At 50.2% G+C, this 101,355-nt stretch overlaps 3 protein-coding genes across 3 annotated transcripts; 2 read left to right on the top strand and 1 right to left on the bottom strand.

Annotated features, from left to right (window-relative positions):
• The first annotated feature begins 1,441 nt into the window (after positions 1-1,441).
• LOC131584615 (syntaxin-binding protein 4-like) lies at positions 1,442-38,891 on the top strand. Its single transcript, XM_058849948.1, has 23 exons — positions 1,442-1,488; positions 1,584-1,635; positions 2,990-3,089; positions 8,522-8,617; positions 9,436-9,505; positions 10,494-10,568; positions 18,837-18,922; positions 19,633-19,753; positions 22,154-22,295; positions 22,483-22,589; positions 23,343-23,496; positions 25,057-25,129; positions 28,046-28,143; positions 30,303-30,399; positions 32,368-32,495; positions 32,982-33,074; positions 33,562-33,627; positions 33,723-33,911; positions 34,372-34,488; positions 35,654-35,703; positions 36,553-36,683; positions 37,897-37,954; positions 38,721-38,891. Exons 1-23 carry the CDS (start codon positions 1,442-1,444, stop codon positions 38,821-38,823), a joined length of 2,253 nt encoding a protein of 750 aa, XP_058705931.1. The 3' UTR covers positions 38,824-38,891.
• Positions 38,892-45,734: 6,843 nt separating this feature from the next.
• Positions 45,735-86,063, top strand: SEC14L5 (SEC14 like lipid binding 5). Its single transcript, XM_058849640.1, has 17 exons — positions 45,735-45,815; positions 49,527-49,632; positions 51,482-51,557; positions 65,428-65,577; positions 65,686-65,817; positions 67,883-68,011; positions 68,629-68,839; positions 71,286-71,398; positions 76,076-76,265; positions 76,572-76,660; positions 77,034-77,104; positions 77,734-77,905; positions 78,532-78,666; positions 79,031-79,168; positions 79,884-80,129; positions 81,022-81,200; positions 82,152-86,063. Exons 3-17 carry the CDS (start codon positions 51,495-51,497, stop codon positions 82,255-82,257), a joined length of 2,124 nt encoding a protein of 707 aa, XP_058705623.1. The 5' UTR covers positions 45,735-45,815; positions 49,527-49,632; positions 51,482-51,494; the 3' UTR covers positions 82,258-86,063.
• A 305-nt stretch (positions 86,064-86,368) lies between these two features.
• NAGPA (N-acetylglucosamine-1-phosphodiester alpha-N-acetylglucosaminidase) lies at positions 86,369-96,334 on the bottom strand. The gene is made up of 10 exons (XM_058849650.1): positions 96,157-96,334; positions 95,424-95,909; positions 92,666-92,805; positions 91,984-92,092; positions 91,625-91,753; positions 90,619-90,827; positions 89,684-89,731; positions 88,481-88,612; positions 88,270-88,330; positions 86,369-87,749 (listed from the first exon to the last, which is right to left on the bottom strand). The coding sequence occupies exons 1-10, from the start codon at positions 96,312-96,314 to the stop codon at positions 87,518-87,520; spliced, it is 1,704 nt and encodes a 567-aa protein (XP_058705633.1). The 5' UTR covers positions 96,315-96,334; the 3' UTR covers positions 86,369-87,517.
• Positions 96,335-101,355: the final 5,021 nt, after the last annotated feature.

Here is a 101,355-nt window from a genome sequence, read left to right as displayed (position 1 = left end):
CAAGGGTGTGGGCACATCCTGCTGTGCTGGGGTGTGCACAGTGTGTCCATCACCAGATGCATCTACGTTTGTCTAGTTGGCATTACTTATCTAAATTTTATTTTTTTAGCTAGATAATTTAATTTTTAGGAAAGTTTTGGCTGTCTGAAGGTCAAATTTACTCAGATTTTATATGACATGTGAATGTCTTCAAATGAAAGCAATTAAAAAAAAAAGACAAAATGCAGAAGGACTTTTCCAATTTGTCATTGTTTTGAAACAAGCTTGCACTTGCCCAGCAAGGCTTCACACGAGGCCGTCAGGGAAGCTCCAGCTGATAAAATCAGTTGCTCACTCATGGGAACAGCAATATCCATCAGCTTGGACTCAAGGAATGGTTTGGCAAGGAGTGGCAGTGCCAGGCAGGCACGTCCACAGCGGCTGCACTCAGTGCTCCCCTAACGAGGTCAAGGGCCACTAATGGGGCCTGGCCAGGAGCCTGCGGAGACGCTGTGGGAACAGCACGAGGAGGACACTGCTGATGGAGTCGGGGCCAAGAGCTTCCCTGTGACCTCAGATGTCCTCAGGGCTGGTTGGGATGCAGGACCAGTGTCCTCCTGCAGGTCCAGGGGAGTACACTTCCCTTCTCAGGAAAGGTCACCAGATCTTCTCCCCCAGGATCACAGCCCTGCTCCTGCCAAGCCCCAAGGTGGCTGTTCTGGTCCATTCCCATTCACTGGCAAGCCCTGGATAATTTTCTTTCATCCCTCCATGCCCCCATCCCACAAGACAGTGGTCCTGCTGCTTCTCCAACTGGATGGTGGCACCAAGATAGGGATGGAAGAGGCTGTTTAAAGGCAAATCAGGCTTCTGACCTCCCAGCAGACAGGAGGACAGCTGAACTTGTTCTGCACTAAGAAGGAAATATTGTGGGCTGGAAAAGATGCTAAAACAAAACAAAACAAACCCAAAAATCCCCAAAAATCAACATCAACCCTAAACCCGCTCAGTGGCACGGTCTGTTAGTGCTTCCAAAGCTTTGTTATGGATTTTAATCCTCTAGGGATGGTGACTGCACGCGTCCCACACCAAACACTGCCCTTCCTTTATCTCTGGAGGGACCATTCCCAACAGTACATTCCAAGTAATCCCTGAGTTGTGCTGAGGATGAGGGGCCAGCCCTGCTCAGGGCTGCAGGAGCTCCAGCCCCGCGCTTTGGGAAGGCGCTCGGATGGGCCGCGCTGGCTCCGGCTTGCGTAAGCTTTAATCTAAAGTTGGAGATGTTTTGAGCTGATCTGTGTTAATGTTGGGTGGAATTAACATGCATACGGGGAGACCACGTGATGCCCTCCGACCTCCCCCTTTTTTCTTTTTCCATTTTTTTTTCCCCATCCCTTTAACGGATTCCTGCCAAATCAGAGCGGCTGGTGCTGGCAGGGCTGGGCTGCCACCACCGGCAAAGATGCCCGCGGTCTCTGTCCTTTACAAGGGAGCCATCATCATCAGCAGGTAACCTCCCCCAGCTGGGGTGGGAGTGGGGAGGGGGTCCCAGGAGTCCCGTGGCTTCCACTTCCAGCCCAGGTTCTTCTCTGTGGCTCCTCCAGGAGCAGGGTTGGGATGCAGGGATTGCTGGAAGAGCCCAGGATGCCGTCGCTGGTTGGGTTTTCTGCGCCGGTGGCATTAGCAGAGCTCGGGGCTGCTGTGCCCCAGAGTGGGGATGATGGGGATGATGATGATGATAAGAGTTGATCGCAGGGGGATGATGATAAGAGCTGATCGTATCAAGGAGGCATCTGCTCCACTGAAACTGCGTCCGTATGGTGCCTTCCAGCCCGCCCCGAGTGCCCGGGGCTCGCCCGGGGAATTTCCTCAGCGATTTACTCAAAATACCCTGAGAATCCTGAGTGGGGGATTGAACCAGCCTGGGCCCAGGGCTGCTCTGCCTTCCTGGGATGCCTACGAGCTCCATTTTTCAATAGCCAGATGTGGCCAGTTGTTTGTTCAGTCTTCAGTACAATGCAAGTATAGCAAGGAGAGGCATTTTTTAACAGGGAGAAAACACTTCCAGTCCGAATCTTAGAGGTGGAAGTTACTGGCTTTGCAGGGTAGCTCGATGTTTTGAGTTTTATTTTGGACTCCTGGTATGTCCCTGCAGGTTATTCTTATCCTGCATCTTGCTGGATTTGGAGCAGCCTCTTGTTTCCCACAGTGTTGTTCTTCCTCATCCATGTTCAGATCTGGGACCTGATATCGATTGAGAAACTTTTTCTGTTGCGACTTAAGTGCTGAGGAGTTTTTTGGTACCTCCTCAGCTGTGGTTTCCCACCTGGCACATCTGGGTCAGGGTTTCTCAGATCAGGGTTCATCTATCCTGAGGAGCCCAAGGAGAAGTGCTGGTGGTCCCAGGTTTGGAGTCTGACATCTGTGGTTGGGGCAGGGTGTTTCGGGGTCATTCATTTGGGACCTTGCCTAAGGGTGTTTGGGGGGAGACTGTGGGATGTTTTGGGGAGTTACTTGGCTTGGGGGAATCTCAGGTGTGTGTGATGCTCTTCTACCCACTCTGGTGTGTGATGAGAAGCTCCCACCAGACCAAGCAGGACTTGGAGCAGCTCTTGCATCCCCTTTTCCAGACCCTCTGCATGCATAAAAACCCCTGAGAGCGCATTGTGCCTGGCTGTGTTCATTACAGGCTGCCTGTGTTTGTGAAACTGCTTTATTTGGACACACGGGTCCGAGCTCTGATCTCATTTCCCGGGAGCTGCACAGCTGTCCAGCCCCGATAATCTGGGGTAATGAATCACAGACAGGTCCATCAGATTTGCTGGGTGGGGAGGATGATGTTCAGCCCTGCACATATTCTCTCATTTATCTGTGTAAACCTCGGGGGGGCTGGCTGGGGGCTGAGCTCTGTGGGTGCCTGGTGGGGCTGCAGTGCCTGGTGGGCAGGTGGAAGGGACAATGTGCCTCTCTGTGTGCTGGCTGTGCCTCTGCTCTTTTTGGCCCATGACAGAAAGCTGCTCCTCTTGTCTCCCCCAGGACACTCATGGGACCGTACGGGATGGATCGAACCGTGCACTGCTTCGACTTCTACGAGTGTGCAAATGGTCTGGGTGAGCAGCAGGGACAGCAGGGTGGGCTGGGATACCTCAAATGTGCCCCCAGACCCCAGAGCCTGCGGCAGGATGTGCCTCCCTGTGTGAAGTCTGATGTCTCACTGGTTCCTGTGTCTTGTGCCTGCCTGTGTCAAGCATCTTTTGCACTTTTGCAGCTGTGACATTAAAAGAATGTCAAAATCCCAACTAATTCCATGGTAATGGTGAGCAGCCAGTGCTGGGATCTGTGCAGGAGCCTGAGGCCACAACCCCTTCCCTGAGCAGGATGAGGAGGAGGGGCCTTTCAGAATTTTCTGGATTAAATCAATTAAAATGCTAAATAAAGAAATAGAATTCCCCAGCACTTGCCTGCCCCTCTGCAGACTTCTACCCCAGAAAGCCATCCCAATGGGTGAGGGAAGGTGCTTCCTGCAGCACTCCTGGGGGCTGGGATGCATGAGCTGGGTCTGGAAAGTTTGGCCCACGGGGAAGGAAATGAGCACTGAGTGAGTCAGGTGTCCTTCCACAGTGCTCTGAACTTCAAAGCATGGAAGAGAAGGGAAAAGAAAAGGTCACATCCATCAGGACATGAGAAAGTCCCAGGTTCATGACACTCAGCCCAGAGGGATCCAGCACAGCATTTCTTCTGACCTCTGTGTATCCAGTGGTGCTCTGCCATGGACATGAGAAAATAATCTGTGATCCTGCATCAGGATTTCAGTCTCTCCCCTAATCCCTAATTGTGAGTGCAGCCCACCCTCCCACAGAGCAGCTGGGGACCTCTTGATGACACCCCTCAATGACCATTTGGGACAAGTTCTGAAGAGTCACCAGAGAAACAAGTTCAGGTTTCCTGAGACCTGAGATTAATTATGGATTAATTATTGGCTCTCTCCAGCTCTGGGGTAACAGGATTTTCTCCCATGGGAGGATGGCTTTGCTGACTCTTCCCCCAGCCATGAGGTTCATGGGAGCTCAGAGAAATGTCTTTACTTGGTGAATATGATATTTTAATCTCCAGAGGTGGATTTGGTTGAGTTGATGGGATTTCAGCTGCTGGGTTAGATTAGCTCATTACAGGAGGAGGCCCAGAAAAGCCTGATGGGGCCATCACTGACCTCTGGAAGAAGTGACAGATGTGGCAGCCCTTTGTCAGCCACTTCACTGGGTTCCAGTTCCTCTCCTTCCCCCCAGTCTGTGGCCAGAGGGTCTTTGCAGGGTCTAGAAGAACCTCTACAGCAAATTGTGATGTGCTGGAGGATGCTACAATAATGTGGATTTCCTAATGCCATCAACAGCTGGCTTCATCCTCTCCCATGAGCCTTGAAGCACTCAGGATGAGCAATTATCCTCCAGGAATCATGGAATGGTTTGGGTTGGAAGGGACCTCAAAGCTCATCTCAGATGAGCCATGGGCAGAGACACCTTCCACTATCCCAGGCTGCTCCAAACCTGGCCCAGCCTGGCCTTGGACACTTCCAGGGATCCAGGGGCAGCCACAGCTTCTCTGGGCACCCTGTGCCAGGGCCTGCCCACCCTCCCAGGGAACAATTCCTTCCCAATATCCCATCCATTCCTGCCCTCTGGCCCTTAATCATCCCTCTCTGATGAGTGGTGCTTACAGAATCCCTGTGTCTGTGAGAGATGTAGCTGCTCAGAGTAGGTTTATTTGGGAAAAGAAAGTGCCTTCATGAGTTTCTCAAGCTGAATGCCGGTGTTACTCCAACAATTTCTCAGGTAGGATGCAGGCATTATCCAAACATTTTCAGGTAGGATGCAGGTGTTATCCCAGCAGTTTCTCAGGTAGGATGCAGGTGTTATTCCAGCAGTTCCTTTGGAGCAGCATCACTGCTCAGTGCCAGGTCAGCGTTTGGCCGCGGGTCTGTTGCTCTGTGGCTTTAGGTGGAAACCCACATATGAACCTCAGCAGAAGTTCAAAGGGGTTACCTGGCAGCTCCTCAAACCTGAACCTCGAATTAAAGAATAGCCATCAAAGGGAAGTGCTGATTAAGGAGCATTTCTCAGAAACACTGAGATCCCATTATCTTGACCTTCATCTGCTTAGGACAGGGCAGTGAGTGATTCACCTCCAATCTGTCCCTTCCTCCAGACAGAAAAAGCTGGCGGGGGCTGCAAGATCAACAGAGGGATTAAGGGAAATGTAATTGAACATTGCCAGCTTAGGCACAGAGCGGGAGGCCCCTCTCCATGCCCAGCCTGGCAGCCGGTGGGGTCAGGACGCACCCGGGATGATCCCAGTGGGACTAAACAACCAGATTAGCCAGGACACCCCCTGACCTGTGGGACACGGATCCAGGAGCAGGTGAGATTATAGCCTGAGAACTGTGACTCTGACATTAGTAGGAGAGGGATTAGAGGCACCAGAGAAGCTTGAGGGTCTTGGAAAAATTTATAGGATCGTTAAAAGCCCAAAGAAAACACAGATTTGGTCAGTCTTACCTCTAAGTCCATCTGGAGTTTTCCTGGCAAACTTTGTTCTGCAAAAGTGAAAAAAATAGAGACATGGGCATCAGCTCCAGGACCTTTGCCAGAAAGGAAAGATTAAATAGAGGGATCCAAAATAGGCTAGATTATCTGGCCCTAAGTATGACTTAATAAGCATTATACTGGGACTTTGATGCTGTGATAATTAAAGAGCCGTTATTTACCTACACTGGGTCCCAAATAGAAATTTGATTGAAGTAAATGTTTATAAATATATGTAAAATAAATATCATCCCAGGAATGCTGCTACCACAGTCCTGGATGATTCAGGTTTGCTGCCATCAGTCACCTGCTGTCCCCTGGTGTGGTCTGAGCCCTCCCTTCTCCTCCTCCTCCCTGCCCCCGTGGGGACTCTCCAGTGGATTTTGGGGGGCAGGACTGGCACCCAGAGCATCTTCGAGGTGAGGTGATGGGTGTGAGTAGTGGGCAGAGCCTGGCAGAATCCAGCTGCTTTCCCAACAAGGGAGTTAAAACTCGGGGATTTTTCCTCCCCTCATCCAAGTTTGAGTGTGTCTGGAGCAATACTGTGAGTAATCACTGATTTTAATAACAAGATCGGATTTTCTCATGACATCGTTGGGGATAAAGGAGGATTTGGAGATACTTCAGCTATATTAAGGCATTATTACAATTGATTTGCAGACACAAAAGGGAAATGAGTCATTATTTATTTGATACCTCGGCACAGGTGCCTGTCCCACACTGGGCTGCTGGAGATGCTGCAGCTGAGCCTCTGCAAGGTGCAGATTTTATATTGTTTGTCTGATGTGCTTCAGCATTCCTAATTCCTTTGTGTTACAGTGTGAAGAAAGATGTAGAATGAGTTCCTGACTCATCCCCTTGGCTTGGGCTGGACTTCTAGTCTCTTCCTCATCCAGGGGAACCGATGGGGCTTTGCCTCTGCAGGATCCCAAGGTTTCTCAAGCCCATCCCTAGGCTACCCCCGTTCCCTGGGGTGTCTCTGCAGAGCCAGCACAGGGATCCCCTGGCTCCATAGGGAGCAGAGAAATTTCCAGCTGAGCATCCCTGGCCATGAACAGGTTTTACCTTTGGCCCACGGCCACAGCATCTCCTCCCCACTTTTGTGTGACTGACACCTTGGTGAGGCTCATGCTGCTTGTAGATACTTTTTTGGGGGCAATATTTCCAATTTGAGTGAATTTATTTTATAATGCAATGGAGAAAATATTAGTGCCCATTCCTGAGGTGTTCTGCTGGGAGCTCCCTGTTCCAGCAGTAAATCAGCTCCTCACAAGTGCCTGGTTAATGCATTAACCCCAGGGAATAAACTCCAGCACTCAGGGCTGGGATTTGGAGCTTGGGAAAAGCAGCAATTGGTGCATATAGAAATTAACTGGGAAATTGTAATAATTTAGCTTTAATCTAATTTAATATAAAGGTGACTTGAGAGACAAAGTCTTTCCCTAGAGGCAGATGAAAACTGTGAGGAACCTGAGAGCAGAGCTTGGGTTACAAAAGGAAGGGAACAGGGATGGAAATGGTGCTGTGTCCTGAGTAATCCCGATCCAGGATCCTCTCCCACCTGTTCCAGAAAGGGTTCGCAGGTTTTGGGGAAGCAGCTGTGCCCTGTTCACCAGAGGGAGACGTTTCTTGCAGCCCAGGACCTCTCCCGGGCTGGAGCAGCCCCTCAGCAGCCTGGGGACGGAGCTGGCCTGGCGCTGGCCTCAGTGGCACTGCCCGGCCCCCGCCTGCCCTCCCGGCCACAGCAGCAAAATGCCCGACCGGCGGCTCAAGAGAGAGATTTGTTAATTAAAGCCAGGATGTTTAATCCTTCTGTCCACAGCCTGGATCTTCGAAGTAGGACTTAACGAGCCCTGGATAAATAAGTCTCTTGGACCTTTTCCTGCCAGCCAGCTTACGCAGGCCGCAGGGACGGGCCCGGGCCGGGGGTGCGGCTGTGAGGAGCAGGAGCCCTGAGGTGCTGCAGGGCCCCGAGCTGAGCTGGGCCGAGGGGTGGCTCACACATGGAACCGGGCTCATCCCTGTGCTCCTGCCTCTGCTGCTCCCCCCATGGAACCGGGCTCATCCCTGTGCTCCTGCCTCTGCTGCTCCCCCCATGGAACCGGGCTCATCCCTGTGCTCCTGCCTCTGCTGCTCCCCCCATGGAACCGGGCTCATCCCTGTGCTCCTGCCTCTGCTGTTCCCCCGGGCCAAACTCTGACAAAAGTGGCCACTCCTGGATTGTGGCTCTGCCGTCGGTGGCTGTGCCAGAGGCTGAGGGGCTGGTGGGGCCTGAGGTGAGCGGAGATCTCCTCACCACTGCGGTGCCTCTGGGGCTTGTCCAGACGTGCACAGGGAAGGAATCTCCTGAGGGAAACACTTGTCACCAGAAATGTTTTCATCTGCAGCAGGAACAGATCCTTTCCCATCAGTGATGATCTTGGAGCTGCTGGAGTGAGTCCAGAGGAGGCCACGGAGGTGCCCCAAGGAGCCTCTGGAGCCAGGCTGGGAGAGCTGGGGGTGCTCACCTGGAGAGGAGAAGGCTCCAGGGACACCTCAGAGCCCCTTCCAGGGCCTAAAGGGGCTCCAGGAGAGCTGCAGAGGGACTTGGGACAAGGGATGGAGGGACAGGACACAGGGAATGGCTTCCACTGCCAGAGGGCAGGGATGGATGGGATATTGGGAAGGAATTGTTGGCTGTGAGGGTGGGCAGGCCCTGGCACAGGGTGCCCAGAGAAGCTGTGGCTGCCCCTGGATCCCTGGAAGTGTCCAAGGCCAGGTTGGATGGGGTTTGGAGCAGCCTGGGATAGTGGAAGTGTTTCTGCCCATGGCACTGGGGGTGGCACTGGATGGGCTTTAAGGTCCCTTCCAACTCAAACCATTCCATGGCTCTGAATTTAGGGCTGGGGCTGTGTCCCTCAGACATGGCCTGTGCGAGCTCTGACTCTCCTGCCTTTGTGTCATGGGCTGTATTATTCCTGCAGGCATTAAGGTCATCGGTGGCATCAAGGAACTCACTGGAGAGGAATATGGAGTTTATGTCAAGAGGATCCTTCCAGGGGGTGTTGCTTACGCAGACGGTGAGTGAAACACTCGGAGTTCATGAGGGGCAGAGTGCCATGAGGCCTGAGAACAGCCCAGATCGAGGGTATTTATTTCACACATTTGTTTCATCCCTTATTAGGTATTTTGGGTGCTTGCTTGGAGATTTTCCAGGGGTTGGGGTATTTTTTTAGTGTGGTAATTGTTCTAACATCTGACAGCAGCCTTGGACTGGCTCCTCAGCATCTGTACAATTGTTTTGTGTGTGTAGAGCATGACCCATCTCTGCCACACAAGAACTTTCCTGTTCTTTCCCACCTCCCTGTGGCCCCAAAACAACCAGAGATCCTTTTGCAAACTCAGCTCTGCTCTGAGTCACTAATTTAATTCTGAATATGTTCAGCTAAGTAGGTATTAGAGGTCTGCAGAGCTCACCTTTTACAACTGCAGCTAAAAAGATTTAATTTTTTCCCAGCTGTTTCATCATTTTTCTATCCAATAAAGAAAAATAAATCCAAAACAGGTGGAAGTGGCTCTCATGGTTTTCTACCTGACCTCAAACTGAACTACTTGACCTCAAAGTGAATTAAGCAAAAGCTTTATTGCAGTTTTCAGTATTTACTTTTGCAACTTCCTAGAGCAGAGGAAGTGTGGGGACATTGGCACTGGTTGTTCCGGGAGGTTGCAGAAACTTCTTTTTTTATGGACATCTGGAAAAACAGGTTAAACGAGCATCTCTGGAACAACCAATGCATTTTTCATCCTGTCTCTGGGCACAGTGAGGAACTGCCCAGCCTCTCCCAGTCCCTTCAAGCTGTATTTTCCGCAGTTTCTATTCATTAGTTTTCTTTTCTAGGGCGCCTGCAGCCAGGAGACCAGATCCTGGAGGTCAATGGAGATTCCCTAATTGGGGTTACAAGCGAGAGGTACCATATCCAAATGGAAATTTTCCATTCCTGTTGCTTTTGTGTGATTCTGTGGAGTGGCTTAGGTGTGGAGGACACCAGGGCATCGCTCCGTGTGCTGTTCCCGAGAGCCAACTCGGAACTTATCAGACAGAAAGATTCAATATAAAAATAGACCAGTGAGCCCAAATGGTATCTGAGATACTCAGCCATTTCCCCAAAACACTGGGTTTGAAACAGCTCCTGGCACCTCCACTCCATCTGCTGCAGCTTCCCAGTAATTCCTGCAGTTCCCAGCACAGGAGATCAGCTGGTGCCTGAGCCTGACAGTGCTGCTCTGAGCAGGCAATTCCTTCTGGAGCCAGGATCCAGCCCCTCAGCTCCCCACCAAGAGAATAATTAGCAGCTCCACAGGAGCAGCAGCACTTTGGGAGCTCTCCTTTCCCATTAAACATGGTGTTATCCTATTGCCTGCCTTGCATTCCTGCACAGGGTGCCGAGGCTGGATGGGAAGCAGCATGAGCAGCTGGTCCTGATGCCAAAGGCCCCGAGCAGCTGGGTTTGGTGATGTCCATGAGAACATCTCTGTGGCTGTGGGAGGCTGTGCCAGGGGTGCTTGTATTTTGACCCAGAAAATGGCTGTCCTTGGGATGGAAACTTCCCCAGGTTGGGAATTGCAGAATCATGGAATGGTATGGGTTGGAAGGGATGCTAAAGACCACCTCATTCCAGCCCCCTGCCATGGGCTGTGCAGGAGGATTTGCTCACCACCACAGGTATCTTCTGGGTTTTGTTATCAGGGCTTTCTCCCTTACTGCAGAAGTGACAAAATCAGGATATGGCTTGGCTGCCCTCGGCCTCACTGCCAGGGCAGAGAACAGGGCCGCTCCACAGGCATGCAGCCAAACCCTGGGTCAGGGGTCTCTGCCCAGCTTTGAGGAGAGCAGGGTGAGACCAGTGGAGCACCACTGGGAGCTGGGATTGACGTGTCATGGTCCTTGTGTTCCAGGGCTGTGGACATCCTGAGGACGGCGTCGGCCACCAGCCACATGCGCCTTCTGATAGCCCGCGATGACGATGCCAGGTAAGGGGGGACATGGCACACTGGGAAGGGGGGTTGTGGCACTGGTTGGCACCACAGCTGGAGAGCCTTGGGGCAAATCAGGCTCAAAGCCCACGGGGAAGGTGGAGGTGGCATGGGGTCTTTGGTAACTGTGCACTGGTGGGAATTCAGTGGAGCTGTAATGGAAGGGAAACAAAGCTGGGAGCTCCCAGCTGCAGCCCTGCCTGTGAGGGGTCTGTGGGACATTCCAAAGCTGGGAGCTCCCAGCTGCAGCCCTGCCTGTGAGGGGTCTGTGGGACATTCCCAGCACTGAGCAGATTTCCACAGGTGTTTCCCCAGGGAGGACCAGGGCTGCTCTAGTGTTTGGTGTAGGGTGGCACAGCTCCCTCAGCTCTGCTGTGTGCACATCCTGCACAGAGCTCTGCATGAAGATGTACAGGGACTGCAGGATCTTCCCTTTCCTTTCTGGTTGGACACATTAAGGTCTTCCTTCCCCAGAGGTTTCCTCCTTCTCAGGGAGGATGAAAAGTTTCTCCCTGAAACCTGTCCCCTCTCTGGAAAACTTTGCTCTCTCTGGAGAGACTTTCGAGGGTTTTGGAAGGAGAAGGAAAGAGTTCAATCTTGTCTTGACTGGATTTAAGCTGTGTGGGACAGTGACAGTGCCATGAGAGAGGGCAGAGCTGTGGGAACCAAGGTATGGATTAGTGGGGTCTTTGCTGACATCCCACAGGAGATCTGGCACAATGTCGTGGCACGTCCTCTCTTGATAGAAACAGGGGCTGGGAAAGCTGAGGTGCTGCAGGAGCCAGAGGAATGAGGGTGGGATTTGGCAGAGCGTGGCTGTGGGCAGGCAGGTTGCTGGCACTGGGGCTTTGCTCTGCCTGAGTGCCTGAAGGTCAGAGTCCCTTGCTCAACACACCCACATCCCGTTAGTGCTGGAGATGATGGACTCATTCCTTATCCATCAGCCGCTGTGCAGCATTCCTGCCTTGGCAGAGCAGCGACAGTGCCGTAATGATGGGCGTGAGACTAATTCTGACACAGCAATACACTGCTGGAAGAATTATTTGCTATTAATGATGGGCTGCTTTTAGCCACCCTCTTCCAGGGGAAATGGCATCTCCTATTATTACATTAAGTGCAAGTCCTTCAGCAGCTCTGAGGAAGTGCTGTGTGAAGCAAGTAGCTCACCAGGGATCCTTTGGGAGCAGGGATGCTCAGGATGCAGTTCTGGATCACAGCAGTCCCCTTGGCAGGGCAAAGTGCCAGTGGGCTTCTCACATTCTGTCCCAGCAGGAGGGATGGGATCCCACAGCTCAGCTGGGATCCCTGTGTCCAGCAGCAGCAGCAGGACCTGGAAACACTTGATATCTCAGCCAAAGCCCCCAGTGCAGGTTTTCTGCCTCCACCCTGATCTCTTTCAGGCTGTTGATGCAACTCGATTTCCCAAATTGCAGCAGATGTTTCCTAAAGCACCCGCACGCGTGGCTCCGGCTCCCCCCTGCTGTCGGCAGTCCCCGGTCGCCCTGCAGGCAGCTGGGGAAGGCCGGCAGGGCAATGAAACTTTAAGCAATTTATTTGGCCTCCGTTCACTGGTGGTTATCTGTTAAATCTGCAAAAGGTTAGCCAGAGGGAGAGGGGGGAAGTAATCAGTTTATTTATTTTTTTTTTTCCCAAAAGATTTGCAGAGATTTCACTTACATAATCATCTCACAAACTGTTTAATACACGAATACATATCTCCAGGATTAAGGGCTGTGGGAACATGGGGAAGGATTTTTCTGCTCTCCACTTTTTTTTTTTTTTTCCCACTTAGTTTTGTCTTTTATTGATGCCCTGTTATCTTTTAAGTCTGTCCTTGAGTGTGGGTGAGCAGCCAGCTGGTTGGAAAGGGGCCATCAGCTCTGGGGGCAATGGCTCTGGAGGTGCCATGCCATGAGCAGTGGGCAGCCTCCCTCCTTCCCACTGCCCAGCAAAGCAGCTCACGAGACCTGAAAGCTGAGGAGGACACGGGGCAGAGAAAATTCAGTTTATTTTCAGATCCTTCCTCACCCAGAGCACTCAAGGAGCACTGGAGGAAGGAACGTCATGGCTCTTGGTTTGGATCCAACCCTCCTGCCAATTTTCCCAATGACTCAGCTGAGTAGCATTTTGTTGTGGTTGCCCTCGGGTGAAATTGAGTCATAAACGCTATTATTTGTCCCTGGAGTTAATTATAGGCCCAAATTACCTGTGCTTTTCATGGAACTCAGTCTTTGGCGTGTATCAGATGCATGTTTTGGGCCTGTCGCATCAGCTGGGCTGCAGAGAGCAGCAGTAATGCCAGGGCTTAAAGCAGAGAATTCAGATTTGGAGCTGGACTCACCAGGTTCAGGTGATGCTTAAATATGATTTTCGTCTGTGCTGGCCTTCAGCTAATAAGGATAATTTTATTGCATAGTCATAATTATTGTTTATTCATTCTCAGCCTGAAAGTTACAATAGTTCCTTGTTTCTCTGCATTGCACAGATATCAGCCTGGTCTGTCAGGTTTATCACTGGGAGGATCCAGTTTGTGCTGTACCTCTGAGTCCTGGCATGATAAAATATGAAATTCATTGTGTCTCCACACGAGATGCACCCCCAGCATCCCAGGAACGGGGGCTGTTGGATTAACAGGGCTCACACAACCAGCAGGAAGGAAAGGCTGCTTCTCTGCAAGTGCCCTGCAGTGTGGAACACAATCACAGACCCACGGGATCAAGAGGCTGGAAAAGATCTTCAGGATCGAGTCCAACCTCTGACTGATCTCCCAGCCCAGAGCACTGAGTGTTATGTCCAGTTGTTCCTTGGACACCTCTGGGGGTGGGGACTCCACCACCACTGCTCTGGGCAGCGCTTTCCAAGGCCTGAGCACCTTTTCCATGAAGAAATTCCTCCTGATGTCCAAACTGAACCTCGCCTGGCACAGCTTGAGGCTGTTTCACTTTGTCCTGTCCCTGTTCCCTGGGAGCAGAGCCCAACTCCCCCCGGCTGTCCCCTCCTGTCAGGGAGTTGTGCAGAGCCAGAAGGGCCCCCTGAGCCTCCTTTTCTCCAGGCTGAGCCCCTTTCCAGCTCCCTCAGCTGCTCCTGCTGCTCCAGCCCCTTCCCAGCTCTGTTCCCTTCCCTGGACACGCTCCAGCCCCTCAGTGTCTGCCGTGTGAGGGGCCCAGACCTGAACACAGGTCCTGAGGTCCAGGCCCAAGGGATCTGAATCTGAAAAATCTGCCTGCAAAGGCAGAATCACTGCCCAGGTCGTTCTGCCCACACTGTTTTTCCCAGCAGAGGGGTTGTGGCTGGAGCTGATGCTTGGCTTGTTGTAGATGCAGGATGGTCCCTCCTGTCCTGCCAGCCCTGCATGTGACAGTGACAGCTCAGCCCATCGTTGTTCTGGGCACTTGGAGCTAAACTGGCAGGGAGGCCTGGATGTGCCAGGGACAAAGGCTGTGCTTTGGAAAAACCAGCCAGCCTTTCCCAGCACAGTGAGATGCACTGTGCCTGGCACTGCTTCCACCCCACCCAGAGAGAGGGAAAGGACCGGATGGTTTGGCTTGGAAGGGACCTCAAATCTCGTCCCATTCCACCCCTGCCATGGGCAGGGACACCTTCCACTATCCCAGACTGCTCCAAGCCCCATCCAGCCTGGCCTTGGACACTTCCAGGGATCCAGGGGCAGCCACAGCTTCTCTGGGCACCCTGTGCCAGGGCCTGCCCACCCTCCCAGGGAACAATTCCTTCCCAATATCCCATCCATCCCTGCCCTCTGGCACTGGGAAGCCATTCCCTGTGTCCTGTCCCTCCATCCCTTGTCCCAAGTCCCTCTGCAGCTCTCCTGGAGCCCCTTTAGGCCCTGGAAGGTCTCTGAGGTGTCCCTGGAGCCTTCTCCTCTCCAGGTGAGCACCCCCAGCTCTCCCAGCCTGGCTCCAGAGGGGCTCCAGCCCTTGGGGCATCTCCATGGGCTCCTCTGGACTCTCTCCAGCAGCTCCATGTCCTGCTGCTGTTGGCCCCAGGGCTGGAGGCAGCTCTGCAGGTGGGGTCTCACCTGGGAGGGGCAGAATTCCCCCCTCCTGCTGCCCACACTGGGGCTCAGCCCAGCCCTGGGGGTTTTCTGGGTGATCATGGCCAGGGAAAATCCAGCTGTCACCCACCAACACCCCAAATCCTTTTGGTAGGGCTGCTCTCAATTCCTTCTCTGCCCAGTCTGGATTGGTGCTTGGAATTGCCCTGACCCAGGCACTTGGCCTTGTTGTGCTTTATGAATTTTGCACGGTTCTCCCTCTCCAGCCTCTCCAGGTCCCTCTGGATGCCCCATCCCTCCCCTCCGGGGTGTGACCTCCCCACACAGCTGGGTGTCAGCTCTGGGCTGGCTGTGGGTGCCCTGATTCCACTGGAGCTGTGTGTGAGAAAACCTGCCTTTGTGACGTGTTTGGAGTGCTCAGGGTTCACGGCTCCCACTCACCTGCCCGTTTGTTTTTTTTTTGAGACAAACCAGTAATTTCTAATGTCACAGACTCCACTTTCTCTCCCAGCTGTGGTGCAGAGCTGAGGTTTCCAGACGCTGTGTAACCTTTGATGTAGGATTCACCCTTTGTTCTCCCAGGAACAAAAGGGCAGGACAAAGAGGCATTATGAGATAAAACAACCATTTTCTTCAGGGAGATTGACCCCTTGCTGCTTCATCTATAGTAAAGTCGTCCTGGAGCTGGCTGCTGCTGGCAGACCCCCCATCCCACCCTGGGGCTGGCTGAAGGCTGTCCAGGGCCAAGCTCCATTGCAAGCATCCTCCAGACCTCAAATGTTTGCATCCTAATGAAAAAAATCTTGGAGAAGGGCTTGTTAAAATGAACTTTCCACCTCATACAACGCCATGGTTGTTGTTTTTTAATAAAGCTGGGCATTTTAGTCCTCCAGGCACCTGACAATTCACAATGTTTTAGTAAGGGTCAAATTTTAAATATTAAAGACATCTTCTGAAGCCTCTTGGTGTCTGAAAGCACAAAGCAAGGCCTGCTGGCATTCCTTCAGTGCACTCGTTCATTAATCGGCAATGTTTGGGCATTGTCTGCCCGCTTCAAACTCCTCCAAACACAGCACTGAGCACAAAATTAATTCCCAGGAGACTGGCACCAGAAAGTGTTTTACTTTCTGCTGGGATAAGTGTGTGCCTCAAGTTAGTCATGTGTTTGTGTCCCTGGTGGAACTGGGGCTGCTGGCAGGACTGACCAACAAAGCAGGAGCTGGGACGGTGGCATTTGGTCACATTGTCCCTGGGCTGGACCCAGTCTCACAGCTCATTCAGGCTCCTGAGCAAACAATGATAAACCTCCTTTGTGGATGAATTTCAGGACACAAAATAAACAACATCAAGGAATGCTGAGTCCATGCATGTCCTCACTTATGACAGAGTTTGGCAGCACAGGTTGGTGATGGGGTTTGCAGGGTCACAGAGCTGCTGCACCAGTTCCATTTGCATTGACTAAGAGTATTTCAGCCATTGTTTGGCGTTTATAACCTCCTCTGTGCTCTGGTGGATTATTATCTAAGGAAAATGGAACAATAGATGACCACAGAAATACCCAGCCCAAAATAAAAGCTCAGTGCTGGTAGCTTGGTAACCACTGAGAATAATGTGTGAGATTCCAGCGTGTTGGACCTGCCCCTGCACGGGGTCAGGGAGGGGTAAGGCCAGGGCTGTGTGAGCTGCCAGTGAAACTGGTGTGAATCAACTGCAGAAACACAGAGGCTTTACTGAGAAAGTGGAATAATTCTGCTGAGATCCACCCAAGGCTCAGCTCAGGGATCCACAGATCAGCAAACCAGGGCCTGACTTGTCTTCTGCCTTCCCAGTGCTTGTGGACTCAATTTAGGTTGGAAAAACCCTCTGAGACCCTCAAGTCCAACCCTTAACCTACCACTGCCAAGGCCACCATTAAACCATGGCCTCAAGTGTCACATCCACGTGTTTTTTGAACACTTCTAGTGATTCCACCGCTTCCCTGGGCAGCCTGTTCCAGCCTGACATCCTTTCCATGGAGAAGTTTTCCTAATATTTTACATAATTTTGGTGCCTTACATTATGGAACTGCCTCCCCCTGCCCCCATGCACAGTAAATGCAGGGCACACAGAGCTGGCCCCACACAGCTGTCCCTTGCTGAGCCACCAAATACCTGTCACTGTCTGAGGAGTAGATCCAATAAAGAATTCCAGTGCTTGGAGAATGGCTTTGATCATCCTCATGTCCCCTCTACTGATTTATCACCACAATGACTGGGAGGTCACAGCATCTTCTGGATGTCTGGTGGCATCTTGGCTGTTCCTGGGGAAGTTTGTGCCCAAGAGGTGAAAGCCAAAAGAGCTTTGTGGGACGTGGGGTTTCTGAACAAAGTCATGTCTTTTTTAAGGCCATGGGTTTGGTTGATAAAGACAATAGTATGGATGCAAATATTGGGATTCACCAAGGCATGTCACTGAGCATTGTGTGACACTTGGGTTTTAAATTAGCATTAAATGGAATGAATAAGGCATAAATTTGATGGCAATATTAGATAAGGCATGCGCTGGTCTTTGAAGTTCGTTAATGAGCTGGTTGTGACTGGGAAGATGTAAATTACTGAGAGCACTTCCAGCAGGAACCTGAGGAGCTGATGATTCATTCATCATTTAATATTGTTGACTCTAATCTAGCCAATAACACCCAACATCTGTCCTGGTGAGGAACGCAGATGACGCAGCGTCTGCGAGTGTGTCACAGCAGTCTCCTCGCTCAGGGATCTTTGCTGTGGCTGGGTTCCTACAGGTTCACCTCTTGAGCTTGTCTGACTGTCAAGCCTGAGAGGGAGCCACTCATAACCAGGCTCTTCCTGAGGCTATGGCATCAGGAAGGCACCTTCCCATGGGGATTCCCTCCTGCCTTCAAAGACGACATCTAATGGTGTTACTGTGGCCACTGAAACAACATTTCCAGGGTCTCTCCCACTGCCTGGATGCTTATTAACTGGCATGTGTAAGAAATTAGTCATCCTTGAGGATCTCTCTGCCAAAAGGTCAGATCTGTCAGGTGGGGTTTGGTTATGAAGGGACAGAACCCCCAGCACTGCAGAGGGACAACATGAGAGCAAAGAGCCAGCGTGGCAGGGGTGGATCAGAAGGCTGCTGGACATGAACATGATGAAGATGTCTTTCCTTTCCATGCCTCCTCATCTGAAAGGATGTGAGGGGCTCACAGCAACTCAAAGAAAGGTTGCAGAAATGAGGCAGGATCTAGTAAATGTCCACAGTGGTAGTTCTTAACAGAATTCAAAAAAACTCAGGATGTCACACTCGGCAAAAAAAGGTCACAAAGCAAATCACCTGTGGTGTTCAGGTAGTTCCAGCTCATTTGACACAGTGGTCAAACTTAACCTGGAACAAAGCATCTGGTGCTTGGGCATGGAGATCACTTTCCAGGGGATCTGGGGGATGAGACTGCATGCAGGTCTTTGTTGTCATGTCATGCTCCAAGGACTTAGCTTGTGATGTTTGTGGAGAACATCATCATGAATTGATTGGGAGAGTGGGCTGATGCTTCTGCAGATGCCCCAAAAGCCATCTCCCTCTTTACTCCAGCAAGAGTTACAGGATCTGCTTTCTGTCCAGGAAAAGAGGAGAAAAACCAGAGAATAACTTGTATTAACTGTCCTAGAAGGAGTCACAAGTAGGCCAAGAATTTCTGTATTATATTTTCAGGAGCTACAGCTCCTTCTGGCAGGGTTTAATTTGTGTGGTGTGTTTGCAAAACTTTTGAGCCTTATAGTTGGGGGTGAAAACCTTCCCAGGAGGGTCCATGAGGTGGGGTGCAAGACAGGATGCAAGGCAGGGCTCCAGTGTCCATCTGCCCTCTCTCAGGAATGACAGTTCTCAGCACAGAGCCTGTCCATAGAATCATAGGATCATAAAGATTGGAAAAGACCTTTAAGGATACGTCCCTTCCCAGCTTCTTTTGCCCTGAGCACACTCCAGGCCAGGGAATGTGCACTCTGGAGCTCCAGCCCATCACAGGAAAGCTGCACTGTCATGAGATTGAGTACAGACCAGAAGCCTTGCACAAGCTCTTGAAACCCAGGTGTTCTCCTTGTGCATGAGGAAACTTTGTCTGCTCCCCACAGCTGGTGAGCACCAGCCCTGCAGCCTTGGTACCATCACTGCCATCAGAGGCTCTGTTGCCATAGAACATGTAGGGGAGCTCTGAGCAGCAGCTGGCTGGTCTTGCTTTGATGTGGTTTTGTTTGCAGGAGAGAGTTCTCTGAGCTGCTGGAGAAGTTCGGCTCCCAGAGCAACACGGGCTCAGCGCGGAGCTCACCGATCCTGCACGGCGGCAGTGAGTAGCTCAGCAGGGAACTGAAAGCCCCTCTCTCTGCAGAGAGAGTTTCCTTTATCCCAGTGTCATTCTGAAGGAGCTGTGCTTGGATTTGAGTAGGTGTTGGGGTGGGGGCTTGAAGAAAGCTCATCCTTATTGCAGACCCTTGGTGCAAGCCCAGAGCGTGGCCAATGCTGCCATGGGATGATCAAGGGACACTTGAATTGGGGTCATGACCACTCCCCTGATCCCCAGATTCTGCCTCATGTGCTGGGCAGGTGACTCCATCAATAAATGCAGCTGTAGATTTTTGCTCTGGATTTCAAGGTGTTTCAGCAATAATTCATTCAAAGATCATTATTTTTCATTTGCGAATGGGAAATGTTTAATGAGTTTCAACAAGGTTGACCTAAGCAAGATGCCAGCACACCGAGTAGTGTGTGCCTGGGGAAGGAAACTTTCCCTATGGCTTGGCATCCCACCAGAGAGCTGCTGGCCCTTCCTCTATGGCAGAGGTGTGTGGGGCTGGCAGAGGGGTGAGTCCCACACTGGAATTGTGCCAAGGAGGCTGAATGTGTCCTCTCCTTCAGCCCTATCCTGATGTCTTTAACCACCATGTGGTTTTCCCCAAAAATCTCGGAGTGCAGCATCAGCTCTCAGCAGCAGAGCAGGGGGGTGGGTGATGCTGGAGTGTTTGTGTGCCCTGGACTGACTCTGCCTTTGCTGTTCAGGTCGATACCTGGAGAGCACCTCCTCAGGCTCATCCTCACGCTCCCAGAGCCCGCTGCTGCTGAGCCCTGCCAGCTCCCACGGCCCCTTCCTCGGGAGCCTGGCGCACGCTCCTCACGCACAGTACGTACGCGTTTGGTGGTCATCAGGACACCACCAAATGCCAGAGGGGTACAGCCAGTAAATAATTCCAGTGCTTGTTGAGCAGTTTTGTTCATCCTTATGTCCTCTCTACTCTTCTGTCACCACAATGGTTCAGAGGCCACAGCATCTTCTGGATGTGGTGGTGACATCCTGGCTGTTGCTGGGAAGTTGGTTCCCAAGGGGTGAAAAGCTTCCCAGATGAGACAACCAGTATGTCTGCACCATGGTTAATCATGCAGCAGCTCCTCTTCTTCCCCTCTGAATCCCAGGGAGAGGCCATGGTATACAGCCAGGGCCTTTCACATCACCTTATAACCACGAGCAGAGTGTTCCTGTAAGGCCGGTGCTGCTTTCAGGAGGTGTTTTAGAAGCTTGTTTCCCATTGCCCTGCTCCTGGCACTTTGACTCCATGCTCCAAGAGCACCAGCACCCCTCCATGCAAACATCCCTGATGCCCTTTGCTTTGGGGTCATCAGCCTGCAGTCACCACATCCTTTGGTGGCCAGGGCATCTCCCAGAGTGTGTTTTCATGTGGTCATCTGCCCTTGCACATTCCTTAGGGTCGGAGGTTTGGACAGGCAGAGCTGGTTTTTCTGCAGAGTCTCATCTCCAGGCCCTTCTCCAGAGGGACAGCTTGGAGTGTGTTCACAGTCATGGAATGGGGACCATTTGTCCCCAGGGCTCACAGCTCCCCTCCTTTGCCAGCACAAACAAGCCAAGTTACTGGTAAAGAGAATCAGCCCTCACTGCAGAACCAGTAAATCCTCTTGCTAAATACCGGCTTATTAGGGATTTGCAGGGGACAAATATTTGGCACCAGAAGTTTAAGCTGCTTGCATGGAGTGAGAGACCCACACAGAGGAGACACTGGATCATCTACTTGGCAGCTGGTTTGGACAAGCCATCCTTACTGTGCTGTTAATTCCTTCCGGGCTGAGATGTAGACTCCAGAATGGGTTGGGTGAGATGGAACCTCAGAGATCATCTTGTTCCAACCCCCCTGCTATGGGCAGGAAAATGGGCATTTAGGCTACAGGGGCCTCTTCTGGTGGCCTCCTTGCCATGCTGTGCTGTGTTGTGCTTGTCTCCATGCTGGTGCCAGGCCCAAGTGGTCCTCCCCTGGAATCATGGAGCACTGGTTTCAGCTGAGCATTGGTGGTCAGCTGTGAGATGTAATTTGGGCCATGGGTCTTTCCATGCATGTGGCTGCCACCCCTTCTGCTCACCACATGTCCCCAGGCTGTGACTTCTCATTGTGGCATCACCTGAGGTCCTGCCACTCCACTGAGCAATGGGAATTGGATGCGATGCAATCTCACCACAGTCAGTGTCTGAGATTTTGGGTTGAACAGAGCATTTGAATGTTGTATTTCATGACATCATTTCCCTAAGATTAAAGCAATGTTTTTTCTTAAGACTAAGGCACGTGCACAGCTTCCACTGGGGTGTCTGACCACCAGGGATGGCATTGCTTGGGAACATGTGCTGGTGTCACTGTGGGGCAGGGGATGCACAGCTGCTGCTGTGTCTGAAGTTGTAACACAAGGAGCCAGTGCAAACTCTTTGGGCAGTGACTGCTGTGGAAATAAACTGAAAAGTGAAAAGCCAGCTGCACCCACCAGCTTTGGAGGAAAAGGCTTGCTGATCCTCATACACCACCAAATCCTTCCTCAACCTGCCCTGTTGCAGTGCAGCATGGGAGCTCAGTGAAATCTCTGCTCCCACAATTCTGCTACTGCCACACCTCCGTGCTGTGGTGGCCTGTTGAGTCCTGTCCAGCAGCTCTCAGGGGGAAGGGTCCAGGCTGTTTGCTGCTCCTTTTCATCCTTGACTGAGCGAGCCACCTGCCACAGCAGCAGCTCTCAGTGTGGTGGGTGTTGCTATAAAGGATTCCCATTTCTTAGGTCATCTTGGATAATTTTGGATCCAAACCCTGGTTAAGACACGCCCAGCTGTGTATCCCGAGCTTCACTCTGGTGTTTGCTAAGAGCTTCTTGATAGCTGATCCATCTGTAAATTGCTGTCTGGTTATTTAGTTGGATTCAAGCAACAACCATGTTGATCATTTGTGTGCTTTTGGCTATAAAACCAGGAATGCCAAATATATTCTAGTTAAATCTTTAGTTTCTTCTCTAAATGAGTATTCCCCCATTTGGGATTAGGGAAAATCAGTCACCTTCATAGCATTGAACAATGTCTGCCAAAGAACAGGAGCCCTCACCTCCCCTTTCCAACAGTGGGTGGAAGAAAGGATGCAAATAAAAGGCTGGAAGAAGGTAGAAGGATCAGGCATGGAAGAAGATCCATGCAGTTTGTTCAGCGATATGAGAAGATAATCCAGATCACCCTGAGTTACCTGCTGACTTCTCTCCCTTGCAGCTACTGCATTGACTCTGGGATCCAGAGCATTTCTATAGCAAACTCCTCCGGCTTGGGGCTGACAATCAGTGGTGGATCCAACAGGCCTGACGGACCCATGATTTATGTCCAAGAGCTTCTGCCAGATGGGGACTGTTACAAAGTAAGTCAGCATGGAGACCCTCAGGAGCTCTGCCATGGGGACCTTTCCTAGAGGCTGTGGCTGTTCTGAAGCAGCTTTTCTAAGAGTAGATGGATAATTGCATGGATTAATGAGGATTTGTGTTGCAGGAGAAGGCTTTGGGCAGATATCCCCTCTCAATGCTGTGTCTTTCTTCGTGTTTGTTTAGGATGGCCGGCTCCGACCTGGAGACCAACTCATCGCTATCAACAGAGATTCTCTGGTGGGCAGCACACATGAGGAGGCCAGAAAAATAATTGAAAAAGCCAAATTCAGGTAGGCATAGGAAGTATTTCCTTTCATCATCAGGTGGTGTTGTGTCTTAGGCAGAACACTTCATGCCAAGGTTTGGCTTCAAGGGCACTATTAGTCTTAAATGATGCTTTAAGGTGGAAACATTAGGAAATCTTGAAGGCATGGATCATCCTGAAGTGTAATCCAGACCTTCCCTATGTTCTGGGCCTCATGAGTATCTCCTATCACTGCCCAGAAGAGCTTTGAAACAGAACTGAAGTTAAAAAAGGGGAAAAAAATCTCAGGAGAGGACATGGATCTGTACAGGAGGGCGGAGCCAGGTGGGGATTGGACTTTTCTCCCAATTAACAAGTGACAGCACAAGAGGAAACAGCCCCAAGTAGTGCCAGAGGATGTTTAGACTGGATATAAGAAACAACTTCTTCATGGAAAGGGTTGTAAAACTCTTGGCACAGGCTGCCCATGGCAGTGGTGGATTCACCATTTGTAGAAGTGTTCAAAAACCATGGAGATGTGGCACTTGGGGACAGGGGTCAGTGGTGGCCTTGCCAGTACCTGGGAAATGGTTGGACTCAATGATCTTAGGAGTCTTTCTCAACCTTAACCATTCCATGATTCAATGGAATGCAGCTGGTGGAGATCCAGCTGCACTGGTACAGGCTGCTCATGCTTAGGTGAGGTTGTCCTGGAGACAGAACCACAAGCATGGGAGCTCTGCAAATTTGTGCCTTTTGTTTTGTTAATAAGATGTTCTGTGTTTGTTGTTTGTTAAAGACACGAGGGAAGCACAGAAGTGGCCTTTATTCCTGGGAGGGGACGGTTACATCCGGGACTGTCAGTTCACAACAACATCCCATCCCCGCCTCCAAAGGCTGTGGGAAATGGCCTGAGCTCCTGCAGGCTGAAGGTCCACGTGAGGTCCCCAGAGGTAGGTGGAAGTTCATCTCAATCCTGGGATCTTTCCTGGGTCAGAGAACTCTTCTTTAGGGAGTCCCTGATAATACTTCTGGAAATCCTGTGGGAAGTCTGTACTGTTAATGTATTTACCTGCAGGCAGATATTTTAAATCAGAAATAATTTCTTCTCTCTTGGGTTTGAGACAGAGATAGATCTGTGGAGGTAATGACAGGAGTTTCATCTCCAGGGCCTGCATTCAGACCTGTTTCAAGAGTCTCAGGTTTAAAAAAAAACAAAGCCCTTCTGTGGATAGCAACCTGCATCTCATTGGGCACCAGTCATAGGGCTGGAAGGGATCTCTGGAGTCAGTTTGATCTAGGCTCCTAGCCAAAGGCAGGCACAACTCTTTATTCTTCAAGCCCTCTGATGAGGATGAATCCCCAGCATTCCTGCACAGCCCATTCCTGCTCCTGACTACTCTAATGATAAGCCAGGCTCATTCCTCCTGCAAAGCCAAGCTTCACACTGTGTTTGCAGAGAAGTGCTCGAGCTGTGAACGGCTGGACAGGGTTTATCCACACAACCCTCAGGGTCTGCAGCTCTGCTGTGTGCATTTGTCACTCCCCTCTTGAACTGGTGCCATGCTGGGTGTCCTTTCTGTCCTCTTCCACACAAATTTCCTTCAAGAGGGGCTGGCTGGATGTTCCTTTCATACAACACCATTCACAAAACCTCTTGCTTTCCAGCCCTGTGGGGACACAGACTTGCCTGAATGTCACATATGTGTTGCCTAGGCTGGAGATGTGCCCTAGAAAGGCACCAGGGCCCCTGGAGCTGTGCTGAGTGCTGTGGTCAGACCCCTCCCCCCCAGCCTGTGTGATGATGCTATGCACTTGTATGAAGTCACACCACTGGCTGGACTGAAATGGCTCCTTTCCTCACTTTGCTGCTGCAAGATGGAACTTCTGATGAGGTCTGGACTTTCACACCAGGGAAAGAATGCCCAGGCACATGTGCCACCTGTCTGTATGTCCTCACAGCAGTCTGTGCCCCTCTTGGCATCCGAGCCCCGAGCTGTGTCAGAGCTGTCTTGGTGGTGCTCACCCTCAGGTTATTTTTCCCTCTTCCTTGTGCTTTCAGCCATGACATAGCACACAAGAAAGGGTGTGAACTGATCTCAGCTTCCTGCCCTGCTCACTGGGATAATTATGGGTTTGGGGTAAATATTACACCTGGCTGTGGTCAGGCTTGGGACCTCCCTGCTGGGTTGGATGCAGAGCTTGGGGGAGAATCTCTGTGGAGAAACCAGGTGAGGTCAAAACCAGCCTCAGCACTCAAGCACAGTTACAGCAAGGACAGAGGTGTCTGTGTGTGACCAGAGGTTTTGGGCTGGCTCAGCCTGTGCCAGGTGCTCCCAAAGGAACCCCTGGAATATCTTTAAAGATAAATAAATACTTTTAAGCCCACCTGCACAAGAGATGTATGTAGTGCCCTCATGGCTCTGTCTTGACCTCCTCTATCTCCTACTCATTATTTACACCAGCAGATTCTTCTTAGCAACTGTCTGTGCCATTTTGTCTTGTTTTTCTAGAATAGGCGTGAAAATTCTTTTCCTGTGCCTTCTTTGTCACCGGACATTTGCCCACCAGAGCTTACAGTCTCAGGTGAGTCCTGCTCAACCATTCTCTTTGTGTGGGTGACAAACAGCTGTGGTTCCTCAGAGCTGAGGATCGTGAAATTATCAAATCACAAAATCACAGAATGGATTGGCCTGGAAGGGACTTTAAAGCCCATCTCATTCCACCCCCTGCCATGGGCAGGGACACCTTCCACTGTCCCAGGTTGCTCCAAGCCCTGTCCTTGGACACTTCCAGGGATCCAGAGGCAGCCACAGCTTCTCTGGGCACCCTCCCCACCCTCCCAGGGAACAATTCCTTCCCAATATCCCATCTAACCCTGCCCTCTGGCAGCAGGAAGCCATTCCCTGTGTCCTATCGCCAGATTTTTATCAGTGTTCATACTGCTGGAGTGGAATTTAATGGGGTGATAGTGACACTCAGCCTGCTCAGAGAGAGGGCAGCCAGCACCTTGGTTTACTCAACAAGTAGTAATTATGTCCATGTTTGCCCATAGTAACAAAACTCTTTACTAAAGCATTCAAGGACTGAGGTATTCATAAGAGACAAATTCCTCCACTCTCAGCCTGTGGTTCATTTGCAGCAGTGGCTTTGCCCACCTCAGACATGCAGAAGGTTCTCCACAGGCCACATTCCCTTCTGGTGGGAATGGGGGGTCTTGGACACACAACATGAAAGCAGTCAGGTTGGGATATGCACAGCAACTGTGGGCTCTGCACATGAGGATGCCCTCAATTGGCCAAACTGGGAAATGGTTTAGAGGTGTTAAATAAATCAGATTTCTCTCTACACCCAAGCTTCAGTTTTTTGCTTATTTTTCCATGTTGTGTTTCATCTCTGTGTTTTGGGTCTCCTGAGCTCTTACCTTTTGTGGAGAGACCCACTCTGTACATCCAACAGTGTGACAGCAATGGGGGGTGAACCTGAATCACCCTCCAGCTTCCCAAATCCCTTAATACTGTTGAGGAAACCTCAATAATCCCCAGAGCCCAGGGAGACAACCTCCACCAAGGTACCCCCTATCCCTGTGATAGGAAGGCAACTCCTGCCCCCAAGGGAAGAATGGACTTTCTCAACAAATCCTGAACAAGTGCTGCCTCAAATCTTCAAATACTTTCAGCCTCAAATACAACAACCCTTCCTTCCCTGGGACATTGGCTCTGCTTACAAATCCCTGTGCCTTGCTGTAATTCCCTCTGGAAGGCTAAGAGCAAGCACTGGAGGTAAATCATGTTTAGTCCATACCTGGGATCAGCAGGAGATGGAGCAGCTGCTCACAGGGTTGTCTGGCTCACCTTGGGCAAGCTCAGCAGCTTCAGCTCTGCCTTCCATGCTCCACTGGAGAAGTCATGGGACAGGGATGAGCTCTGTCCTCCCTGCCCTGAGCGTCCTGCAGATGCCAGGGACACTCTCAGGTGGCCACCATGGACAGCCAGTCCCAGTGATGGGGACAGAGCAACCCAGCCCCAGCAGTGACCCACACATGGCCTGACTTAGCTGGGGGATTTTATCACTTCAGGATTTGAATGTGGGATGCCAAGGAGGCTTTATGTCAGTGTCATCAGACAGACAACTGGCTTTGAAAGAACAGCCAGGCTGGGAGCCTGGGCCAGGCAGTGCCTCTCTGGGTGCCTGATGGATGCCCTGGATATGGCTGTGTCCAGAGCTGACAGCAAAGCCACATGGAGCTAATCCTGATTAGCCATGGCTCCAAGGGTAACGGCTCTGCCCTTGAACTTGGAGAGGGAAGTGGTGGTGGCTGATCCAGCAAACCCATTTGCTACCTCTTGCTGCTTCCCAGCTGCTGGCCTTAGCAGAGCAGATGGATGCCTGGATTAGGAGGATTATGCAGCACCTCTGCTGCTCCTCACTGCCTTCTCCTGGCACCTGGGCTCTGCCCTGAGGGGCAGGAGGGTGAGGGGAGAAGTGCTGCAGGGATTCCGGAGGAGCTCTGTTATTTGGCAAAATAGGGCTTCCCGTGATGTTAACCAGATCCCAAGCAGGCAGAAGGAATTGCTCCCTGGGCAAATCTCGTGGCTGGCACAAGAAGGAATTTTGTCACCTGAGCTGATGGTTTGAGGGTGCAGGGTGGGCAGGGACAGGCACAGCAGCCCTGCACTCTTCTGGAGTCTGGTTGGGTTCTTCAGGAGCAGGTAACACCTTCTACAGCCCTTTTCCCTGGGAGTATCATGGTTCCTTACAGGCAAGGGTTAATCATAATGGAAAAGGTGGGGTTCCCTCCAGGGATGGAGGGGCAGGGCTTGTGCTCTGAACCTTTCCAGCTGTGCAGAAGTGCTGGCAATGCTGAGCCAGCTGTTGGCAGCTGGATCGTCCAGCTCATGACAGCTTTTCACCAGCACAGCAGCTGCTGCTTCTGCCTCTCTCTGCCTCTGTGGCTGCTTCACAGCACATGTGGCTCCTTCTACCCAAAAAAACCTGCCTGCCCAGCTGAGGGGAAAAGGGTTCAGGGCTTTTTGCAGCCTTGGGGAGGGAAAAAATCTCAGAGTGGTGCTTTTCCACATCACTTTTAATCTGTTCATTCCTGTGGGTGTCAGGAATTCTTTCAGTTTTGCTTAATCAGAGTAGACAAGAACCAGGCAGATTTTAATTAATTTTTCTCACAGTTCACCATAACTCCAAGACTCCACAAAATTCTGTGACTGGAAATTTCCAAAGTGTTATTTTTGCAGTTCTTTGTCCCTGGATGAAACATATTGTTTTAAACCATGCTGAAGCCCAGTTTCAGAAGGATTTACCTCAGTATCCAATCTTTCCAACAGAGGCCTAGTTCAGCCTTCCAGAGTCGGTTTTAGTAAATCCTGGACTTGGATTTTTGCCCTGCTGCACACACTTTATATTTCATACAACAAGAGATCTGAATTTCACTTTGCAGACACCTCTACCCAACTGCTTCCCCATTAATATTTATTTTTGATTTTTCAGCACCTGCTTCTGCTTCTAACTACAAAGCAGCTTCAGGCACCAAACCTAAAGTAGCACTGGATCCCCATATCCGGCTCAAGGATGCAAAACTGGAACTGGTAAGTGGCAAGATCCCTCTCCCCAAAGCAAGGTCTTCTCCTTGTGCACTGTGCAGGAAATAGTCCATCTTCAGGTGAGCTTGCTGGAGGTTGAGTCCAGCCTCTGAAGGTAAAGAGGGTGAAACATCCTGACTGTCCATCCCTTGGCTCATCTTGGCTGTTTCTTGGCTCCATGAAGCTCCAGAAGTCTTCTCCTGGCAGCTGCACCTCCCTTGGACATTATGCTGTTGGCTAAGATTGTGCCCTCCAAACTTTTGGTCACTGCTAGGGTGACCTCAGGCAGTCTGGTGTGGGGAGGGGAAGGCTGAGATAGGAGATACCTCATCGAGAAGCCGTCCAGAACCGCTGATTCTTCCATCATTTTATGGAAAACACATTCCATGGGCATGGAGCGGAGCTGCCCGTGTGCTCACCGAGACCCTGGTGAGGGGCAGGGTGCCCTGGGGGCCGTGTCCCAGTCTGGCACTTTGGGTTTTTCCGGCGTTTGAGAGGGGACGTGGGGACAGAGAGCCCGATGTGCCGAACATCTGCTGCCCCCCGCCGGCAGCGCGGCGGAGCCATCCCCGGAGCAGAGTTATTCTGCCAAAGAGAGATCCCGGCAGCATCTGCACAGGACCCCTGATCCTCTGGGGACAGAGCTGCTCCTCTCGGGGACAGAGCGACCCCTGCTCCTCTCGGGGACAGAGCGACCCCTGATCCTCTGGGGGACAGAGCTGCTCCTCTGGGGGACAGAGCGACCCCTGCTCCTCTGGGGGACAGAGCGACCCCTGATCCTCTGGGGACAGAGCGACCCCTGATCCTCTGGGGGACATAGCGGCTCCTGCTCCTCTGGGGGACAGAGCTGCTCCTCTCGGGGACAGAGCGACCCCTGCTCCCCTCGGGGACAGAGCGACCCCTGCTCCTCTGGGGACAGAGCGACCCCTGCTCCCCTCGGGGACAGAGCGACCCCTGCTCCTCTGGGGGACAGAGCGACCCCTGCTCCTCTGGGGGACAGAGCGACCCCTGCTCCTCTCGGGGACAGAGCGACCCCTGATCCTCTGGGGGACAGAGCGGCTCCTGCTCCTCTGGGGGACAGAGCGACTCCTGCTCCTCTCGGGGACAGAGCGACTCCTGCTCCTCTCGGGGACAGAGCTGCTCCTCTCGGGGACAGAGCGACCCCTGCTCCTCTGGGGGACAGAGCGACCCCTGATCCTCTCGGGGACAGAGCTGCTCCTCTCGGGGACAGCGGCTCTTCTGGGCTGCCAGGAGCGCCTGGCTTCGCTTTGAAAAGCTGGGTTAGGCTCGGGCGGCTGCAGCGGTGACAGGGTGTGGGGTGACACCGGCTGGGACAGCCTGAGGTGGCTTTGGGGTGGCCAACCCCGCCAACATCCCAAAGCCTGGGAGCCTGCAGCGCTGCCTTGCACTGGGCAGAGGAGCAGGAGGTGGGACAGGACCGGGACAGCAGATGGACCCCAGGGACTTGCTGGGGCTGGAAAGGTGAGCGAGGGTCCGCAGCCCCTTCCCAGGGAATTTCCGGGAGCTGCTGTGAGAGAGAGCTCCGAGTGCAGCCTGGCACAGGTCAGCGTTTCACTCGGGCTCTTTCTCAGAGTCTGCCGAGCTCGACTTTGTCTTTTAAAAGCTTTCAGCTGCTGCTGCCAGCAGGGAAGTGGGGCTTGCACAGTTTATCTGCTCCTGTGCTGCCCTGAGGTTGAATTGATAAATATCAGTATTAGTTAGGGCGTCAGGAGTAATGAGAAAGCAAAACATGCAGTGGAGGAGCAAAATGTTTGAATGTCTCCTCTCTCCATGAGAAATACTCTGTTAACAGCTTTTATCTTCCTGGTCCCAAAGACAGTTTCTGGGAAGAAAGAGAAAGGAGAGGCAGAGTTCTTGCCAGTTGCGTCTTGCTAGAATTCCACTGGCTTTTGATAAAAGTCCTGAAAACTCATCAGAGCTGCAAATCTGATTGCAGATAAAATGTTCTTGGAGGGATGTGAACCTGTGCTAAGGAACAGACATTTCTGTACGTGTGCAGCAAAGGAGAGACTGGAAATCCAATCCAAGTCTGTTCCTTTGGGAGATGCTGCCTGGAGAAACCCAGAAGTGTCTTCCCAGTGCTTACGCCAAAGATTTGCTTTTCCAGTATTTTTCTTTTCAAAGGCTCCTTGTTTCTGCTCAAGGTTCTGCAGTATCTTGGTCTGGATGTGACTGAGGAGAAGAAGAGGCAGCTCCGGCAAAGCCTGACCACGGACTCGCAGGGAACTGTGGCCTATGGAGGTGAGTGGGAGCTCTGCTCAGGGGGGACCTGACCTTTCTGGGTAGCTTCACTGGCAGCTAAGAAGGGACAGAAGTGGCAGGAGAGACACCTGGGTAGTGATGGAGCCTGTAAAGAGGGAAAGTCACAGGCACAAAGGAAGGTATTCTGTAAAATCATGGAATCCTGAAATGGTTTGGGTTGGAAGGGACCTCAAAATTCATCTCATTCCACCAGACACCTTCCACTATCCCAGGCTGCTCCAAGCCCTGTCCAAGAGGACACTTCCAGGGATGGATCAGCCACAGCTTCACTGTGAAACCTGTGCCAGGGCCTCACTGCCCTCACAGGGAAGAATTTCTTCCTAACATCTAATCTAAACCTACTCTCTATCAGTTTAAAGCCATTCCCATTGTCCTATCATAAAATCAGACTAAAAGAAAGTTAGTGCAAGGGCTTCTTTCCTTAAAATCCCACCTTTCCTATCAGGAACTGGCCAGAGGGGATACAGAAAATAAAAGCCAGTTCTGCCTTCTGTGGCCTTCCAGAGCATGGCTGACCCACAGGGTCTGCTCCACAGAAAACTTTCAGCAAAAATCCAAAACCATCAGCAATGTCCCCAGCAGAGAGAACAGTCACAAGGCATCTGGATCAATGTTCTGTGCAGAGTGAGGGATGGGACACAGAACCGAGGCCCTCTCCTACCAGTGACTGGCATTGTCATTTCTGGCAACAGAAATAAGGATGTTTGGGGGTATTTAGCAAATGTGCTGCTTTTGCAGAGAGACTCTGGCTCCTGCTGCAGCCCAGGGACTGAGCACCATCCACGACAGGCTTCAGGATGGGACCATGTGAACCTCATGAAGTTCAACAAGGCCAAGTGCATGTTCTGCACCTGAGTCAGGGCAATCGCAAGCACAAATCCAAGCTGGGTAGAGAAGGGATGGAGAGCAGTCCTGGGGGAAGGATTTGGGGTGTTGGAGGATGAGAGCTGGCCATGCCCTGGCTGTGAGCACCCAGAAACCCCCCTGGGCTGGGCTGAGCCCTGGTGTGAGCAGCAGGAGGGGGGGATTCTGCCCCCTCAGGTGAGACCCCACCTGCAGAGCTGCCTCCAGCCCTGGGGACACCTCAGAGCCCCTTCCAGGCCCTAAAGGGGCTCCAGGAGAGCTGCAGAGGGACTTGGGACAAGGGATGGAGGGACAGGACACAGGGAATGGTTTCCACTGTCAGAGGGCAGGGATGGATGGGATATTGGGAAGGAATTGTTGGCTGTGAGGGTGGGCAGGCCCTGGCACAGGGTGCCCAGAGAAGCTGTGGCTGCCCCTGGATCCCTGGAAGTGTCCAAGGCCAGGCTGGAATAGTGGGAAGTGTCCCTGCCCATGGCAGGGGGGATGGAATGGGACCATCTTCAGAGCCCTTTTGTGCCCAAACCATTCCATGCTTCTGTGATTATGTGACTGGAAGCTCTGGGACCCTTGTGCCACCTCCCTGATGGTTCCCACCTGTCCCACGCAGCCTCTTCTGCTGTGCTTCCCTTCATGTCTGAAAGCAAAATTAATGTGGATTTTCAGACTTGTCAATTTAACACCTTTTCTAAGTGCTGAACTCACTGAGTTGTCTTTTTGTTTAAATCAGCAACATGACAAATGTCAGCAAGTGCTTTTTGTCAGGGAAATGTGGGTTTAGCTTAAAATTTTAAAACTTTCAGAACCACAGTGGTGAAAATTCCCCTGTGAAAATATCTGGGGTTTTCTGGGTTTTAGAAATGTAGGTTTTTTCAGTTGGATAAGAGACAGGAGTCCGATAAAGACTGTCAATAACTCATTTAAGCTTGCTGGGATTGCTGATGAACCCAGGATTATCAGAGAAACCTGTCTGGCATCTCTAAACCCTGCTCAGCACCAGTGGATGGCCCCAAAATCAGTGCCATTTTCTCCTAACACACAGCAATTTTCTCTTTTAGCCTGGTATAAACTGATTGTTTCTCACAGATGTTCTCCAAGCACTCAGGGATCTGATGCAGGAGGAGCTGGATGAGGCTGGTCTGGATTCCAGCTCCGTGCTCTTCACTCAGCATGAAGTGGCCAATTTGCTGGATACATCAGCTTTTCACTCCCCGGTCAGTCACCCCAAAGCTCTTCTACATTGAATCCATGGATTTTCTACATGAAATCCATGGGATTCTGAGATGGGAAAAGCTAAATTACCATATTCTGCTTGTTCTAGAGTTAGAAAGACAGGGCAGAACTATTCATTAATCATTTTTTAATAGGTAATTCTATAAAAGACTTCAAACTTCTCATTTTTAATAAGGAAATAACAGTGTCTATGGGATAATATGAGGAAGCAGCATGGCAGTTATGCAGAAGGAAAAATAGCCATAATTAATCAATTCTAAGTAATTTCATTTGGTTCATGAAGTGAAAATTCACTCTAGCTATTTCAGCAATGATGAGGGATCAGAGAGTGAAATTCTGTGGGGCAAAATGAACCATCCCAGAGCTGAATTATTTAATGTGCCTTTTGATCTATTGCATAAAAATGCTGACTTCTTTTTGAGGCGATTTTGATTCAATGTGTGATGAGTCTGTCCCTCTCCTTGCAGACTTTTGACTCTCTCAACTGCAATGGCAGCGAGGACCTGGAGCAGCTGCAGCTGGAGATGAGGGATCTGCGGCACGAAGTCCGCAGGCTGAAGGTGGAGCCTCCCCTTGGAGCAGATTTCTTGGCTGGGGTGCTCTGCTGTAGCTCTCCATGGGGGTAATGGGGTGGCCCATCCCTCTGGAGAAGTCACCAGTTTGCATTCTGTGCATTCCTCGTCACACAGGAGCCTCTCACCCTCCACTCTCCTTAATTGCCTCTTTCTCGCTCTCAACCTCAAAGGAAAACTTATTTGTACTCAAAGCATGCAGTCCCATCTCAGCAGGGAGTTAATATATTTAAAAAGCAGGTCTCATTAAGAGTGTGTGATTAACAGAAGCAATGCCTGTCCTCTCAACCTCACCTGGCTCTGAGCACCTCAGCTGTGTCCAGCTGGAATTCTGCAGGCCACAGCCCTAAAAGCTCCCCCTGTGAGGGAGCAAAGTGCACAGAACTTCTGTAAAATACTATTTTGGTGGGTAGGGGCATTCTAGAAAATGTCTTGTCATTTGTTGCTTCTAATCTGGTGAAAATATTTCCCACAGTCTCTCCTGAGAGAAGTGGAGAGCAGCAAGAAGTTGATGGAGGATGAGCTCCAGAGGCTGAACCAAGTTAGTGAAGGGATTTCTGGGGTGTTTGGGGTGGTTTTGGGGTTGGCAGCTGAGGGGGATGTGGTGTGTTCATCAGAAGTTCTGGGTGTTTGCAGAAAGCGCTGGGGTTCCTGTCAGAGAACCGGACCCTGCACAGCAAACTGCAGATGGCCGAGGTGGTGCAGAGACAGGCTCACAGCGCAGAGCAGGACTACGAGGAAGTGATCCACCTGCTGGAGGCTGAAATTGCAGAACTGAAGATGCAGCTGGCAGGGAAAAAAGCAAAGCATGTCTCTGAAATAGAGGTAACGCAACCCCTCGGTCTGGGGAAAAACCCACAACCCCTCAGACTCTCCTTCTGTGGGCTCAGAGAGTCATGGAATGATCTGGGCCAGAAGGGACCTTAAAGCCCATCTCATTCCACCTCCCTGCCATGGGCAGGGACACCTTCCACTGTCCCAGGTTGTTCCATGTCCCATCCAACCTGGCCTTGGACACTTCCAGGGATCCAGGGGTAGCCACAGCTAAGGCTACCCTCCTTGAATTTACAGAGGAGAAAATGAAACAGCACATAGATCATCTGCTGTGTGGGACCACAAGGCCAGCAGAGTCTCTGGATCTGTTATAATTTGCATAACTTCCACTGTCCCTTCCCAAAGGACACTGCTTTTGCTTTTTGTAGCAAATGTCACAAACTGTTGTTTCCAAAAGCTAAGGCTGGAGCATCACCACCACCTTTCTCCTCCTCTTGTGTCCCTGCCTCAGGAGGACATCCTGGAGCTGAAGAGGCAGCTGTCCCTGGCTGATGGCCAGCTACGAAAATCCGAAGTGTCACGGAAACGCCTGGAGATCTGCAATAGGAAGCTGCTCCTGTTTGTGCAGGTGAGGTGTGGAACTGCCCCAGTGCTGCAGCATCACCACGGCCTCTTTCCTTCAGGGTGGTTTTGCAAGTCCAATCAACTTCCTGCTCCATAAGCAAGAGAGGGTTTTTTTCCTGTCTCACCCAAAAAAGTCACTGTCTGTTGATTAGGAGGAAGCAGGGAATGAACTCAGATCTCCTTATATCCCTGGGAGCGATGCAAACTCCGTGGTGCAGGTTTTGCTGGTGGCTCTGCTCTGCCTGGCTCCCTCTGCTGAGGCTGCTCCAGGAACTTTGCTGTCAAAATCATCCCTGCTCACCTTCCCTTGCTTTAGCTGAGGGTTGCTTCTCTATAAATAGGAGCCTGGAGAGTGGCCTTGCTCTTCCAGTGCTTTTTCCTCCCTGAATTTCCTGCAAAATCTCACAGCTTAGTCTTTCAATTGGCAGTTTTTCCACTTCATTCCCCGTATTGGGAACACCAGTATGTGTACCTAATAAACTGGCCAGCATGGGAAGGATTAGTACTCAGGGTATCTGCTTTGGCTACTGGTGTCCCAAGAACTCTTGAAATCAAGCAGAAGCAGTGGAGCAAAAGGAAATGTAGACACGGTGTCCTCTGCCCCAGAGAAGGAAGAATTAAATGCCCCCAGAGCTTCAGTACTATGTGCTAGAGCCTGTGCAGTTTGGGGTCAGATTTTGGAATATATCTCACTTGACCCCAGGGTCAAACATCACAGGATTTTGAGCACTGGAGCAAAATATCTTCCTTTTTTCTCCACCCCTCAGTAGTGTTGGAGAAGTGCATGGTAATGAGAGCTTACACGTGCAGCTCCAGGAGCCAGGGCTTGCTGGCAGCAATGATCACTGAAATGCAGCCTGCAAAATTATTCCTTGGAAGAGGATTTTTGTGTTGCATTTCATATATTTTAGCAGCAGTATTAAAATGCAGAATTCAGATGTGTCTGTAGATTCATGAATACTGCCTGAGCTGAAAAAGGCCTTGAGATATTCGCTTCAAGGGCAATGAATAAGCAGAAGCTGATTACTGTCATATTAAATCTGATCATCAGGAAAAACCCATGGGGCTTGTTCTCAGGAATTATTCATTCCTCCAAGTTTGAAACCTTTATCTTTTTTTCTTTTTGTTTTTCTTTTTGTTTTTGTTTTGCTTTTTCTGTTGCATGACAGAACATTCACAAGGTCCTGAGCACACACAGTCATTTGCCAGATGAGAAAAGGTAGGAGATGGCTTCTGGGAACGTTGAACAGCAACATGAAATGTCCTTTTCTGACATTTCTCAGGGGAAGGTGCTTCACACGTAACCTACCCAGAGTTTCTAAACATACTTTCACTTTGGAAGTGAAACCATGGGAGAAAGATGATCTGAGGCTGCTGGTGGGTTGGTGTTGGGGGATTTTGGCCTCTGTTCAGGCTTTTTTTGGGAGCGAGTAGCTGAAACTCGGCTCGGGTTAAATTGCTCTTGTCAGCAGAGACCCCAGGCAGGTTTCAGAGCAGCAGAATTTTGACCCACCTGATTTTCCAAACATAAACTGGGTTTTGGCTCCAGGACCACATCCTTTTTTATCAGCAGTTAGAGTAGATAGAGTGTAAGCAAGGAGCTCTCAAGACTCTCAGCTGCATGAAAGGCTGCAGAAATAGAGCTCAGGCTTCTGGACTCCCCTCCAACCTGAGCCTATCTCCTGCCACTTGGGCAAAAATGTATCACAACTCTGTGTGTGTTTTTGACTGATTAAATCATTGAAAAATGGTTGTCCCATCAATAATGACCAGTCCCTTTAAAGACCAGTTTTTAAGAGGGAAGGAAATCAGTTTTTAAGTTTCCAAGCTGGTTATTTCTAATATAATGCAGGGGAAATGCTTTTGACAAATTCTAAAGAATACTTTGCTATTTGTCTGTAACAAAGCAATGCAAGTGTGTCTAACAGACACTTAAATGCAGAGGGATGGATATGCAACCCCCCAAACATGCAGAATTTATGTAGCACATCCTTCCTGAGAGGCTGGCCAGGATTGTCAATGACCATTCTCTGACAGAAGTATTGATGGCACTTTCCGTATTTATAAGCGTCAACCATGAAACAGAAGAGGATAAAACAGATGCAGTCTCAGACACATCTCTTCCATCTTCAGATCTTGTTGACCTTTTGCTATCAGAAGCTAAAGAACTGTTAGCACCAATGCTCTCCAGCAAGGACGGTAAGCACTAAATTAACCAGAGAAAGCTGAATCCCAGCAAGTCTTAGGGATTTCTGTCAGTGTTATTGACAGTTTCCAGCACTTCCCTTGTTTTTCCATACCAGTTGAGCCTCCCTGATTCTCTCATGCTCACTGAGATGTAATTGCCCTCCCTATATCCATGTGACTCATCTTTGAATCTGCAATGCAGACTCGCAGGGTATGGAGTCAAAGACTTGTGCCCAGGGCCAAAGGAAAGGTGTTTATCCAGGGAAAAAAAACAGGCAGGAGGATGGTTTCACAGAATCATTGAAATGCTGCTTGAAAGGGACTGCTGGAGACCGGATCTTCTGCTCCAGGTAGGGCTGTCCCAGTAGAGGGGATCTGCAGTGGGTTTAGCCAGCCAGGATGGAGATCCACAGCCTTCCTGGATGGTGTTCCCTCACTGCTCTGTGACAAGGACCTTCCCAGCACCCAGGGCAGCCCCCAGGGGCAGCCTGTGGCAACTGCCCCCGGTTACACTGGCTGCACTGCTCAGCTCCAGCATCCTTTAATTGCCCCTGACACAGCAGTGGGGGTTGTGAAGTTGCCTCTTGGCCTCTTCTTTGCCAGGCTAAATAAGCCCAGCTCCCTCATCCCTCCCCAGCCTCTCCCTGCAGGCCTGGGGTTCCTGCTGGACCCTGTCCAGCTTCCCAACAGCTTTAAACCCAGGATCCAAACTTTCCTTACACCATTCAGGTACAGCTACAGCAATGCTGAGCAGAACAGAGCAGTCATCTCCTCATTTCCTTGGAGTAAAAACCAGCCATGCTCCTTTTTCCTCACATCTGTGAGAAAATCAGGGAACAGACATCTAGCTCTATGGGAGTCTGGATTAACTTTCCCAGTCTGGGACTCTGAGCTGGTCCATGAGCCATAAACGTTTCTTGGTGGCAGTTATTTGACTCTTCCCACACAAAATGAGAGTCTGAGCTCCTCAGTGTCACATTCAGGTGAATGCACAGCCCCAAACAGGTGCTATTCACCAGCTCAGTGTGGCCACAGCCCAGCACTGGCTTTGTCTCAAAGCACAAGACACAAAGGAAATAATTGCAGCCTTTCAGGAGCACCTCTGGTTTACGAGCACTGTCAGCATTTTCTGAGCTCCTGCCCCATTTAAATGTGCATTATCATAATGCAGCAGCATTGGGCATGTTCTCTGCACTAACACTTGGCTCTGTGCTTCCATCTGCAGCTCTGCCATGGGACAGGGACCAGTGCCTGCCTGCTGAAGGAATCCCAAATTACAAGGAGTAGGTGTCAAAACTGCTGTGGTCTGTAATTTGGACAACACAGATACTAAAAATTCCTGTTTGTTTTGTTGGGTTTTTTTTAACTGAAACTGTTGCTTGACAATTTTTGATCAGACAGTCTAGGAGAGGCCTCCAGATGGCCATGACAGAGAAATACTGTGAATTTCCTAGACAGAAAGAGACTTCTGCCCTGTAAGGTGTGAATTCCTGGATTTCTCTTTTGCGTTACAAAATGCTGGTTTTCCTCTGGGCCAGATGGGAATTTGTGGTTCTGTGGCTTGTCTAGCTGCCATTTTTATAGTGCACCCTGTGTAAGGGAAAAAGCATCACTGAATATGTTAATCTTTCATGCTGTGATATCGAGATGCTGTGAAGCTCCAGACAGGGAGAGCAGGATGATATGGCCTTGTTTGGACCTGAAACTGTTAAATTTCCCTGAAACCTCTTAAATGCCTTATGTTTAACAGAGCCATTTCCTAAAGTTATCTGAAAGGGCACTTTGAGACCTAAATATCTCTTACCACTTTCTTAGCTTAACTCAACATGAAGATCTGCCAGCACAGTTTTTTGTTTAGGTACAAAGTACCCATTTGCAAATGATAATTTCAAGGTTATGAAAAGCGTTTTCAGACAAAACAGGCAGCCTGCACAGTCTAACCAGGCAAGATCTGTGGCTTCCTCTTTTTTCCTAAATAACGAGTGCTGTCTTCACATTATCCTCTGTGTCCTTCTCCCGAACTACCTAAGGCATATTTCTCCTTTTCAGCCACCTTCATCAGAAGACCACGTGGCCCCCTCCTGCAGGCCAGACCAAGAGTGACCAACCACAGTCACCAAGCCCAACAGAACTGCCTAAGAAGCCAACATAAATATCCCATGGCTTGGTGGTGCTCCCAACCACGGCCACCCATGCCATGGGAGAAGGGAAAGACACCCCCAGGCACCTCAGCTTCCAGGCCAAGCAGACTGAGAACAAGCTTTCCAACACAAGACTAATTCTTCCTAACTATCCAAGACTTTTTCAGCCGCCTGCCCTGCATGTCTACCTCTGAGTTACCATACAAGGCTTTTTGCTCACGGTTTTGCAGCTTTATAGGAAAAATATTCTCAAGAGGCTACAGAGGCCTGGATTTCAGTGGCAGCCTTTTAGAGCTTGTATTCTGGGTAGCATGAATGTACCTGAGGGACTCAGGGGTCTCCAACAGATCCCTTTTGGTATTCCAGATGAAAAACCAAAGTCTATTTAGTGGCTGTAATCAAAGCAGCTTAATCCGTAGTGTCCTAGCTGTCTTGGGGTAGGTAATTCTCTTTTTATTCTTTTTGTATAGCTTATCCCAGCTGCAGTGCTTGAAGGGGGAAGCAGCACCTCAGGCAGTTGTTGGCCAGAGTGCAGGACAGCCAGCAGGGTGCTCCAGTCACAGCGTGGACACCGAGCCCTCCCTGGAACGTGGGGCAGGACATGGTGGGCATAGTGAACATAGCTCAGGAAAGGTCCTTGGTGTCACTGGGAAATGAGATCCACACGGTGCAAGACTGAGACAGCAATGAATGGGGATCGGATCTGAGATGGGCAGAGGTCTGGAAAATAAAATGGAAACGCTCCTCACAAGGAGTTTGCTCTCTGGGTTCTGATTGCAGCTGCTGCGTTCAGCGTCTCACAGACAAAGACACAGCTTGAGACCATTTTTCCTCCCTCTTATTTTGGCAGCTCCTGGGGTGATGCATTGAGAAGGTGCAGGAAAATGGGGTACAATCTGGCTTTTACAAATAATTTGTTAAGATTACTTCAAATCTTCTTTGTGAGGGTTCAAAGCGTGTGGATCCTTTACTGTCTAAATTAAAGGCTTAGGAAAAATCATGACCCTCACCAGTATCTCTTGCACTCGAGGTATCACTGCACTGCTAAACCAGCAACTGTGTGGTGGAATATATCACATAAATAACCAGTCTGAAATTTTGGGTAAACTTAATTTCATAGCTTGGGGTAAATTAAATCTTGGAGTGCATACCTCAGAATATAAATTAAAGGACTTCTTTTAAAAGGAGATATACTTTTGGACTGCTTACAAGGAAAATTCCCAGGAAGAAGAAAATATTCATCTTGGGATACCCTGTGTTTAATAGCTCATTCCCCAGTGCTCTCTGCTGTGATGGAATGATAGCAAATCCTGGTGTTACCTGTGGGTTTGGCCCTAGAGCTCTGTTCTCATCTCCTGTATTACACAGACAGGAGGTACACAAAGCAAAATCCAGTATCTCCAGTCTGGTGTACCCTGACTCTGGAAAAACACCTCCAGTTCCCCTGGGGTTACCCAGCAGATCCCAATCTGCTCCTGGCAGATGCTTTTCTCCAAAAGCATTTGGCTGGAGGTGGCATCCTAGGGAGATGTCTCCAGCCACTGCTTGTCACACTTGTCAGGGAACAGCACAAACAGGATTTAGTGAAGGAGCAGGTCTTGGGCTGTGTTATTTCATATACCCCATACCACTTGAGACACTTGGGAGAAAAGGGGAAAGTTATGGGGAAAACACACCTGTTTAGGTTGCACTTAATCAGCTAGAAAATCAACAATCTGTTGTGGAAATCAACACAAGTTTCAACACCACCTCTGACAATCATGGAATACTTTTCTCAAAATCCAAGTATTGAGTTCCACCTCCTTGAGTGCTGGAAAGGCACAGACCACTGACCCAGCAGGGGCCAGTCATATGGTCTGAAAGGGAAATCCTTGATGCTGCTTTCACAGTCTGTATTATTCAATAGATCACTATTTTAACGTCCCAAGAAAGGAGATTTTTGTATTAGAGCATCACAGTGGGTGAGGGTTTGGATGAGATAAGCATTGTGCAGTTGGTGCTGGCACCTGGCAAGGGGTGGAAACAAGGGGATGCTGTCCCAAGTATTTGGGGCCTCCTGAGCTGTCTGTTTCCAAAAGAGCTGTGAAGTTCTTAACCTTTTAAATAGCCCAAATAGCTCTTTCCTCTCAGCTTACTGGCAGCCCCTCTGGAAAGGAAATCCTCCATGTTCCCATCAGCCACTGGAGAGCCTCACATCAAACAAGGATCAAGCACTGCATGCTTCCCAAAGCTTTCATGTTTCTCAGCTGATGTCCAATATTTCCTTTGAATTTACCATATTCCTTTTGCCTTTGCTCCGAGCCCAGCAGACTTTCCTCTCTCTGTGAACCCCGTTGTTCCTAACGCCACCTCTGCTAAGCTCTGATGAGAGCTGTGCTCCTGGAGGTGATGCTGATTTTGGTGACCCAGAATAACAAACCTGTGTCAGGCTTTACTCCCAGGCAAGGGGAATCAGGCAGAACTCAGCAAGGCAAGGGGTGACATCTCCTCAGAGAGCTACCGAGAAGCATAAGGGGAAATGCGTGAAGGAACAAACAGCACAGAAAGAGAAGTTATTTAAATAGAATGTTCTTCATTCACACAAAGCCTGTCTAGCACTCTGCAAGAGAGCTGAATTCTGGATTAATTTGCAATACTTTTGGCTTGCTTGTTAGGTTGTGGAGATGTGCTGCTGTCGCAATGTGCTGTGTTTGTCTCAGAGAATCTGCCTCAAAGGGTATCAGAATGACTGCACAGAAATGAGGAGGAGTATTTGTGATAAAAATGAGACCTGAATGATATTAGATCTTCCTGAGTGGCCAGATCCTAAGGGGATCTTATATGAAAGATGGAGGGGGATTGCTACAAGTGCATGTACTAACAGGACAAAGGAGAACTCTTCACACTGACAGAGAGTAGGTTTAGATTAGGTATCAGGAAAAACTTCCCTATGAGGGTGGTGAGGCTCTGGCATAGAGAAGCTGTGGCTGCCCCTGGATCCCTGGAAGTGTCCAAGGCCAGGCTGGACGGGGCTTGGAGCAAACTGGGATAGTGGAAGGTGTCCCTGCCCATGGCAGGGGATGGAATGTGATGGGCTTTAAGGTCCCTTCCAACCCAAACCATTCTGTGTTGCCATGATTCTATGATAGACTGGAATATGGTGAATATTTTAGTAGCCAAAATGCAGAGAGACACCCTAAAAACAGAGCATGTCAACACACTGCAGGTGAAAAACTCAGAACTCAAAAAGATGCATTTAAAGAGCATCAGTGGGATCAGCTGTTGAGCTGGAAGCTTTGGGGGTTAAATATCACTGATGGGATGGGCTTCGTTTCTATTTCTCTTATGCAAAGCAGAAATTCAGTTCTTAGCTGCTGGTGGGTCAGAGGGTGGGAGACCCCTCTGCCTCACAAAATAAACCAAACCAAGATTGGGGTATCTATTTTAAAAGCTGCGGAAGCAGAGAAGGCAGGGCAGGGAGCCACCTCGGCATTACCTCGGAAGGTGAATGTAGCAGGGCCATTAGCACATTGTTCATCTGCAGTCCCACGGGGAAAGGAACACAATCTCAGTTTACTGGTCTCTAGTTTCATCCCTGCCACTGATCTCTGCCATCTCGCTGTGTGACCTTGGGCAGCACATTTCATCTCAGTTTTGCACCAAATAACAAACGGGACTGAGAGTGGTATGGGGAAGACAAAGCCCTTATATTGGAGCAACCTCCTGGCACAAGAGGGTCTGTGAGTGCTGTGGGGTTGGATACTGCTGGTCTGTTTACAGTGAGGAAAGCCTCAATATTTCTTTCAACTTTTTCTGGATCTCAGAATAGCAGATCCAGCTTTTGCTCAGCTCTGGTGAAACACAGTAAGAAGAAGTGCTTAAAAGGTGTCTTTAGTGATGTGTGGAGGTAGCAGAGATAAGCTCCAGCCCAGAACAGTGCAGTGGAGTAGGCTGGTGTGTCTATCCCTGTGTGTGGAGCCTCTTCTTTCTCTCAGCTCCACTCAGTGACACCTGGACTGAAGCCCAGGTTTAAAGAGTGGAATATACCTTCACACTGCTTTAAATGGGGCTTCGAAAGGCAGGTGAACTTTACTGCTGAATTTTTAAAGCAAGCCTTTAATGTTTAAACAGTGCTGATTTTCTAAGGGCTGTTGTACACTTGTGGCAGAGGGCTGGACAGCACCTCCTCAGCATGACACTGCAGAAAGGGCTGGGCTGGCGGTGTGAAACTCCCCTTCCCTTCCCTTCCCTTCCCTTCCCTTCCCTTCCCTTCCCTTCCCTTCCCTTCCCTTCCCTTCCCTTCCCTTCCCTTCCCTTCCCTTCCCTTCCCTTCCCTTCCCTTCCCTTCCCTTCCCTTCCCTTCCCTTCCCTTCCCTTCCCTTCCCTTCCCTTCCCTTCCCTTCCCTTCCCTTCCCTTCCCTTCATCTTTCCCCTGCTCAGGGCCAAGTCCACCCCAGCACCACCATGACAAACACTGAATTTTCTGGCCTCACTGACTGCAGTTTTGTCACAAACCTCCTTTGCAACTTCTTTCATAACAAGATAAATAGGAATAACTATACCATGAACAATCCCTACCCTGCACGTGATGAGCCAATGCACTTGAATTGCTGTTGATTTTTTTTTTTTAATTTATGCCACCAGATGAGGCATAGAAGTTGTGACAAAAGCAGAATTTGAAGTTCAGTGCCCTTGCAATGGGGGAAGTGGAGGCTGAATGATATCTCCAGACCAGATGTCCTTCCTGGAAGACATTCTCCTTTCTAACTGCAGGAGTTCCTGGGCTGGGCTGCTGAGGGGTGAGAATTTCTTTCTGAGGAGCTCCCATGAGAAAAAAACTGAGGGTCAGTGCCAGCCCTTGAGGCAAACACCCAGTCCTGGTAGGTGGAAGGACAGTCAGGACCCTTGGGAATGCCCCAGAGAGTTGGCCCAGTGTCAGGGGAAAATGCCAAGGTGACCTTCTGGTAGCAGGAGAAAACAAGTGATGGAAAATGGGAATTATAGTCAGGGCTGCACAGCAGAGAAAAGGATCAGTTGGGACTCACCAAAATCTCATCCAGCTTTTATGACATGAACAAAAGGGAAACCACCACAACTAGAGCATAAAGTAGTTACAAGCTGGTGTAAATTCTGTAGCAAGAAGATGGAAATAGTGTTTATTTTTTCTTCTGTTTTCTTCTGAGGAAATTTAGCAGTAAATGAGGAACAGAAAGTTGCATTGTGATGGGAAACTCAGAATATTAATTTATAAATAAATACATTTTGTTTTTATTCTGAATATATATTTATAAAAAAAATAGATGTTGCAAGCCTTGAGTAACTTTGTGGCTTTTGATGCCAAGTCGTGCTGTAAAGGTCTTTAGGAAAAGTGCTCTGACTCTGTGGGCTGCAGCCTTGGGAGCTCTGACATTTGATGGTCTGGGGGCTGGTTGTTTTTGAGCAGTGTCAGGCTGGTCTCCTCAGTCTGAGACAGCAGAACATTTCAAGAAATATTGCTGATCAGAAATAGCACTGCAGCTTCCTGAAATGCCTGCTCAGATAAGGGGACAGTCCACAACTGGAAGTGATAAGCAGGCAGGAAAAGACAAAGCGGCAGTAAATGTGATGTTACTTCAATACCAGCAGGCAAAGGGGCAGCTGGGCCTTAGGGAGAACCTGAAAGGAGGCTCTGAAGGTGCAAAACATTCTCCTGCCAATCTCCCACATCCCTCTCCTCCACCACTCTTGGTGCCACACACCCCCCTGCCCCAGAACCAGCTGCTCAGCCACTCTGATACCCCAAAGTTGACAGTGTTGGCATCATTTGCTCCATAGAGCCACTGCACCAAGGACTGTCACTGGATGGTGACAACTCCCCAGCACATGGCCTGACAAACAGGGGCCACTCACCCTGAGCTGCAAAGCCCCACAAGATTCACCAAGCACTGCACAGATTTTCAGAGCTGGTGGGAGAGGGGGAAGCTGAGAGGTGAGGAAGACTTCCAGTGTCACTTGGCTGGGTGATCCCCTTGTACCTCATTAGAGAGTACAGTTTGGGGAGTATTTACTCAAGGTGTGGTTCACAGGTGTGTAAGAAGTCACATAATAAATCAAACAATACAGTGCAGTGATAGAGTTAAGGGTTGGGGTGAGTGAGTCCCTCGTGAAGGGCTGATCCACCCTGGGATGAGCAGGATTTGATTGTGTTTGGGAGCTGTGGCTCTGCCTCTTCCAGCCCCGACCCGAGAAGGTTCCTCCTCCTCAGGGGCAGGTGCCAGTTTGGGGAGAGTCATAGAAACATGGAATATTGTGAGCTGAAAGGGTCCCATCAGGATCATCAGGTTGAACTCCTGGCCCTGCACAGGACACCCAACAATCCTACCCAGTACCAGAGATCACTGTCCAAACACTCCTTGAGCTCTGGCAGGGTTGTTGCTGTGACCACTGTGGGATGGGGTGAGCTCATCTCCACACACACCCCTCGTTATTCTCCCTTTCTGCTCACATGAGACCTCACCTGGAGACGTGTCTGGGTCTGGAGTCCTCAGCACAGGATGGACATGGAGCTTCTGGAGCGAGTCCAGATGAGGCAGGGAGATGATCAGAGGGATGGAGTAGTTCTGCTGTGGGGACAGCCTGAGAGAACTGGGAGTGTTCACCTGGAGAAGGCTCCGCGGAGACTTCCCTTCCAGTGCCTAGAAGGGCTCCAGGAGAACTGGAGAGAGAGCTGGGACACGGGATGGGATGGGATGACAGGACAAGAGGGAATGGCTTCCCACTGCCAGAGGACAGCGTTAGGTGGGGTATGGGACAGGAATCTCCCCCTCACGGCCGGGGCCCACCCGCCCCTCAGCGAGATGGCGGCGGGAGCGCGCGGGGGGGGCGGCACGTGCGGGGGGCGGGGCCTGGCTGCGCCCCCCGCAGCACAATGGACAGCGCCCTGCGGGGGCGGGGCCAGGGCGGGGCCGGCGGAGGGGCGGGGCCGCCGCAGCCGCGGGAGCCGCCGAGAGCGGGATGGGTCCGGCCGGGCTGCGCCGCGCCCGCGGTGAGGGGGAGCGGGACGGGCGGGAGGGGAGCTGGCATCGGGAATATGGGTGTGGGATACGGGAGGCGGCCGCGGTGGGCAAGGCTCTCCGGTGGTCCCTTGAGGCCGCCGTGTGAGGGAGAGCCGGGGGCGGGGGGGTGTGAGGGGTGTGAGGCTTTTCCTGCCTCGTGTGCCCGGGCCCGTCGTGAGGCGGCAGAGCGGGGGCGCCGGGTGGGTGTGCGGCGCCGGGAGCCGCGCTCCTTCAGCCCCGAGAAGCTAGAGTGAAATTTTAGTCATAATCCTGTGGGATCAGGGAGGGAGCCGGTGAAGACCCGGGCGGTGGGCTCGGAGTGTCGCGGGATCCCTTCAGGTGTAAGGACAAAATACAGCGGTTCTAAAGTTGTCAGGTTCGTGGGGGGAGTGGGACGGACGCCGGCTGAGGGGCGGGCGGGGTTCGCTCCGGCTGGGCTGAGCCATGGAGGGGGCTGCGAGTGCGACCCCGGCACCAGCCCCGAGCAGCTCCAGAGAGCCGGGCACGCCGAGCTCCCCGCGGGCTCGGGGTCCAACAAATCTACCCTGAAACTCGCCCTGAAGTATTTATTAACTGAAAGGGTGATCCTGAGCAATGGCTGTTAAATGCATTGATGGGTTTAACAGGTAGCCCAGAGAAGCTGTGGCTGCCCCATCCCTGGAAGTGTCCAAGGCCAGGCTGGACTGGGCTTGGAGCAGCCTGGGCTAGTGGGGCTAGAGCTAGCCCATAGCAGGGGCTAGAACGAGATGGGCTTTAAGGTCCCTTCCAAACCATTCTGTGATTCCATGTTTTCAAGTCAGCTTGACTAGGTGAACCGAGTGTATTCTCTGGGTCGCTTGGCTTAACTCCTCCAAGCAGTAAAATTGGTCTATAGATGGTGAGAAGGTGCTTGATGTGTTGATGGCACCACTTATCTGGTGGGGCTGATGACAGTCAGCCTCTGTTCAAAGAAAATACAGCTGCAAATTTCATTCAAGGCAGACTGAAACAGTTTGCTGGTGCTTTGATGTACTGTCGAGTGAGCTGCTGCCTGGGTCTACTCTTGATTTACACGTTAAACAGAAGCATGGGTTCCTTGGCAGAACAAAGATATGAACTTGTTGAAGTGGGTCCAGAGGAGGGCACAGAGACACCCCAAGGGCTGGAGCCCCTCTGGAGCTAGGCTGGGAGAGCTGGGGGTGCTCACCTGGAGAGGAGAAGGCTCCAGGGACACCCCAGAGCCCCTTCCAGGGCCTAAAGGGGCTCCAGGAGAGCTGCAGAGGGACTTGGGACAAGGGATGGAGGGATGTCAGGCTCTGGCACAGGTTGCCCAGAGCAGCTGTGGCTGCCCCATCCCTGGCAATGTTCAAGGCCATGTAAATGGGGCTTGGAGCAGCCTGGGATAGGGGAAGGTGTCCCTGTCCATTTCAAGGGGGGGAAGCAGGGGCTTTAAAGTCCCTTCGAGTCCAGACCATTCCAGGATTCTGTGTCTCTTATTTTTAAATTGTGTTTGAGAACTGAACTGTTTCCTACACTGTGGATGGATAAATCGATGTGGTATGACTTCCTGTGGAGTAGTAAGGTGAGGAATGGGGGGGGTTTACTTCAGGAATGCTTATCTCCTGCTGCAGGCTCGCAAATATCAGGGAGTTAATGTATTGCTGTGCATAAAAGTTCTGTGGTGCTTGTTTGGTGAGAAAATTACCTTATGAGATGGATGTGTGGAAATATTGGACATGGAGCTTGTTGTGATACGCACATGGAAGAGAAACAGCTCTGAGAGCAGAGTGCTGGACACTGTTCCGTTTCCTTCTTCCCCTCAGCCAAAAAGACTGTTCCTTATTGTGTGGTCAGGAATGTTTAAATGTTGTTGTTTGGGTGTTGGTGTTGCTTGTCTTTGGATTTGATCCATGCCAAGACTGCAGGTACTTCTGCCAGGTGTAGGAATGACCTGCACCCTCTGTGCTGCTTCACCTGCTCCAGAGGTGTTTCTCAGGGGGCAAAATCAAGTCCTGCCTGAGCAATGTCTGCTTCTAAAAAATGGTAAAGGTTTATTGTGGCACCGTTCTGCCTTGAGGCTTCCTTATATCAAGCTTCAAAAGACTTGTTCTTAAGTTCTTAGGTGAAAAAGCTCTAATAAATATCCTGCAGCTTGGTACTGTGTTATTATTCTGTGTGTAAAACATCAATTACAATATCTCCCTAAGTGAAAGGTGCCCCAGGCAGAGGAAATGTCACACACCTTTCTCTCCACCTTTCTCTAGAAGGCAGGAGGAAAGAATGCAGCCCTGTGGAGTCTCCCTTTTCTAACTGGAAATATCAGCCTAGCTGGGTGCCACAGCTGGCTTTCACGTGGTGTAATGGTATTTGAGGAAGTCAAGAATCCTGCTATTTTCAGCAGTTCTTTGTCAAAAACAAAACAAAAAAACCTGCTTAGTTCTCTTCAAGATGAAAAGCAGCCACCACAGGTGGGAGAAGTTAATAAAGTCACTTGCTGCCAGTTCCACGTCCAACAGGCAGCTCCAGTGTGGAAGGAGCTGACTGAGCTCTGTGCCTGGGAGAGAAGCAGGGGTAGGGGGTTTGATGCAGGGATTTCTGTATAGTTAATCTATACACTCAGTTTCTGATTTCCGACCATCTGGCTGAATTCTGTCGAGTAAGCTGCTCCTACAAATAGTAGAATAGAAGTCAAGCATATGGAAAATCCCTCAGGTGCACAGTGGCTGATTCTAGATGAGAAGGGAACACACAGTTAATGTCACTGCCTGTCCCTTTGCTGTGTGTGGTGATGTGTGTTCCTCATGGGAGCCCTCACAGGCCTGCCTTCTGTGTTGGGGGAGCTTCGGGTGCACGACTGTTTCTTCAGAATCCACATCTCTGGAATGCTCCCAGAGCTACAGCAAATGCCATCAGGGCTCCATATCCCTCCTCTTCCCTGGAACACCCAGCAGGTGGATCTTGAGCTTGTAATGAGCTCTCTGCTTGGTTCAGAGAGGAGCTGCTGTGTGGGCTGGAGCAGAAGGGGTGCCCAGGGAGCTGAGGCTCTCAGGGCTCGGTGCTGTTGTCACAGTGTGTCACAGGATGCTTTGTGGAATGTGGTGACTGTTGCTGTTTTCCTCTTTCAGGTGTGCAAGAATTGAAATACTTTTAATATCTGCTTGAGATAGTTGTTAGTTTTGCAGATTTGCTGCTTCAATACATTAACAACTCCAACTTCCGGGCTTTTATCAACTACTCTGGGCTTGGCCAGCTGGAATTGAGCCTCTTTCTGGGTGTTTCCCCATGGATGCTCCAGGTGTGCCTCCACCTGTCGATTGGGATTTCTAAGGTCATGCTGCAGTTCAATAGGTCACTGCTCTTCACCTGAGCTGTCTTTCCTGATATGTTTTTTTAGCCAGATGCTAATAGGAAGTCGAGCAGGGAGCTTGTGCCACTGTGTAGAGCTGGATGGGTGTTAGAGGAACAGACATACTCTCTGGTTAGGTGGTTTCTTTCTGGTACTTGAACACACCTGTTTATAATTTGGGTGGAACACAAGATGACTTTAAAAACACATCTGTCTTTGATGCTAAAGCCCTGGGAAGATGCACGTCTTGAGCCCAGATGCCCATTGGTAACACCTGAGACTCTGTCCTTACCTGTGCTAATCATCATCTTTAGCCAAATGTGTCAAGTAGCCACCTTTCACTGCCTTTTCTGATGTTTTTTTCTCTTTTTTACAGGACTTATAGCAGGTGTCCCTGTTGCTTTGAGAAGCACAATGACCATCTCACAGCTCTGTTTGGAGGAGAGGGTGTAGAAGGTCTGCTGCCACTGCATTCTCCCGAGGTATGAAAGATTTCTAGAGCAGTTGTGAGTTATCAGCTGCCATTTTCCCACCGTTTCCTGTGGGTATAATAGTCACTGGCTCTTTTTCCCAGCCTTCCCTTAGCTGGGGAAGCACGGAGGCAATAAACCTGTGGCAGCTGGGTCCAGCAGCTGCCAGGGAGCAGCAGGTCTGTCCAGGCAGCTAAAGGCTGCTGAGCTACAGCTTGTGCCATCCCACTGTTCTGTGGTTGGTGCCTCTGTTTCTGGGCTGTGGGTGATTCTTGACTGAGTTCTGTTCTAGACTCTGTTCTGAGCCTTCCTGCTGTGGAGATCTCTCACCTTCTCCTGCAGAGGTGCAAGAAGTCCTGGTGTAGGAGGTGAGGTCAGAATAAGCAAGATCCCAGCTAAATGTACTTGAGGAGGCTTCTCCAGCTCTATTTGCACTCACGGGGAGGGTCCCCACCCAGCCTAATCATGTTACAGGTCGTGTTCCAAGGTGCCCTGTGCTTCTTGGCTCGGGTATCTGATACCTGATAGCAGCCCGGGCTTCCTGGGGTGTGCTTGTCCTGCTCCTCTCGCTGCACTCTGGGTTGGATGCTCTGCTGGTAGGTTTTTCCCTGCATTGACTGGCTTTTAGCACCATGAGACTGTGAGAGATCCAGCAAGTCCTGACTTTTGCTGCTGGGGTAATGTGATCCTCTGCAGAGAAACTGTCTGATTGCTGGACCCTATTTCTCCAAAAATCCCCCATTCTCAGGTACTCAAACTTTTAAAGTCCTTTCCCCCTTGCCCTTGCTTAGATTTTACAGTGTGATGGCATTTTGCAGTAATTTTTGAGGGAGAATCTATTGCCTATTCATATTTCACCTCCGGTTTTGGGCTGAAAATGTCAGGGATAAGTTGTCTGAGTGCTCTGACTCTTGAGTTCAACGCTACACTGCGTCATGTTGCCGAGGGCTGTGTCTGCTCAGCAGTGGAATTTGAGTGGGGTGGAATGAGCACAGTGCCTCCAACCAGCCATCCAGTCTTTTGTGTCCTGATATTCGTGGATGGTATTAGCAGGAGCAGTACAAAGGAATTCCTAAAGGAATTGCAGAAAGCACCCTAATAATGATTTGTGTAGCTCCCTTGAGATGCTGGTTACCGATGCATGTTTGAGGGTTAAAACCCGGGCAGGAGAGTCTGAGGGAGGAATCCTGATGAGGACAGTGAGAGGTGGCTGGGAGCAGGGAAATGCTGAGGACGGAATTGTTCCCATTGCCTGCAGTTCTTGCCTCAGTTCAGCTGGAACAGTCGGCATCCAGGCAGTGGGATGTGATTGCCAGCTTAGCATCAGGCATGTTCTTTCAGCATGCTGCTTCCTTTTCCTTCCTTTCAGTGAGCTAAAACAACTGAATCCTACTTTGTGCACAAAAGTATTTAAAACACTGAGCTATGGGAAGCTGTGGAAGCATTCAATGAGAAAGATTTTGCCCTAATGATTACAGATATAATGTAGGGAAGGGGGATATGGAGAAGAATTGCCATTTAAACTCTGCAAGGCTCCTAAGACAGGCTCCTTCTCCACAGTACGATTCATTCTGCCTTTACATCTCTGTTTTGTGCTTTAATTGTTGGGAGTTTTGTTGGAGCTCCAAGTTGAATTTACTGCAGTACTGCTGGGAAGCAGCACAGGATGCTGGAAACAGCAGTGGACTGGGACTGCAGAGACTTGTCTCTGCCACTTACTAGGCAAGATATTCTACCTAATAAATCTTCTCTCTATTTGTAAGGAAGAGTTACAACTTCTAGTAAAATCTGTAAAAACCACCTGTGTATTGCACTGCTTGGCATGGGGGATCTAAAATGTTCAAATTTTTCTCTATTACAGGTGTGTGGTAAAAATGGTGCAGAAATACCAGTCCCCAGTTCGAGTCTACAAATACCCTTTTGAGCTCGTCATGGCAGTGAGTAACACTCAGCATTTTCTCTGCTCCAGCTGCTGAGGGCCAGGGGGAGGTGGGGGACTGCAGGTTTGGCTGATGTCTGTCAGTCCTGCTGCAGGAGCAGAGCCTCAGCTCCCCTCCTTCAACTCTCCAAGAAAAATAAGGATCAGTATCTCAGCATTAAGAATGGCTTAGTGGTTAGAAGGGGGGGGGGGGAAGAAAAAAAAACATAAGAAAATCCAACCTTCTGTAATTATTCTTTGACCAGGAAGGCAAGAAAAAAATGACATTGTTAGGCAGGGTCAGTTTGTGGCCAGACACCTTCTTTGCCATATCACCAAATGCCACTCAATTCAAAATCTGTCCAGATGTGATCCCAATCAGCACTGTAGTATGGATATATCTACTGGATGCTGAATAATACTGAGCTTTTTGATTTGGTTAAAGGCTGGAAATCTTAGGGAAAGGTCTTCTGTGTTGTTCTTCTCCATCCACTCTGATTGAACTCTCAGGTGATCTCTTTCCAAATTTTGTGATTTCCACAAGGGGCTTGAGGGCTGTCGTTGAAGTTCATTTACTGGGGATGCAGAAGGCTGATGTTGACCATGGGAGCTGCTTTAGGCAGAGTTTCTCTCTGACATTCTGGGCTTTGTCACAATGAGGTGTGAGTCAGATACCCTTCTCAAAGGTTTGCTGTTGCATTTCAAGGCAGCATTTGGACATTTTTAGAGGAGCCTGCTTATGGAGTCTTGCAAGGTTTTGTTTTGCAATCTACTGGGCATTTCAGTCAGCTGAAGGGATCCCCAGACTTGGTGTTTGCCACTTTTACCTGCTGCTTCCTCCATTGCCTGTTCCCAGTTCCTTTAGTTTATGGGACTCTGGGAATGAAGATGGAAAGCTGCAGCCCTTGCAGACAGCTGATGTGATTCCCATGAATGGAAGGAAGAGCCTCTATTGAGTTCCTCTTGACAATGTTGCCTCTTCAAGATTCCTGAGAAATACATTCCTTACGATTTGTTTTGTCCAAAAGAGCCTCCAGTCTTTTATTTCAACAGTTAAAACTGGGGGAATCAGTTTGTTCCTCATTGTGAACAAGGGACCCCAAAAGTAGCAGCAGCTGAGAGTGGTTGCTGTTCACTTTGCTGTCTGATCATCCAGATGAACACTGCTTTTGCTGTCAGTTGAGCTCCTTCCCAAATGCACCCCCTTTTTTCCCAGTCTTACCCAGATTTGCCATGTCTAAACCAGTAACGTGCCACAGAATTGCCCTGACCAGTCTGGGGCCGATGTTTGTGGCAGTGAAGCTTTCCTGGCTGTGCTCTCTGCTCTCTCAGTGCATCCTACCTGAGAATAAGACACCAGCACCTGTGATGAAGATCTTGGGAGCCTTTGCTCCGTGCATACCTCTCCACATTTCTGTGGTTTCTTTTAGCAGGATAAAGCTACCACCAGATGCTCCTCAGTAGATTGGCTGCTAATTGAGGAGGGCTGCCTTGAGACAAATCCTTTGTAAGCTTGTTAGCACATGTCTAAAGGCCAGGGGCTGGTGGGCTTAATTTTGAAGTGGTTTAGTTTTATTTGCTTTCAGTTTTTCAGTATTACAGAACTTAAAATTCCCTGGGAATTGAGGGCTGGCATTGTAAATGTCATCCTTTAGTTGTTCAGCAAATCTTAGCAAAGTTGTTAGTTCTCTTTCCAATGAGCAGGTTCCTTTTCCAGGGTCACCCAGCAGACTGTGCTGTGGAGTAGGGAGCTGAATATAGACCCCTGAGCCCCCTCCTCCCCCACGATGTCCTGTGAAAATCCTGTGTTCCCAGCAGGATCTGCTGTTGTAGAGCAGCATTTCAGTCTTGTGGTGGTCCGTGCAGGCTGAGCTGGATGCAGACATGGTTACACCACAGTTGCTGTGTTCAGACGGAGGCTCCCGTTGGCGTGGAGGCAGCGCGGATCTCACGGATCTCACAGAGCTGTCGGGTACCAGCTGTCAGTTGCTGGAAGTTTTGCAGGGAAGAGTGGGTGTGCAGTGAAGCTGTTTTGCTCCTCAGCACGTGGCATCGCTCTTAATCTCCTTCACCATAAATCTGACAGCAGCTTCCTCAGCACTGAGATTCAGCTGCTTTCATCTTTTCCCTCAAATGCTGTGTGGGAACCTTTGGAGTGCTGAGGTCTCAGGCTGTGGTAGGAAAGCAGAGGATGCAGGGGTGACCCCAAGACACCCCTATATTTTACAGATCTTTGGGCACCCTTCAGTCTGATACACTTGTGCTTAATTCCTCACAGGGGAAGGTAATCCCTCACAACACAGCCTGAACAGAACACAGGAAGTAAATTGGGAAAAGTATTTTTCCCTCAGAACCTCCAGTGTTTGGACCCTACTATAGAAAGCAGTGGGTGTGCTTTGCTCATATAGGAGAGTTTGAGAAATAGGGTTGTCACAGCCAACTTTGGCAAGCAATTCCTTGCTTCCTGGCCTGGCTCACACAAGTGGTGTTTCCCTGGCCCTGTGTGGAGCCCACCCTCAGGAACAGGAGTTCTCCAAGGAGGAGAGACTTGTGGACTTGTGCAGAGGCCATGTGTGTGCCTGGGGCTTTGCTCCAGGGCTGAGCTGGGGCTTTTCCTGGTGATACCTTTGTTATTGTGTGTCAGGGTAATTCTCTCTGGATTTGCAGTCTGCCATTTGCTAATGCTCCTGCAGCTTGGGCTGGAGCATTTGCAGGCAGGAGATTTTACATGTATTCCAAGTCCTTGCAAGGACATTCCCCTCCTTGCTGTCTTTGCCAGTCCTGTGCATTTGAGGAAGTAAAAAGGAATCAGCTTAACAAGTCTTGTCATTTGGGAGTTCTGAATTTTTTCTTTTTTCTTGTCCTTACTTCTAAAAAAGATTTAAGCAAAGGGTGGTTTTTCCACACCTGCCCAAGGTCAGTGTAGTCATGTCCACCTGCTTTGTTCCTAACTTGGATTCACATTAATGGATCAAAAGTATTATGCTCTTCAAACACACATTCAGTGCCTGACACCTTCATGCCCTATACTTGAAACAAACCTTGCCTTCCATTATGCTTTGTTATCTTGTTGTGTTTTTCCTTTCTATTTTATCTTTTTGTCTGTGTCCTCTTTTAAATGGAGCTGTTCCTCCCATGGATTGTCCATGCCTCTCTGGGCCCCATCTTCCCTTCAATTAGATCAGTGGATTTAACATTGCATGTCTTCTAATTTTGTCTTATAGCCAAGAAAATTCCCAAGTATAAACTTTTCGTTTTCTTTCTGTTGTAGTTGGAAAGCTAAAAGACATTTTTGAAAAATGTTGTAATGGGTGAAAAATCCAGAAGGAGAGGTACCTGTGCCACATATGAGTGATGCAAATATTTCTGAGCCTCCTGTGATATATTGGGGATGAGAATTTGGCTTGGGTGAGCGAATCCAACATGCAGGAAACAGCTGAGAGAGAGAGAGATTGCATATTTAATGTTATTTGCAATGAATTATTAGGTTAGATGAGATAGCTGTAGCTGGAGGGTTTCAGCTTTGAACAGGGTAGGGAGTTGTGTTCCTGTTATTTTTAGTAGTGCCTCAGCCCTTCATGCTCACGGTTGACATCAGCCATTTTCACACACTTTAGAGGATTTATAGGATTAGGTCCCTAAAGCTACAGGTTGGGAATAACCCCCCAGAGATCTTACAGGGTCTTCTGTATGTGATGGATAATTTCAGTTGCTGCATTAGGTGTGCAGATGAGAAATCTGTGACAACACTTGTCAATGATTTGCTCCTCTTGCCACAGTGCACTTCATGTTCAACTCTCACTGCTAAGAGCAGTTCATGGCTTCTGCTGCAAGAGAGGGATCTTTCTGCACTACTATATAAAAATAAACCATGATTTTGGGGAAAAAGAACAAAGATCAGGCATTGGGAGGTTTGCAGGAGCATCAGCTCCTATTGCCTGTGCAGTTGTATTTTGTGCTTGAGACAAAACTGCTGTGGAGCCCCACATGTGTCTGATGTGAGTCAGTGCTGCTTTCTGCTTGACCTCATTTCTTGGTGCTGCCCACGGCATGTGCTGACACATATCTGAGCAGCTGGGAGCCCGAGCTCTTGGACACACACACACATGAAGAGCCTTGGTGTGTGTTTCTGTGCTGGCTGAGTGCTTCTCATCAGGCCAGGGCAACTCTGCTCCTGCAGCAAGAATTTGGGTGGGGGTGGCTCCTCTGAGGTTGCCTTTTTGGTGTGGGGATGTTTCTCATTTCCAGCATCATTCTGAGTCTCTGGTAGACCTGTGGCAGCTCATGAATCCCCTGCATGGCTCTGCAAGTGAAAGCTGCAACATCTGAGCTCCTGGCCTGCACTTCCAAGCAGCTCCCTGACTCTTCTGGTTTTAGTGGCAATTCAGTGTTCTTTGAATCACAGAACAGTTTGGGTTGAAGGGACTTTAAAGCTCATCTCATCCGACACCCTGCCGTGGGCAAGGACACCTTTCACTATCCCAGGCTGCTCCAAGCCCTGTCCAACCTGGCCTTGGCCACTTCCAGGGATCCAGGGGCAGCCACAGCTTCTCTGGGCACCCTGTGCCAGGGCCTGCCCACCCTCCCAAGGAACAATTCCTTCCCAATATCCCATCTAACTCTGCCCTATGGCAGGGTGAAATCATTCCCCTTTGTCCTATTACTCCAAAGTCTGTCTCCAGATTTGTAGGTCTCCAATGTTCTTTACATTTAGTTGATCTGCAGGTTTTTATTTCACAGGCAAGACAAAGTAGGAAATTAACAGTGGATGGTTCTGCTCCAGCTCAGTACAGTTTGAGTGTCAGAGGTTCTAATGAGCTGAGTGACAAATTTAATTCAGGCTATGAATGCTGCAAGTTTATTTAACTTGCTTCTCATGGAGTAAGCAGCAGAAATATTCCTTCTCCATCATCTTTACTCTCTCATCCTGTACACAGGGTCATACCCATGAAAAGCAAACATCCACTGTCCCAGTGTGAGATGGGATCTTGTCTGTTCTCTTGCCTGACTCTCAGGAGCAGTCCTGATGGTTGTCACTGGATTTGGCAGTGATCTTCACTGCAGCTCCTCAGTCATCAGCCTGCTCTGCACTGCACACTGGCAAAGCTTTTGCTCCTTTCCAACAGCTGAGGATCTGGCTTGAGGGTTACAAGCAAGAGTCACTGTCCAGGACAACTAAAATCAAAATGCATCACTCATTTCACAACCATCCTAACCTTCTTTTGTGTCACCAGTTTTAGGAGGGTTGTAGATGTAGGCTAATTGAAAACAGCTCCTTGCTGTTTTGGCTGTCAGGCTTAGCTGCAGGAGAAGAAACTGAATGCTGGAGATCAGGTCCTGACAGCCAGAACTGCTTTCCATACACTTTTTCAAACTTATTTTCCTTTTCAGCATCAACATGCATTATGTTAAAGTTTTTAGATTTTAAATAGCTTTATTTAATGGCTTCTTCCTGTTGCCTTTAGCAGATTGAATTTATAAAGAGACTGCTTAAATCCTGGTGTTCTGAATGTGCTCTCTTCCCTAGTGCTGTGGTGTCTTAAAGGGTTTGATATTTCACTGGCTGGTGAAGTGATGCTCCTGCAACAGAACCTCTGAGCCTTCTTTTGCTACTTAACACCCAAACAGCTTGGGCTGTGCTGGTAACAGATGAATGGTATGAGAGCTGTACAGTGCACAGGCAGGCTGATGTCTAGCAGGGGTCACATCAGCTCTGTGGGTTTGTTCAGAGTGACAGTTCAATGTGTGTGTTCACAGCCCAGCCAGGCCTCAAAGGCTGCTGCTGTCTTGCTTCCTAAGTGCTGCAGATTGTCAGGTCACCTACAGTGCCATGTCCTACAGTGCCAGGGCACTGATGCACCACAGAGGACACTTTGGGGGGTTCCTGACTGCTGAGTTGTAATTACAGGCTGGAATCCCCATCTGGAGCTCCAAATTGTACTATTATGCTATTGTCACAGCCTGGTTTTAAATAAAGTAGGATCTTAACTAAAATAGTTGATGCTGGTTCATAATCTCTGCTTTCAAGTGTGAGCTCTGGAGCCAGGAGAGCACTTGCTGCAGGGAAGCAGAGCAGTTTCTGGCTGCTGGAATCCTCAGAAGCAGCAGTGAAGGCACAGAGGGCTGTGTGGAGCAGCCAGGGAGGTTGGAGTGGAGCTCTCAGTGCAGCAGCTGCAGGAGTGCCAGGGGAGAGGATCCTGGTGCCCTCTGTGTCCCTGGGTGGCTGCACACTGCAGTGTGTCCAGTGCTTGGAAGCTCCTTTCCAGCTGCTGTGACACAGGTAATGGCACAGCTTTTAGTTACTGCCTGAAATGGTATTGCTGGCTGGCAGGACCCTGGAGATGGAAAATCAATGTGCAAGGGGGGAAAATGCTTCAAAGTAGGTGTTCTTTGGTGTCAACCCATGCCACACATGACATGAAATGTCTTGATAGTAACCTAAGCTGTATTTAAGAAATCTCTGCAAAACAGGATCTGCTTTGTTTGTTATTGATTATTATAGATATAGGTTATAGATTTTTTATTGATATATAGATTGTTTGGTACATAAAACTTGACAATTCCTCCTTGGATGTGGATGGTGTGCCTGCAGCCATGGGCTTTGTCAGGTATTGTAAAGAAGGCAGGTTCCCTCATCCCTACTTTTTGCCATGTTTGGAAGGTGAGTTTGCTGTGACTGCCAGAAGCTACTGGGTTAACATTTTATGCACTTAGAGATAATCTAGTGTTGACTCAAAGACATGATGCTTCAGTGTGACTTGAAGGCTTGAAACTCTGCTGTCAAGATACACTAAAAATATCCCCTCATCTTCCTGCTGAGCAGCATTTGGCACCAGGAGCCTGGGAGTGATGCTCTGTGTGTCAGCTGGGCTGGCTCTGCACTGGGGGGCTCAGCCCCAGGCCCTGCCACCTCCTCCCTTGGCATGAAGCAGGTCGAGAGTGAGCAATAGTTGGGAAGGAGCTGACATTTCTCCTGGGATATCGTGGTGTGGGATGTTTCCCCCCAAGCTAATAGAAAGTGTTTGGTGCATGCTGTTTGTCACAGCTGCTGGGTGATGGAAGAGCTGCTTATTCATTGGGAGCTCTGGAGAACTGCTGGCAACATCTGCACATCTCCATGTGTTTTGTGGGGACAGCAGAGGACTCAGAGCTTTGCTTTGCCACTGCTCAGGCTCCATTTGCTGGGCAGGATGGTGCTGGCACCATGTGTGGACTGGAGAGGGTTTACACCAATTCCAAGGGTCTGTACAGATTTACTCACCTTCTCCAGCTGCAGCATGGAGCTTATTTCCTTGAAGGATGGGCTGTGTCTCAAGTTTAATCTGGTGGGTGCTGGCTGGTGCAGGGATGGCTGAGCTCTGAAGGGAGCTCCAGTTCAGAGGCACAGCACAAGGAGACCCCTCCAGCTCTGCTATATCACCTTTACCTCATCTTCCAGTAGTGACCAAAACACCCTTCTCTACTGAACACATAGGTGCAGAAGACAAATTATAAACTCTTCAGCAGGGACTAAAAGAGGTGGTAAAATTTAGGATCATATTTAATTCTTACATCTCAACCAGTATGGTCTTGTTTTAACTGCTAAGCACAGTGACCTGCCCAAGTCTGACCCTGAATCGTGGCCAATTTGTGTAAATTCTCACAGCAGCTTCTGGCAATGACAGAGTGTCCTTCCAAGTAGCCATTAGTTTGTGAGCCAGCCTGTTTGATTTTATGGTGAATCATCAAGCAGTGAATGTGTGATGTGACACTTGACTGCTGTGTTTTGCTCTTTCAGGTGTTAGTCACACGAGATCTCTGCTTCCTTGCCTTCCCATTTTGGTTTCTCTCTCTCTCCATGCTGGGCTGTGGCAAGCAGTGGTTCCTGGATAAGGTGTCACTTCTACAGGTTTTTGTAAAGGCCAAAGCCTTGTGCTGTTGGTGACCCCAGCTGCTCCACACAGAGTTCCCTCACCCAGCAGAGGAGAGGGAAGGCTGCAGCAGCAGCAGGACAGCTTGAATGGGATATTGTTCCTTCTCAGACAGGAGATCAGGCACGCTGGTGGCTTCCTGGGAGGGCTTTGTGCAGCTGCAGTGCAGGGCCTGGGTTTAGGGCGTTTGCTGTGGCCCTCAGTTGTGTCTGTATTGCAATAGATGCTGCTGCTCCCTGAATTGTTTCTTTCACCAAAATCTGAAGGAATGAGGCAAATAATTGGCTGTAGTCCAGGCAGAGATAACACTGGGTCAATGTTTGCAGTCTGGGTGCTGTTGTCCCATGCACTTCTCACTGGCACATCTTTTTCCTCTGGCCAGCAGAAGTGTTTATTTTATTCCCTCAGGTCCCAAAGACTTTTACTGTGCATACTCTGCACCTCCTTGAAATGAAGTTCTCTTTTTCCCTGAATCAGTGCTTTTCTGTACCCTAAATATGCATTTGGTGCCTCCCACATTGTTCCTTGTATATTTTATCTTACTTTGTGGCTAGTGGGAAGCTGGTATCTGATCTGTTCAAAGCACGTGGATTATTGTGTCTGGTGTGTGCAGACTCTGTGGTTCCCTTCAGCACTGAGACCAAGCAGTGGGAGGGACTGCAGGATGAAATTCCTCTTTCCTAGAAGGCCTGAATCTGCAGAAGAATATTTATGTATCATCAGAGCTGCTCAAAAGCTGTTCCAAATGCATCCTCTTCCTACTTAAAAGTGATGAGGTGTCTTCATCTTGCTTCTCATCATCTCTTTTCAAAGGGATGATGATCTGGGCATCTTCAGCTCAAAATCTGGTATTCTAACTCCTCGCTTCCCTTCCTCTAAACACAGGGGTTCCTTTTTCCTGGGAACCTGCACATGGCTGTAACATAAACTTGAAGAATCTCATAATTAATACAGATTTAAACATTGTCTGATCATGAACATTTGAAGTGTTTTAGCACAAGGATGAAGTCTTCTCCTTGTAACATATTCATGTAATATTGACTATAAATTCTGTCTACATCAGGTGCATCACAATTAAGTTTCTTTGTGCTCCACACAATGCAATTTAATTTCCCCCCCCAGCTTTTATATTCTTGGGGGTCCCATCTAACAGAAGCACATGGAAACCACTTGGGATCCAGCAGGCTGGAGGGAATCACCTCGGGATGTGCAGGGGTTTGGCTGCTGAGGTGTTTTGTTTCCTGCTGTAATTCAGTGGTTACACTTCCCTGTTGTTGTGCATTCCTGAGGCCTCTGTGGTGTAATTGATTTCAAGGTCACTTCCTAGAAAACCCTGCCAAGGAGAAACAGGAGTAGCTGTTAGAAAGATGCTGCCTGCTGGGCATGGCCTGTGGGGCCTGTAGGAACAGCAGTGACACAGCTCTCAGAGAGGAGGGCAGGATCACTCTGGCACTGGCAGGATCTCTGGAGCTGGGAGTGTGCAGGACCTGCAGAGGGTCCCTGCTCTGCAGGGGAAGGGGCTGAGCACGTGGTGTAGGAGGGGTGTAGAGGAGGGTGATTTCCTCTTTTCTCTATGGCTGTGAGGCTTTAGAATGTCACTTTTGGGGCTTGACACTTGTGGTTTTGTATCATTTGTTCTTGTTTGGCATCTGGCTGACCTTTGGAGTACTCCTCTCTCAGGAAATATGGGGTTTGTACTGGTTACTGAGCATTTAGCCAACAGTTTAGAACATTTCCAAGCATGGCTTCCTGCATTATTCTCGAGCTCTCTTCTCACAAGCTTTTTTCACTTTTCAGTGTTGTATTGGTCCCATAATCCATTTGCGGATGGATGTTTACCAGACCAGAAAAAATCACTTGGATGCATTTCCCAGGAGATCACAGGGCAAAAGCTTGGTCAGGGCACTCTGCTGATTCCACAGTCAGCCATAGCACTGTTAATGATCACTCCTTGTAATTAATCATTTGTCAGCTTCAGTGGCACTAAGGGGTCTTTGTTGGGATGCAGATGTCGCTATAACCGGTTGGAAATATCCTTACCCTAGTTTGGGCTCCCTTCAGTGTGAAAGGAAAATGTGACACCATTGAACCTTTGAGATTTTTGACTTTCCTGCATATTTTAACTTTTCAGCTAGAAATGGTTTTGCTTGTATTTTTTTAAAATTTAATTTTGTCTTTGTTGAATTTTTTCATTCCAGTGAATGGTATCTAAATGCTTATTTTTTCTTTACATTTAGATGCACCCAAAATAATTGGTTATAGTTCCAAGCAAAATATCTTGATGAGTTCAAACAGATTCCAGGTCCCTCTGTCTTCACTGAGCCCTCTTGTGTGATTTCACTTTCAGGATTGCAGAGATTTAAATGACTCTTTGAACTGTTGGTCACAGTCCACTACAACAAAAGCACTGATTTTTGCAACGATTCTTTTGTCAGAAATCTAGGACAAAACAACTTGATTTAGAGAAGGGCACTGGTGGGCCTGAGCCAGCACCTCTTCTGAAATGGTTGGTTTGGGGATGAGGTGTTATCCCAGTGGGGTTTAGAGGAAGGGAGAGAGTGGCTTCATGGCACCATTAATTTTGTTATGCATATATGTATATATATTTGAAATACATATCTGATCTGTTGGAGACTTTAGTCATCCCAAGTCTTTCTGAGGTGCAGACCCACAGTAGAGCTTTTAACACCCAGTGCTGGCACAACACTGCTGTTCCTTCTGGGAAGGGAGAGGCACAGAAGAGAGAGACAAATCCTGGTTCCTGTATCCTGCTCAGTGCACAGTTCCTGCAGGAAGGAGCTGGAAAAGCAAGTGTAGGCAGCCACAGCATTAAAACAATTAATACTGAATACTCTGTGCCTTTAATTTCTGTGGGATGTTCTGTGGTCCACCTTGGACTGCAAAATCCCAGAGGAGGAGACATAGCAGCCTTGTGATGGCTTGAAAAAAATTAAGTATTTCCCTGTCTTTATAACCTCCCTCAGTTTCCCTGTTGGAGCAGCAATGGGCTGTTGCACAGAGATGATGATTTTGATAAGAGGATGTTGGGTGCAGAAATGGGCTGCTCTCCTGCTCAGCTCAGGCTGCAGGGGTGGAAAGTTTGGGTGCTCTGGGAACAGCTTTGCTGTGACTGCAGCGTGGGGCTTCAGCTGTCCTTCATGTGATCTCAGGCATCTTCCCTGCTGTATTTTTAGAGCTGTTGTGCAAAGAAGATTAGCAAAGGACTTAATATCGATGTGGATATGGATTCTTTCTCAAATATGGCAATGTTCCCCCTATTTAGGTGATGTGTTTGGGCTCGTGTCACAGTTATATCACCAGGCTGTGCACTGCCATGTGCCTCTGCCCTGGCCTCTCTTCCTGCTCCAGATGTTGTTTAGGTCACTGAAAAAGTGGCTGCACTCATAGTCCTGGTCTTAGTTTTGCTGGATCTAATGACATTTTATTTGGGAGCTTGTTTCCAGCTGGATCATTTCCCTACTTAGTGGAGAAAAAAACAAAGAAGTTGAGATCTAGTGGTTTACCTTCAGATGGGAGCCACAGGTACCTGGATTCAGTGGTGATTTCAGACTGGCTCTTGTGACCTCTCTGAGGTGAGGGGGCACTTACAGGTGAAGCTGTTCAAGTGAGGCCTTTGGAGGGTCCTGCTCCCAGGAGAACAGCTCTTGTTTGTCTGGAAACTCCCTCAAATGTTGCTGGCACAGCTGCACCCCTGAACAAGCAGAATCACTGGATAATTTGGGTGGGAAGGGACCTTAAAGCCCATCCAGTCCCACCCCTGCCATCGGCAGAGACACCTTCCACTATACCAGGCTGCTCCAAGCCCCATCCAGCCTGGCCTTGGACACTTCCAGGGATTCAGGGGCAGCCACAGCTTCTCTGGGCACCCTGTGCCAGGGCCTCAACATCCTCACAGGGAGGAATTTCTTCCTAATATCTGACTTAAGTGTGTCCTCTTTTAGTTTAAGACCCTCTCCCATTGTCCTATGGGAGTCCTATACACACTGCCTACCCTTGCTATGGAGTGAATTGGGGCAGCCTTCTCTCAGGAAAGGGCTTTTTTTGCAAGTGTGTTAAGGGCACATGTATGGAGTGACATGGGACAAACTGCTCAAAACCAGTTGCTAAATATTCTGGTATCCCAGTGGCCTCTGAAGGTGTTCTCATCAGCATGCACTGTCCAACCACTTGGGACTCCAGTAACTTAGAGTGGGTGGCCTGAAGAGATACATTTTGTATGTGCTGGAACAGAAGAGACCAGCAAGGTGAAGGCTTTGGCCTCAGGATAGCCCTGGATGGTGCTTTGGAGTCTGGAGGGTTGGGAGAGGGCAGGTGGGAGCACAGATAGGAGGTGCTGACTGTGCCTGGGCAGGTGAATGTTCTGGAAGGTGCAGGGAAGAGAGCAGGTACTGAGGTGTGCAGCCCTGGAGCAAAGGGCAGCAGGAGAGGATGGCTGGGAGTGTCCTGTGGCAATGCCTGACACAGATCCATGAATTCCCATCCTAACAAATAAAGCTGCTTAAAGCAGCGAGTGTGCTTCTCTTGGCTGGAGCCAGGTGGATCTGTGTTAGAAACAGTCACCATGGGAATTCTGGATTTATCTAAGCTGGTTTTGTTATTCCTGTGCTGAGGAGTGAAAGTCACAGGTAGAAGAACATGGGAAAAGTTCTCTGAGAAGTGTGGCAAAGCAAGCAGGACAGTGCTGAGGGACTGGGAGAGCAGGGTTTCAAACCTGCGTGCTTCGCTCTGGCCAGGGCTCCAGCTGGCAGCTGCCTGCACTTCCCTCCTGATACTGGAGCAACACAACAATCTGAAATAACTTCTTTCCCGTCCAGAGGTCCAGGAGCAGGAGATATGGAATGTGTCCTTAAGTGCCTGGGCTATTTTGGGAGCAGGGCACATGAATCTGTGCAGGGGCATCCAGGCTTTGCATTGCTGTGCTAACGGGGAGCTGACAGCACAGCTCCAGCATCAATGTTTGCTTTTGGGGCAGAGAACTCATGAATATTTTTATTTTTCTGTGCTGTATAAAATGATGGTGTCTTCTGGAAGAAGGGAAGATGACAACGGTTCCTATAGGAATTACCTTGGAACGATGGTCAAAACATCTTATGATGAAGATGTGGAACTCTGAGAGTCTGATGGCAGGAGAGCACAGGTTCCCTTCCTGGAACAGCTGCAGTGGAATTCTGGGCAGCTTGCGCAGCTACCACATATTTGCAACAGCAACACAACATGCAAGAAGTTTTTCAGAACTCCAAGGAAAACATTCCATCCTGCAAACATGTTAGACTATAATAAGAGATTAAAAAGTTAGAGAAGGAGCAGCAGCAGCAAGGTACTGTTTGTGCAAGTTAATTTCACTGCAGGTGCCAGGGAAGACTGGATTTCTGCTAGAGCTGCTAAAGAAGCTTTGGGGAAAGGATTTTTCAGAGGGATGTGCTAATTAGAACAGGGAAGATTTCAGAGCCAGGACAGAGTTTTTTAGAAATGGATAAATTGAGGCAAAGTGAGTAGCCAGTAATTGCTGGTCGTACCTTTGATAGTTGAGGGCAACTGAACTGTTTGGCACATGACATTTTAAGGCTTCATACAGACAGTATTGACCTAGAGATTATAAAATTCAAGTCTTTAGCCAGCAGAAGTTGGCAGAGCTGTGTTTGCTTTTGCTAGTTAGGAGCTTCCTGATGCTGAAGTGATGATTCCCTTCCTAGTATTCTTCAACAACAGGATTCTGTTACTACTTCATGTGTGAAGGAAAAGTTATGTTAGGACACGCTTGGCTGGTGACCAGCGTGGTGCTGTCCCTGCTTGTACCTGCTCTGCTTTAACTTCACCTCTGAGGAAACTGGGGCTGACTCAGGGTTTGGGGGCCTCAGTTTTGTTGGACTTTCACTGTAAGGGAATTAATAAATTAATTCAGAAAGAGTTAAAATCGATTTACCCAGAAGCTGAAATTTACTTTATTTTCACTTCTAGGCCTATGAGAAGCGCTTTCCTACATGCCCAGAGATCCCAGTCTTCCTTGGGAGCGAAATCTTGCATGAATCCAGGAGTGAGGATGGAGCCATCCACGTCATCGAGCGGAGCTGCAAGCTGAATGTGGATGCTCCCAGGCTGCTGAAGAAGGCAGGTGGAACCTTGGGAGAGAGAGGCCTAGATTTTTTTGGCTGTCTCAGACAGATGAAGGCTCTTAAAATTACTTTTTCCTCACTGTGTTTCCTCCCTCCTCTTCAGATTGCAGGGGTAGAATATGTCTTCTTCATCCAGAAGAACACCGTGAACTGGAGAGAGAGAACCCTCCGCATCGAAGCCCACAACGAGACCTTTGCCAACCGTGTGGTGGTCAGGGAGACCTGCAGCTACTCAGTGAGAGCTCTGCTGTGGCTGGCTGTGCTGGGAGGGGGGCACTGTGCACTCACACACAGGGTGAAGGTCCCTGAATGGGTTTGAGCACCCCTGCAACACTGGGCTGTGATTACAGACTCTGGGGCTGGAAAGGCTGTTGGGTCCTGCCTGGGGGTTTGTTCAGTTGCTTTGGAGGAAGGGCCTGGAGAGACAAGACAAGGAGGACAGGCTTCCCATGGACAAATTGGGCATTGGGAAGGAATTCTTCCCTCTGAGGGAGGTGAGGCCCTGGCACAGGGTGCCCAGAGAAGCTGTGGCTGCGCCTGGATCCTGGAAGTGTCCAAGGCCAGGTTGGACATTGGGTCTTGGAGCAGCCTGGGATAGTGGAAGGTGTCCCTGCCATGGCAGGGGGTGGGACTGGATGGACTTTGAGGGCTCAATGATTTTAAAGGTCTCTTCCAACCTAGTGATTCTGTGTGTCCATCCAAACCATTCTGTGATTTCATAAGGCTTGAGAAACTTCTTCAGGTTGATTGTGATTCCCCACTTGAAGTGAAAGTGGAAAACAGAATTGATGCTCCAGAACTGCTGGTATTCCCTCAGTTTCTTTTTGATTGAAATTCAGGCTAACAAAAGTATCTAGAGCTTGGGCATGTCTATAAATCTAGATATCTAGAATTAAACCCTTACTATTCATTATTTTAAGGGCCTGAGTGAAGTCTGGCAATTAATTTTGCCCACAAAGAAGTTAAAGTTTTAGCACCTTGTTTGCTGTTATTTTCATGCTCTAAAGATTTGGAGAAAGGACTTGAGCCTTGTTTGTGGCCTGAGCTGTCTCCCTTTGTGGCTGTTTCTGTGGTGTTTCACTGTGCTCTGAGGACCCAGTCACCATTAAATAGCCTCAGCTGTTTCTGGAAGCAATCAGATCCTGCTTGTTGTTCCTTATACAAATGTCCAGATCCTGTTACTTACCTGCCTTTTTGGCAACTTGACAGCACCTCAGCTTCTTGGGAGTAAGCAGGCTGTAAAGAGCTTCAGGCAAGAGGAGGAGTGGGAAAGCTGTGAACATTTTGGATGGTGAGGGTGTTCTGAGCCAGAGATCCCTTGGTGGCTGCATGAGGCTTCCTAAAAACTGCTGTAAATCAATCTTCCATCATTGTCAAAGGTCTGAAATGCTCCCAGGTCAGCTCTGAGATTGTTACACTTGCTGATTTTGGCTGTGTCCTTAGGAAGGAAACGTCAGCATCTGGACTTTGAGGGGAACAGGGTGGGAGCTGCTGGCTGCATCCTCAAGATGGTTCCCTGCTCTATTTTTACCAGTTCCCTTTTCCCTGCCAGAGTGCACCGGAAGCAGGTTTATTCTCATCTTTCCTTTTCTGCAGCACTCTCTGAGGCAACTTGGAGAAATATGATCCTGCTCATGCAGTTATTTAATATCTCCCCCAGGAATTTGTCTTTTATGCTATCTTTGTGTGGGGGCTGGAGTTGTTTTTCTTTTGTGTCAGTCTGTGAACAGCAGCACCTGCAGAGAGAAGGCAGAGCCTTCTCAGGAAAGGGTTAAGTTTAAAAGAGGAGGAGATTATACCATATATAGAGCAACAGAGGGGAAATAAGGGAAAGGTGTATGTTGAGCTGAAGAGTGGGGAAACTCCTGCTCTGCCATGTCCCCAGCATTCTGGGGAGAAGGCTGATGTTAGTCTCCCATCCAAAACTTAAAAAGAAACCTGATTTGCATTTTTCTTCTTTGCTCATGTAAGAGTTTTAATTGCATGTTCCACAAGGCCATCCCTGTCTTTCCATAAAGAGACCTTGACGTGATAGTTTGAAGTGGGCTGTTCCACTGTTATTTTTGTGCAGCTTTTGCTACCACAGTTCAGGTCTGCTGGGGCAGGGATGGGTTTAAATCTTGATTTCCTTGTGTGTGTGAAGAACGTTGGGTTAGCAAAAGTCTGGATGTCCAGTTCACGATGGGTTCTCACAGTGGGGATGAACCTGGCTGGTCAATCCAGGTCTGCAGTGCCTCCTCTGCCTCTCTCTGTAGCTGTGGAGGTTTAACCACCCCTCCTGTGTGTTCCCCTGGCTGCAGGTTCACCCTGAGAACGAGGAGTGGACGTGCTTTGAGCAGTCGGCCTCTCTCGACATCAAATCATTTTTCGGCTTTGAAAGCACCGTGGAAAAAATTGCCATGAAGCAATACACCTCCAACATCAAACGGGTAAGGTGGGCTTCCCTGGCTGCCAGAACAGCCCAGCTCCTCTATTTGCCTCTCTGTTAACAGACCCAGTGTAGTTTTGTGCCTTGCTTTTGGCTCTGAAATCCCTCAGTTGTGCAAAGGAAGGCAAAGCCAGCATGCAAAGAGCACAGAATGATCTGGAATGTGTCTGTGCAGGGATGGGGCAGGCTGTGCCCTGTCAGGAGGATGGCAGTGGGTGCTGTGGGTGCCAGGCTCCTCAGACACTGGGGACACTCTTCTTGTGCAGGAAGGGAAAGTTCTGGGTGAAAATCGCCCCCCCTGTCTCCAGAGCTTGGGCTTGGGTCAATGGCTCTGGGCTGCAGAGGAACAGGGCAGCTAATTGGGTTTGGGAGCAGGAGGATGGGGTAAAAGTGTTAAAAAGGCAGCTGCAGCCATAGGCTGGGATTTGGCCATTATTGTAATTCATCATTCACAGGGGATTTTTCATACTGGAGGTTTTTTGACAGGATCATGAGAATGGAAGGAGAGATTTCCCCTCTCTTTTATCCTTAGCACCATTAATCATCTGTCCTGAGGAAACTCCTGTGCCTTGCTGGCTCTGGAGGAGGCTTTTTCCTAATGAGAGTTTTCCCCTTCAGGGCAAGGAGGTGATTGAGCACTACCTGAAGGAGCTGATCTCCCAAGGGATCACGTTCATCCCTCGCTGGAGCCCTCCCGCGGCGAAGGAGGAGCGAGCCCCGGCTGTGGGACGGGTTCCTGGTGACATCCTGCTGGATTCTGGGGCTGCTGGCACCAGCAGGGAGCCGGCTGCCAGCCCCTGCCCTCCCCCAGAGGCTGCCAGCCCCGACGGTAGGCACTACCCAAGCAGCAGACTCAGTCAGTAGCACTAAGCAAGGAGCTTATTTTCATTTCTCTTGGCATCAGGTTTTTCATCTGGAGTGTGGGGGAGTTGGAGGAGGAGGGAAAGCTATTTTCTTTTTTTCAAGAAAAATAAACAATGGAACTTTTTTCCCCCTAAAACAAAAAAGCTGTGCAGGCAGTATGTTTTGGAGTGCAGAAAAAAATTAGGTTTCATCAGCTTTTTAAGGTATTTTATACTTTGAACTGGAGAAGGTCTCTTCAGTATGCTGGAATTAAATATTTTATCTGTTCCAAAATTAATATTCTTGGGGACAGGTTTGGATGGTTTTTGGCCCTGTATCAGGCCAAGACAAACTTGAGGAATGCCTCCTAATGCATTTTTCCCACAAAATTCCCAAATCAAACTTTCTTTCCCGTGTGTTGGTCTGATGATATCTTCTAGACTAAATAATATATTTCTGTGGCAAAAAGAATTAGGAGGGACCTTTGAATCCAGATCTGCTGTAGTAGAAACAGTTGTTGTCATTCCTGAGAAGGAAGGACAGCACTTGTTTTGCTGAGTGTAACAAGGGAAAAAGCTTGGAATTTGGAAATATCAGTAGTTCTGCTCTCTCCTGACATTATCTGTGAGCTTTTCTGGAAAAAGATGGGAATCCACAGAGAAGCTGATTAGGAGAAATGTTTGAGATTAATGTTGACCTCAGAGTGGTGGGTCCAATCTAGCAGAAGAGGAGAGTAGCCCTTATTTTTCTGCCCATATTCATGTTCAGGACAGGATTAGTTTCCCTGGGTCTGCTCCCAACCTCTGGGGCTTCCATGGGATGTCTCACTTCCAAATGCAATTTCTGTGTTATCTTGCTTAACCTGTGGGTGTTCAGGCCTCCTTCAGTAGGTGATGGCAGCTACTGAGAACCTTGTGCCTGACAGAGCCAGCTCTGAGGTGTCCCCAGCCCTGCTCCCTGTGTCTTCCACCCCAGCTGCCCTGTTCTGCTGGCTGGCAGCTGCCAGCCCTGGGTGGCACATCCCTGTGTCACTCTGTGCTGGCTCATCCCCGTGTCCCTCGCTGCTGGCTCATCCCCGTGTCCCTCGGTGCTGGCACATCCCCGTGTCCCTCACTGCTGTCACATCCCTGTGTCCCTCGCTGCTGTCACATCCCCGTGTCCCTCGCTGCTGGCACATCCCTGTGTCCCTCGGTGCTGGCACATCCCTGTGTCCCTCGGTGCTGGCACATCCCTGTGTCCCTCGGTGCTGGCACATCCCTGTGTCCCTCGGTGCTGGCACATCCCTGTTCCCTCAGTGCTGGCACATCCCTGTGTCCCTCAGTCCTGGCACATCCCCGTGTCCCTCGGTGCTGGCACATCCCCGTGTCCCTCGGTGCTGGCACATCCCCGTGTCCCTCGCTGGTATCACATCCCCGTGTCCCTCGGTGCTGGCACATCCCTGTGTCCCTCAGTGCTGGCACATCCCTGTGTCCCTCAGTGCTAGCACATCCCTGTGTCCCTCACTGGTGGTGGCACATCCCTGTGTCCCTCACTGGTGCTGGCTCATCCCTGTGTCCCTCAGTGCTGGCACATCCCTGTGTCCCTCACTGGTGCTGGCACATCCCTGTGTCCCTCACTGGTGCTGGCACATCCCCGTGTCCCTCGGTGCTGGCACATCCCCGTGTCCCTCAGTGCTGGCACATCCCTGTGTCCCTCACTGATGCTGGCTCATCCCTGTGTCCCTCGGTGCTGGCACATCCCTGTGTCCCTCACTGGTGCTGGCACATCCCCGTGTCCCTCAGTGCTGGCACATCCCCGTGTCCCTCGCTGGTGCCACATCCCCGTGTCCCTCACTGGTGCTGGCACATCCCTGTGTCCCTCAGTGCTGGCAGTCACCAACCCTTTGTCCTTTGTCTCTGAGCTGGAGGAGCCTTGAGCTGCTTGATGTGCACAGGACTTCTCCTGCCAAAAGCCTCCCTGGCTGTCAGAAATGTGCTGCTGTTGTCCCTTTGTCTCTGGTGTCCCTGTGCAGAATAATGGCTTGGTTTTCCAGCAAGCCACTTGTCACTGCAGTTGTGCATGAGATTTAGGAGATGTGAGATGGAAGTGCCCAGGTCTTGGAGCAGTTGGTGAGCTGAGTGCCAGAGCTCATGACAGAGCTTTTAAAACTCCTGCTGGAGCAATTCAGGACTGAATGGAATATTGGTGTTCCCAGAGACAAGTGGAGTGATCCAGCTGTGATACAGCATGTGCTGCCTGTGGCCTCATGCCCCAATCACCAGGAGTGTCCCTCCTCCCTTCCCTTCCTCCCCTCCCGCCCACCCACCCGCAGCTGGAATGAGGCTCCTGAGCAAATCCCATGTAAATCATAGGGAACCCAATGTGTAGAATTAACTGCTCACCTCGCTCCTGGCTGTGCCAGTCTGCTCTGAGTTGTTGTTTCCTCCCTCCAGCTGACAAACTGGACGCTGATTACATCGAGCGCTACCTGGGCCAGCTCACCCCGATGCAGGAGAGCTGCCTGATCCGCCTGCGCCAGTGGCTCCAGGAGACTCACAAGGGAAAGGTGGGTAGGGCAGGCACAGAGGGGCATCCAGGGGGAATCCCCAGCTGGGGTGGGAAACCCTGGCTGCACAAACACCCCGAGAGGCTGCAGTGCCACCACAGGAAGGGACCTGGGGCTCCTGGTTGATGTTGAGCTGAACGTGAGTCAAGTCTGGCAGCCCAAAGGGTCACCGTGTCCTGCAGGCACTGTCCTGCTCTGCTCTGTGCCAGAGTGGCCTCACCTCTAGTCCCGGACACCACAATATCAGAAGGATCTAAAGCTGTCAGAAAATGCCCACAGGAGGCACAGGAGGATGGGGAAGGGTCTGGAGGGGAAGCCATAGCAGGAGCAGCTGAGGGCTCTTGGTTTGCTCAGCTGGAGGAGATGGAGCACAGAGCTCACCAGGGCTGCAGCTCTGATCTCTGCTCTCTGTGACAGGGACAGGAAATGGCTGGAGCTGTGTCAGGGAGGCTCAGGCTGGAGATCAGGAGAAGGTTCTTCTGCCCAGGCTCCCCAGGGAATGGGCACAGCCCCGAGGCTGCCAGAGCTCAGGAGCGTTTGGATAATGTTCTTGGGGATGCACAGGGTGGGATTGTTGGGGTGTCTGTGCAGGTTCAGGGGTTGGACTGGATGATCCTTGTTGTCCCTTTCCACTCAAGGAAATTCTGTGTTTCTCTGATTTTTCCCTGAGAAGCAGCACAGGCACTGAGGGGCGGGTGTGTCTCTACTCTGCTAGAATGTCCAGAAGCTACCTGGCCTCCTTTGGGAGGAAAGTCTCTGTCAGACCAGCAGGGTAACCAATATGTGACTGGGAAAATAAAGGGTCTAGGGCAGCATGAATGCCTCGAGTGGGGTTTAACTCCAGATTTTCTGGTGGAGAGGAATTAGGGAAGGAAAGAAGGACCAAGGATAGCACCAGAGAGAGAAGCTGGGTGGGCTGTGTAGATAAAGGCTGCTTAGGAAGAGGAGCTAGTGATCCCCCTTGGAAACAGAAAACGCCTGGATGAGGTTTCAACAGTAAAAGCTGTCTGGCTTACAAGGAATCAGCTCAGTCAGGATGGGTTAGGTGAGTTACTTGGCATTCTTGGGTTTGGGAAGATTTTCATTCTCTTTTCTTTACCTGGCCTTTCCAAAAGTGACTGCTGCTTACAAGGTGCTTTGTATGCTGTGCTGTATTTCTCAGAGCACGTCTCATCTGAGTACAGGGAGTCTGAACATGATTTAGAATGCTGTTTTTGCTAGGAAAAGTGAATGTGAATCACCTCATTAGAAATAAAATGTAACAAAGATTTAGTGCTATTGTTCTGCTGCTGTTGAACTCCTGAAGTTCCCTTGTGTGTGAGCAGGCACGTGGCTTTTGTTGGTACCCAGGAATGTGGATGGAGAAAGAGCTCCCAGAAAACTTCAGTCTGAAGAGAACAGGAGGTGTTGGGGCAGTGTGAGAGGCTCCCAGCAGCTGTTAAGCTCCAGACACCAACAGTGCTGTTGAATTGTAAGAGCTGATAAATTCCCATCACTAAATATCTGCCAAAGCTGCCCAAAGCCACTGGTGTACAGCAGCATCAACAGTTGGATAACTTGGACCAGGTGGCTGCTGGAGGCAGGTAGAGAATGTATATATACAGGAATATATCTGTGATATATAATATTGTGTATATATACACTATATATATATATATGTATATATATGTATGTATGTATATATATATATAAATACATATAGTATAATATATTATTATATATATAACAATATATATATTATTATATATATAACAATATATATCTATTAATCTATATAATATATTGTGTATACATACACACCTATATAATATATTGTGTATACATACAGACACCCTGCAGCAAAGGGCCCCTTGGAGGGCTGTGACATCTCCCTGGCAGCTGCCCTGGTGTCACTGTGACGTTCTGCCTGTGAGGAAAGAGCTGGGGCTGGGCTCCCATCCAGCCAGGGGGTGGTGAATGAGCTGTGTGAGCAGGAGGGGTTTCACCAAGACAAGGGGCTCTGCTGGAAATTGCTTTAGATCTGTGTGTGCCTGTGATTCAGCCTCTGGTCAGATGAGAGGCACTGGACAGGCAGGGATCAGTCCCCAGGTGTAACTGTGCTCTGAGACAGAGGACAGGAGACTTTTTATGGACACTTGAACAGTGAAATGGTGTGGGCTCCATTGGGGTAGGAGATACCTCACCTAGTGGGTCCTGGATGGGAGGACATCCCAAAGACAGGGAGGCTTTGTCCCTGCTGTGACCTGCAAGGATCCTGCTTTCAGCTGTAACAGGCACCACCTAAACCTTTGTTTAGGTTGAAAAGTATCAACCCACAGGTTGGTTTTCCTCCCTCCCTGTCAGAGGCTAGGGAATGGGAGCTGGAGAAGGAAAAGGTGAGAGCACATGAGCAAAATGTGGAACAACTCAACTGCCCCTTGGGTGCTTGGAGCTGGCAGGGAATGGCAGCCCTTGTCCCCTGTGCTGTGCTGGGAGCCTTGGGAAGGCACAGCTGAATCCTGAGCTCCAGGAAGACTGGGAGCTGTCTCAGACCTTTGGGTGGCCTTGGTGGGCCTTGTCCCCAGGAGAACATGGGCACATAGGAAGGGAGGTGCTGGCTACTAAAACTTCATCTTGAACCCCCAGACTGCTCGGCTCTTTGCTTCTCCTGATTCCCTGGCAGTGCAGGCCAAAATCAGGAGCTTATCCTGCAAGGCTGGGGTTTTCCCTGGAGAGGCTCTTACCCTGCTGTAACAATCTGTTCTTTTAATTCAGAGCAGAGATGGCCTTATTCCTCTGTCAGAAATTATCAAAAAATAGATCTCCTGTTTCTTGGAAAATGGCCTTTCTTATTTTTGTCCTCTGTCCTATTTCACTATCCCTTCCCTGTTCCTTCCAAAGCAGACATTACCTTTACAATCAGATATGTTGTAGCTTAAAAAATCTGAGGAACTGAAGGAACAAACTGCAAGAGGTGTTAAAATTGCAGCAACTTAAAGCTCTGTTCAAGGCTTTGGACCGTGCAGGAGAGTGCAAGAGTTTAACCAGTGAATACAAAATCAGCCTGAAGTTAAACCTTTGTTTTCTTACATGTGGGAGTTACTGCTTTGGTTGGACAAGGATAAAAGACTAATTCCACTGTGGAATAGGTCTTCTTGGAGCTTCCTGCCTTTGGTCCAAAGAGAAGTGATGGATTTGCCTCCTGCCTGGAGCCCTGTACAAGGGAGGTTTGAAACATGAGAAGTATCAAACCTTCCACCAGCCATCCCCTCTCCTGCAGAGATCCAGGGGTTGTTGTGGGTGTCTGGGCTGGGTCAGATGAGTGATGGCTGCCTCTGAGCAGCAGGAACACAAACCTGAATTATCTGGTGAACGCTCTGCTGGGTTTAAAATTGCTGTGATACTGAATTGCTCTAAATTCTCCTGAGACCACCCTTGGGAAGGCTGCCCTCTCCTTTCCAGGACACACAGGTGCAGTGTTAGAACCAGTGTTGATCTTCCCCCAGCTCCTAAAGTGCTTTAGGATTGGTTTAGGCTGCTTGAACTCTGCCCCTTCTTTAGGTGAGTCAACTCTTACCATCTCTTGCTTGTGGATCCGAGATTGCTCCCTGCTGACACAGCTGCCAGCCTTGCTTTCAACCCAGCTTTCTGTTTCCCTGAGCATGGCAGTGGACAAACAAAGGAGCTTTGACTCCTGAACACGGGCGTTTGTGTCCCAGCAGGGCTGGGTTGTGCTAGCACAGTATGGATGCTCTGGAAGATACAATCCCTGCTCCACAGAGCTAGAATTTTTTATGGAAACTTGTAGAGAATGAGGCCAAGCATTTTGGGGAAGTTGGAGTGAGGGACTGGGAATCCAGCAGCACATGCAGCTTTAATCCAGTTGGATTTACAGCTGACAGGCTCTTAGTAATATTTGGCACGTCTGTGGAATCCATCAGGTTTGTTGTTAATTCCTGCTGCTTGGCATTCCTGGCAAGTTTTCTTTGATTCTTCAGCTAAAGAGAACATGGCAGATCTGGAAGGAGGTTGGAATAAGCCATTCTGCAGACTTGCTTTGGAAAGCTTTAGTGCTTGTGATGTCAGGATTACTGCTGGTGCTGGGGTGAGTGATCAGGAGAGGGGGTGTTGTAGTTTGGGTTGATTTGGATCAAGAGTTGTTGTGGTGTGATGGGGCAGGGAAGCCTTTGGAGGCACTCAGCAGCTTTCCTGTTCAAACAGCAGCAGGGCCTGCACAAGAGCTGGAATTGGTCCTGGTGGCATCATTCAGCCTGCAGTTGTGATTCCCCTCCAGTGCCTGGTGTGCTCTGTGTTACCTGTGGCTTTTTGTCACCTCTTGCCATCCTGTACTGATTTGTCCCGGGCAGGTGAACCTGCAGCTCCCTGACTTTCACACAGTATTTTGGAGGTCCTTGTGGATAACAAGCCAAGGGAAACATCAGCCAGCCCAGGGTTTACTCCTGGGAATTACACTGGGGAAAGGCTTCTCACAGTCAGTGAGTTGGTTCCTTCTTTTGTGCTCCTGGCACCCTCTGCTGCCTCCAGCTGGGTTAGCTACAGAGGGAGGGAGGCAGAAGGGAAGTTTAATGTTTGCTGTCTTCGTTTTAAGAGATTAAAAAATGGTGTAAACTGTGCAGCCTCCTCTGCAGGCCAAAGTGAACATTCCAGCCCTGATCCTGGGACCTTCTCTTCTTGCAGATCCCCAAGGATGAGCACATCCTGCGGTTCCTGCGCGCCCGGGACTTCAACATTGACAAAGCGCGGGAGATGCTGTGCCAGTCGCTGGCCTGGCGCAAGCAGTACCAGGTGGATTTCATCCTGCAGTCCTGGAGACCCCCAGCCCTGCTGGAGGAGTACTACACCGGGGGGTGGCACTACCAGGACAAAGGTGAGGAGCTGCCCCTGGCATAGGCTGGTTCTGGCGCCTCAGCAGTGACCTGGGGTGTTGGAGAAAGCTGTATTGACATTTTCTAAGTCAACAAAGCAGTTCAGTGCCTGTGAGTAGCCACTCTGCTTCCCTGTAATTGTATTTCCTCTGCACAGATCAGGCAGTGCAGAGGAATTTCTCTGAAAAGGTTGCTCTTGGCAGTGATTTTTGTCCCTTTCAAATATTTAAAGTGGCTTTTAGAAAAGATGTGAGAGTGATAGCCTGGGAGACTAAAGTGCTGCCCTCTCTAAACCCTTTGTTTTGAAGATGGGCGGCCGCTCTACATCCTCCGCCTCGGCCAGATGGACACCAAGGGTTTGGTGAAGGCCCTGGGAGAGGAATCCCTGCTGCGACATGTGAGTTGTGCCTTTGCATGTCACCTGTTCCCCTCAGGCTGTTGGGAAATCTTGTCATGGTGCATCAGGGATCCTGGAATGGTTTGGGTGGGAAGGGGCCTTAAAGCTCATCCAATGCCACTTCCTGACACCTTCCACTGTCCCAGGCTCCTCCAGCCTGGCCTTGGGTACTGCCAGGGACCCAGGGGCAGCCACAGCTTCTCTGGGCACCCTGTGCCAGACCCTCACCACCCTCACAGGGAGGAATTCCATCCCAATATCCCATCTATCCCTGCCTTCTGCTTTCTGTATTTTTTTAAATAAGATCTCCAGGCTGTCCTGGTTACTCAGACATACTCAGGCTAATCCCTATCTGTGCTGTCTTTGATTTCAGGTTCTGTCCATTAATGAGGAGGGACAGAAGAGATGTGAGGAAAACACCAACATCTTTGGCCGCCCCATCACGTCAGTATGGTGGTTTTGTTTTTTTTGCTTTCCTGAGTCCTTGCAGACTCTCAGTGCCATGGTTAAGGGTGCTGCTGTGGTTTGGGGTGATGTCCTTAGGGTTACAGTGCAGAGGGCAGTGTGTGTTATGGGCTGGATGGGGACCACAGATAGATATACATTTATTTGCTGGACTTAAAATGCAGACAAATCCTGCAGTTTCATTGGAAAGCAAGCATTGATCCTTCCTTACATCATTTTCGTATCCCATCTCAGATTAATTTAATCTTCCTGTCTTGGTGATTTTAATCCACATCTTTGAAATTCTATTTTTTTTTAATACAGGAGCCTGTCTGCCAGATTCCACCTTCATTTAAAACACATTTTTACATTTTTTAGCAATAGTCCTCCATACCTTCACCTTCTTCTAGAGTGGCAGATGTTCTTGCCCTTGGGGTTGTCTGTATTACCTGGAGCTCACCTGGATTCAGGTGTTCTGCTGCCCAAGTGGAGATGTGCTTTTATTGGAACTGCTCGTGTCCCTTGTTGGCTTCCCTGGATCCTGCATGGGCTGTGGGATGTGGATCCTAAACTGAGCAGCCACCACACTCTAAAGTTCTGACAGGTCTTTTTCTGTCTGTTTATTTTAGATCCTGGACATGCCTGGTGGACTTGGAAGGGCTCAATATGAGACACCTGTGGCGGCCTGGGGTGAAGGCCCTGCTCAGGATCATTGAGGTGGTGGAGGACAACTACCCTGAGACCCTGGGCAGGCTTCTGATTGTGAGAGCACCACGTGTCTTCCCCGTGCTCTGGACCCTGGTGGGTGAAACCTGGGCTCTGCAGGATCACTGGTGCTTGTGCAGATTCACAAAGAGCTACATCAGCAGAGGCAGGGAGGGAAAATCTCCAGGCAACTTGTAGTGAGCTCCTGGAGAAGCCACAGCAGAGCCAGGTCATGGGGTGCCTGTAGCTCACTGGGTTCTGGTGACTTCCATCCACCAGGACAGGATGAGAAACCTGAATGGGAATTCCCCATTGCACCCAAACTTGGTGGGCTTTCATATAGGTGGGAAAAGACAGACACCTTTTAATCTCATGCTGCAGGACACTGAAGGGTAGTAAGTAAATAATAAATCTGGTTCTGCCTGGTGCCTGCTGACTGCTCTGGCAATGTGAGAACGTGGTTGTTACATTCCTTGGGAGGTTTGTAGGTGAGGCAGTGACTGCAGATTTCCTTTACATGAAGCAGAAAGTGTTGTGAGATGATGCTACAGAGAGAGAGAACATTTTCCATTTGTTGCACCTCTCTTTGGGAGGTGCCTCAGAGCTGTGAAGCTGCTGAGATGTTCCAGGCTAGAGGCCAAAGCATCATCATGAGACGGCTCAGACAGTGTCTCCAGCTGCCCTCAGTGACAGCCGTGTCTCGTGTGCCCTTTGTCTTTCAGGTCAGTCCCTTTATCAATGAGAACACACGGCAGAAGTTCCTCATCTACAGTGGCAATAACTACCAGGGCTCAGGAGGGCTGGTGGACTATGTGGACAAGGATGTGATCCCAGACTTCCTGGGAGGAGACTGCATGGTGGGTTTTCTTTCCTCTAGTGTGGGTGCAATCTGGAACTGATTCCCTCTTCCTCACCACCCTGGCCTTCCACTGCTTTCTGTAAGGGGGTAAGCTCTGGCCAGCATCCCCCTGCTCTGGGCACAGGGCAGTTCATTTGGGCACAGGGGGCTGCCCCCTGCAGTGGTGGTGCTGCCCTGGGGATCCTGGAGCAGGGTCAGAGGGCAGCTCTCTACAGGGAGCTCACATAAACCTTGGCAGTTCCAGTGAACTGTGCAATTCTGGCTCAGCTGAGGGGTGAGCCCATGTCTGACAGCCAGCAAGTGTTCCTGCTTCACTGCTGGAACATCCTGAGCCCTCCTGTTTGTCTGTCTGGCCATTGCAGTGCACTGTCTCAGAAGGGGGACTCGTCCCCAAGTCCCTTTACCAAACCGAGGACGAGCTGGAGAACCCAGATCACATCCGGCTGTGGACAGAAACCATCTACCACTCTGCAAGTGTCCTCAAAGGAGCTCCACACGAGGTACAGAGCACAGCTTGAGGTGCTGGGCTGGGACAGGGACCTGTCCTCTCTGCTGGGCCTGACTGCAGCAGCCAGGGGGTCCCACAGAGGGAGCAGGAGAGGGCTCGGCAGCAGCTGCTGTTCCTGCAGTGGAACAGCTGAAGTGTGAGAGTTAAGGACAGCAGTTTGAGCAGCAATGTCTCATCTCTACTATGGCCTGACCTTCTGTAAGGTCCAGTCTCTTCCTCCTCCCCTTCCTCCTGGGAGAAATAAAGGCCACTCAGTTTCCCTTCTGATACTTCAGCTCCTGTTCCCAGCAGTGGAGCTGGGCCAGTAATGGGGGTGATAAAGGAAGGTGTGTGCTGGGAACTGCTGATGGGAGTGACCAGGAAACAGGATGTCCCAAAAAGGAGCAATTGTCAAATCAGTCTTCTGGCCTCTCTGATGGGGAGTGACTCTGATTTGGCTCTTTGCTGTGTCCTGCTTTGTGCCTCAGTTCCACTGAGGTTTTCCTAAAACAAGTAACTGATATGGGGAGAAAAGGTAAAAGCACCTGAGTGGGTGTACTGTGGTGGGGTTGGGAGTGGAAATTGGTGTGTATCCCCCTCAGGAATCCAGACCATCAGGCAGCTGAAGCATTGTGGAGCCAAGTCTGTTTGTCCCAGAGTGGGGAGGAACATACTGCTGCCACCTGAGCACCTGACCCTGCAAGGGGCTTGTTCTGTTCCTTTCTTAGATACTTGTGGAGATCCTGGAAGGGGAATCAGTCATCACCTGGGACTTTGACATCCTGAAGGGAGATGTGGTGTTCAGCCTCTTTCACTCCAAACGAGCTCCTGAGCCAAGTCACAAAGAAGCCACATCACCAAGTCCCTCTGCTGCAGGGGACAACGTGCAGCTCATCGACAAGAGCTGGGTGCTGGGGGTGGATTACAGCCGGGTGGAGTCTCCTCTGGTCTGCAGGGAAGGAGAGAGCATCCAGGTCAGAGGGGTTTGGGTCCTGCCATGGGTTCAGAGTCCTGCAAACTCCAGATTAATCAGATGGTAGGGAGGGAATTGATGGTGTGGGAAATCAGATACTGCTGGAAGTGGGGGCTGTGGTTATTCCCAGCAGCAGAGAAGGGGGAATTCTGCCCCCTCAGGTGAGACCCCACCTGCAGAGCTGCCTCCAGCCCTGGGGCCAACAGCAGCAGGACGTGGAGACTGGAGAGAGTCCAGAGGAGCCCATGGAGATGCCCCAAGGGCTGGAGCCCCTCTGGAGCCAGGCTGGGAGAGCTGGGGGTGCTCACCTGGAGAGGAAAAGGCTCCAGGGACACCCCAGAGCCCCTTCCAGGGCCTAAAGGGGCTCCAGGAGAGCTGCAGAGGGACTTGGGACAAGGGATGGAGGGACAGGACACAGGGAATGGCTTCCACTGCCAGAGGGCAGGGATGGATGGGATATTGGGAAGGAATTGTTCCCTGGGAGGGTGGGCAGGCCCTGGCACAGGGTGCCCAGAGAAGCTGTGGCTGCCCCTGGATCCCTGGAAGTGTCCAAAGCCAGGTTGGACAGGGCTTGGAGCTTGGAATAGTGGAAAGGGGTGGAATGGGATGAGCTTTGAGGTCCATTCCCAGACAAACTATTCTGTGATCATTTTGTTGATACCCAAAGAAAGTGGGAAATCCTGGAGTGAATCACTGGGAAGAGACTCCAAGATAAAATTCTAATGGAAAGTACTCTAAATAAGCTGCTTTTTTATTTTTTTATTTGCTACTGGTACTACAGGGCTATGTCTCAGGCAGGTGAGACAGGTGAATGACACCAGTGCTGGGTCATTCAGCCATTCCCCAAGACACCTGTGCTCACCTGCTGTCCCTCCCTCCCTCTCTCTCTGCAGGGTTCCCATGTCACTCGCTGGCCTGGCTTTTACATCCTGCAGTGGAGGATGCACGGGCCCCCGCCCTGCTCCAGCTCCAGCCTCCCGCGCGTGGACGACGTCCTGGCCTCCCTGCAGGGCTCCAGCCACAAGTGCAAGCTCATCTACTACTACGAGGTGCTGGCCTCCAAGGACTTCAGGTAGGGCATTTACAAGGGGTTTACTACAAGTTGCACTGAGTGTGAGTTAAACACGTGGATATCAGAGACCCCCATGGGGTGTGTTTCACTGACAGGTGGGTGCACACAAAATTGGTGGCATTTTATGCAACCAATCTCCTCTGGTGCTGTAGATTCCCTTGACTCTGTGTCCACCAGTGGAATTTGTGCTTTGGGCCTTACTTGCAGCTGCCTGAAGAGCAGAAGGTTTTAAATTCCAGAAGGAATATTTTGAGAAGTTGCTTTTGGAGTACTTTAAATATCAGCTGGGCTATTTCCCCCAGATGATTTTGTTTGGCACTTGAGAAGGATGAGCAGTTCTGAACAGGTGAACAGCCAGCCTTGGCAGGGTGTGCCTGGCCTCCTCCTTCAATCCCATCTCCTGTTAATCTGAGCTCTGTGCAAGTCCTTGAGCCTTCCCTGGAGCTGGAGGGAGCATTGGGCAGAACAGACTGGAAGGTGGTGAGCTTGAGGTGTGACCTGGCCAGGTCCTGTGGGCTCAGAGCAGCAGAAATGCCTCACTCCAGTCATGCTTGTTCCTTGGGGCTCTTCCTGAGCTTTTCCTCCTGCTTTTGGCAGGAGGAGCTGAGTTGGAACTCTGCTGTTCAGCAACCTGGAGTCCTTGGGTTTACAAGGCTGCCTTTGGAGTGCTCTGGAGGTTTTTCTCCTCAGGGACAGTTCCCAGAGGCTCCAGCTGTGTCCCCTTCCCCAGAACAGTGGTCTGAGACAAGGGATAATATCTGTAACTGGGAAAAAATGTCTCTGACCGATTAATTTTTCATCATGACACGGAGATTCTTAGAGAGCAGGTGGGAAATGATGGGCCAAAAAGCACTTGTGCAAGTGGTGGAGAGGGGGAGCTGATCTGTGGGAGGAATAGCTGTCCCTTAATTGCTGCCTTCCTAACAGCTCATCTGTTCTGTCCCATCCCAGGGGATCCATGTCGAGCCTGGAATCTTGCAACAGCGGCTTTTCCCAGCTGAGTGGAGTCACCACATCTTCCAGCCAGTCCCGGAGCAGCTCCCACCTCTCCAGATAGCAGAGCCAAGGCTTCAGCAGCAGGGGGACCCCCGGGGCTGCTCCAGCCCCAAACCAAAGAGCTCCAGGGCTGAGCCTCGGGGCAGTCACAGCCATTTGGACACAGAGAGGTCTCTGGGAGCTGCTTCAACTGCAAAAACTGAAATTCCAAGGGCAGCTTTAGGAGTTTTGGGTCAGCTGCCTCCTTCTCAGTAGCCTCCGTCACCACCTTGGATTTTGGGTGCCTGTGAGTTTGCAGGAATCCGTTCCACTCCACTCCAAAGGGCTCTTCCCATCGGTCCTTTTCCCACAGAAGAGGCTGATGTTGCCTTACCTGTTGGACCTTTAGATAATTCTTGGGTGGCAAAACTAAGGGAATGTCCTGGGTGCCCACAGGGTACTGGTCCCACACTAGACAGTCAAGTGGGCATTCCAGGGGCAGGGCCTTGGAAGGAACTGCCAACACCTGGTTACAGGTAGGACAGTTCAGAAATCACTTCCAGGCCAGACCAAAAACTTCTTCTGGTCTGGCAGGATGCTCTGGGAAATGTGTTGGATTTTTTTAACCCTGCTAAGAAACAAAGTCAAAATTTTTTTTTTTTAGAAATTTCAGGCATTGAATCTGCCTCCAGTGAGTGGCATCTTCCAAACTATTGATTCTTTTTACTCAGGTTTACAGCAATAATGAGTAGGTCTGTCCCATTCCTAAGTGGATGGGAACTGAATCCAATACTAAAGGGCTAAGAAAAGCAATATTTGATTTCCTGAAGGCACAAGATTTTCTGGCAGTATTACAGCACTCGCTTCTTTTAAACATGAGCTCACTTGAAACCTTTCAGAGAGGAGTGTATGTATGTAAGCACTTACTGGAGCCTATTTATTCTATACTAGCTTATTTTAAATTAATTCTTAACTTATTTATAATGTCAGAAATGACTATTTATTAAATACAGTCACCTTTTTTAATGGGATGAACTTTGTTTTAGAAAGGAATAACTGATTGTCTTCAATCCCAAGCAGTCTTTCTGCTTGGGTCCTGATCTTTGTGATCACTGCATGTTCTTGCAAAAGGGCTGCATTGGAATAAGGGCTGTGTCACCTTCCTTGCAAAGAAAGGTGAGAGTCCAGTGCTTTTTTTGGGCAGTTTTTTAGGATTAAGAAACAAGGACTGAGTTCAGGAGTTGTCATGAAGAGGCACCGTCTTCCTACACACCAAAAATGCCATGTTTGTCCCTAAACTTTGATTGTTCCTTTAGTCAGGTTGGGGAGCAAAGTTACCCATGTTCTTGTCCAGGTGAAAAAAAAAGGAGAGCAGGTGTCAAATACTCAGCAAGTTTTTATTCAGGAATCTGTGAAGTTATTCCTTCCTACCCTGCTTTTTGTAATCAATGCTTTTGAAGCACCAGGCTCTGCCAAAGGAGAAGAGAACCAAAATATTTGGGACAATGAGAGACAAAGAACTTGACACGGTTTTCAGTTGTTTGGTGGGGTTTTTAAAGGATTGGAGCCAAGGGAATCACTGTCCACCTTGCATCTCTCCCTGTGAACAGGTAATTTGGTTATGTAGAGCTCAGGAAAGTTCTGATTTCCAATTCTCATTTGTTCCATAGACTTTAATATTTCTCCTAGGCAAATGAAACTTTTTTCTCTGGCATCTCAGCATAACTGGCATCTGATAAAGAAGGACAAATACCACCTTTCCTCTGGAAAGTCAGGAATTCTGGAAGAAAAAGTGCATGTGTGTATCCCTCATGGGAAATCCTTGACCCACAATAAAATCTGGTTCTAGAAACAGATTCCCAAAGCCCCAGGAGCAAACCCAGCCCTGTCCCCCCTGTGCTGTTTCAGGATTTTGCTTTCCTTTCTCACATGGTTGCTCACATCCTACAGTGGCAACATTCCTGTTCCCTGGGTTTGCTCTGGGTAAGAATTGCTTCCTTTGCCCTGTTTTTTTTAATTTTATTTTGAAATGTGGGATATGCTGTTTTCTGCCCACCAGAAGTTTTGGGTGTTTAACTTTTGTCAGTGAAGCACCTGGAACTTGGTCAGTCTCTGAAGAGTGAGGTCAAGGGCTGGTTCCACAGGGTGTTCCTGGCTCTGGGGATATCCCAATCCCAGTTTTTCCTCTTGTCCCTTGGCAGGACCATTCCTCTGCCCATCAGAGATCATGGCACAGGTCTGTGAAGCAGCTTGTGACCTCTCTTTGGCAAGACTGCCTGATTTATCCCACCTCACAATTTACTTTGAAACCAGTTTAAATGATCCAGGATTTTTTTTTTCCTTTTCCTCCTGAATGTTAACAGGAGAAAGGGAGCAACAGCCTGGATGCTGTGCTGTGCTTTTTAAACCTGACCTTGTGAACTGCAGATACCAGAAACACAGAATTCTTCTACATCGCCTTTTTCCTCCCTCAGACGACATCAATGCGCTTTAGAAAATAAACTCAGAGTTTTCTTCACAGTGGGCTGAGTCTGGGAGGGGTCCTGGATCCTCAGAAATCTCCTAAGCCACAACCTTGGGCTGTGGCCTCATTTTGGGTGATGCAGCAAAGCCCTTCCTGCTCCCTCCCTGCTCTGCAGCGAGGCCAATGAGCTCGGGCTGTGTGCAGGGAAGGAGCTGCTAATTAAAAACTGGCTCCCAGGAAATTGGGGCTGTCCCTGGTTCAGATGTTCCCTATGCAAACACAACACCTACCTCAGAGCTGCTGTGGTGTCTCGTGGTGCTGGGGGAGTGCAGGATGCTGTGCCAGAGGTTGCAGTTAAATACAGCCAAGTGTGACACCTTCATTCCCAGGGATGAAACTCTCTGGGTTTGCCCCATTCCCTGGGCTCTGTCCCAGGGCAGGGAAGGGCAAACAGAGTGTGAGGATGGATGGTGGCTGGCCTCAGCTGCCATTCAGGGCACAATCCTGAGCCATTCTGCTGCTCTCTGGTGTGAAGAGGGCTTTGTCCCTGCTGAAGGAGAAGGGCTGAGCTGTGTCACCTCTGCTGGGTGCCAGGGGAGCGCTGAGAGCCGCCACTGGGGCTCTCCCAGGGAGGCACCGGAGCAGCCCCGTCCTTCCTCAGAACAGAATTCCCAACACTCACCCCCGGCCAGGGAATCCTGAGTGACTGAGAGGCAGCTGTGTTCCTCTGCTCAGCCAGCTCACTTCTGTCCCTTCCCTTCCAGGAACTGTGAGTAACAATTTGTAATCCCAGTTTGCTTTATTGGCAAAAGGCTTTGAAAATGCCACAATCCACTGGCAATTCCCAGTAGGAAGTGGCAAGCCCAGCTGTCCACCACACTGGGCTGGGAAGCTGCTGGGGCTGAGGCTCCAGGCAGGGAATCCCTCATTTCAAAAGGCATTTTATAAACTCACACTGCTTTAATATCCCAAATGTTTGCACTGTGAGCAATTAATGCAAGGAACAGCTATTAGGGACTTACTTGACAGCAGCTGTCAAAGATTCCTGCATGCAATTAACTTTAATATTCCTCCAACACATTTGTGATGCTCCTTATATCTGATTATTTCTCTCTTGGAAGATGAAATTGGAGTCAAGTCACATTTACTGGATTTTAGTGACACCGACGCCCACTTCCAAGCTCTCAGTTACACGTGTATTAAATGGGCATTAATTAAGTTTTTTAGCAGTACTTTCCTTTGCAGCTGGCTTTGGTTTTATACATTGAAATTTTAATTTTTCTCAGCCAAAACCCCCAAACCTCCTGTAAAAGCCCACTGCAGGGCACTGAAATAACAGATGTCCTCCAGTGCTGGTGTTTGTGGGTCCTGGTAGAGCTGTACTTTTGGGTATGTGAGAAATAAAACATCTCTGAGAACATGTGGACTTGTTTGATTCAAACTATTGATTTCAAATTGTTGAAATTGCAGGACAATTAAAATTGAAGCCTGTGTGCTGCTCTCTTGCCCCCAGAAGTAGAAGTAAGGCTCCTATTCACTCTTTGCTACTTTTTAACTAAAACATTTGGGCTTTTTTCTACAGTATCAGCATCTTTTGCTTAGTTTCCTAGCACATCCTGCAGTGTGGGTGTTATTAAAAATAAAAGAGCCCCTGCGTTCCACTGGGTGGCTGAGCTTAAACTGGGAAAGGATCAGCTCCTTCTGCAGCTGCACATCACAAATTCTGAGCTTCAGGCACATAGCACTAATAGACTTTATTCAAGTTTCAAATAACGTTCTGTAAATCATAGAAAAATAGAGTCTCTTGGTTACAGGCTGATTTGATGCCAACACTGGCACAGAAATCACACATCCTTTACTTGGAGAGGTAAAAAGGGAGTGAATGCATAAAAATGTGTGGGGCTCAGACAGGCTCTCACCCCTCTGCAGCATCCAAGGGGCTCGTCCAAGGCTGGGTCTTCCCTCACAGGGAAGCAAACTCACTGTTTTCAAGTAACTGTGCAAGGGTGTGTCCCAGATTCCCAGAGGAGGTGCTGAGGATCCTGACGGGGCTGGAGATCTTGCTGGTCCCTCTGAGGAGTGCCCAGCTGGGGCAGGGCAGCCCAGTCTGTGTCATGCCAGCCCTGCCAGGCTGTCCCTGTCTGTGCCCCTCCCCACAGGAACAGCTCCAGGCTCTGTCAGTGCCCACGGAGCCGAGCAGAGCCTTTGGCCCCTGGGAGTTGGACAGATGCACAAATGGAACCTGGGACCTGGCAGAGCTTTTTGTGGTGCTGTGCTGCAGGAGCTGCCCCAAAACACAGCACTCATCACCCTCTGGGGCTGCTCTGGCCTGAGGATTGGTCAGACAACACTCCAGCCCTGCACTGGGCTGTCACAACCCTGCGTGGCTGGGAGAGGAGGGCTCTGCTGGCACTGGCTGCTGCAACTGCTTCAACATTTTAGAACTTTTTGTCACTTTTCTGATTAAAATCTGAGCTTAGCAAGGAAGGGCACACATTGACTGTAATACCCTTAAGCCCAGCTTTGTACTAGAGGCAGTTTAACTTGCATCTTAAAAAGCACTGCTTGGGTGAGCAGGGATCTTTCTGAAGTACCTGTAACTTGCATCCCTCACCTGTTTCACTCAAGTTTTGGGAGGAACCAGCCCCTCTGGAACCTGCAGCTGTGGAATTCCCTGACCCAAGGGATGTCCTGCATCCCCTAATGCTGCAGTTCTGGGTGCTGGGGCAGCAGAGGAAAGGAAACCACAGCCCCAACAGGGCAGTTCTTGGGCTGAGGTTCCTCAGACAGCAGTTTGAGGCTTGCAGTGGGAACAGCCCCAGTCCCAGTCGGTGCTGAGGGGCAATGCAGGGTGAAATACCTCATCCCATCCATGACTCTAAAGGAACTCCTGGTTTGGCTCCTGAGTGTCCTCAGGCTCCTGAACATCCTCCTGGTCCCAGGCAGCAGAGGTGGGGCTGTGAGGGGTGTCCCCGTTGATGTCCCTCAGGGGGAGGTAGCGATAGTCCCGGTCCTGGTGCTGCCGCCCCCGCAGCGCCAGCCCCACGTTCCCCAGGACACTCAGCACAAGCAGCAGAGCCAAGGCAGAGCTCAGGGACAGCCACCAGCTTCTGTGGGACACACAAATCACATCACCAACAGCTCACCTGTGGCACACGTGCCCACTGTGCAGAGGATTGTCCCTTCTCTGTGTTCCCAAGCTTCTGGCCCTGCTCTCAGGCAGGAGAGAACCAGGGAATCGTTCAGGTTGGAAAAGCCCTCCAAGATCGAGTCCAACCATTAACAGTGCCAAGGCCACCACTTACCCATGTCCCCAACTGCCACATCCACACAGCTTCTAAATGCCCCCAGGGATGGGGACTCCACCACCTCCCTGGGCACCCTGTACCAGGGCCTGACCATCCTTTCCAAGAAGGAATTTCCCCAATATCCAAACTAAACCTCTCCTGGCACAACTTGAGGCCATTTCCCCTTGTCCTGTCCCTGTTCCTGGGAGCACAGCCCGACCCCCTGGCTGTCCCCTCCTGTGAGGGGGTTGTGGAGAGTGAGGACGCCCCTCCTGAGCAGACTGAACACCCCCCCATGCTCTGTGACAGCCCTTGAGGTGCACAGTGAGCACCACACACTTACTCTGACAGAGAGAATTTTTCTTTGCTCTTTTCTTTTTTCTGGGAAACCAAACACTGTCCAGCTGGAAAACAGAGGGAAGAAAGGTGGGGCAGGGTTTAAAATTCCACTAAGAAGAGCAAAGTTAAGCAGAGCTTGTGACTATGCAAACACCATTATTCACTAAAGGTACTCTCCCAGCTGTTTCCCAAAGCCCAGCCCCTGCAGTCGGTACCTCTGTGTAAGCGGTCCTGCAGTGCCCCGTGCTGGCTGATGTTGCAGCTGCCCGTCTCGGGGTCACAGGGACACGAGTGGTCACACGCACAGCGGCTCTGGCAGCTCGGCCCAAACCAGCCCAGGGGACACTCTGGGGATGGGATCACAAAGGGATTGGTCATTGCCAAAGCTCCACCTGCTCTGAGGCTGTGGCTGCAGCTCCCTCAGCTCAGCTGAGCCTGCAGCAGCCTGGGAGCACCATGCTGGGAGTTCAGGGCTGCTCTTTGGTGTGCCCCAGAGGGGATTGTGTAAAACTGGGATCATGGAATCATGGAATGGTTGGAGTTGGAAGGGAGTTTAAAGCTCATCTTGCTCCAACCCCCTGCCATGGGCAGGGACACCTTCCTCTATGCCCCAAGCCCCATCCAACCTGGCCTTGGACACTTCCAGGGATCCAGGGGCAGCCACAGCTGCTCTGGGCAGCATCTCTGGGATGGGATTGGCTCAGTGTTCCCAGGCTGGAGCAGAACATCACTGACAGAATCAGCCAGCCAGGAAGCTCAGACCCCACTGTAATAAACTCATTCACTCAGATACAGGGGAGCCTGGAGTGGTTACATGAGGCAGAACAGGGCCAGCTCTGCTAGCACTGGCACAAGGAGAGCGAGAGTGAGATGGCAGGACAGCCCTCTGGAACATTCCACAGGCACTGACCTGCAGCACCTGAAGCATGGGCTACAGCATGGGCCCTGGAGCAGGGGATATTTTGTGCCCACTTAAGGGCTGTCAGAAAATAATGCAGTTCTTTGGGGCTGACACTAACCAGGAATCCACAATTTTCTGTTGCTGAAGCAAATTCCTCTTTCCTTTCTGCTCCTTCCTCTCCTTTTTAGCCCATTTGGGTAGGACAGGCAGGCCCAGAAGAGCTCTGGGGCAGAGGTGAGCAATCCCAGCACTCAGCCACAGCTCAGGATGTGCAGGGATGCTCAGCAATGAGCTGAATGTGTGCCCTGAACAAGGAGCAAGGGCTTGAGTGTCCCACACCAAGCCAATTGTAGATGCTCCAGCTGCAATTAAACTCACACTGCCAGAAAAGAGCAGCCCAGCCCACGGGGTGGCCTTTCCCTTCCCTGCTCCCCTGGGGCAGGCAGCTGCTGGAAAGTGGTTCCCAGTCCCCTCTCCCAGGCTGTGAAGAGCCAGTGGAGTAGCAGTCAGTATTTACCTTCAGTGCAGTTGCTGCCAGTCCAGCCGGCGTCACACAGGCATCCAGCTGTGCAAACACATGCAACAGGCATTACTGACAGCAAAAAAACACTTGCAAGCAGCAAGGACTTGAAATTAGGAGCCTCTGCCTCTTGAGGTGACCTCTCACCCCTGCCAGCAAACCCCCAGAGGAGAAACCTGTGCTCACACAAAGGGTGGGCTCACACACACCCCCCTCCCCAGCTGCCAAATGCAGCAGAATCCCTGCTGATGGCATTCCCTGGGATCAGCTCTGGGTCAGCTACACCTGTACCCACCAAGCTCTGCCCAGCCACTGCACTGGGACACGCTTGAACAAGAGTCAGGAGGACAGGAAGAGGGTAATGGGACTGGGCACAAGGGGCAGAAGCTGGGGGCAGCCATTCCAGCAATCCCTAGGTTCAGATTCATAGAAAAGCAGCAACTGCACACTTGTAAAAGCTATGAAGTAGGAAAGGCAAGTGAAGAAGGAACAGTAAGGGGAGGGGACAGAAGCAGCTGTTGTCACACAGCGTAACACACAGCCCTGCCCATCAGCAGCCTCACAAGAAACCCAGAGCACAACCCTGGGGCAGAAAGGGAAACCGAGGCACAGAGCTTGCACACAGCCAGCCCCAAGCCCCAGCCCAGCCCTGCTGCCAGCTCCTCAAGGCAAGGTGTTCTGATCAGGAGAGGGGAAGCAAGCAGCCCCACCCCCCCAGGGATACCCGGCAGGCAGGTGGGATATTCCCCAGGGCTATTCCCCAGGGCTATTCCCCAGGGCTATTCCCCAGGGATATTCCCCAGGGCTATTGCCCAGGGCTATTCCCCAGGGCTATTCCCCAGGGCTATTCCCCAGGGCTATTCCCCAGGGATGCACAGGCCAGGCCGTGCTCTCCCTGCAGCGCCCCTCGCTGTCAGCCCGCAGGGACTCACAGGCGCTGCAGACGCCGTGCAGGCTGCAGTTGGCAGGGCCGCAGTCCAGGGTGTCGCAGGCAGGACCTGCCCAGAAGGGGCCGTGGCAGTGGCACTGGCCGGCCACGCAGAGCCCGTGGCCGCTGCAGTCGGGGGGGTCACAGCCCGGCTCGTGCACACACACCACCGTGGAGATGCTCCGGGGACACCGCCACATGCTGTCAAAGGAGCTGGGACAGCACAGGGGACAGCGTGAGCTGAGCCAGCACTGCCCTGCCCAGCCCAACCCAACAGCCGTCCCAGAGATTTCCTCCTGATCCACACTGGCAAATGGGAACATTAATACTGGGAAAATACAATAACAAAACCACATTGGAGTCAATGTTTTAACTGAGTTATAAATCCCATCTGATAGGTATCATTTCAAACATGGAATTACAGAAGCAACACAGTCTCCCTTAAAGCAGTCCCAGCTTCCCTCATTTTGGCATCCAGCAGACGTTTTCATGAATGTTTTTTGCTTTGATATAAATTATATCACTGTAGTTATGGCAACTGAATGTTAAATCCCTTCATGTTTACAGTCAGAACTGGGTAAAAGTTGAATTTAAAACAAAATATTCTTTAGATTCCCCCCAGTGAGGAAGGGCAGGGTCTCCCAGTCAATGTTTCTCTTCCATAATAATAAGCTGCTGACAGATCTCTGCTAATTCCCATGGATGTGCAGCTCTGAATCTCCCAGACTAAGAGCTGCTGCCTTATCCGATTCCCACATCAGCTACTCAGTCAAAGCCACAGCTTTGCTGCCTGTCTGGAACCAGCTCAGTTTTAATCCTGGATGACTAAGTGGAAAAAAACATGGAGCCACTCAATCTCTTTAAGTTCTAGAGCTGCTCTCTCCAGCAGATCCTGTCAGCTGCCTTTGCTGTGCCCTTCCAGGCAGGCCAGGGCATGGGGCTGGGCTCTGCACCCTGACAGGAGCTGCAAGGCCCGGGGGCAGCCCTGGGCACAAGGCAGCAGCACCTACCAGTGCTCAGAGGGGTAGTTGGCCAGGGTCCCGTTCAGCACCAGCGTGGCAGAGCCTCCACCATCCAGGTTGATAGCGTTGATGACTCCCTGCTGCTTCAGGAACTCTGCCATTTCCCACAGGTTGACCCTGCAAAGCAGAGGTTGTTTGCTGATTTGCCTTCAGTGAAGCTGTTGGATCAGGAGCTTGTTCTCTGTGTGGTGGAAGGGGAAGCTCTCCCATCCCAAGCACCCTCAGGAGGGCTGGGTGAGCCTTTTCTGGCTCTCCTGAGCTCTGCAAGCCTCTGCCTTAAAACATGTCCCTGACATTTGCAGTGTCCCTCCAGTCCCAGGAATTTAAGACCTTACCCCAGCCCTCACCCTCTGGATTCTGTCTGTCCATCCACATGAACCAAGACCAGCTGGCCCTGACGGTCGTGTCCCACCGCAGTCCTGGCTGAGATGACATTGATGAACCTGTCGAAGGTTCCTGCAGGACAGGGAACAATTCACACTCAGCTGGGGGACAGAATGGGCTGTTAAGACACATCTGTCTGTGAAAGGGCTCCCAGCAAGGGCCTCATCTGAACTGAAACACAGTGAGAGCACAGCCCGGGCTCCCCTTGCTCATCCAAGCCCTACAAAAGTACTCTTGATTAAGATTTTGTCAGGCACAGAGACAAAGCAGGGGACTCACAATCCCTTGGCTTTAAACTCCTGTAAGAGGCACATGCTTTGAATTTCTCTGGACAGGTTAGACAGGATAGGAATTCTTCCCTGGGAGGGTGGAGAGGCCCTGGCACAGGGTGCCCAGAGAAGCTGTGGCTGCCCCTGGATCCCTGCAAGTGTCCAAGGCCAGGCTGGACAGGGCTTGGAGCAACCTGGAATGGTGGAAGGTGTCCCTGCCCATGGGAGTGGTGTGGAATAAGATGGTCTTTAAGGTCCTTCCAACCCAAACTATTCCATGATTCTATGAAAGTTGGACTTCTTAAGTGCCCCTTCTCCCAAGAGTCCCAGGAGGACAATCCATGGCCAGGCTGAAGCCAGGCCCCACAATATTTACCTGTGGTTTGAGTGTCACCACACTCGGCCGCCCGGCTCTGGTTGATGTACACCTCTCCATTCCTCAGCAGCCAAACCACCCCACTGACAAGCTGCACAAAAGGGTTTGATTGATCCAGGACATCCTCCTCAGACAGGTAACTAGGAACAGAGGGCAGGAGGGTTACCCACAGTCACAGCATGTCATGTTAAAGCCTCTCCTGCTGCCAGCAGGCTCCTGAAGCAGGGAGAAGGGCAGAAGGAGGCAGAATGAAGGATAGCGACATCCAGAACCAGGGGTCAAGCAGCGTGAAACATCATTTAGCAGCCAGAGCAGCCCCTGTTCTCTGTTCTTCTGCACAAACCTACAGCTAATGATGGTCCCAGGCCACTGTGCCTGAAACAACACAGCCAGCAATGCCAGCAATGGCAGCAATGGGGCCAGTGGATCCAAGCCAGAGTAACGAGGGCAGAAAACACCTGGCAGAACACGAGGACAGAGCCACTGCCAAATACTCAGGGATCTGTGGAAGCAGCTGTAACATCTTGCTGCCTGTCAGCTTCTATTCTCCAAAAATGTGACACCAAACAGATTTGGAGCTACAGCATCCAGCCTGCCTGCAGCTGCACTGGATGCTCCAGCTCCTTCCATCTGGGAAGGAGGTTCCCCTGCTCCTGCAGACAGCAAAAGGACTGCTCAGCTGCCACCTCCATGCTCGGGTGTTGTGTGTCACCACAGGCTGCTTCCCGAGGGATGCTGCTCCCTCCTGAGTCAGGGTGATGAGGAACACCTGCCTCATCAGAGCCTGCTGCTGGGGGATGTTTGCAACTGAGAGGCTGGGAGCAGGGGCTGGAGCTGGACAGCTGTGCTCTGCCAGAGAGTTTGGGTTTAAAGGTGACTTTTTTGATGTCTTGTGGGACCTGGATGCCCAACTTTTACTTGTTTGGTATCCGTGACTGTGGGCAAACAAAGCTTTATGCTTTGTAGAAAAGTGTAACTGTAAATACCTGAACGGAAAAATATGCAAAACTAATTCCCTTTTCCCATGGGAAAGAAACAAGAAGACAACATGAACATGGCTGAAAATAGATCAAACTACAAAACAGTTTGGGCAGGGACTGACAGCTTATAAAGCCTGGATTCACCCACTCAGCCCAGAGAGCGGCAGCAGCTTTGCAGGGTGGGGTAACTGAGTCCTGCTGGTCATGATGCAGGGTGAAAAACTGAAGTTGTGAACAACTTTCCCCACTGTCCTGACAGCCAAAATGATTTACACCTAAACTATTTTTCTGATCATGATTTGGAAGGCACAAAGCCACCAAACACCACGACAGCTCCATTTACCAGGGACAGCCTGCCAGAGCTGGGGAGCAGCAGGGCAGAGCTGAGGTTAAGGACTCAGTGACTCTGAAATTGCTGCTGGTCCCCTCTGCAGAAGCTCCCTCACAGGAGGGACATGTCACTGACCCACACAGCCCCTCTCTCACATAAACCAAGGCCATGATACTCAGGGCTGTCAGAATGGCTGCAGGATAAAGCCCTGGCTTGGCACACTCAGTGTGGCTTTGCAGGGATCCTTCTTGAGGCCTGGGAGTGAGCTACCACAAGGGTGGAGGATGCAGCTTCCAGGTTGCTGCTGCATCTTCTGAGACCATCAGAAGGGTCCTGGGAACCCTTCTGTGACTTTTAGGATCCTCCTGCTGCTGGGGAAGGGCATCTCCTGGAGGTGTTGGAAATATCAAATATCTAAGTCAAATATTCCTCATCAGAGGGTGATCAGAGCTTCTGTCTCAAGGTGCTTGGGGAGGGCCACATGCCCTGGTGAGCAAGAGGCCAATGGCACCTGGCCTGGACCAGCCACAGTGTGGCCACAGGCCCAGGGCAGTGACCATCCCCTGTGCTGGGCAGTGCTGAGACACCTCCAGTCCTGGGGACAGTCCTGGGCCCCTCGTGACAGGAAGGACATCAAGGGGCTGGAGCAGCAGGAGCAGCTGAGGGAGCTGGGAAAGGGGCTCAGCCTGGAGAAAAGGAGGCTCAGGGGGCCCTTCTGGCTCTGCACAACTCCCTGACAGGAGGGGACAGCCGGGGGGAGTTGGGCTCTGCTCCCAGGGAACAGGGACAGGAGGAGAGGGAACGGCCTCAAGTTGTGCCAGAAGAGGTTTAGGTTACATATGGGGAAAATTCCTTAATGGAAAGGGTGGTCAGGCACTGACACAGCTGCCCAGGGCAGTGGTGGAGTCACTGCCCTTAAAGTGTTCCAGAAAAGTGTTAATATGGTCAATCACAGGTTTTCCCAGAGAGGATGTAGTCTCCATTCTTGGAGATGTTCAAAATCCAACCAGACATGGCCCTGAGCAGCCATCCAACCTGTGCTGAGCAGGGTGAGGCACCTCCTGAGGTCCCTTCCAAAGCCCAGCCTCTCTGTACTGCCACCAGAGCACACACACTCCACTCTGCATCTCTTTTGTGGTCAACACAGAGCCCTCCCCCCTTCCACCCCACCCAGTGTCCCTACTGCACACTGGGAGAGCAGACACTGGAACCTAAGCAGCTGGGGATCATAACTTACTGAGCTACTTTTCATCCTAGGACACGAGCCCAGGGCCACAGAAATAGCTCCACGAGGTACAGCTAGAACATCCCCAGCTTCAGCACTCCAAGTGAGCTTCTGTTCTAACTGGGGAGGCCAAAGAGGCAGTGCTGGGATGAGCTTTGTGCCCAGTGATGCCTGAGAGTCTTCAGGCTAGAGAGCATTCTCCAAACACCCCCCAGCTCTTACCCAAACACCATGGTGCCATCTTTCCGGATGCCAAACTGAGCGTTTTGTAGGCCTCCAGAGTCTCTCACCAGCTTTCCATCGCTCACAACATTCCCAAGGCACTCTCCAGTTTCCATGTTAAAGTACCCGCCGTTCTGGGCCACCAGACACTTCCTGAGTTTTGCAGTCTCCTCCACGGTGGCTCTGCGTTGAGCCAGGCAGCCGCCGGCACCGCCCGGCTCCAGCACAGAGAAGGTGCTCAGCGGGTTCCTCACGAAAGTGAAGTGCCCATAGATCACCTTGCGGTCGCTGCCCTCTGGGTGGATGTACGAGACAAACGTTCTGGTGACAGCCACCGGGCCGGCCGTGCTGTTGTCGCCGGGCCACGCTTCGTGGGTGATGTTGCCGTATTTGACGGGCTGGCAGTCCCTGACGTGCCGGTGGCTGTGCCGGGGGCCGTGCTGCCGGGGCGGGTAGGGCTGCAGCAGAGGCTCGCTGAGGGGGCTCCTGCAATGACAACACCCGCTTGTCCCGAGGCCGCAAACGCGGGCTGCTGAGAGCGGCGCAGCTCTGGGTGGGCACGGCGTCGCTGACACCCCAGGCCCGCTTCTCCCGCGTCCCCGCTGTGACCCACCGCGGCTCAAGGGCGGCTGTCCCGCTCGGCACCCGCTCCACCAGCCCGACCTCAGGGCACCGGGAGCCCCCGGAGCCGGGCACGGCCGCGCCCCGGGACAGGGGGTGCCCAGACACTCACCCGGCGCCGCGGGCCACCTGCAGCAAGCCGAGCACCGCCAACGCGGCCGCCAGGGCCGTCCCGACCCCCGCTCGCCCCGATCCCCGTCCCGGGGCCGGGCCCGCCCCGACCCCCGCACGGCCGGGACCCGCGGCACCCGCGGCCCCACACGCCGCCATCTTGGCGGGCGCCTGGCGCGTGGGCGGTGGCAGCGCCCTCTGGCGGCTGGCGGGGCCGGGAGGGCGTCGGACCGGGACCGGGGCAGCTCCCTCAGGAACACGGACCGGGAACCCGGGACAGCTCCCTCAGGAACACGGGCCGGGAACCCGGGACAGAGCTCCCACAGGAACACGGACCGGGAACCCGGGACAGAGCTCCGGACACGGGCCGGGAACCCGGGACAGCTCCCACAGGAACACGGGCCGGGAACCCGGGACAGAGCTCCGGACACGGGCCGGGAACCCGGGACAGAGCTCCGGACACGGACCGGGAACCCGGGACAGAGCTCCGGACACGGGCCGGGAAGCCGGGACAGAGCTCCGGACACGGACCGGGAAGCCGGGACAGAGCTCCGGACACGGGCCGAGAACACGGGACAGCTCCCACAGGAACACGGGCCGGGGGTCCGGCTCTTTCCTCACAACACCTCTGACACTCCCGCGTGTGGGAGCAGCACAGCACACATGGCCCTTACAGCCGCTGCAGATCCACCAGCCCCTTTCAGAGAATTAAGACTGTGTCCGTTTTCTAGAAGGGAAAAATAACTACTCTGAGGAAATGATGGTAGATTCAGGTAGCTCTGGGATATCCTGAATCCAGCTTCTGTTGCTGGATTCTGTGGTATGCCATGGCTAATGGAGTGATGATGAAAATGAGCTGCAGTTTACAAACTGGGGGATTTTCTCTTTCAAGTAATGTCTAAGTCAAATACATTATTAAAATAATTAAATCACAGAGTCATGGAACAGTTTGGGTTAGAAGGGACCTTAAAGCTCATCCAGTGCTAACCCCAGCCATGGGCACGGACACCTTCCACTGTCCCAGGCTGCTCCAAACCCCATCCAGCCTGGCCTTGGACACTTCCAGGGATCCAGGGGCAGCCACAGCTTCTCTGGGCACCCTGTGCCAGGGCCTGCCCACCCTCCCAGGGAACAATTCCTTCCCAATATCCCATCCATCCCTGCCCTCTGGCACTGGGAAGCCATTCCCTGTGTCCTATCACATTGTCAAAGTCTCTCTCCAGCTCTCTTCAGGCCTTGATTCCATAAATGAGGTGATACAAGGGCAGGTATCACCCCTGTGCCCTTGGGAGCAGGGCTGTGGAGCCACAAACTTGAGGCTGTATTGCAGGAGTTTCCATATGTGCTATGTTCCAGTGTTTCCATAGCCAGTGGATTATGCCTCAGCTTTCCCAGGATAAGAACACCTGGTTCAGGTAAATAAATGTGCTGCTATCTCAGGTGTCTTGCAGGTGGAAAAATGTAATTTTATCTCATAAGTTAACCAGAAAACTCCCTTAGGACAAGCCAGTGCATTAAAAGATCTTAGCTAATGGGTTATTATGCCTCTAGTTTTATTCAGCCATGGAGAGCTGCAGGTGTCCTGCTTATGTTTCCAGCTGGCAACGAGCTGTCCAGTGGAACTCCAGGGTGGCCTAAAGGTGGTTTTCATGGTCTAAGCTCAGCTCTACACGAGGCATGAGTAGAGCGCTCTGGGAGTTCACTCAGGTTTGTGCTTGGTCTTTTGCTCAAACAGCTTCAGCTTTTCACAGGGATTGTCGTGTTCTAAGGGTTCCACTGGGAGGCTTTCACCCAGTTCCCAAACTCACCCAGTCTTTTCCATAGCTTACAAGAGAGTCTGGAATCACAACATACAGTATAGAATCAATGGACCTAAAGTCACCTTTGGAAATCCTCTTCCAGCTTGCAATGAAAAACAAAGCAGTATTTGAAAATGGAATAGCCTCTCCTTTCCATATAGTGCATTTTCTTTTCAGTTTACTTTCCTCTCTAAAGCAGCTCCTTCCACCTCATTAAGTGGAGTACAAGGGACTTGTTTTTCCAGAATTGCTCAGAGGAAAGGGTGGCATTGCCAGAATTCCAGTATTTGTTTTGCAGTGACACATGATTTCCCCACTAATTGATATAACTACCTGCTGTTAAAGATAACCAGTCTCCATTCCAGGTGTGTCACAACCACATTCATGTCCCCAAAATGCAGGGTCTAAAGTACATGTGTGTGCAGGGGCTGGGAAAACACCTTGTGACCACACTGGGCTGAAAAAATCTCAGCAGCTGAGCTTTGGTATGAAGACACGGCCCCAACCCTAACTGTAGTCTTAGACTAAGTCAGGCTCTAAACGAGAATATCTCTGTTTCATCACTCAGTGGAGATCAGCCAGTGGGTGTTTTTTCCTGTTATCAGACTGAATATCATGAGAGGAATGTGCATGCTAATGTCTGGATCTAATACTAATTCCAATTATATATTGGAATATAAGGCAGATGTTCTCCTGTCTTCAGCCTGTAGCTCAGTCCAGTTCTGAAAATTTGAACATGAACACAATTAGAAAATATTTTATTATTTTCCTGCAATTTGAAAATTTTATGTTGGGAAAAAACCTTGTCTAATAATTACTAATTTGAATTTCCCTATGGTTATCAGCCATATACACTGGATTTGCTTTTCCTGATTATCTCCCTTCTTCCTCTTCTATGCCCTGGGTGGAAATAAAAAAATGTATTTCTATAACCTAAACCTGTGCCTGCCTGAAAAGGTGTCTAAGCCAATACAAACCATTCAGGGGAAACTGTCTTTGAGAAGCTGCATAAAAATTTCCTAAGTCACTTATTTTACCTTCACTCCTTCCTTAGGGATTTTTTGGGTGGGGAGAAAATGAATAAAGCAGATAAAAAGCAGCTGGTGAGGTTAAAAGGCAGCAGCTGTAAGAAGAGCACAGAGTTTGGAGTGGTTGAGGAGAAAGGAGCATTAAAAGGGTCTTTGCATGCAGTGAGTTGGAACGAGATGATCTTTAAGGTCCTTTCCAATCCAAACTATTCAATGATTCTGTGATCCTTCAGCGTTTTCTCTTCAGACAAGAAGATCAGAAGACTTGATGAAAAGTTTATGGGAAACAGCTGACATTAGATGAGGTAAAGCAGGTGCACAGTTCATGCCACTGCAGGCATATAATAAATAATAATAAACAATAAGATTAATTTCCTATTTTAGAGCATGATGATTGTTAGAGGAAGATTAGGGCCAGTCCTCCCTTCAAACACCACAGGCTCTTCATCTTCAGGGCAAGGCCCAGGGGCGTCCCAGCAGCACCAGACCAGGCCATGGGCCAGTGCTGGGCCACCTGCAGTGGCACTTCAGGCCACCTGGAATAGCTTCCAAATTTTGGTTATTCTACAGCCAACTCCTTTCATCTCCACTGTAGCAGGGTTTGTGCTTTAGAAATTGAGTAAAAAGAGAACAAACACAAGAAACAAATTGCCTTGCTGTTAAAAATGGCCATAATTTATCCCTCATGATATAGCACAGTGCCAGTGCTCTGAGCCCTTTAGAATCACATTGAATTTGTAAGCACTGATATCCTGTGCCCCACAGTGCAGGTGTGATTGCTGCAAGTACTTGTTACTAGGATATTCTGTGTTAAAATTAAAAAAAAAAAAAAAGAAAAAAAAAAGTGGGTTTTAAAAGGTTTGAACTACATATATCATGGCAATAAGAGTAACCAGGGTAGTAGCAGGTTGTCATGAGATTTGCTCAAGATATTTGAATTGGAGACTTCTGGGATGGGTGAAGCTCCATTTGTGAGAGGGATTTTGGCTGCTCTGTCTCTTTTTATTTCATTGACAGCAATCCATCGAGGGCAGGAGGACTGGGGATGGAGCTTAAATAGACTATTTCTAGGGTAGATGCAAACAGCGTTTCCAAACTTTCTGAAATGGTCAGGAAGAAGAGACAGGAAAAGCCTTTTGTAGAATGGAACTGCTATTCAATACATATGAAAAATTTTATGGGCAGAGATCAGTAGTATCTGAAAATGCATTTCTCTCAAGTGCATCCCTGTTTTCAGAGCCTCAGACAGAAGTGATGACTGCACCTTCTTTATCTTTCTTCAGCTAAGTGCTCTGAAGATTACATAGGTCAAAAGAACTTTTATTGCAACTCTGCCTTCATAAACTAAAAGCCACTGCATCCATAAAGCTGATACACTTGTAATTTTAAATACTTTGATAACCTGCCAGAAAATACAGCTGTATGGAGTTGGGTGTTATGCCTGATAGCCTGCAAGAATCCATCAGTCCCTCATTCCATTGCCAGGGTATTTGCACTTTATTCAAGGAAGAAAACAGAAAAACTATTTGCATTTTGCATTAAAACAATACACAGCAAGGAGCTGTCAGGTGAGATAGAAGGGACTGAAATGAGGTATTCCCAAAAGATCAGACCTACAGCTTGGAATGGATGTGTGTCTGCCATGGCAGAGCTGCATGTGCAACAGCAGAACAGAAATGTGGGACAGTGGGACTTTTCTTGAGGGAACCTTGGCTCCCCAAGGAATGGGCACGGCCCCGAGGCTGCCAGAGCTCCAGGAGTGTTTGGACAACGCTCTCAGGGATGCACAGGGTGGGATTGTTGGGGTGCCTGTGCAGGGCCTGGAGTTGGACTGGATAATCCCTGTGGGTTTGTTCCCACCCAGAAGATTCTATGATTCTAGGCTTTGTCAATAGAAAAATATGCATTTTGAACAGAATCTTTGCGCAAACATTCCAGGCTTTATTTTGTTGTGGAACCAGTCTGCCCACATTCATAATTCGTTGTATGTTTTAAAAGGTAACAATGGTTTTATTGTTACCACCTACTTGCTGTTTGGCAATATGGAGAGTTACACTGGAAATGCAGTATCTGACATCTGGCTTTGTCACAGGGGGCAAAGAAACATAACTGGAATAGCGGGATACCATTCAGATGGGGGGTCACAAGGGTCTGCAGGGAGAATAATGGAATTCTGAAATTTCCTGGTTGGGAAGAGTCCCACAGGGTTCATCCAGTCCAGCTCCAGCCCTGCACAGACACCCCAACAATCCCACCCTGGGCATCCCCAAGAGCATCATCCAAACACTCCTGGAGCTCTGGCAGCCTCGGGGCTGTGCCCATTCCCTGGGGAGCCTGGGCAGTGCCAGCACCTCTGGGGGAAGAACCTTTCCC

The sequence above is a fragment of the Poecile atricapillus genome, chromosome 14 (genome assembly GCF_030490865.1).
Source record: "Poecile atricapillus isolate bPoeAtr1 chromosome 14, bPoeAtr1.hap1, whole genome shotgun sequence".
In the NCBI taxonomy this organism is placed as follows: Eukaryota; Metazoa; Chordata; class Aves; order Passeriformes; family Paridae; genus Poecile; species Poecile atricapillus.
Note: the sequence above shows the minus strand (reverse complement) of the source record. Positions and strands in the feature narration are given on the sequence as shown.

Bases quoted from the DNA above. Each gene is read 5' to 3' on its own strand.
- LOC131584615 (XM_058849948.1), top strand. From the start codon at position 1,442: ATGCCCGCGGTCTCTGTCCTTTACAAGGGAGCCATCATCATCAGCAG. The intron at 10,569-18,836 runs GTAAGGGGGGAC...TTTTGTTTGCAG, and splicing joins GCCCGCGATGACGATGCCAG to GAGAGAGTTCTCTGAGCTGC. The intron at 33,075-33,561 runs GTGGAGCCTCCC...TATTTCCCACAG, and splicing joins ACGAAGTCCGCAGGCTGAAG to TCTCTCCTGAGAGAAGTGGA.
- SEC14L5 (XM_058849640.1), top strand. From the start codon at position 51,495: ATGGTGCAGAAATACCAGTCCCCAGTTCGAGTCTACAAATACCCTTTT. The intron at 77,105-77,733 runs GTCAGTATGGTG...TGTTTATTTTAG, and splicing joins ATCTTTGGCCGCCCCATCAC to ATCCTGGACATGCCTGGTGG. The intron at 80,130-81,021 runs GTCAGAGGGGTT...CTCTCTCTGCAG, and splicing joins GGGAAGGAGAGAGCATCCAG to GGTTCCCATGTCACTCGCTG.
- NAGPA (XM_058849650.1), bottom strand. From the start codon at position 96,314: ATGGCGGCGTGTGGGGCCGCGGGTGCCGCGGGTCCCGGCCGTGCGGGG. The intron at 95,910-96,156 runs GTGAGTGTCTGG...TTGTCATTGCAG, and splicing joins CAGGTGGCCCGCGGCGCCGG to GAGCCCCCTCAGCGAGCCTC. The intron at 88,613-89,683 runs GTAAATACTGAC...TCCCATCCCCAG, and splicing joins TGGCAGCAACTGCACTGAAG to AGTGTCCCCTGGGCTGGTTT.